General features: G+C 47.6%; 19 protein-coding genes across 19 annotated transcripts; 10 read left to right on the top strand and 9 right to left on the bottom strand.

Annotated features, from left to right (window-relative positions):
- Nucleotides 1–8,044: 8,044 nt before the first annotated feature.
- Nucleotides 8,045–10,671, bottom strand: PtA15_3A919 (uncharacterized protein; the record flags this gene model as incomplete). Its single annotated transcript, XM_053167935.1, has 7 exons — nt 8,045–8,312; nt 8,441–9,015; nt 9,133–9,275; nt 9,357–9,804; nt 9,972–10,001; nt 10,087–10,134; nt 10,384–10,671. The coding sequence occupies 7 exons, from the start codon at nt 10,669–10,671 to the stop codon at nt 8,045–8,047; spliced, it is 1,800 nt and encodes a 599-aa protein (XP_053019103.1).
- A 637-nt stretch (nt 10,672–11,308) lies between these two features.
- PtA15_3A918 (uncharacterized protein) lies at nt 11,309–12,707 on the bottom strand (the record flags this gene model as incomplete). Its single annotated transcript, XM_053167934.1, has 2 exons — nt 11,309–11,475; nt 12,254–12,707. 2 exons carry the CDS (start codon nt 12,705–12,707, stop codon nt 11,309–11,311), a joined length of 621 nt encoding a protein of 206 aa, XP_053019102.1.
- A 1,715-nt stretch (nt 12,708–14,422) lies between these two features.
- PtA15_3A917 (uncharacterized protein) lies at nt 14,423–19,001 on the bottom strand (the record flags this gene model as incomplete). Its single annotated transcript, XM_053167933.1, has 18 exons — nt 14,423–14,497; nt 14,579–14,743; nt 14,806–14,835; nt 14,925–15,083; nt 15,197–15,299; nt 15,373–15,497; nt 15,571–15,708; nt 15,771–15,926; nt 16,006–16,125; nt 16,241–16,355; nt 16,423–16,764; nt 16,838–17,397; nt 17,471–17,611; nt 17,686–17,766; nt 17,829–18,068; nt 18,136–18,462; nt 18,535–18,864; nt 18,954–19,001. The coding sequence occupies 18 exons, from the start codon at nt 18,999–19,001 to the stop codon at nt 14,423–14,425; spliced, it is 3,255 nt and encodes a 1,084-aa protein (XP_053019101.1).
- Nucleotides 19,002–30,732: 11,731 nt separating this feature from the next.
- On the bottom strand, nt 30,733–32,139 carry PtA15_3A916 (uncharacterized protein; the record flags this gene model as incomplete). Its single annotated transcript, XM_053167932.1, has 4 exons — nt 30,733–30,865; nt 30,930–31,369; nt 31,435–31,770; nt 31,936–32,139. 4 exons carry the CDS (start codon nt 32,137–32,139, stop codon nt 30,733–30,735), a joined length of 1,113 nt encoding a protein of 370 aa, XP_053019100.1.
- A 569-nt stretch (nt 32,140–32,708) lies between these two features.
- Nucleotides 32,709–33,040, top strand: PtA15_3A915 (uncharacterized protein; the record flags this gene model as incomplete). Its single annotated transcript, XM_053167931.1, has 2 exons — nt 32,709–32,948; nt 32,984–33,040. The coding sequence occupies 2 exons, from the start codon at nt 32,709–32,711 to the stop codon at nt 33,038–33,040; spliced, it is 297 nt and encodes a 98-aa protein (XP_053019099.1).
- A 165-nt stretch (nt 33,041–33,205) lies between these two features.
- On the bottom strand, nt 33,206–33,859 carry PtA15_3A914 (uncharacterized protein; the record flags this gene model as incomplete). Its single annotated transcript, XM_053167930.1, has 2 exons — nt 33,206–33,753; nt 33,838–33,859. 2 exons carry the CDS (start codon nt 33,857–33,859, stop codon nt 33,206–33,208), a joined length of 570 nt encoding a protein of 189 aa, XP_053019098.1.
- Nucleotides 33,860–35,126: 1,267 nt separating this feature from the next.
- Nucleotides 35,127–40,393, top strand: PtA15_3A913 (uncharacterized protein; the record flags this gene model as incomplete). Its single annotated transcript, XM_053167929.1, has 11 exons — nt 35,127–35,400; nt 35,461–35,485; nt 35,563–36,070; nt 36,128–36,186; nt 36,262–36,751; nt 36,843–37,185; nt 37,271–37,563; nt 38,386–38,441; nt 38,515–38,738; nt 38,818–38,984; nt 39,068–40,393. The coding sequence occupies 11 exons, from the start codon at nt 35,127–35,129 to the stop codon at nt 40,391–40,393; spliced, it is 3,765 nt and encodes a 1,254-aa protein (XP_053019097.1).
- An 11,294-nt stretch (nt 40,394–51,687) lies between these two features.
- Nucleotides 51,688–54,606, top strand: PtA15_3A912 (uncharacterized protein; the record flags this gene model as incomplete). The annotated part of the gene is made up of 10 exons (XM_053167928.1): nt 51,688–51,728; nt 52,378–52,448; nt 52,514–52,806; nt 52,895–53,107; nt 53,166–53,234; nt 53,335–53,649; nt 53,713–53,871; nt 53,964–54,071; nt 54,140–54,466; nt 54,538–54,606. 10 exons carry the CDS (start codon nt 51,688–51,690, stop codon nt 54,604–54,606), a joined length of 1,665 nt encoding a protein of 554 aa, XP_053019096.1.
- Nucleotides 54,607–55,176: 570 nt separating this feature from the next.
- PtA15_3A911 (uncharacterized protein) lies at nt 55,177–56,727 on the bottom strand (the record flags this gene model as incomplete). Its single annotated transcript, XM_053167927.1, has 4 exons — nt 55,177–55,661; nt 55,746–55,881; nt 55,967–56,451; nt 56,517–56,727. The coding sequence occupies 4 exons, from the start codon at nt 56,725–56,727 to the stop codon at nt 55,177–55,179; spliced, it is 1,317 nt and encodes a 438-aa protein (XP_053019095.1).
- Nucleotides 56,728–57,436: 709 nt separating this feature from the next.
- On the top strand, nt 57,437–58,166 carry PtA15_3A910 (uncharacterized protein; the record flags this gene model as incomplete). Its single annotated transcript, XM_053167926.1, has 2 exons — nt 57,437–57,594; nt 57,635–58,166. The coding sequence occupies 2 exons, from the start codon at nt 57,437–57,439 to the stop codon at nt 58,164–58,166; spliced, it is 690 nt and encodes a 229-aa protein (XP_053019094.1).
- A 575-nt stretch (nt 58,167–58,741) lies between these two features.
- On the top strand, nt 58,742–60,237 carry PtA15_3A909 (uncharacterized protein; the record flags this gene model as incomplete). Its single annotated transcript, XM_053167924.1, has 3 exons — nt 58,742–58,954; nt 59,021–59,716; nt 59,779–60,237. 3 exons carry the CDS (start codon nt 58,742–58,744, stop codon nt 60,235–60,237), a joined length of 1,368 nt encoding a protein of 455 aa, XP_053019093.1.
- Nucleotides 60,238–60,818: 581 nt separating this feature from the next.
- Nucleotides 60,819–62,720, bottom strand: PtA15_3A908 (uncharacterized protein; the record flags this gene model as incomplete). Its single annotated transcript, XM_053167923.1, has 2 exons — nt 60,819–61,084; nt 62,705–62,720. 2 exons carry the CDS (start codon nt 62,718–62,720, stop codon nt 60,819–60,821), a joined length of 282 nt encoding a protein of 93 aa, XP_053019092.1.
- A 4,569-nt stretch (nt 62,721–67,289) lies between these two features.
- On the top strand, nt 67,290–68,119 carry PtA15_3A907 (uncharacterized protein; the record flags this gene model as incomplete). Its single annotated transcript, XM_053167922.1, has 2 exons — nt 67,290–67,352; nt 67,421–68,119. 2 exons carry the CDS (start codon nt 67,290–67,292, stop codon nt 68,117–68,119), a joined length of 762 nt encoding a protein of 253 aa, XP_053019091.1.
- A 20,226-nt stretch (nt 68,120–88,345) lies between these two features.
- On the bottom strand, nt 88,346–89,123 carry PtA15_3A906 (uncharacterized protein; the record flags this gene model as incomplete). The annotated part of the gene is made up of 2 exons (XM_053167921.1): nt 88,346–88,585; nt 88,953–89,123. 2 exons carry the CDS (start codon nt 89,121–89,123, stop codon nt 88,346–88,348), a joined length of 411 nt encoding a protein of 136 aa, XP_053019090.1.
- A 15,039-nt stretch (nt 89,124–104,162) lies between these two features.
- Nucleotides 104,163–109,736, bottom strand: PtA15_3A905 (uncharacterized protein; the record flags this gene model as incomplete). The annotated part of the gene is made up of 25 exons (XM_053167920.1): nt 104,163–104,334; nt 104,411–104,587; nt 104,675–105,766; nt 105,828–105,944; nt 106,010–106,132; nt 106,225–106,356; nt 106,449–106,580; nt 106,673–106,795; nt 106,888–107,019; nt 107,100–107,282; nt 107,358–107,444; nt 107,530–107,625; nt 107,724–107,795; nt 107,864–107,956; nt 108,047–108,241; nt 108,328–108,411; nt 108,501–108,557; nt 108,626–108,664; nt 108,756–108,800; nt 108,885–108,917; nt 108,988–109,020; nt 109,106–109,156; nt 109,232–109,285; nt 109,360–109,449; nt 109,522–109,736. The coding sequence occupies 25 exons, from the start codon at nt 109,734–109,736 to the stop codon at nt 104,163–104,165; spliced, it is 3,627 nt and encodes a 1,208-aa protein (XP_053019089.1).
- A 1,640-nt stretch (nt 109,737–111,376) lies between these two features.
- PtA15_3A904 (uncharacterized protein) lies at nt 111,377–116,679 on the top strand (the record flags this gene model as incomplete). The annotated part of the gene is made up of 10 exons (XM_053167919.1): nt 111,377–111,787; nt 111,884–112,286; nt 112,371–112,726; nt 112,805–112,863; nt 113,857–114,748; nt 114,841–114,879; nt 114,955–115,096; nt 115,169–115,336; nt 115,412–115,773; nt 115,855–116,679. The coding sequence occupies 10 exons, from the start codon at nt 111,377–111,379 to the stop codon at nt 116,677–116,679; spliced, it is 3,657 nt and encodes a 1,218-aa protein (XP_053019088.1).
- Nucleotides 116,680–123,499: 6,820 nt separating this feature from the next.
- On the top strand, nt 123,500–127,626 carry PtA15_3A903 (uncharacterized protein; the record flags this gene model as incomplete). The annotated part of the gene is made up of 6 exons (XM_053167918.1): nt 123,500–123,521; nt 126,174–126,312; nt 126,394–126,558; nt 126,644–126,768; nt 126,859–126,884; nt 126,994–127,626. The coding sequence occupies 6 exons, from the start codon at nt 123,500–123,502 to the stop codon at nt 127,624–127,626; spliced, it is 1,110 nt and encodes a 369-aa protein (XP_053019087.1).
- Nucleotides 127,627–129,003: 1,377 nt separating this feature from the next.
- Nucleotides 129,004–130,274, top strand: PtA15_3A902 (uncharacterized protein; the record flags this gene model as incomplete). Its single annotated transcript, XM_053167917.1, has 4 exons — nt 129,004–129,130; nt 129,326–129,630; nt 129,679–129,971; nt 130,034–130,274. 4 exons carry the CDS (start codon nt 129,004–129,006, stop codon nt 130,272–130,274), a joined length of 966 nt encoding a protein of 321 aa, XP_053019086.1.
- A 1,552-nt stretch (nt 130,275–131,826) lies between these two features.
- On the top strand, nt 131,827–134,722 carry PtA15_3A901 (uncharacterized protein; the record flags this gene model as incomplete). The annotated part of the gene is made up of 8 exons (XM_053167916.1): nt 131,827–132,026; nt 132,167–132,318; nt 132,380–132,434; nt 132,540–132,609; nt 132,727–132,898; nt 132,992–133,326; nt 133,438–134,034; nt 134,516–134,722. The coding sequence occupies 8 exons, from the start codon at nt 131,827–131,829 to the stop codon at nt 134,720–134,722; spliced, it is 1,788 nt and encodes a 595-aa protein (XP_053019085.1).
- Between the last annotated feature and the right edge of the window lie 5,733 nt (nt 134,723–140,455).

The raw sequence follows: 140,455 nt of genomic DNA, 5'->3' as shown, positions 1-140,455 counted from the left end.
CTGCATGACCATAAACTGCAACTAGCTGCAACTTCAAGCAACCCCAACAGAAGGGGTCCTGCATGACTAAAAACTGCAAGCTCATTCTGAAGCCTGAGTTTGGCCAGGTACAAACCCGCCTCTTCAGTGCATACATACATAGACACATTTGAGCAAGTAAAAAAAAAAAGAACATCAAGAGCAGCAAAGATACACAAGAAACATATGAACCTTCTCAACAGCTGAATTGGTGACATACAAGATAATACAGAATGCAGACGGAATAAATTACATCACGGAGAAGAACCAATGACATTACTATGGGACGTGGATCAATTTCATTTATTGAGGAAGAGAAGTTAAACAGGATTCAAGAACTAGTAGCTAAAACACAGAGTGATTTATTTCAGAGTTTAGATTAGAGTTATTGAATAGGATGAAGATAACTATTGGATTAGTTGTTTTTAGGAAATTTATAAGTGTTTGAGTTTAGTTTGATTTTAGCTACTGGTTATGAAAAGGCTGTAAGATTTAATTCCAACAATAGAGGGAAGAGATAAATGGGTCATATTATGCTTAGGAACTTTAAAGGAGATGATATATTTTAGTACTTCCTGTTTTTTTTTGGATCTTTTCATTTTCTTGATACTTGAAACACAGGGATGCTGCAGACAGCATTAAGTTGGGGAAGGATGTGGTGTGCCAAATGTGCTCACCATGGGAGATATTTTCCCACTCCCCAGGGAGTGCCCTACCGTAACTTTTTTCCATAACTGTGCTGGAGGCCTTTGGTAAATAAAAATTGGATAGGTATGAAAATGACTGGAAGTCAGCTGTGGAAATCAGTTGGAAATCATCCTGAAATAAACCATAACTTGCCAAGAAATTATCCAGAACTAATCTACAATTCATCCATAACTCATCTAATGCCTTGAATCTTAAAATATGTTTCAAAGAGTGTATTCTTCTGGCAGAAAGAATTTGGGGCCGTTTGGAGCACCGTAGATAAGGTTTTGGGGGTTTGCCTTAGTAGGAAATCCGCCGAATCACCCCCCGGCTACACAAGGTGTCCCTGAGGTGTGCTAATGCCATTAAGCTCAGAATATGTTTTAAAGAGTGTATTCTTGTGGCATAAAAAAATTGGGGCCATTTGGAGAACCATAGATAAGGTTTTGGGGGTTTCCCTTAGTAGGAAATCCGCCAAATTAACCCCCCTGTTCCACAAGGCCTTCCTGATGGTTTCTACTGCTGTAAATCTCAAAATATTTTCTAGACAGTGTATTTAGATTGCTGTGAAAGTTTGGGAGCGTTTGGGTGCTCCAGTGAGGAGATATAAGTATTTCTCTAATTTCTGGGATTTTTTGTAAAATTAAAATCCCGACTCCCGTTTGGGATCACGGAATTACAATTCCAACTCCCAAAACTCCCCCGGGTCAAAATGTGGTCGCGAGGACCCGGGAAAGACGTCCCAAGGCGGTCCGCGCAACGTAAATTGCGTTTGGGAGTCGATTTTTTAATTTGTGGGAGTTGATTTCTCAACCCCCTTTATTAATTTATGGGAGTCAATTTTTCAACTCCCTTGTTTTATTGTTGTACTTTCCAACTCCCAAAACACCCCAGGTTCAAAATGCGGTCGCGAGGACCCAGGAAAGACGTCCCGAGGCGGTCCGCGCAACGTAAATTGCGTTTGGGAGTTGATTTTTTAATTTGTGGGAGTCAATTTCTCAACCCCCTTTATTAATTTATGGGAGTCAATTTTTCAACTACCTTGTTTTATTGTTGTACTCTCCCCGCTTCATATTTCAAATTTGACCACAAGAAGTAGTATGACTGCGCAAGGTCCTTGCGGCATGGGGCGCAAGTTAAATCAAAGTTCAAAATCTTGAACTTGGATAAAAAAAATTCATTGGATACAATCAACATTTTGTGATAAGAAAAAAATATGGAAAAATCAAGAACATGTAGAAGTATGACATATCAAAGCCTAGAAAGATTCTGTTGAGTGTTGAGAGTGTGGTGATGCAAACAAGGCTGCTCCCAGGCAAACCTTGGAATCGGCTCACGCCTAGCTTAACAAAGCCTCTCGGGCGGAGGGTCCGGGGGACCCCGCCCCGGAGGGCTCTCCGCAGGAGAGGCTTATGAGTTATGTCTTGGTTTAAGCAGGAGCAGAAAGGATCTTCTACACTACAAATCCCAACTAACATAAAAAAACTGAATACACAGAGTTGTAGGCTCTGTCCTTGCGAGGAATTTGAGCCACTTATCTATCTTTCAGCCAGAAAAATAACTCCTGGAGTCCCAAACAAGTGGAGCCTCATTTGGAAGACTTGTGCATTAGGGGGTTTCAAACATGGTGCAGGTCCTGTTTCAGGAACCCCCAATTCACAAAATCAGGGCACCTGCAACACACCCACCCAATTTTACCCAAAAAAAATACAGAAATAATTTGAAAATTCATTTTGCAGGAACTTTGTTTTCCTGAATTGGGGTTCCTGAACTGGTACCTGCACCATGTTTGAAACCCCCTATTTTTGATCTTTTGAAAAGGTCAACAGATTGGGATAGAAAAAATCTGAGTAGACCAAATTGTAGAGAAACAAAAGTAGCATAGGGTACAGATAGGGCATACTGGGGGAGGAGCTATAAAAATTCAGACTTACTTCGCGCACTGTGAGAAACTCTTTGCGCACTGTGGGGGTTGTTGTCTTGACGTCCCGCCCCCAGTGCGCGCTTTCGCCACGGCTCTTCGCGCACTGTGCATTCCCCCAAAAAACGGCTTGCATTTCTTGAGATATTTTTTGATGAATCAATAGAATGACTTTTTATGATCCCCCTGAAAAATAATCAAGTCATTTAGGGGTCTCCTTGAGCCTAGAGAAAATTGACATGAAAAAATCATATTTTAACGCGGCAGGGACCTGTAATACCGCTTCCTGTGCCCCAGTAGCCCCAAAAATTTCACAGTATCATGGTACATGTGCAAATTCATGACCTGATAATTTTCAGAATTTTCACCAGCTTTCCTTTAGCCCATATAGGTATTGCGTTTATTATTTTGTGTATATGTATAACTTTTTTGTTACACACACCAAAGGCACAAAATTTTGAGAGCATAGAGAAATATGCTTCAAATTAATTCCCTGAAATTCCTAGCAATAGTGTGTCATTATAAAATGAGATATGAGGGGTGCACAGCAGGCTTAGTAGGAAAACTACTGCTAACTGTATAGCTTTTTTGTTACACACCCAAACAATCCCAAAATTTCAGAAATGTTTTAATTGTGGATATTCTCCGCGCCATAAATTTCTTGGCAATAGTGTGTCATGATAACATGATCTATAAGGGGTGCGCGGCGGGCTTAGTAGGAAAATGGCTGCTACATGTATAGATTTTTTGTTACACGCTGAAACAGTCTGAAATTTTCAGGAATGTTTCAATTTTGCATATTCTCCGCGCCATAAAGCTCTTAGCAATAGTGTGTCATTAAAACATGAGGTAAGTTAGCAGTCATTTTCCAACTAAGCCCGCCGCACTACATCTCATGTTATCATGACACACTATTGCCAAGAAATTTATGGCTCGGAGAATATCCACAATGGAAACATTTCTGAAATTTTGGGACTGTATGGGTTTGTAACAAAAAAGCTATACAGTTAGCAGTAATTTTCCTACTAAGCCTGCCGCGCACCCCTTATATCTCTGGGAAAAATTCTGAAAATTATCAGGTCATGAATTTGCACATGTACCATGATACTGTGAAATTTTTGGGGCTACTGGGGCACAGGAAGCGATATTACAGGTCCCTGCCGCGTTAAAATATGATTTTTTCATGTCAATTTTCTCTAGGCTCAAGGAGACCCCTAAATGACTTGATTATTTTTCAGGGGGATCATAAAAAGCCATTCTATTGATTCATCAAAAAATATCTCAAGAAATGCAAGCCGTTTTTTTGGCAGAAAATGCAGTGCGCGAAGAGCCGTGGCAGAAGCGCGCACTGGGGGCTGGACGTCAAGACGACCACCCCCACAGTGCGCAAAGAGTTTTCCGCAGTGCGCGAAGTAAGTCCGTAAGAATTTTAAAAACCTCTCAGCCAAATGAACTTTCTGCTCCCGCATAAAATTTGGGATAATGCGCAAGTCCCTCCCTGCGCTAACTTAACAAAGTCCCCCCTATGCGGGGCTGAGTGGTGAACAAAGTGCCGCCAACCGCAGGGAGGGACTTGGGACTAAATTGGGGGTCGTGGCGCGTAGGCCATTGCAGGAATGGGTGGTTCAACTTACACAGGCCGTAGCTCACTCGGTTTGCGAGCTACATATGAGGTCCCGGGCATCAATAGATACCCTGGCATCTTGGCTATTGTTCTGTATGCTCAGAATTCTGATACATCTCGTCAAACAAAAAAGAAAGGATGAAGAAGCCAGACAAATTCTGGATGTGCTTGGACCCCCGGACTCAAGCACCGCGCCAGATGAGGGTCATTCTGGATTGCCTTGACTCATTTCAAAAATCCACCAAAAATAGTCCGGTGGGTTGATTGATGGGGGGAGAGCTCTAAAAATTGGCGCCATGGAGGAGCTTCTAAGTTCTGGTAGCTGGAATGGCCAGCGTTGAAACTACGGGCTGCATAACTCAAAGACTGCATTTCTGCCACTTTTTGGTGGGTGGCCTACGCGCCACGACCCCCACATTAGGCCTAAGTCCCTCCCTGCGGGAGGGGTGGATTTGCCACCAGCCAAACTTAAGCTCCACCCAAATGAGCTACAGCCATTCTCGAAAAGCTTGCGGGCTTGAGGCCAAAAAAAGATTTTTTTTATTTCAGCCACAGGCCTGTACAGGCAGTCAAAATCCCTTTGGGCGGCTGTTTGGCTCAATGAGGGTGCTGCGCGGGCCACAGGGCAGGGGGGGGGGATGCGGCGAAGGGTCCGATCAGTGTAAAATTGGTCCAGGATTCCAATGGTGCAACCCTCAAGGCCCCAAAGTTAAAAACACAGAAAGTAGTGATTTTCTTACAATCACATTACTGTATGCAGCCTGTCATACAGGGGCTATACAGGCTTTGAGGCTGAAAATAGCAGTCCAAAATTTGAGCCTACCCAGCCGCAAGCTCTTTGAGAATGGCTGTACCACCCGAACCACCACCCAAACTCCGAACTCCGACCGCCCGCATGTGAAGGGACTTTGATAAGTTAGTTCCCTGCGGGAGGGGCAGCTTCTCCGCCAGCCACAGCAAGCCTCCCACCAGGGGGGACTTGTGTTAAGTTAGGGCTCACGCGAGAAAAGTGTTTTAGGCCCCAATTATAAACGGAATTTTGAGATTATTTTGAGATTATTTTGAAATCATTTTGAAATCAAAACCAACTTTGTTTTGAGTTCTTTTCATTTCAAAATAATCCCAAATCTCTTCAAACACACCCGGGAGGGGTGTTCAAGATTCCAGAATCTTAAAATCCGAGGAATCAAAATTTTGAACAGGCAGTATGCCTGTATGGTTGTCAGGCCACTGGTGCCTCAGACCCCCCCCCATTTAATGGCTGTATTGGGTCAGCGGAGTTCACCGGGCGGGGGTCGGCTGGCACATGAAAAAAACTGCTGCTGCAATTGTGCAATATACCAGCAACGGTGGGCTGCTACGCTAAACTATCCGTAGCGTGCGCTATCCGCTAGTTTAGCGTTGCGTAGTTCCTGACACATTGCCGTTAGTTGTAGCGCCCGCGTCGGGCCGCTGCGCTACGCTAACGGGCGCTAACAGCGCTATCAGCTTTTTTAGCGGTTGAATAGCACTGCTAGCGCTGATAGCGGCGATAGAGGCCCTGTAGTTTCAAGGGGTGCCTGTTAGCGGTAGCGGGCAATCACTGCCCGCTAACGGAAAACCCTGTCATTTGTAGTTTAGATCCGCTACGCTGCGCTGAACTACGGACTAAATGTAGCGTAGCGGCCCACCGTTGATACCAGATTGCACGATTGCACCCACTGAGAAAAAAACAGATGGCCTACCCTTACGAACACCTCCAGGCAGCCCGGGACCACCAGGGGCAATATGATCCTGCCCTTGGCGGCGGGACCACGGGACAAAACGCACGTCAATACGGCTACGATCTCGCCGCAGATGATCCAAACGCGTTATTCTGCTTGTTCCAAAGCCAAGTGGCGAGGAGCTGATTCGTTGAGTCAATCATTGGGAGGGGGATCATCGTGTGCGTGTTGGCCTGGCGAGGTGTGGCGAGGTGTGCGGGTTCTTTTTTGGTTCAGACAGCCAAGGCTGAACAGGCAAGCTGTATTCTATCCAGCTTGCCCGTGTCACAGACATATCGCCCCTGCCTGCCCACTCCGGCAGGCTACTTGCTCAGGGATGCACAATTTTTTATATGTGCACCCTGTTGTTTGAAGTTTTTCCGAGAGGATTTTGAAATCAAAAATCTTTCATCTTGATTTCATTTCCGTTTTGAAATTCTCTTCGAATACTTTCAGGACCCAATTATAAACAACTTTTGGGATAATATTGGGATTATTTTCAAATAAGTTTGAAAGATCTTTTTGCTAACTTTTTTGGAATTGAAAATCTCAAAACAACCCAAACCACCTCGGGGAGGTGGTTTGGGGAAAACTGGATTACCAATACTGTTTTGAATGTGATTACAGCTCAGCATGCAGATGCCCACCATACACCTGACCAGTACTTCCCCCCGCCAAAGGCCACAGCATATGTACTCGCGCAAGATACAGCCATCAAGGCTGATTTGCGAGTAATTGCAAAACAGACACCATGGATGGATAGCCAGGATGCAAGCGCATCTATTGATTCCCGGGACCTCATATGTAGCTCGCAGAATGAGCGAGCTACAGGCTCTTGCAGTTGAACCAGTATGTTGCGCACAAGAATCAGCCTTCAAGGCTGATTCATGGGTATCTATTGACTAGGGAGAGTTGGCAGACATCGGTGGCCAGTTGTCCCGACCCAGGTTGTCCCCCCAAGCTCTTGGGAAGGCTTCTGCCGTCGCTGCTATTGTCTTGGCGCATGCGAGACGGACAACTGTCCAGCGGAGCAACCTTTGGTATTGGAGGCTTATGTTCAGTTGCGCCAGAAACTCATCCAGCATGGTGGTGGGTTTATAATTTACACTTAGTTTGAAACAGGTTGGAAACAGTTTTGGCCCCTGTATCTGCACCATTAAGATAATTTTTTTTGATTTCAAACTTATTTGAAAACAATCCCAATATTATCCCAAAACTTGTTTATAATTGGGCCCTCAAAATATAACTCGAAATTTCGTTTATAATTGGGGCCTTAGTACGCAAGGCCCTCCCTCCGGTCGGGGTTGCTGGAGGCTGGGACTTGTGTTAAGGTCGCTTCTTCTTGTCCTCCGCAATGGAAGGAGACACGGCCATCAACTCCGATACCGTGAGATGCAGAACCTCCAAATCACCAATCTTCCAGAGAACTTTCACAACCGCGTTAGGATGCTCTCGGAAACCTCTCTCTCAAAGCGCACTTTTGGTCTGAAATCCGAGTTGCCCCGCTGTGTACCGGGCGCCTTTTTGCCGCCTCCGAGAGCAGCGTTAGCGCAAAGCCGCGAACAGTTACTCTTTAGCTGTTAGTAAAACCAATTGGCACTGCTGCTGCCCAATCAGCCACCACTCAGGGGAATTGGTTGAGTTCTGTTGAGTTGTGAAGCTGCAGCTCATTTGTGCAGTCTCAGAATTGCCTTTGGTGGCCAAAGCCCAAATTATCACAAAGTGTGCGTGTCTTCGGATCATCCTGAATCATCCGAAGGCAGTATATATAATGCCCGACATGTGTGATTGTAAACCAAATAGAAACAGAAACAATGCCTGCTCATTTTAATCATGATGGGGGTTTGTCTGCCATTGCTGCTTTTCCGTTTTCGGTTACATTCATAATTAAGGAAAGTAACAAGCTGTAAGTCTTAGAAGCACATTTGAAAATCTATGTTTTCAACGATTCTTACAAAAGCGATAAAGCAGAGAAATAGGAAAGTTCAGCAAGCACATAATGCTGCATGAGCAGAAGAAAATATCATGTGAGTGAGAGAAGGTACAATCCTTTCAATTGCTGATCATGGATTGATATCGGCGGTCATCTTGCTCGGGTTGTGGTTCTTCGTGTGGCTGGATTTGAGAACCGGCTGGCGTCGCGGTTGATGATGTAAGCTGGGGAGGGTGACCATGGAATTTCGCTCTTTGCGGCTTGAGGCTGTTGTGTGAAGAATGGTGAGGGCTAGGAAAACTAGTAGATGATGTGGTGTTCGGTGATACCGACTGATGACTAGTGGAGGGGTTTGTCGAAGGTTTCGTTGTGGTCACGGCTTTTGCTCTTTGGAGACACAACGAGTTCAAGAATAATGTCAATAAATCATATTCAAAGAGGGGCCTCATTCTTTCAAGTCGAAAGGTCTGTTTTCTTGATGTACGGTTCAGAAAGTACAATGTTCAGAACTCAACTCTTCTTTCATCTGAGAAACGACTTTCGAAACTTCTGTGCATACTTGTTCGCACCGGGCGACTTTGGCAGGAATTCCATTCAACTTGACACCAGCCTTGCCCGGGTTCGGTGCGTCATCAAGATCGTGGGTCTCTTGATTTGGACCAAATCTTTCATCATTCCATCGCCGCTTGTTCTGTGTTGAAGATCGAGTTTTTGGGCCTGCCACCGCAAAGTGACTATCAGCCCTGGGAGAAGTGAGAGTCGACACCACGGGATAGCTCTGAGGAATAGGCCGAACTTCGTGAGAGGGGATATATTCAGTTGGGCGCATGAGCGTGCGCTCATTAATACCACGATGCAAGCGAAATCCAGAGGAATCGACGTCTGCAAGGGAGCCATCAATTGGGTATAGCCCAGGTTTCGGCGAGCCATCGAGGTTAGAATTGGAATTAGGCTCTGCGCCGGCGTAAGTCGATGGGTTGGTATGATTGTTGTGAGACCACATGCGAGGTGAAGACAAGGTTCCCGAGTGATGCGCATCAAAAGATTGAGGATGGCCGAGGGGTGTGTAGGCAGTTCCTAACGAATTGGGCTGACGAAGCGACGGGGAACGACCGTAGATATTCCCAGCGTTTGAAAGAAGATGTCTAGGATGAGTACTTATTTCCATGGAGCAGGCGGCCCCGCCGGCCGGAGAATCATGACCTACCGCTTGTGTGGGCCCATGATTGGCTTCAGTCTGAGAGTAAAAATTGGTTATCGGGGGGCTTTCCGAAGGACCGAACGAAGTAAAGAGAGCTAAATCGCACCCAGCTCGAGGGTATGAAGAGTTGGGGATGGTAGCGTTGGGATCTGAAGGGGGCCAACGGAAACACGCGTGACGTAGGGTCAGCAGAGATTCAAGCGAAAATCCCTTAAGAGATGAATCCTTACGATGCGGATGATGAAGAATATTACGAGGAAAATCTAACGATGTGCTCGGGTGGGGAGCATCATGAGGTGAGCCTTGAGCAGAATTGTGGTGAGTGGAGCGGGAGTGGGAATCGTGAGGAAACATGGAGGGAACACCTTGCCGGGAGGGCCAATCGCGAGTCATATTCTCATGAGTGATGGTTGGAGTTACAATTGATGGCCCAGGTGTTGGACAGTCCGCAGCAGCTGTGTTGATAGTAATGGCAGAGGTGGTGGGAGTAGATATCGGGCGGGGTTGATGATGGGTGGCGTTATTTGGACTGGGTAGACGGGAGTTCAGATCCGGAGGGGCAAATTTGCAACATTGACAATGCTGATTGCTTTCAAAGGCGCCAGGTTTAAGTTCACCGCTATCGTATGCAGCCAGCTTGAATTCAAGATGCTCGACGTGTTGCTTCTGAATCTTAACCTATGAGTGGGCGATGTGGAATAGGCGAGTGAGCGCTTGTAAAACATTGATAGAATGTTACTTTGATCAAGAGATCCACATAAGACGCTCAGGAGAGGTCTTGCTTATGGACTCCTTCGGTTTAACTGCCACCTCACCCCCCAGAGATGAATGAAAATATGACATACCTCCTGGCTGGTTGTTTTGACGATTATCTCCTGAGAATGAACAGTGGGTCATCAGTTAGTAGTTAGTAATTTTGGACAAACAGATTTTTCGTGTGCATTACACGCAATAGCTTACCATCTCAGTGACTGCACTCTTGAGTTCTGTAACCGTATCCTCTAAGCTCTAATGACGTGTGGATAGATTGATTACATAAGCCGTTACGTATAGGGATTCAACACGTAGCCAGCGATCGACGGATTCGCCGTAGAATTTGAGCCCGGGGTGGCCATAGAGGGGATTGAGAAGAGAAAGAAGCGCGTAGAACCAGGGACAGAAGAACAGAGGGAAAAGTAAATCAATCCAAATTAGTCAGCACGGATTTGACCCGGGTTGGCATGCATAATTAAGTAACTTGAGAGGTGTTGATCTAACCTTGATGTATGTCTGCCTCCGCTGCCGGAATGCAGCTTGGGCGTCGGCATTCTTCTTCTTCCGGGCAATGGCTTCTTCGTCATTGTCGTTACTAGATTTCCGGTGATGATTGTTGTAGCTGGTCGAGCTTGGATGGGCGCTGTGATTGTGGGTGAGATTGGTGTGTAGAGAATTAGGATGCTGCATCGGGTTAGTATGATTTGTCGATTGATTGATGTTTTGAGCGGTGTTGTGGCTGTGGCCGATGCCGTGATGGGTGATTGACGTGGAGCCGATGGACTGAGCCATTGGGGGATCCAGCGTCCGAGAAAAGGGAGAGAGGTGGATATAGGCTAATTGGCTGTATTTGGACGGAGTGGAGAGACGAGGCGGAAAAAAAGAGGGTTGTTCGTGAGTATAATGGTGTTCTTCCAGTCCTACCGATTGATGGGGTGTGAGAGTTAGTGAGCAGATACAGGAGAGCAATCTGAGACGACGAACACAGAACCGAGAAAGTTGACCAGGAGCTAAAGAGCTAGGGAGGGAGGTGCCTGTACGATTGCACCGCTGGGTATCGGACCGCTGGGGAACAGGGAAGAACCAAGGACAGATGGAGACAGGGGGCACGATAGGGGGAACGGGTTAGGCGGTGGGGAGGGGAAGCAAGTCGATGGAGGGTGAACTGGCTGAGTGTTGAGTCCGATGTCGCTGCAGCGTTGGCTTGCTCAATATTCGAAGGACTCGTTGAATTATCAAGTATTTACTTTGTATTTATTTGTTTTCTATCGGATCTGACTTGACTGTGATTGGTGGGTTTGTTTGTCGAAACTTTCTCCAACAGCACGATCAGCAGGATATTGTAACTATGCAATCTGCGGTACAATTTACCTATGCACTTGACGAAGATCGGGTCTAGGCTCCGCCTTTGGTAGTATGTTATATGAATTTATTTGTGCCGGGTAAGAGTCGATGACTGTGAGATTGTCGGAAGGATGATAGCTGAGGGATTTGGTGCAGGCTGGCAGGCGGGCGAGCCCGCGTGGGCGGTGGAAGGATGCTGTGGGTGTGGGGAGGAGAGGCTGATCCGCTCGAGTCGGGGATGGCGGCAGCGCACTGGCGAAGGTTGACTTCAACGAGCAACTCAAGTTTCCCGCGACAAGATGTGGGGGATGTAAACAACAAGAGTGATGAACATGCAAAAACACTCGCAGTAATCAGAACAGACGGACACAGGAAACAATGTGATCTACTGGGGATCCTCGATCTAAGCTCATGAAGACCCAAATTTAGTATGTACTGCTCGGGCTCGAGGGAATGGTGGAGTCAAGTGAGATAAGACGGCAAGATTGGAGGTAGTGGAGGATGAGGTAAGAGAGGGATGTAATCACTCGGATGTATACTACTTTTTTTAGAGTTTTGGAAGAGTTGAGCGGAACGGATAAAAAGTTCACCTGAGGACGAGGGGTGATGGCGTGAAGGCAGTGGGAACACGGAACACGGCGAAACTTTTGAACAGAGTCTCGGGTATGGTACGCTGGAATGTGGGTGAGAGCGTTACTACCCTAAGGAAGGCAGATGGTATGGTTGTTTTAGAGGAGCTCAACCTGAATTGAATCGAGTTGCCGCAATGGGGGTATGTAAGGGGATTGAAGATGGCGTAATTGTTGAAGCAGGTGGGCAAGAGTTTTTTGACTATTATTTTCGGAGGGTTTTTCTTGGAAGGATGAAATTTGCTGCCAAAAAAAAGCAAGGCCTGTCAAGTTGGGGTCCAAGCAAGCTTTTGGAGAGGGGATCAGCCCTGGGAAGATGAGCCAAGAGGCTGACTACTGGAGCATGTCAAGTTAACGGAGAGAGACTTGAGTGAAGAGCAGAATAGGAACTAGAGACGAACGAACGACAATGGAGCTCGAGACCAGAGGATGAACCGGGAACCAAAAGTCGAATCTGCGGATGAGCCCAAAGTATACAAAACCTGGGGTAGGTAGCGAATCGCAAGCTGATGGGTTTATGTAAAATGCAGTAAATCGGGGCGGACAAATTCCGAGCAGCGAGACCGAGAGTAATGGAAGAAGGGAACACGATGAGGTCGTTTGTCTTCGCTTTTGCTTTTCTGGATTTTTCTTGGATTGGGCAATCTTCCGGACACTGCTGCAAGCCTTGAGGGTTAGGACACCGTCGGAGTGAGTGCGAGTGTGGAGGGTTAGGAATATGAAGGACAACCCAGGCGGTAGAACAAGGATTAGGGTGGCTTGGATCGAGATATCGGTGAGCCGTTTTTGTAAGCGCTGTGTGTGTTTGTGGGGGAGGGGCTGGCTGAGTATACAGGCTCTGTGGATAGCGGCCATCGGGTATTATATGTATGTATACGCATAACGCACGCAGTCAAAACCAAGGTTGTTGCAAGATGATCTGATACATACAGAGGGTGGGACGCACAATTGGAGGATTTCGCAGAGGTCGGGTTAGCAATCAAAGGAGAGGAAACAGCACAACGGGCCTGTCCTGGGCGATTGAGGCAAGAGCTCAGCGATGGCCGATGTTGGCATCTCAAGAAAATAAGAGACCATAACGCACCTTTTGGATGGCAGTGGGTTTAATGTTTATAGTTTGTTTGTTTGCTTGTGTTTGTATTTTTTCCAATCAATCGGGCTGGATGTCAGCAGTCATGTATTCATGTATTTATGTATGCAGGCCTGTCTAGTCGGGTTCACACCGGGGCAGGGTCAGGTGCTCACTGCTGACTGGTCTGTGGGCAGCCAAGCAGCCAGAGTCGAAGTTGGAGACAGCTTGAGTGTGGAATGTGGATGGCAAATCAATCAACAATTATCATCAAGAACACTTGGCCTTCATCAAATCCTTAAAAACACTTTCCCGGGCATAGCACTCGGAGACTTTCTATGTAAATAAGTAAATACGTACATGCGTGTGCACCACGCAAGACCACGCACCGTCGCTGTGCACTTTTTGTACAAATGAGGAGGGAGACGTATAAATCAAGAATACGTAAAGGAAATTCTCCGATGTGACAGCTGATCAGACGGGCTTTGTATAGCATCCCTGCCGATCGGAAAGGATCATTCCCACTGTTACGCAGACAATAACAGCAGCGGGAAAAAGACAGACGGGGAATCTAGCCAGGTCGGGCGGTGAACGAGGAACGGGCTGATTTTACTTTTGTCAGTGCGGAGCTGCGACTAAACTTCATCCCGTGTATGTTGAGCGTTTGGGGTCAAAAATCACGTTTTAAGCCGGCTCACCATCTCCGAGTCGTGGCTGTCGTGGCTGACACAAGAGACGCTCCAAGCCGGCTAACAATCGCCGAGTCGTGACAGGTCGTGACATATTCAGCAAACATTCTCAATCGCAACTGCAACGTCACATCGAGGGACCGGAGAGTTGGAAATATGAGGGAAATGTTCGTACACAGTTTTACAGAAAGAAAAAAAAAACGAAGACATTCAATCAGAACTCCGACCGTTTCCTACGAGCCGTGAACAAGACCATGATTCGGGAAAAAGAAAACCACCCTATTGCGAAAGTCAAGGATTGGAGTCTTATGCCAAATTGGATGACTTTTGTTGGAGTTGGAGTTACTACAAAATGCAAACTTAGTCTACTTAATAGAAATCGGAGGAATCATGAATTGGAATGATCAAAGCGATTTCTATAAAAAAATCCACCGCAGTATAATTTTGAACAGGAATTTTATTGGGATCTCAATAGCTTCAGGCATGCATGCATTTCTTCACAACCCTACAGTCACTCTTGAAAGATGTCGTCAAATGAAACAATTGAAGCGTAAAATACGTAATGCTATGAAGATAAGACAAAGAAAGATAAAAATCAGGCACAGAGTAAGTGTAGAATGTGTGTTGCCAAACTAGCTAACAGTCATCATCTGTCACGCTTGACCAGCAGCCAGCGTTCCGTGGTTTCTGGTTGGGTCTTGCATTTTGATTATTCTAGTTTCGTCACCAGTTCTACAAAACAAGAAAGCAAATGATCAGGAAAGGAACCGAGTAGAAGGATATCAGTCAGATAAAGTCATAGAGCAGATGGCTTACTGCGCAGAACTCAAGCCATTGGGTGTGATGAAGACATATTGAACGTCGTTAGCTTCCTTTGCAGAATCAATCTGTCCCGATCGCAATCCAATGTTTAGAAGACTTCAGTTGCGTTTTGGTGATTGTTACAAAAATGACAGGATAGCACTGACCATCATTCGAATGGCAATTCGTCGATTGACCTCATCCATGAACACATCAAACTCGTCAAGACATCGTATCGGGCAGTTAATGGCGTCCCACAATGTCAAGAGTAGCGAAATCGTCGAGAACGATTTCTCGCCCCCAGATAATGCTTTGGGATCTTTCAGTTTACCCTGTTGGAATTGAGATCAGTTGATCTGAGTCCGATGCTAACAGGCAAAACTAGAGAACACACCTGGGTAGATTCTTGCTCACTCGTGTTGACCTTTTTAATGGATGAAGAGAAAGAAATAAGATCATGAAATTCAAGCCTCCCACGGTGGGCCGTCGGATAGCGGTAGCAGCAGTACACACCTGGATATCTAGTCTTTGAGTGTTGTGGTTGAAATTCAACTTGCCGGTATAGCCACGCTTGCTGAGGTGAGTGACAAACTTCATTTTGGCCCGAACCGCGATGTGTGTACGAAACTGAATCCAACGCTCCTTTCGTAACGACAGTGCCATTTTCAAAACCTGAAGCGCGCGTACAGGTCGTGAATTTGTGATGGTTACACGTGATTGTGTCATTTTTGTTAATAACATTATTCGGGGGATGAGCTCTAAAAATCCGAATGACGAAGACCGACCTTAAGGGATTTGCTTTGTTCCTTGATTTCCTTATCTGCTTTCGCGTAGTTTGACTTCGCTTCGAGATATTCAATTTCGATTTCTTCAACTGACTTACGATGTCTAGAAAACAAACTCTCATCAACATTACGAACGACTAGACAATCTGCCCCTCCTCCCCTTCGGCCGAGCTTACCGACCCATGGTTTCATTAACAATCTTCTTGAAGGCGTTCAAATCAGCAATAACTTCTTCACGCGCGCGAGTGGCTTGTACAATTTCATCACAACCAGTGATCTCTTTGGCTTGGGTAATAGTTTGCTATAAACAAGTGCAAAGGGTGTCAATGGCATAATAACACCCGATGGTTTTGAAGCAAGCAAAAATGACCGACAATGAGCCTGGCTTCCGCCTCTTGGCATTGCTGCTTTGCCGTTGATATCTTGACAGCTTGTCTAGCCAGAGAGTCACGGAAATGCCTCACGGCTTCCACCGCAGCAACCCTCTCCGTCATTTTTGTAGTTAGTTCGATCTGGAATACCGGAAAGCAAATGTTAGATAACAAAACCCCGAATTCGATAGGCGTGACCGCACATTAAGAGCCTTTTCTTCTTGCTGTCGGTTGTTTATTTTATGCTGCAAGGCCTCTTGCTCGACTCTAACAGGTCCCATTTCGGCGTGCAATTCATCTTTTTGACGTTCGAGCTCTTGAGTTTGATCGTATATCTTCATTCTTTCAGACTCAAGTTCCTGGGACACATGAAAAGTCCATTGGATCAAGCATATCAGAGACTGAGCACAGACAAAGATGGAATTCCATGGCACTAACTCTTTTCATATCTTCAAAAGCCGAGACGTTGGATGAAGCGCTCTGATCCAAATCATCTTGTATAGAGGCCTTCTTATCCTGGGCCTTGCGATATGTTTCCTTGATTTTTCGCTCTTCGTTCTATGGTGTGTAAGAAGCTCGGTTAAGCATGCATGATATAACTTACTTTTCCCGCTGCACCCTCTCCCCACCAAAAAAAAAGAATAATTCTGCATGATCTTGCAAGCCTGCTTACCTTCAGCTTTTGGAGTTGTTCACTCGCTCGACGAGCTTCTCCACGAGTAGAAGTAGCACGCTGTTTCATCTCTTCTATTTGCGAACCGAGTTGAGTAATCTTCTCATTGAGTTCGCTGTTGCACAATTGCATGCTCAATGTCGTGTTATCAGTTGAGAATACTACAAATACGGCCGACTTACGCAATAAATGAGCCATCATCATTTGATAGCCGAGGTGGACCTCCGTACAGGTGTAACGCTTTGACACCCCTTCCTCCCTGAACCCCGCCCACCTTGTAGCCATCACGAGTGAAACAGGAGTCGATGTTACGACGATAACGCGGCTCCTTGGACATGATGGGATCTCCTTCTCGTCGATGTTCAACTAAAATAGACTTTTCAATCCGCAGATCGTTGATTAACGCCCGCTTGACAAACTCGTTTTCAAACTTTAGGGCTCGGAGAACTGTGAGATATTCCGGTGCGGGTTCGCCCTCCGCATATTCGAACAAGTCCCGACGCGATCGAATAATCGAAAAGTTACTTGAAACCCCATCCAAATCAATATATGAGAGACTAGCTCGCAACACAAATTGATTGACAAGATAAGACTTACCAACGACATCTCGCCATCAAGCCACGCAAGAGCCTTTCATCTCTCTCATTCACCACCATGTAAGATGAGAGAGAACCGCCGAGAACAGTTTCTAAGACATTTTGCCAGCTTTTATCCTTCACTTGAATGTAATAACCCAATGGGCCAATGGGTTTCTCCGTCCAACCGCTGGTCGTTTCGATTGCATGCTTAAGCTTGTCCCCGTTTGGACCAAAGAGGAGGACTCGGTCCGCTCGGGTGGACCCATACGTTTGGATGGTACGCTGATGTTTCTCCATCGTGTCGATTAAAGGCCGCAGCTGATTCTCGTATTCCTTCGCCTGGTTGGTAGAAGATTGTAACGTTTCGTTTGCTTGCGAGATGACATACTGCATTCGGAGAAGGTCGTTTTCCATTTGCGTCATTTCGGAGGTCAGCTGCCCTATTCGTTCGATGGCTTGCTGTCTTGATGAGTCGGTATTTTTCAGAGACTTAGCGTTTTCATCGTCAATGAGCTTGGTTTGCTGGGATATGTCACTATCCGTTTTTTCAAGTGCCGCATAAGCCTCTCGAATCTCACCCTGTGAAAACAGAAGCAACATGTAATTTGAGCGAAGATGTTTACTGAGCAGTTCAGGAATCCAGAGTACTCGCATTCATAGTCCTGATTTTCTCAGCTAATTTGCGATGCCTTTGCATAAGTCCCACGCGCTCAGCCTCCAATTGTTCATCATTCAGGGCCGCCTTTTGAGTTTCAATAGCCTTAATCTCGTCTTCCAACTCGACCAGCTTGGTCTATGCACAATCATCAAATGTCAACATGACCTGGCATCTGCATCGGGAGCGCTCTAGATAAGTTGAGAACTCACTTCCGTCTCTTGGACCTTGGCCTCGTACTTGGGCAACATGCGCTCCTCCTTCTCTAATATCTGGGCAGTCGAATCACGTTGCTGCAAGAAAAGCAAGATTAGAAAGCTAGGCAATTGATCATAATACATGGCTATTGACGTACGGCTTCGGCTTCGGCAACATAAATCCAAGTGAGTTCCCTTTGTGCTTCAGCGATCTTGTCTTGCGCCTGAGTCGCCTCTTGCACTTCCTTCAAAATTTTCTGGGCCGATTTGGCGCGCTCAAAAAGCTCAGGCAGATCCACTCGTTTCTTGTCGAGGAGGGTTTTCGACATGACAAGGTTGGAATTGATCTCTTCGTACTCATCCGTCAGCTGTTGAAGTTGAGTTCCTCTGATAAAAAACTGGAGGTCACAAAAAGAAAGGTATTAGAAACCAGTGGCCTGAGGAGATGTAGAGTTTCACGCGTACCTCATACTTCTGTTTACTACTACTTGCGTTTAGAAACTTTTTGGCCGCGTCCTGGTTGAGCACATTCAGTGGGTTGTCTGCCTGAATCATAAAATGATCCAAGATAGTCTGCAAAGCGTCTCTTTTGTTGCTGACGGTTCGATGATCGCGGCCACTTTTGATTTTGAAGCCCGACGCACCATCCTTTGAGATACTTCGCTCGATTATGATCTCGTCTCCGTAGACATCTGGTTGAAAAGCCTCTTCGCCACGATTGGTGAGATGTAGAGTTACTTCAGCCTTGTTTTGACCTTCGCGAATGAAGGATTTTAAGGAGCTACCGCGGTTCTAGGATGAAGTTTTTTTTCTTGGTTCAAAACAGACTTCCATAGAGTTTTCAAAGACAGCACGACGGCTCACGGTTGAAGTAGCTTTAGCCCCAAGAACAAGCGTGATCGCGGTCAAGACAGCACTCTTGCCACTTCCATTGTGACCGATAACAAAGTTGATCTGTGGGCCGAGCTCAACGACCTGGTATCGATGACACATGAATTGGACGAGGATGACCTTGGAGATCGATCCAGCTTCTCTGACTGAGCCGGTCGTCGGTGCTTGATTAGCTTGCTCATGGGCAGTCCTTTGGATGTATGCGTCCTCCTCCGGGTCCTCCTCATACTCGGATCCCGAGCCATCCTCAACAATCGTCACTGATGATTGTCGATGAACTTCATCATCCATTCGCAGACGTTTCTGGATATTCAAAATAATATGACGGATAAGTAAATAGCATGTAATCCATAGATACTTTTATTGTAGCAGCTGTTTGCGGTAGTACTGACCTTGACCGGTGAATGGTCGTGAGCCGGTGGAGAATGTTTGCTGCCCATCGTGTTGACAATGGGAAGCTTGATATAGCTAACAATGGGTGGGTTGGTCTGATGTCGTTGATGGTTCGGTGATATGTAGCAGTGATAATCATGAAGATCGCTTCATGAAGCTGCCACGGCCACCAACTCGGGCGCGCAAGTCGCCCGTGAAAAACTTCGGATTACGCGGCGCGCAGAAAGCTCGGGCTCTCCGCACAAAGGTCACACCCCCGGCAAGGGCAGAGCCCGCGAGCTTAGGGCCTGTACCATAGCTTTCCGTGGATTCACACCTCGGATTCCGAGCCGCCAAAAATACCGGTTCGTCAGGATTATTTTCCCTGCACGGTTTCCCCGAGCTCAAAATCCGACCTGCTCCAAAAGGCGTACCATGGGACCGCGGATTCATCAACAACTCCTCGGTCACCGGTACTGAACGGTCAGCCAGAGCGGTACACACCGGCCATCGGGAACATATTCCCCTCGATGGCAGGTCCGTTCGGTCATTGAGGGCTCCCTTCAATGGGCTGTCCTCTTAAGTGGCCATCGAGATAAGTATACATTATACACTCCTCAAGATGACCGGAACAAACCGGTCATCGAGAGGAGTATGTACTCCTTAAGATGACCGGAACAAACCGGTCATCGGGAGGAGTATGTACTCCTCTAGATGGCCGGAATGAACCGGTCATCGGGAGGAGTGCATACCCCCTCAATGATCGGAACGAACCGGTCATCTATCTACTCCTCAAGATGACCGGTTCGTTCCGGTCGTTTTGAGGAGGACATCTTTCTCTCGATGACCGGTTCGTTCCGGATCTTGGGGAGTACATACTCCTCTCGATGACCGGAACGAACCGGTCATCTCGAGAAGTACATCTTCTTCTCGATGACCGGAACAAACCGGTCATCGAGAATGTGGCGAGTGACTATTGATGGCCGGTACAGACCGGGCATCAACGGAGGTGTGGACTCCTATCAATAACCGGTCTCCACCGGCCATTGAGAGTGCAGAACCTACTGACCAGCCATCGGTGGAGGGTGTATGCACTCCGCTCGATGACTGGCTTCGGCCGGCCATCGAGGGTGTAGTGAGCTGCTCTCGATGGCCGGTACTCACTCCATGGGTAGGGGAGGCGATACGAGGATGTGCTGTGTATCTGATGGTGCGGGTGGCTGGGGAAGGCGTACATAATCCGAGGTGAAAAAAATAGGTCCGACCTATTTTTCCAAACTGAGGAAAACAGACCATTTTCCTCGGATTATGAGGACGCCAATTAGGCGCTATGGTACTCCGGATTCTGGGTCGCTCGGATTTCACAGAAATTTACGAATCCCGGGTGAGATCCTTGGAATCCGCGGGCTATGGTACAGGCCCGAGCATCTCCAACGGTCCCTGGATCGCGCAGGGTCGCGGCCCTGGACCACATGTAACGGGGTATCCCAGGCTTGGTCCACAGCGGACTTGCCAGAAATAGAGACCCGACAAGAGGCTAGACCAACTTGTCGTCGGCAATACCACAACTTGCCCGTCGAGCCACACAGACAGATGACCACCTTCTGGTCATCCTTCCGATTCTCGAACACCCGCCGGTCATCCTTTCAATGACCGGCCATGTGCATCATGCCCGGTCATCGATAGGATATCCAGTCATGGTCATCATTCTCGCTGCCCGGTCATCGGTCTGGATGACCGGTCAACAGTCTCGATGCCCGGTCTCCGGTCTTGATGACCGGCCATCAGTCTTGATGCCCGGGCATCGGTTTCGATGACCGGTCATCAGTCTTGATGCCCGGGCATCGGTTTTGATGACCGGTCATCAGTCTTGATGCCCGAGCATCGGCTTCGATGACCGGTCATCAGTCTTGATGCCCGAGCATCGGCTTCGATGACCGGTCATCAGTGTCGATGCACTGCCAGCATATTTGGCTGGGTTGAAGTCATCCCAGTTTAACTGGGATGCACTCAACCAATTTAATACAAACCCAAAGGGGGTACCTTGGATATATATTTCATCAGTTGAGATTGCCCAAGTTTAAATTGGTTGAGTGAATCCCAGTTTAACTGGGATAACCTCAACCCAGCCAATTATGCTGGCAGTGATGCCCGGTAATCGGTCTCAATGACCTGTAATCAGTTTTGATTCCCAGTGATCGGTCTCAATGACCGGTCATCCTATTGATGACCGGTCATGGGCATCAATGCCCGGTCATCCTATTGATGACCGGTCATGGGCATCGATGCCCGGTCATCCTATTGATGATCGGTCATCGGCAGCGAGATCCAATTGAATGAAAAGAGGATCGGCCGGTAGGTGAGGTAGCGTGCGGTATAGTGTGCGTGGGGTGCGAGCTGGTGCGAGGTGTGGTCCAAGAGGCAACTGTTGGGTTGGAGCAGACTCGCCACAAGTGGAGGGCTGTGGCGAGTTGAGGCTGATGTGACGAAAGCAAGTGTATAACATAGAAGATGGGAGAATAAGCTCTCCAGCTTATAGACCAAAGTATGGTCTTTGGGGTAGGCGAGTGTCACCAATTGTAACCTAATCGATTAGGTTACAACAGCCACCCCCTCGCCTAGCCTCGAGACCCTATCTACAACTGAAGTAAGGAGGAAAAAGGAAAAAGAATAACAAGTAGTAACGGAAAAATATAAAAATAAAAAATAAAACTAAATAAACAAAGCAAAATAAAGAATAGACAATTGAACAAAAAATTGAGTAGGGCAAGATTGAGACAAACACAAAATGCAAACAAGGTAAAAAATAAATAATAAATAAAATAAAATACGAAAAAAGGAAAGAAACAATTGAAAGGAAAAAAGATCAACCTGTGTTTAAGAGGAAACCCCGCATCCTGCGGAACAAATCCGGCGACAAACTTTTTGTGAAGATGTCTGCTCTTTGTTCCGCTGTTGGAACCCAGGTCAAAGTGGTCAGTTTGCAAAAAAGTGCTTCGTTAGTTATGTAGAAATCTCTGTCGGTGTGTCTGGTGCGCTTGTTGGCCGCATTGTCGGTGCCTACCTTAACCGCAGATTGATTGTCGCACTTGATGTGTCCTACAAAATCAATCTTGAGTATATCTTTTAGTAAATGTCAAACCCAGAGTGTGTGTCTGGTAGCTGCACCTAAGGCCATGTATTCCGCGTGGCAGGTCGAAGCTGCTACTGACGCTTGCCGTCTTGCCACCCAGAGCACAGGGCAACCCAAAAACTGTACCAGAACACCAAAAGCCGAGCGAGAAAACTCGCCGCCCCACAACGCATCACAGTAAGTCACAAGAGCTTGTGTGTCTTTCTTGGGAAAAAGACAGAGCCGCTGGTCTGTAGTCCCTGCCAGATAGTTAACCAAATGGCGTAGACCTTTCCAGTGTGCTACACTGGGCTTTGCCAAGAAACGCGCAAGGTAATTTACCGCAAACGCAATGTCAGGACGTGTCCCAACTGCTAGATAGCTAAACATCCCCAGAATATGTAGATATTTAGTCGACGTGGATGGATCGCCTTCCTCAGTTGGCGCGTTGAAATTTGGCGGGAGAGGAGTCTTGGTGATTTGGACCCCATCCCACTCTTCCGCCAGGATTGTGCTTGTGAGCTTGGGCTGTGTTAGAATGAATCCTTCAGTCGTGCGTTCGATGTTCACTCCCACTATGGAGTCAAGTTGGCAACTCCATTTGATCTTGAGAATGTCTTTCAGGTCACTTTCAAGCTTTCGGATCAAAGCTTCACTGGACGCCGTCACAACCCCATCGTCCACATGTACCCAAATGACACCTGACTCTTTCTCATGACGTAGGATATATAGGCTATTGTCATATTGTGACGGAGAATAACCCAATTCGTCAAGGATAGCTCGTAGGTGTAGCCACCAGCACTGTGCTGCTTGTCTCGTGCCGTATAGTGCCTTCTTGAGCAAGAAACCATGACCCTCAGGGACTTCAACACCCTCTGGGGGTTTAACCCAGATTTCTTCATCTATTGGCGAGTTCAGATATGCCGCTACAAAATCAAAACTGTGCACCGGCCAGTTGAAACGTGCTGCAACAGATAGTAGGGGGCTTCAAAATTGATCCAGGAAGCGTTCCAGGTCTAAACTCCAGGAAAGCCAAAGCACAGCCAAAAAATAATTCCTGGAGGTTCTACATTGAGACCCCCAGAAAGAGGAACTTCCTGAATTTGAACCCAGAAGAACAAGACCTGGAAATGATTATCAGTTTTAACATGTTTTGTCCCATGCCTTTGGGGTCCCCAAAGGACCAGCTCCTTCCCCCCACGCAACCACAAGTTGATCTGACCTCATCGGACTTTCTTGTACATTTTTTTTTTTCATCAGCAGTTTCAAATTAGCTCAAACTGCAACAATTCCGACTGCTCTAATTGCTGTCGACTGGGAGGGACTTTCCCTGTTGACAGCCATATAAGGCAGTTGACCGGGAGAATTCCCTCCCGGATGACTGCCTGATATGGCTGTTGGCCGGGAGGAACTCCTCCCGGTTGACTCTTGTATGTATGTGGTTGTTGACCGGGAGGTACTGCTCCCGGTCGACTGCCTTTGTTGACAGCCATATAAGGCAGTCAACCGGGAGAAGTCCTCGGCCGGGAGGGACTCCCCCCGGTCGACTCTTGTATGTATGTGGTTGTTGACCGGGAGGTACTGCTCCCGGTCAACTGCCTTATATGGCTGTCAACCCTGAGGTACTGCTCCCGGTCGACTGCCTTATATGGCTGTCGACCGGCAGGTACTGTACTACTGCTCCAGTCCCTCCCGGATGACTGCTCGATATGGCTGCTGACCGGGAGAGTCCCTCCCGGTTCCTCCCGGTCGACTGTATGTTATTGTTGACCGGGAGGTACTGCTCCCGGTCGACTGCCTTATATGGCTGTTGACCGGGAGTTACTGCTCCCGGTCAACTGCCTTTTAAGTAACTCCCGGTCAACAGCCATAAAAGGCAGTTGACCGGGAGCAGTAACTCCCAGTTGACAGCCATATAAGGCAGTCGACCGGGAGAGACTCCTCCCAGTCAACTCTTGTATGTATGCGGTTGTTGACCGGGAGGTACTGCTCCCGGCCAACTTCCTTATATGGCTGTCGACCGGGAGGGACTCCTCTGGGTTGAGTCTTGACTGCTTGATATCACTGTTGAGCGGGAGGTACTTTCTAGCATGGCGGGCGGTGTACAAAAATTTGCTCGAAGTTAGTGTGAGGTGGTGGGAAAGATGATGTAGGGGTGTCAAAAAAAAAGGCGGGGGTCCAGGGTTTGAGAAGAAAGGTGGGATTTATCCTCTTTTGTCCTCTTTTAATTTCCTGATTTCCTGTTTTCCTGGATGTCCTGGAAGGGCATAGGAAGAAGGAGATCAGGTCCGCAGGAAGCGTTCCAGGTTGCTCATTTTTCCTGGAAACTCCGACCTGGAACGCTTCCTGGATCAATTTTGAAACCCCCTTGTAAAAGCCTCAGAGAGACAAAGGTTGCAGTGGGTGCGAAAGTCATGTTGAAATCTTTTCCCGCCACCTGCTTGAAACCCTTGGCGACATAGCGCGCCTTGAAACGGCACGAGAGACCATCAGCTCCGGTCTTTTTTGCAAAGACCCAGCGGCCGTCCAAAGGTTTTGTCCCTGCCAGCATTGGTCTTGACTCCCAGACATCCATTTGTTGCAGGTTGGAGAGCTCTTCCGCTATTGCACTGACCCAATCAGCCCTGTTTGTTGATTTCATGGCCTGTTTATAGGTCTTTGGAATGTCAACCCCAAAAAAGGCGCAGGACTGGAGAACCGCGTCAACAAGAAGCTCTTGGTTTTTGAACTCTAGTTCATTGACAAAATTCCCGAGTTCAATCTGTCGTGCGATGAAATCCAAAGACATCTTTCCTGACCCCTCTGCCGCAGTAGTCACCTTTGGCGGAGGTAGAGTCACACAAGGAACGCTGTCAACGAAACAAACCATCGCCGATGACACGAACTTGTTCTCGGCTGGCAGATAAAAAAGCCATCCTTTGCTGGCCTCCAGGTGGGCCACCACATGAGCTTCATACGCCCGGTCATCGAGTTTATCTCTCTTCTTGACTGGCACATGGATGTAGGCCTTGGACCCAAAAATTTGAAATGTGTTGAAGTTTGGCGGCCTGTTGAACATGGCCTCATATGGCTTCTTGCCTTTGCTTGACTTGTTTGGGACTCTGTTTAGTACGTGATTTGCCCAAAGGAAGGCATAGTTCCAGAAGGAACGCGGTAGTGGGCTGTCGCTCAGGACCGTTCAGCCCATATCCGCAATGGTGCGGTTGAATCTCTCAACAACCCCATTCTGGTAATGATGGTATGGGAGTGACCTCTTGGCAATAATGCCTTTCTCTTTTAAGAACGTAGAGAAGGCTTTGTTGGCGAATTCTCCGCCGTTGTTTCTGCGGAGAATTTTGACTGAGTCTCCAGTTTGTTTCTCCAGCTTTCTGATGATCTCCATCAGTACGTTGTTGGCCTCGGATTTGGCTTTCAGACTTTGTACATAAGAGTAACCCGTTGCCACGTCGCGCAATGTTAGGAGATATTTTGCACCATCAATCGATTCTACTGGGAAAGGCCCCATCAGATCGGTGCATAGTATCTCTAGCCGTTCTGGCTTCCTCATCGTACTCGTCAGAGGATTGAGGCTTGTGCTTTTTGTTATAGCACACACGGGACAGTGAATTTTTCCCAGGGGCAGATCTGCCGGGAGCCCGAAACCTAAACGCTGCTTGACAAGCAAACGTATCTTTCGCAGACTGGCGTGTCCGAAAAGGCGATGCCAGAAGAGTAAAACCTTCTCTGCCTCAGTCAGAGACTCTTCTCTCCAGGAAGAAGGATATACCCGTTCAAAAGGAGTGATAAAAGGGTCCTCCGCCTTGTTTGCGTGAGCCTCAACAGTTGGTAACGAAGGTTCAGAGAAAATTGCTTCTGGGTGTTCGATTTCAGGAGAAACAGGTGAAAAGGAAACAGACTGTGCCGGTGAGGAAAAATTGGGGACAGAATTCAAGTTGGGAAAAAAGGGAACACTCGAGTTTTCAGACGTGGGAAGAGGAGAGACATGAGAGCAAGAAACAGAGAGAGACATTGGTTGCAATGATGATCGGTCGCTTTTCTTGACAATTGGGCATGGAATGCACCACCTGTTCTTGTCCCGCTCAAAAGGGCAGCGGAACATTTGCGCACCTTGCGGGTTGTGGAGGACAAATTCATCACTGGGATTGATATATTCAAACGACCAGTTAGCTTTCCGGAGGGCCGCCAAAGATATTAGGGTGGAACATGCTTGCTCACAGAATAACACGCCAGTGATAGTTATGGTAGTGTTCTGGGGCCCTCGGAAGTGTAGCTCTCCAGCTCCTGATATGAAATATCCCGCTCCTGATGTCGCCACATTCAGAGCAATAGGAGTCTTAAGCATGCAAAAGTTATGTAGGAGGTGAAACTCTCCTGTGATGTGGTGGGTGGCACCCGAGTCAACAATGGCTGGAGTACTCACGTCTAGTTCAGCTGTCATGGCTCCAAAATCAACATCTGCCACCCCGTCAGGAAGACCGGATACTTCCACCTCTTTCGCCAAAGCCCCACCCCCCGCTGATTATCGGGTTGAGATCTGCCTTGATCTTGATGATGGCGTTGAGACTGGGTGTGATTTGGGCGATAGTTGTCTGCAGGTCACAGAGACTGGGCGGGTTGTTGGGCGATCTGGTTGTGAAACTGGGGAAAGGCAGGGGGGTAGGGCGCGGGGTACTGCTGAAAAAACTGGCCGGGGTTGAAGCTTTGGCAAGGTTGGTGACCGCATGGGGATGGGAAAGGTGGTTGGTTGTAAGGGAACATTGGTGGTGGATATACTGCCCCGATCATGGGCAGGAAAGGGGCTTGATGAGACTGTTGACGAGGGAGCTGGGCTGGTCGATATGAGAGTGCTCCTGGGCCTCGTTGTCTGCGGTTCACCGGAGTGGACCTAGAGCGCGTCGGGCAGTCGCGGAGATAGTGAGAAGCATCACCACAGCTCCAACACCTATTTGCTGTGACGTTGTAGAACTCCAGCGCTGCTGGCCACTCGACTTCAGGGATGTCGGCCAGGAACGCGGCCTGATCAAATGGTAGGAGAGTTGAGGTGGACTGGTGGATGGCTGGCAAGAGCATCGGGGATGGCAACGGTTTGCCGGCTGGTCTGGTGTGGTCGTCTTGAAGCTTACAGGCTGTGAGGAGTTGTATCAGCTTGTCAAACGATGGGGTAGTACTGTCCTCCGATTGTTGGAGTTCCAGTTCTACTCACCTATCAAAATCAATACCAAGGGAAGTGTCGCGGCCGATGCTACTTTGCAGGATGAATCCCATGAAAGTGTCAACTGTTAGATTGACTTTGAGGTTCTTCCATTCGGTTGCTAGATCTTTTAGCTTCAATGCCACTCCAGCCGCCGTTAGATTTGCCAAATTTTTGAATTTGATGAAGCAATAGAAGACATCAAGTTGAGCGGCTTGACTGACTGACTTGAACTTTTTGAACATCGTGTCGAACATGACATGGCAGGAAGTTGCGCCATGAATGTCCGACTTAAGCAACTCGTGGACCATCGCAAGGAAAATGGCTTGTCCAATTTTTTCAAGGACCGAGTTTGTTTTGACTTTCAAAAAGAAATCTTTGTCATTGAGGTGGATCACAGCTTTTTCACTCAACGCGCGGGTTCAGATCTCGAAATTCGAGCCATTGGCAGCAAGAATGTTGGCCGCGGGGATGTTCGAAGTCGCCGTATGGATTGCTTGACCAACAATTTTGGACTCTTTGAGTTGCGCCTTGGCTTCAGCTAGGTCGGCCGCACGTTGCGCTGCGGAGAGGTGAGGAGGGACGTCCATGGCGAACAATTGCGGTGGTGGATGATTAGGGGAAGGGGGAGAAGGAGGAACGTCGATATTGGAGGAGGATTCTCCTTCTTGAGACGGTATTGGCGATGCGAACAAAGGAGGAGGTGGTGGAGGTGCTGGAGGGGGAAAAATGGGTTGTTGGAAGGTGGACCGGGGAAGGGGTGCGTAGTGGCGTTCCGTCAAGACCGTTTCAGCGTTGGACGGTAAGAGATTTGGGAGTGCCGGGAGTTGGGGGTAATACCAATTTCTGGGTGTGGCTGGTCGTGCTTGTTGCCAAGCGCCAGGGATCCGTTGGTCGATAACAGTTGTTTCACTCGGAGAATGTGTCGGACTGTTGGTTGATTGCTGGGTCCAGGGAGTTGGCCAAAAATCTGTTCCAGACAATGGGGAGTGTCTCGAATCAAAGCTGTGACCGCGTCAACAAGGTCTTGACCGCTGAGTTCGGCGATTGAGCGTCCGGACCAGGCAGAGGAGGCTGACGTTCGGCGAAGAGATCCAGAAGGGGGGGCCGGGTGATTGGGGTTGGACATAAAACAAAAGAGGAGAGAAAGGGTATGTAGACCAAAGAGTCAACCGAGGCAAGCGAGCAGTCTGAGACTACTTACTTGATCGTCTGTAGAGATGGCAAACGGGTACCCGGCACCCGCCGGCGGGTACTCATCAGGGTGGCAGGTACCGCCGCTGTGGGTGCCAAGTACGGGTACGGGTGTCCGTTTTTGTGCAATTTTTAGGCGGGTACCCGGGTACCGCCGTTTGATACCCGCCAATAATGCTACCTTTTTCCCGCTGTGGATGTCCCCGCCCCCCTGTCCTGTGTGATATCCCCGGCTGCGGCTCCACCAGCTGGCCGAGAGAGATCCCTCTTGGAGAGCTGGTGCATGTATATCAGCCCAGCCTCTTGGCGAGCTGGTAAATACATGTACACATGCTTGCCAAGAGGGAAAACTGGTATGCACACACACACCAGCTCGCCGAGAAGAATTCCTCTCGCCGAGCAGCCTCTTGGCGAGCAGGTATTCACACACCAGCTCGCCGGTAGGAATCCCTCTCGGCGAGCAGGTATACACACACCAGCTCGCCAAGAGGGATTCCTCTTGGCGAGCAGGTATACATATACCAGCTCGCCGGTGCCCAAGAGGGATCCCTCTTGGCGAGCAGGTATACATATACCAGCTCGCAGCCCCCGAGAGGAATCTCTCTGGGCAAGCTAGTGAATGTACCTGCTCGCCAAGAGGGATCCCTCTTGGGCACTGGCGAGCTGGTATATGTATACCCGCTCGCCAAGAGGAATCCCTCTCAGCGAGCTGGTGTGTGTATACCTACTTGCCGAGAGGAATCCCTCTTGGCGAGCTGGTGTGTGTATACCAGTGCTCGCCGAGAGGAATCCCTCTTGGCGAACTGGTGTTGTGTATACCAGTGCTCGCCGAGAGGAATCTCTCTCGGCGAGCTGGTATGTATACTTGCTCACCGAGATGAATCCCCTCTCGGCGGCAGGTATACTGATACCAGCTCGCAGAAGCCCCCTCTCGGCGAGCAGGCACATATCTACAAAAAACACTTGGCGGGTACCGCCGGTACCCGCCAGAAAGACCCGGGTACCGCCGCCGCGGGTGCCAAGTACGGGTACGGGTATCTGTTTTGGGCCAAAAAAGCAGGCGGTACCCGGACACGCGGCGGGTACCCGGGTACCAATTGCCATCTCTAATCGTCTGAGTTCTTTGGAAAAAAGGAGATGGGAGTAGACTTTGGAATCACAAGGTTGCGTCTAAGCCCTGCTCCGTGCCAGGGAGCAGATTTCACGGTTTTGGCTTTCCGCTTCGCTTTATCACAACGTGCTTGTTCTTCCTCCGTCAGAGAAGGTTTGTGGGGAAGGCAAGGAAGGAACTCAGAAGATCAAGCAAATATCCGCAGGTGCTTGATAACCTCGGACGATTGATGGACTACGAAAGGAGTCGGAGAAGAAAGAAAAGTTGAGATGATGAAGTGCCGGGTCGATTACTCCCTGAACTGGGATACACAACAGGACAAGTGGGTCGCCCACCGATTGTCCTCCGTGGCGCCCGGCTGCCTCTGCAAGAGATTTACGCCTGCAGGTTGTGATTTTGCCACATGTAGGCTGGGCGTCGCCACCCACCGTTCATATGTTGTACAGGTCAGGCGCCCCCCATACGACCATTGGACGACACCTATGACTTGCGACGCAGAGGCGTGTGGCAAAATCACGACGAACGCGCGCCCGCTGAGGTCGTTTGGATGATGTCTGCAGGGCGGGCGGCTGGCCGCATGATGACATGGGCTCTGTCCTCTTGGGGGGCGGGTGGCGGGCGGCTCTCCCCCCGCCTGGGGGTCGTAGGTTAGGCTGTCATTTGGGCGGCGTGTGTGCTGACGGATTTGGCTTCCCATGGACGCATGCCAGGGCGCCTGATGCCTGGCTGATTCCCGTCGGGTAGGACGTAGGCGGACCCGATAGAGGGCAGGGCCAAGGGCGCTGGTGAGCTGGCCATCGGGGGCCAGCGGCTGCGACATCGTGCACAACGATGGGGGATGGTTGCCCACGGCGCCGGGCGAGAGGCCGGGAGGACCACTCGGGCTCCGTCAGCCGGTCGGCGTCGGGCAGTCACCGGCAGACCAGCCGCAGCCGACTGGGAGGGGGCTCAGGGGGGCCATGTTAATCACGCTGGATTAGTATCGTGCAAGCTTGCTGCGTGATTAGTGGGATGCCAATGATTGGCTGGAATCTCTTTCATTTCGCAGATCACTGGGGTACAAATCATGCTACGTAATCATGGGGCGGAGGGGGGGGGTCTATCTTCACATGGGGAGCATAGGGGGAGCAGAGGGGGGACTGCATGGCGGAGGTTGTGGGAGGTTGTGTCAGGATCGCCGGGCTGGAGCGTTCATGCCATAAGCGCCACCTGCGCAGTCACCTCGGCATCAGTCGGGCACCGGCAGCTGAGCTTGTTGACCTCATCTACCAGGGGGGAAGAGCCAAACATCTTGTGATCCTTCTCAACTACGAGTACGGTCCACCTGATAGGGTACGCAACATCAGCTGCGGACTTGCGGACATAGTGACTCAGACTAGACAACTTACGCATTCACATAATCTTTGCTTCGTGGTCTGTTGGCGTTGAGCTGCGCGTCAATCTGATCCCAATGCAAGATTGTCCTTGCGGCGGGGTCGAAATGATTCGACATGGTCGCCAGTCGTATGTACGTGAATCGCGCCTTCAGTTGGGGGTTGTGTGCCAGCGTGGTGTCGACTTGAGAATCCGTGAGTCTGGTGGTTGTGCCCATTAAGAACCTCCACAGCTCACGGGCATAGTCATCTAAGGTTGGGATCGCGGGCAGGACGGTGTGTCCATGACCGAGGACAACACCGGTGAGCGCATGATTGCGCACCATGTATCGGACATTTTTTATCTGCCTCCTCACCTCAGTTTGGACATGATTGAGGGCCGCGCGTTTGTGTGCTAAAAATTGGGGTGGGAAGTGGGTGCGCTGGTATTGCGCGGGCCGTTGGCGAAGTGAGTTCTGCAGGGGATGAGCGGGAGGCGGGTTCAGTATTTGCGGACTAGGTCAAAAGGTGATTTACTCACCATGACCATGCGGAATAGAGAACGTTCTTGGGTGTCTCTGGTGTACGCTTTGACATTGCTGATCATCATGGCGTCGCGGGCCGCTTCTTGCATGACTTCCTGGGTCCGGGGTAATATGGTGGATGTTAGTGCGGGCGGGAGATGCATTGGGGAGCAGGGGGCGGGGGGTTGACTGACCTTGACAGCTGGGAGATACTCAAATATTCGGACTTGATCCGCCTGGCTGAGGACAATGGGGGGGGCGGCCTCCCCTGCGGGAGGGGCGCCGGGGTTGTTTCGCTGAAGGATGGCTCCGAGCATGGAGAATAACATGCTGTTTTGTTGTGCCTGAGGCATCTGTCATGGGAACACGCGGGAGTAGGGGTGTGGGGAAGGACGGATGTTGCGCGTCAGCGGGGAGGGGCCAAAGGTTGGGCGGGAATGCCAGGGGTAGGATAAGGGGTGGGGCAGGCTTGGGAGACGATAAGGTGGGAGGTGGGGCAGGTTGTCTGGTTCTCATACCAATTTGAAATGAGTGGCCAGATTGGCCGAAAGCGGGACGACCCCGAAGTGGGCATATATCTGATCGGCTGGTGTCATGGGGGTTGGGTCGAGGCCGTCATCGGGAAGTTCGCCATTGGGGACCGCCGGGGTCCTGTGAGCAAAGGGATTAAATGGGGGCGGGCGGGCCCTCGTCGCGGCGCTGTCTTTGAGTTGGGCGTTCATTGTCGGCTGCGGACAAGGACCGGTGAGGTCCTTTCAAACTGGCGGGGTGGATGGGGTAGTGGACTCACAATCATCATCGTCTTGAGGATCCGGCCGGCGGCCCGGGGCAGGTGGAGTGGCCTGAATTGGCACAAAGGACATTGATTGCGGCGGGTGAGTTGGAAATAGTAGAGGGCTTTTGCGGCGGGTGAGTTGGAAATAGTAGAGGGCCTCGAGATGGTGGTGGTGGGGGCCCAAGGTTTGGGTGCGAAGGGGGTAGGGCTAAGGCGGTATATGGGATGGACACAGTGGTATATTGGATGGACACAGTCTTGTGGGGGCGCGCAACGGCAGGTGGGCGGGTGGATATCTAGTTGGTGGGAGCCTAGTAACCCTAAGATGGGGATGCACCTCGCCCATGTAGGTCTGGGCGAGGTGCCCCTTGCTGCTGCGCCGCCAGGCACCGGGGGGCTATGACTAGTGGGGGAGCCCCGTCCTGCGAGCCTGCTAGGAATTCGGGGGGCCCGGTCCTTGCGACCGCGGGCCGGCCCGGCCCGCAGCCCCGGTGGGTTTTTGATACAAGTCCCAGCATGCCTCACGCAAGGTGCCACCGGACAAGCAACGCCAGCCCAGCTTCGCCAATGGACCACTGCGTGGGTTGTCCTGCTCCGCCTGCCCCGAAGAGAATCAAACATGAAGCACCGGCCAACAGTCATACCCCATTGGAAGGAGCCGACAAGATCCCCACGCCCCCGGACGTCTGTCCGGTTGATACCGTCCCAGTCGACAAATTGCCCGCGGTTGCGCCCAAGGAGGTTATTATCAACATCGTACTTACTTGGCTTATAATTTTCTTGGTACTCAGGGCGTAGCAAGGTGTATCGAAAACCGAGACGGCAGCTTGAACTTTGGCATCAAGTAATTCTTGAATCCTGGTCCGAGACGCCCGGACAGTCGCCCAGCTGGGTAGTTTTAGTCCACATACCTCCAAGACGGAAGATAGCCTTGTGTAGAGGGATCGAGCGAGTGTGACCGATCAAAAGCGAACCAACAAGGTCCTGTTTTCCCACCCAAAGTATGGAATCAGTCAAAAATTGGTGGAAAGAGAATTGAGCGGCATTGGACTGACCAACTTGCTCTTGAAAGGGTACCAGGCGCTGGTTTCAACCCTATCTGATCTCTTGTCAGTGCGCACAATTGGCCGCTCATCTTCTTCCATATTATCGCCCTTGTGTGCCGCGATAGTCATGAGGTCTTTGAGGAGGCCGCCGTGCGAGTCGGGGACCACTGACGCCTGACTGACCCCGTTGGCTTCTGAGCGGTTCGCAGCATGGGCTGCTGCGAGGTCGGCGACAAGACCGCGCACGTTCAACGGTGAAGGGGGGGTGTACTGGTCGAGATCAATCAACCCCGGGCCGCAGGCCCAAGAGTGCTCCGTGTATGCAAGGTGCTCTTCCTCTACTGCTGGAGGCCTGGCTTGTGGGATGCCGTCAGGCAAAGGCGGTCTGCTTGTAGCCTCGCGCTCCGCAACGCTTCGTTTGTGTGATTTCGTGCCAAGATTCTTGCACCAGTTCTTTGTCCCCGTCGACCTGGGACATACCTTGCAGTAGTAAACATTGGCGGTGTAGGTGTAGTCTAAATGAACAACACCAAAACAATCATCAGCTAGCCAGCGCGCTTCAAGCGCGTAATCCACACTGAGGTCTTGAGATTGCTAACCTGATTCATCATTGGGGAACATTACACCGGAAAATGAGGTGCCGGATGTCTTGAATCAAAGTCTTGGTGTGGGGAATGGATCAAAATGGGTGGAGTTACAAAGAGCAGGCGTTTTACAAAGCCTCGCCGGCGGGAGGGGGGTAGTGACACAGGAGGTGTATTATAAAATTATGGTATTAGGTGCCTAACTGATACGCATGCCATTGTCCAGGCGCGCTTTGGGGCAGGCAGAGGCCGGTCGGCGGCAGGGTGATCAATCCCCCGGCCTGCTCACTGGCCGGCGCATCCCGTTGAGCTCGTGAGTCCTTGCGTACACGTGGCGCCGAGCAGTCGAGGCCGACTGCTTGGCATCTGTGTGGCCACTGTGTGGCGCAGCGCTCATGGCATCTATCACCGGCGCGATCATGACCGGTGCGAAACGGCAGCGTCCTTACCTGACGCCGCCCCAACCAAGACGCTTGGGTGGCATCGCCCACGGGCGCCGGACTGATGGTGTCAAGGGCAGCTGTCCACCTGCGGCCTATACTGGCGCCCCCACGGCCCTCACGACCCAAAGCGTGACATGGTGGCGTCAGTATCCCCTCCTGGTCATCCTGGCGTACTGTACCGCCCACCTGGCGCATGTACGACTGAAGCGTCAGGTGGGCGCAGGCGCTTTTGCCGATTCGCCTGGGTGTGTACCCGTGAAGATTGACAAGGAGATTGGAGAATTGCAAGAATATCAGGTCGATTACGCTTTGCTCAAAGCTACCTGGAGTGGAAAATAGATAAGGTATGGCGAGATTTACAGGCTCATAACCTGATGTGACGAAAGCAAGTGTATAACATAGAAGATGGGAGAATAAGCTCTCCAGCTTATTCTCCGGAGACCAAAGTACATATGGTCTTTGGGGTCTCCAGCTTATTCTCCGGAGACCAAAGTATGGTCTTCGAGGTAGGCGAGTGTCACCGATTGTAACCTAATCGATTAGGTTACAACAGAGCCGACTCGGGAGGCGTTTGGCGAGTCGGATAGCGAGTCCGTTGGACCCCGAAAACTCACCCGACTCGCTAAATTGGGGTCGCGAGTCCCGCTTTAGCGAGTCCGTTGGAGATGCTCTAAGCCTCTCTGTGAGAAGAGACCCTGCGGGGCTGCCTCACTGGGAGGCTTTGGGCGGTGTTTGGGTGCAACTTGCATATTCAATTTGGAACCACAACCCAACCTGCAATATGTCCAATGCAAATATCTACCGGGCGGAGTTGCATGCCAAACTCCAACTGCACATCCCTCCAACCAGCAACACTTCAACATGGGTGGATTCGGTTTCAAGTCACGCCACAAGCAATCTGCTCCTGAACCACTCAAAGTCAAGGGGAAATCTAAGGATCCCAAGAACGTCGACTCCGAACTCACTGGTGAAGGACCCAAAGGCAAATCTCGATCCAAGGTTCCTCGGAGCGGTGGAAAATCAGTTGCCAGTAAAATCAAACAACGAAATCTCCGTCAGCAGGAAGAAGCCCAAGAAAAGGAACTTCTAAAATCCAAGAATTCAAAGAAACAAACCAGCCAAGATTCTGATTCTGGTTCCGATGGTGACAGCAACGACGAAGATGATGACGAGGATGAAGATGAAGACCAGGTAGACGAAGGATTGGAAGAAGCGAGAAAGTTAGTTCCCAAATTTTGTCCAGACGATCTCCAACCAATCATGTTGATACGCAATGCTCCTTATCTTCTTTCGCTAGGGCATTTTTCTCAACGAAAGATTTGGTCGAACCACAAAATGATATGGACTTATCAGACGATCAACACGATCACCAGAGCGCCAGTGGGAGCGAGAACAGTCACGCCGGTTCGCTTGAAGAGCTTAATGTTTCTGAAGCTAGTGGGGGAATCGAAGGATCAGCCATCCCAGATGACGAGGACGACGAGGCTGATGCCAAGAATGATGATGAAGTTGCTGAAGGATCCGACAGCTTTGGCGAAGGCTCAGATAATCAAGAAGATGTAGACGACAATGCTCTTGATGCGGACATCATGAACCATTCGAAGGGTATTCCTGATCTTCGGAAACTTTACTCCCGGATCCAGGAAAGCGTTCGAGTTTTAGGCAACTGGAGTGTGCTCGGCAAGAAGGCAAAGGGAAAAAGTAGAGCAGATGTCACCGAACAAACCTTGAACGACGTTTGTGAATACTTTGGCTATAATGCGTTCTTGTCGGATTTACTGTGGCAATTATTTGACCCCGAAGAAGTAAGTGGCTTACTTGCTCGCCTGAAATCAGTCTGCTGACTTGTGGACAACGAGCAGGCCTTGGCGTTTTTTGAAGCAAACGAGACAGCCAGACCGGTTACTATCCGGACTAACACGTGAGTGACCACCTTCATCTGGTCATGGTGCCATCTACTTGACCGGCTGAGACGTCAAAATATTGTTCAACTCAGACTACGAACCAACCGGCGGGACTTAGCACAATCATTAATCAACCGCGGTGTCAACCTCGAACCGATCGGGAAGTGGTCCAAAGTCGGGCTCCAGGTGTTCGAGTCGAGCGTTCCGATCGGTGCTACCCCCGAATATCTTGCGGGGCATTACATGCTCCAAGCGGCTTCATCTTTCTTACCAGTGATTGCGCTGAATCCTCAACCCGGCGAGAAATGTCTGGATATGAGTGCTGCTCCTGGAGGGAAAACAACGTTTATGGCAGCCATGATGAAGAACACCGGGAAACTGTTTGCCAACGACAGTTCTAAAGCCCGCTGTAAGAGTCTGATGGCCAACGTCTCCAGGATGGGCTGTCACAATGTGATCATCAGCAATCATGATGCTCGAGACTTTCCGAAAGTAATGGGTGGCTTCAACCGGGTGCTTTTGGACGCTCCCTGCAGTGGAACGGGAGTTATCAGTAAAGATGCCAGTGTCAAAAACAATAAAGTGAGATTGAGTTTAACTCTGCTTGTTTATACCCTAGAAGAGATTGGGAGAAAGATGCTTCAACGTAATGACATGCTATTACTCTTTCCAGTCCGAAAGAGATCTATTGTTACTTTCGCACTTGCAAAAGCAACTCATACTTTGTGCAATCGACTCAGTCTCACCCCATTCCCCCAACGGCGGCTACCTGGTTTACTCGACTTGCTCTGTGACGGTTGAAGAAAATGAAAGTGTGATCGACTACGCACTCAAGAAGCGGCCGAACGTTAAACTAGTGGACACGGGGATCGGATTCGGCAAGGATGGCTTTGTTCGGTTTCGTGGAAAGATCTTCAACCCTAGCCTGAAACTGACGAAAAGGTTCTACCCTCACGTTCACAATGTTGATGGTTTCTTTGTGGCAAAACTTAAAGTCAATCCAAAACCCAAGACAGGTTCGTTACCGATTATGTTTTCGTTTCATTTTCAGACGTGACTCACTCTCACAAGGCTAACCCTTGTATGCTACTGATTACAAAGCACCGATTCAGGGAGATGATGATGCTGAAGGGAATCTATCTCAAGATGATGAGCCCGATGAGAAGCAGAAGGCGACGAAAGAGAACAACGAGCCGGTCGGATTTGATGATTCCGAAGATGCTGAAATCATCGCCTCTGCCAAAATCTCTCAACTGAAGGCCAAGGGTATTCATGTCACTCGGCCGAACCCGGAAAAGAAAGAGTCCAAAAGGCGTCGATCTGAGGAACAAGATGGGGCAGCGGTGAAGCAATCAAAAAAGAGGCCATCCGACGAACATGATCCGGTGGAGGAGGTACAATCTAAGAAGCATCAACGGGACGAACAGGACGGCAAGGAGAAGAAGAAGAAGAAGAAAACCAAGGTTAAAGGGTCATCTTGACGACTCGATGAACCCCCTGATGATGTGTGAAGAGGAAATCGGTTTAAACTATTGTATAGGAGTTGATTACGCCTTTGCTTTTGCAAAGGGTAAGGATTTGATAAATTTGAAAATGATGTGAATTGTTTGCCATATAGCATCCTCTCACCTGACAACAAGTCCCTCGAGGACATTTTGCGATGTCTTCGACAAGTCATCGGGCCCAATTAGCCACGAGGGACGTTGCCTGAATTGGGCAATCTCTAGCCCCATTGGCCCAATCGATTCTTGAGTGATCTCGAGTCCTAAGTAAGTCAAGGGCATTCGATCAAGCTCGATCGCATGCTGGGCAGAAATGCTGGAATCTGTTTATGATCCTTGCCATTTCTTTGCACTTTTTTTGGTCGTCTTCTTGACTGTGCACATCCTTTTCTCTTCTTCGTCTTGCGCAGAGAGTGTACGGGATGCCTCATTTGCACTACATACCCGACTCGGCTCTCCAAGAGCGTAATGCAACTTGCTTTCTGCAATGGGGCGTTTCCATACCCTCGCGAGGTTGGCAGTACATAGTTTTTGGTGAGTGGGTAGCCACCGCCAGAGTACTTCGTCGGAGACTATGTATCTCGTATCGCTTATCCATCTCCTAGCTATTTATCTTTCCGGTTTCTCCGGAGCTTCCTTTTGTCTTCTTTTCCTTCCTCCTGTCCCATACCCTGTTCTGATTCGGCTTGGCTCTGGTGTTTGTTTGAATAATAGTTATTTACTGAGCATCTTTGTTTGTTTGGCTGTTTGGCTTCCTCGATCTTACTTTCGTCACTTTCTCCCTCTTCCTCTTCCTCTCCCTCTCTCCCTCCCTCCGCCTCAATTGTAGTAGTCGCAATATAGTGTACCCGCTGGTTCCCTCCCCTCGGCCACTTCTCTCAACCCTGTTTCTCCTGGCCCACACCCCTCACACCCTATCCCGTCGAGCTCGGTCTGGATAGCACTCTACACGATGCCGATGTGTCCGAGCTGTCAGAAGGTTAAAGTAACCCGATGCAAGATACTCCGGACGGGTGACGCTGACTACGGGAGGGAATATGTGGCCTGCTCCGCTTGCTCGTCCAGGTGTACGTCCAGGCTTCTTTCACTTCGGCCATCCAAGTCAACAGCAAGCTAACCCTCCCCTTCTCTTCATCTCCCCCTCAGGGTTCCTCGATGATCCCAACAGACCAGTGGGCCTCGTGAGCGATAAGCCGAGACAATCGATCTGGAAGAAACTTGGAACATGGGGTGCTCCGAATAACGTGCCTGACTCCTCTGGGGTCCTTCGTGCCGCCACCTACGTCTTGCCTCCCGTCCATGAATATCCCTCGGTCAGTCATTCCTTCCACTTTCACCTCCACCCCACTCCAGCTGTTATTCGCCGTTCTCTGACTATCTCCCGACGCTCTTTCAGCTCCTCGTGCCAATCTCAACCCCCGTGCGTCGATCTAACTTGGTCCCACCAGCTGGCCCAACCCCCACTTCACCTGCCGCTCCTCCACCGGTCTCACCAGCCTCTGGCCCCTCTGAACTCGACTTGCCGCCACCGCCACCGCCACCCGAGCCTGAAATTGACCCCATTCCCCCAACCGAGCAAGTGGATATCCCCGAGCGAAACCTGGACGATCCAGCTCCAGCAGCCGATCAAACTGAACCTCCTGTCGAAGATACCCCACCTTCCCAGAAAGGCGTTGAGCCTCATCCCACTGAACAACCGACCACAGCTCCTGAACAGCCCGACGAGAAACCCGAACCAGCCCCCGAGGAAATCATATCGGAATCCCAACCCAATCAAGCCACTTCTATACACGAAATTCCACAACAGCCCGATGATCAGACATCAACCCCAGCTTCCAACTATGATAGCGAAGAGCGAGCTAGGTTTGAGATGCTCAGTCGAATTGCTTCCTCTCCCCGTCCACCCTCACGAGCATCTCCGTATCATCCAGAAGAAGATCCACAAGTGCCATCCCATCCACCATCAATCCGAGGGAGCGAGAAACAATCCTTTACACCTCTCAAAACCTCTTCTGAGCCTATCTCACCCGAACTGCAACACTTGCGTGAAACGCTCCTCAGGATCGTTTCAACTCCATGTCCACCGACCCCCAAAGTTTACCCAACTCTTCTTTCTCCCAAGACGACTCGAGATGAAGCTACTTGTACATCCCCACCAGCGGATGAGCGCGAAGTTGCAGAATATAACCAACGGATCAGTGCAAGGCTGGATGAGGCCATTCTAAACTCGCCGTTCATTTCAAAGGAGAACCCCAAAACTCCTCGTCCCGAGAGATGGGACGATCCCGAGGGATGGGACGAGTCGCCCAGGATCAGCGGGCATAAGTCACCTGCCTCCAAACTCTCGGACGCCCATTCTTCACGCCACTCGACCAGACATCCCCAATCACCGCGTCAATCCAGCCACATAAGTCCTCGTTCGGCCAAGTCCCCGGAGCCTGCACGCTCGACGAGCCGCATGTCTCGCTCGACCCCCCACGCCGACGACGAAGTGCCCCTACCTGGCAGATTCCCGACCCCCAAATCAAGTCAACTGAAGAGCGAGGGGGGCTCCGAACGGCGAAGGCAAGGCGCATCGCCCTACAGTACCAGTCTCAAATCGCCCGCCCCATCGGCCCCCCTCCCGATGACACCATCCCATTATACTGGCTCGGTCGCCGGCAATCGGACTCCTAAGCGTGTCAGCATCGCGAGCTCTGCAAAGTCTCCGTTGTTCGGATGAAGCCACCAACACACCCTGCCTGTCCCGAACTCCTCCCATGATGCCGTCATGTTATTATCGCTTCCCTACAGAGCTACATCTCGCTCAGAAGATACGTCTATCAACTGTCCCTTCAAGGCCTTTAAATGAGAAGAAATCTTGTGCTCACTCCATCTATATTATTCTCAGTTTTATTTATTCTCAATGGTTCACACTATTATCATGTTGTTGTTACAACACCCGAAGCCTTTTCTTACATCTCTGCTCACTATATTTGATTGTTTCATTTCCCTGGCTAGACTTTGTAAGCTTCCATACACAACATCAGAAACAAAAGGAAACCGGTGGATCAAAAGGAAACCGGTGGATCAAAAGGAAACCGGTGGATCTTGGTTCTTGTCCAGCAAAAAGAAAGAAAGCACTCTTTTGTTCAACAAATTTATAGCATATATGAGCCTCTTGTATGTCATATTCCTGTATAAAACCAAATTGAAGTTTTCTTGATTATCAAACCTACTTAGCATACATAGAGACATACATACATACATCCAATCCATCCATCCATCCATCCATCCATCCATCCATCCATCCATCCATCCATCCATCCATCCATCCATCCATCCATCCATCCATCCATCCATCCATCCATCCATCCATCCATCCATCCATCCATCCATCCATCCATCCATCCATCCATCCATCCATCCATCCATCCATCCATCCATCCATCCATCCATCCATCCATCCATCCATCCATCCATCCATCCATCCATCCATCCATCCATACATACATACATACATACATACATACATACATACATACATACATACATACATACATACATACATACATACATACATACATACATACATACATACACACATACATTATATATTTACCAGCAAAAAGATATTCCAGCCAATCTTATTGATACCTCTGATTAAAAAAAAGATAAATGATGGTGAAGCAGTGGGATGCTTCACATTTCAAAAAGCACTGCTAGTTGGCTTATGCACTGCTTGATAAATTCAACAACTCTTCATTGATGACCCAGTGAGCACATTGCCAAAGGGCCCCTCTGCATAATTTTCATGGTGACAATGAAATTCCTGATAAATGTGTTTAGCTAAATATCCAAGACTATGTGCATGTACAAAGACATTTCTTGAGGATGTGAGAAGGCTGGGGTGAAAATTTTGAAAAGGACAAACCTGATGAGGAGACAATAACCAGTAAAGAAGAAAAACTCAGTAACTCAGGGAGACCCACACCATTCTTAGATGTTAAAATTCATTAGAATCAATCAATAATCCAAATGGAGAGTTGGCCGTTCAAGAAAGCTTTGGATGGAACTCTTCATGTGTTCATATTTCTCTTCAGGTGTGCTTTTCATGCATGTAATGTACTTGAGATATTCTTCATCTTTGATGTAACCTATAATCTTTTTTCTTTTTCCCAAGATTGAATCATTTCTGAGTTTCAAACTTCCATCAATCCTATAGAGATATTCACCATTTCTATCAAGTGGATGAGTATGATCAGCTATATCATAACCATATAATTCTTCAAATTTGTATCTATTTTCACAAAAAGGCACATATGTTTTTTCTTCAAGGACCTTTTGTCTTTTTCCTAAGGTCTAATCACTTCTGAGCTTCAAACATCCGTCAAAACTAAATATTTTTTCACTTATTTTGCCAAGTGAATGGATGTAGCCTGCTACTTGAGGACTGAATTCTTCTACATCTCTGTTTCCTTCCCATGATTCAACCAATTTTTTGATTGCATCAATTTTGGTTCTATCTTGGGATATTTCTGTGTGCTCATGAGAGACATTCTCTGAATCATGTTGGGCTTCAGGAGGAGGGAATCAAGTTCCATTATATTTTTGCATAATGTTTGTCAAATAAATAAACCTTGAATCTGCATCTTCTACATATTCTTCATCTTCATCTTCATCACATTTCACCTCATTGTATTCTACTTTGGGGTCCTTTTGAAACTGCTCAGGATTTTCTTTCAAAGCTGAAACTTGTAAGGTTTCACCATATTTGGAATACAATTATGGTGTTCAAAGTTGGTTTGCATAATTTTATGCATGCATACACCAGGGAGGGATTTTTTGCACTCTCTAGAGAGTGCTAGACCATAATTTCTCTCTGGAAGTCTTCCATATGTGAACCATTTCCTCATGTGTAGCTCAATTGTGGTTCAGCTGTATGTTTATAATGAGCTCATGTGGAGTTTTTCCATATCCAATCTCGTGTGTTACAGTGAGTTAAACTCAACTATTTGGGTTCTCCAATCAATTGCTGGTACACATAGGGATCCTCCGCTTGCCGGTGTGTACTGGACATCAAGTGGAGAAACCCTCACCAGGGGAGACATTTTCCCACTCCCCAGGGAGTGCCGTACCATAACTTTTTTCCATAACTGTGCTGGAGGCCTTTGGTAAATGAAAATTGCATAGGTATGAAAAAGACTGGAAGTCAGCTGTGGAAATCAGTTGGAAATCATCCTGAAATAAACCATAAATTACCAAGAAATCATCCAGAACTAATCCACAATTCATCCAGAATATAGGCCTTTCTTGGCTCCATGACCAGTGTGTCCTTTTCAGGGAGATGTGAAAGGCCCAGCCTGTGATATTGGCCCCCTTATGTACTTGCGTACATCAGGGAGACAATTGGTGTCTCAACACAAAGGTTTTACTTCCAATTGGCCATGAAAGGCCCATCCTGTGATATTTCCACATAAATGTACGCGCGTACATCAGGGTGACTATTAGCAAAGTGCAAAAAAGTTCACTTGCATGTGCACATGTGAATTTTGAAAGCAAAAAAAAGCAAAATTTACCAGATAATTTTTGTGAGGAGGCAAGGATATCTGGCCAAACTCGAGTGGCACCGCAGTCCAACCTTGACTTAACTCAGAGTTTCACCCTATTAAAAAAGTTTTTCACCATTTTTTTAGCCAAATTCAAATTAATTCCTGCATTTCAAAGAAAATGGGTTTCACCAATTTTACTGCAACATTACCACATTCCAAAATTCTAAACCCAATAGTAATTACAAGTTGAATTTTACTTTAATTTTGTACATGAGGGTATATAATGTGAATTACAAGAAACCCATTTTGTGAGAGGCACTCAATGGTGATTTGGAATGCCATCAAGTGTAAGAGCTCGCTTGGAGCTCTTCACTGGCTGTCAGATGGAGGCTTGGAGGGACAAGGCTCAAGGTCCTGGAAGGTCTAGAACCAACGTGCGGGGCTGTATTGCAATCCAGGGAGCTAGCCAGCGGAGAGATGGAAGCAGTCCAGGTCTCTGCCAGCTAGTGAGGGGGGAGGGGAACAAGCTGGACTAGAGTTCCCCTCTTGTGAAATGTCCTTGTGAGACCCGTGTTGAAATTACTCAGGTGAAAAGAATTGTGTGTTGTGGGATTTGAACCCACGACCTTCTACATTCATGAGAGCTGCTCTTATACCACTGAGCTAAACACACAGTTGGGCTTACTGGTGATTTTTGGATATTAGATCATATAGCTTGGCCACTCAAATGGGGCTTGAAGCATATATTCCAACAACCCGGGGGTCTCACAGTCTCCCCCCCCCTATAATAAGAGGGGAGTAGGGAGCCCAGTGAGGTGTTGGGGCAGGTGGTTGAGTTGTTGAGTGGGGTTTGCGGATCCGGGGGAGAGGAGGATGAGGGGTCAAAGGGTGAGTCCAGAAGGGGGAGTTGGGGGCAGGGGGAACCAAGGGGTGATGTGTCAGCCACAGAGTACATGTTACAGTACCCTACACGTACAAAGTACCTGCAATTGTTCACATTACATATAGTACATTCCTTTTACCCCTTTATTACATATGTATATCATTAGATACAAGCGTACGAATGTACGCTTGTTATAAATTACATTACAGATAACCACAGTTATTAGTTAAATATAGTTACCACAATGCAATGCTGTTACCAGAGTGAAGTTGCATGCAAACAGTAAAATTACAATACACTGTAAACATTACTGTACACGTGAAATACCCCCAAGACAGGTATCACTCATTTATCCCCTGTTACACCTCATTCCCTACTTACATAATGTATTGATTATGACATAAATACATAAACAATACATGATGTAATTATGGTATTCAAAATTGCATATGCCACTGTTTACATAAAATCATAAAGCCCATTTTGGCTGGGAGATGTCAGCGTGCATAAAACTTAAAGTGACATCTCCCAGCCAAAATTGCAGTTTATGATTTTATGTAAAAAAATCTTATGCAATTTTGAATACCATAAATGTAATTCAAAGAGCACTTAATGGAATCACTCAGCACTGATTCCAATGATCAGCTAGGGCACATAGCTACTGATCATTACACTGCCCTGATCATATCCAATGTTGATCCTCATGAGGATCTGCTTCCAGTTCCCCCCTGGTTCTGAAGCGCCTCCCAGCGCCTTGAATCCCCTCCTTCTCGTTTTCCCTCTATATAAACACGCCCCCCAGGACTGTTTATCCCTCAGAATATTATTACAGCAAAGTTTAAACCATACTATAGTTAAACAGTGCTTTCATTCTCACCCATCTTTCAATTCAGGAATAACATCAACTCTTGATTACCCTTACCTTTTTGTAGGTAAAACCACAAACCCAAGTTGATTTATTCCTGGGATGCCTATTAACACCTTGTTTTGATCTGGATGCACCTTCATTGAGAAAGCCTCTCAGTCAAGATTACTGATAGAGTGAAACCTTTTACAGGTCTTACCACGAACCCATTGGCCCATCCTTGGCACTTTACACTATCATCTTGCTAGTAACAAACCTCTCAGACACGGTTAGTTACCTGCAGGCTGACAGGATTTGTATGCGTTGTCAATGTTTGGGAGGGTTTTTGGGATTCAGGAAACGCCATGGCCATTGACCGCGGCGGTGGCGGATGTGGAAGAGTGGTGCTTGGTGGGCTCGACCTAAAGGAGATAAGGCCGGTGGGGATGTGCTCACAGAGTGGCCAAGGTGATGCTTGACTAACGGGGGGTGGTAGAGAGGGCCCATAGGTGCACAGCTGGATGGAACTTACTTCTGCCCTAGTTCCTGGTGTTGCCGTTGTGGAACTACTCTAAGGTGAGAATAGATCTTGGAAGGGAAATAGATAGCAAAAATAGTACTAATGTAAGCTATGCAAGGGTGCTGATGAGGCTGCCTTCCTGACTAATGCTGAGGGGATGAGAGTAACACTAAGAAAAAGAAGAAAAAGTGTGGCTGATTTCTGCTTGATCTTAGGAACTAGTACTATGAGCTTAACTACTGACTACTGAGGGTGAGAGGGTTGGAGCAGTGATTGAAGAGGGGAAAGCAATGGGGATTTCAGAGGTTCAATGGGTAATGTTCAATAGCAATGGGTCCAGGGGCAACAGCAATGATACCAATGAGCAATAGGTGATGAGTAATTTCTACTATAATTTCTCCATAATGTACAAGTGAGGGGGGAAGGACAGTTCTTATGTTAAGATGAAAGATGAGCAATCAACTTGAACCACTCTTTCAACTTGTCCGTTCCTCCGTTGTGTTGACCACACCAGTCTACTGAGTCCAAAAGGACCCATTCATTGGTGCTCAGTGCCAGCTCCTCGCTGCAGCACTTGTTAAGTCGCAGGGCTTGCTTGACCCTGGTTGTCCATAGGGCTTCCTTCGCGTCCGTCCACAAGGATTCTCGTAGTTTGATCCACTTAGCCAGAGTTGGTGGATCCTCCGGACTAGCGTCTTTGGTGGGGAATAGACCGTGCGCTGTCCAAGGACCAGTTTGAATGGGGTGAACCCCGTCAAAACATTGATGGCCGAATTGATTGCAAACTCCACTGAAGGTAAATTCTTGAGCCATTTACCTTTTCTCTTTGCCGTGAAAGTGCGGAGAATCTGGCCAACGGTTTTGTTGGTCCTCTCGCTGCGGCCGTTGTGGTGAGATCAATCAACCATCAACAGCGCCAAATTAGTATAGTTTTATATAATAAAGTACATTACAAATTACATATTAAATATCTTTAGTACAAATCCTTTACATTAAATCTTTGCTCTCAGATTTCACGTCTTTTTTATTACCCAGAAAACCTGTGATAGTCCACTCAGCAGGAATCAATCACGCCACAAATTAGCACAGTTAATCATCATTTTCACATGTAGATTCATGCCATTGCTAGGCGCTGTGGTGATTTATATAGGCAAGCGTGGCAGAAATGTCCACGCGGGGATAGCGCGGGCGGGGAATGCACAAAGCCGGTGCATTCTGGTGACATAAGCACTGAGGATTAGGTCAGGAAAGCACGCTAGGAAAGCTTACAGAAAGTCACGCGCGGATCGCGGAACGCGGATTGCGGATCACGGGTTTTGGATTGGAGCGGAAAAGACAGGGCTGGACTGCGGCGGGACTACACACGTGGACTGGTAGCAGCGGCGCGTCAGCGGGTGAGCCACGACAGCCGGAGCGGGTGGAACCGGGGTGAAGGCGGAGGCGAGAGAACGACTGACGGGGGCTAGACAGAGGACGGTGGGAGGACAAGCGTCGGAGAGGAGCGGAGTCTGGGAGAGTGACAAGCGGGATAGCGGGCGGAGCTGGAGGACTAGTGCGGGAAAGTGTCAGATGTGCGGGATCGGGTGGGAACGGTGACATGCGTGGAGGGAAGGATGGGGTGGCTCAGGGTTTTCTCTTTTCCTTTCTGGATCCTTTATGCTATTATCTTACGGACTACTCACTATTGTACTTACAACGACGAACGTACTAGAGTATTAGGAGATTACCTGTGTTCTTATTCTTTTAGAGAGATACTTGCGGAGTTTGTGCTACGAAGTGCGGAGCTTTATTCACCTGCGGATTATTACGCTATAGATCAGGCTCAGTAGAGGAGCGCTGAAGGCTAGCGGAAAGTAGCAGTGCGGAGCCGAGTTACCGACAATCACACAGCCCGGACATCAATATATCTTGAAGGAGGCGGTTAGCGGACAGTTTTCACCAACTAACCAGCTTTTATTCTCACAGCGCACAGCCACTTCAGCCTGTTTTGTTTTCACACATATTTCCCCTCAATGATTTGCATTCACATGTTGGTAAATCTCATCTTAGACGTGATCATCTTTCCCAAAGTAGCCATTTTATTTCACATTACATTAATTTCTTTCACACTACATTAATTTCTTTTTCACACTCTGATATTTTATTTTACACTACATACATTATTGTACATCACAAAAACCACTCTCAGACGAGTTTTCATCTATAAAAGGAGGCCTTCCTTGCCCCTTCCTGTTTCCTTTTTCCCCATGCTTGCACTAAATAGTAATATTAAGAGATTACTTCCGCATTCATCACTTTATTATAGTTAGATCATCATAGTTAAGAATTAGATCATAAATTTAGAAATTTATAATTATAACTTGCACTTAATAACAAACTCAATCACGTCAAATTATAACATCTCTTTTTATGCGCACAAAACCTGGTTCTTAGGTTCTGAAATAGCTAGATATTAGAATACTTCAGCAGATTGCGCCACACTATAAATTCTAGTGTACATTCTCCCAGAGCATATTCAAGGAAGGCAGCCCTTCAAGCACCTTATAGTTTAAACTTACTCAGTTTTACTATTATTCCCTTCCAAGCTCAGATCACGCCTTGCGTAGAAGTTCCACACCGTCTGCATGTGGGTGGAAGGCTGACAACATGTGAAACCGGATCTGAAGTTGTTCCATGAGTGCTTTCCAGAAATGTGATGTCCAAGTTTTATCGCGATCACTTATGATACATTGCGGCGCTGAGGAACTCCTACCGTGCCAGGCGGTAGGCAGTTGGTGGAGGGGAAATGGAAAACTGGGAATGAGCTGCATATGCCCTCCAGAGTGATTGGCCGAAAAAGAGCGCGGAGAATTCGTGTAAGCGTGAGGTGGGGGTGATTTTCTGACGGCTGGAGTTGCGCGTCGGCGATTTTTGTTTGAGGGAGAGCCGGGGATACTGCCAGCGGGGTTGTGATCTATGTAAACCAGAGAGTTGGAGGAGATTGGTGTTGTGGGGTAGTGAACTTAGAAGACGTGAGAAAACTCAGAAATACAGGCGGAAGAAGCCAGGAGCAATAAACTTTAGATTTGATGGAAGACTGAAATTTTGGTTCAGAGTGGGTCCATGCCGCTCCAAAGCCTGAGTTCAAACTGAACTCAAACCTTGGAGTTGGTGACATCCAGCAGACATCTCATCACCACCTAGTGCGCACGCGCGCGCTACACAAAACAAGACCAGAGACAGAAACAAAGCAAAACAAACAAAACAAAACAGGACAACACAACAACCCTCCTCATCCCAAACCCTAACCAAAGCACGCAGATTTAAAAGGAAAAGCAAACAAAACACAATGAAAAGAAACTAACATGAGAACAACAGAACCACCAAACACAGGAACAAAGGAAAAGAAGGGGGAAGGAAAGAAATCCTGAAACGCCTTGAGGATGCACCACACTGCAACGCTGAACTTGAGGGAGCCTTGAGGGCTGAAAGCTTGAGTCTTGATGTCTTGAATCTTGACGTCCTCCGGCGCGCGCCACGCGCAATAAAGTCTTGATCCTACGCGTGTACCAGTCTGTCCACCACAGCGCACCAAAAATTGCCACCACCCGTGAAGAACCGTGATGCTGTTTTCTCGGCAGTATCAGTCTGCAGCACCGGGATGAGACAGGTGAATCCAGAGAGTCATAAGGTACATTTCAGCAGCATGTTGTAATGTACCGAGGATACCAGCGGTCCCATCAAGTCAATGCCAATGTCTTCTAAGGGTGAGGTTGGGAATTTGGGTGTTAGCATTTTTCTGACAGGAGCGGTGGTGGGTGCCTTGGTCTTCAGACAGACTTCACACGCCGGGTAGCCGTGCGGACGTCTTTTGCCATCTGTGGCTAGAAAAAATCCAGGCGGACACTACCAACATGGATGAATTTGTGATGTTGTATATTGAGCAATATAGCATATATTGATCAAAAAAAAATTATTCCTCTTGATATGTTTTTCTGTGTTACATGTCTCCTGAATAATCTTCTGCATTCTATCTCCTTCCCCCTGTGTTAGCTTCAAGCCACAGGAATATTTCCATTTTTTTGCCTCATCAAATTCATAAATTTGTAAATACGCTAATCAATTCTTCCTGAAAAAAAGACATTGCAAGTTATAGGATTAATCCAGGCTGGCTGAGGGGTCTCAAAAATTGTGAATTGTTTTTTATTACTTCAACCATTGATGTTATAAGAAACCTCCAAATCTACTTTTTTTTCAAAAAGGAAAAACATTGACCCCTCACATCTCTCAAAATACCATCCTGCATGCATTGTTAGTTTTTTGTGACCTTGAATTTACTGAATATATTGAATATCATACTTGATATTCTACATGCATACAAGGCGTTTTGAAAATTAGTTTAGCATGTTTAGCATATTTTTGTCAGGTTCTTGTTTTATCTACTTTTGCTATCAACCACAGATTAATGAGGAATATTTCCACATGACATTTTATTGAAAAACATTTCTGCACATGAATCCCAAAATTTTATATTTGGGGTCACATCCAATATGCAGCGGCTACAATCTGATCAGTGGCCAAATGTCACTCCTTTGTTAGTTTCTTAGTGTTTCTGCCACTATATCTAAACCCAGCATGTTAATTCTTCCGTGATAGTTTTACAAACATGTTTCCAAGCCCCCAGAGATTCCTTATGCACCTTGAATGGCCACAAAACCCCCAAATGTAGCCGCTACAATCTGATTAGTTGCCAAATATCACTAATTTGGTAATTTCTTGGTGTTTCTGCCACTATATATTGTCCCAGCATGGGAATTCTTCCAATATATTGTTACCAAAATGTTTAAAATCCCCCAGTGTTTCATTATGGACCTCAACTGGCCACAAAACCCCCAAATGTAGCTGCTACAATCTGATCAGTTGCCAAATATCACTAATTTGGTAGTTTCTTGGTGTTTCTGCCACTACATCTCATCCCAGCATGGGGATTCTTTCAAGATATTATTACAATTTTCATTGAGAGGATTTATTCCTATTGATACCCTCTGCATGACCGGTCTGTGCCAGTCATCAAGACAAGAGGGATATGTCCTCTTGATGACCGCTCTGTGCTGGTCATCAAGAGGGATTTTTCTCTTGATTACCAGCCTGTGCCGGTCATCAAGAGGGATCTGATCTCTCAATAACTGGTATGTGCCGGTCATCAAGAGATGTGTCCTCTCAATGACTGGTCTTTCTGGTCATTGAGAGGTGGTGTCCTCCCGATGGCTGGTGTTTCTTAACCCGGCCACCTGTGGGCACCTCCCTTGTGCAGAGAGTTTATTGAGGGGAGCAGGTGGCGTGCACGGAGGGGGGCCTGACGTCAAGTGATGTTGAGCCAACCAAAATTCCCGTGCGCAACAAGTTTCCCTCCGTGCACAAAGTAAATCCGTATGTAAAATGTATTTTTATCTAATTTTAAGGTTTTGTAAGTTCATTGGTCTTACCACACCGGTGCTGGTCATTGAGAGGGATAAGTCCTCTCAATGACCAGTCTTCCCTCAATGGCTGGTCTGCGGCGGCCATCAAGGGAGGAGTGCAACAGGTGCACTCCAAGGTTTTTTGGAGTGAGCTTCCGCGCACCCCATTTCTGGCGAGCTGAAACAAGTGGCGGCAACTCCCTGGCCGAGTCTCACCGCGCTCTGCCGCGCTCTGCGCGGTGGGCGCCTGCCCGTCATCAACCAAACTTAAACCAGTCTTCCCTTCTGGGTTGGCAGGCTGGCGCCCCTCGCGTGAAGCCCGAACCTTCTGTGAGACAGAGACCCTGCGGGGCTCTCCTCCAGAGAGGCTAGCTCGGTTGTCACCTATACCTCTGAGATCTAAACATGATCTGTGCAATCAAACCTTGCAGACTTGACTGGTTGCTTGCTGCAAAGTATTTAAGTTGTGAGGGTTGTTTTCATTTCTTAGCCGTGCATGGTGTCACTGGCTCCCCACCACTGTCACCATTCTTGGGGTCATCTGTATCCATGAAAAGCAAGCTTCCCCCAACTTAACTAAGTCCCTCTATTGGAGGCAGGACACCATCCCGCAGGGACCCCCGGATTTGGAGTTCGCTTCACTTCCCCAAGGATAAGTTAGAATCGTGCCCCTTGAACTCAACAACGTTTTACCCATCCATTACGTTGTCTGGATTCTGGATATTTTTTGACTGGGAACAGGTATAGTTGAATAGCCCCCAATTGGGAACTCGCATTATGGTGTTGCACCTTGGCTGACAATGTTTTACAAAGTTGCTACGCATCGCAAGGCCGGCATGATGTAAATTTAAATAAATAGATGCGTGTCTTTACGTTTACATCAAACTTAACGCAGTCCCTCCGAGCTTTTTAGATTTGAAAAGTCTAAATTATTTTCTGGGAGACTCTCCCAGAATCGACGGGAAAGTGCTGAATTACACCAGTCGAGGTGAACAACGAACACTTGAGCAACCCTTGCGGTTTTGATCACCGGTAGGGTGGAAGCCTGCTTGACAGCTTGACCGGTACTCATAAAAATCCGACCAATCATGAGCGTTGGGATAGCGAGTAACTATACCATACAAAACAGAGCGTCAGGCCTCGGCAGGTTTCTTCATACTGTTTTGACCTCAAGCTTCCCTTGAAAAACCCTCCAGCAAGCTTCTAGTATATCTAGATTGATCAATTCCGTTTGACCTGATCCATCTAGCCTACCTTCCATTAAGTTTTATTCCACTGTTGTGATTCACCTGAGATCCGCTCGAACGGCGCTTCCTTTTACGCCCTATATCATTTTTCATCTCTTAAGGAACTCTCGAAGACAATGGCGATTGAGATATCTGAAATCAACTGCCAAAACGGTCCAAGTGAAATTTCTTCTTCCCTGCCCCTTTCGATTTTCCTTGAAATCCTAATTGATATATTGATCTTTGCACTCTCGTAGATCAAAGCATTTTTAAGCCAACCAGCAAACCTCTTCGTGAAGGCAAACTTCCGGTGACCTTGCTCAGCGGTTTCTTAGGTAAGCTATCATCAACTGTCTCTCCAATTCATACGTTCACCAACGCCTGTTTTGTTTATACGCAGGCTCAGGCAAGACCACGCTATTAGAACATATCCTTACCTCCAACCATGGGCTTGGAAGAATTGCCACGATAATAAATGATATTGGAAGCGTTAATATCGATGCCGCCCTTCTCCGAGAACATAAAGTTAGTAATGTCGAAGAAAGGGTTGTCGAGATGCAGAATGGATGCATCTGCTGCACGCTCAGGGGAGACCTGCTGGAAGAAGTGGCTGCACTCTCCGAAGATAAAAGTATTCATTGGCTGGTAATAGAGTCCACAGGAATATCTGAGCCCATGCAAGTCGCAGAGACTGTGAGTCTGATGATTGTTGAATCTTACTGCGTCAGAACCATTCAAACCAGTGGCATTTTTCTAATCACATTTGATTCTGAGGTTTCAGTTCTCGCCTGAATTTTCGGAAATGATGCTTATGGCGGCCGATGACTTAAAACAAGAAATGGAGAAGGATGAAGATTCAGCCAAGCAGAATGCCAAAGTTCAGGCTATATTAGCCAAGGGCGGGCTTCCCGAGGTCGCCTTTCTCGATGCCGCAGTTACAGTTGTTGATGCTGTTAATGTCTTCAACGACTTTGAAACTGCCGATTTCTTGGTTGTAAGTTGTGGCCTAAGACTCTCGCGTGGATGTGGCTCTTACCCGTAGTTTTTTCAAGGATCGAAATGACGCGAAAAATGTCCCGGAAGAAGACGACCGCAACATTTCAGACTTACTAGTCGACCAAGTGAGTTGAAAATGGTCTCTCGGATTAGCCTTTTTTATATGTGGCATCTGCTAACAATGCTGCAATTGTGATTGTTGCCTACCTACTGCGATCTATCAAGCTGGAGTTTGCCCAAGTGGTAATTTTGAACAAGATAGATTTGGTTACGGGCGACGAGCTGAACAAGACAAAGGCCTTGATCAAGCAACTGAACCCTACCGCCAAGCTTTTGACATCAAATTACTCGAGGATTGATCTCAGGGAGATACTCGATACAAAGATGTTTGACTACACCAAAGCAGCGCTCAGTATGGGATGGCTGAGATCTCTGAACGAGGTCGTCAAACCTGAAACAGAAGAGTACGGTGTTGGGACCTTCGTCTATCGCGCCAGGAGGCCTTTCTCGCCCAAGCGTCTTTGGGAAACGATCCGCAATGTAAGCATACTAATCTCAATCATCGGGGTATGTTGAATATTGAAGTGAGTTTGCTTCTGGAAGGTATTCGTGGTGATTCAAGAAGAATTCATTGATGACGGGGATGATGAAGCGGAAAAAGAGGACAAGAATGAAGACTCCAACGCTTCAGATGGGAGTGGTGAAGGAGATGTCACGATGGATAAGGAAGATCGCAAGGACAATGACGGTGAAGAGAAACAGGTAGGTCATCTGTTGACCGACCTTGGAAAGCCACCTAAATTCCGAAATTGCTTGAGTTTTTAACTGGACCTACTCTTTGCATCATCACAAAGCCTCAACTCAATCCAAAAAAGAGGCTCGAGTCGAAAAAGGCCTCGAAAACCTTTGCTCCTCTGTTGCGCTCCAAAGGGTTTTTCTGGCTTGCTACGCGTCCCACGATGGTAAGCTGAACCTTGCAAAAGTCGCCAGTCGCTAATTGTCTAATATGCGATTGCACTTGATATATCAGTTTGGCGAATGGTCTCAAGCTGGTGTGATGCTCACTATGACTGGTGGGGGTAAGTGGAGATGTGAAATGCCCCGGGAAGAATGGTCAGATGATCCCGATGTGGTCAAAGCCATCCTAGCCGACTTCGAAGAGCCCTGGGGCGATCGCCGACAGGAGATAGTGATGATCGGGACGGAAATGCGATCGGGCGGTGAGAAGCGTCTCCAGGAAGCACTCGACGCCTGCTTACTGGACGACCAGGAATGGAAAAAGTGGACGAAGATCATGAAATCCGTCAAGAAGGGCCTCCGGACGATGGAGGAGAAGGCCGAGGCACTGGAAGAATTTGTGAGTAGCGCAAAACCACTTTACCGAGTCCTTGCCACACATTCGGCCAACTGAAATACTTGAACTGCTAGTTCGAGGACGGCTTCGAAGATTGGCAGGACCCAGATGACCACGAAGGCCATGAGGGGCATAATCACTGAAGCGGGCCTCTTAACCAACCCTAAGTCCGATACGAGTCACGACCCACGCAAATATGCAGTTTTAATAGTCTAAACTGTCTCTCAAAACAACCACCTACTACCTGTTGTACTCAGCCTTCTATTCTGAATGTCAAGTCCTTTCTGTTGCATCTATCAAGAAGAACTCCATTTCCAGAGTCAGTGTCTCAAAACGTTGCATGCAGCGACGCGGTAGAAACAAAGTAATCTAGATTTGAGACTACAATCACGATGTGCTCGGCATTGGACGCATGCTCCAATACCGAATACTATATATCTAAACAGGGCCATCCTCTTTTGTAGCTGGTGCTTGTCTATGACTTTTTGAGACGAAAAAATTGTATTTCTCTCAAAGCAAACCTCAAGTTTGAACAGTCTAATACAAACAAATACAAGCTTGCAGGTGAGCCCTTGTCCGGATACACTTCAGTATTTAAGATTGATGCCTTTCTTCTGTTGTTTCTTACCGGAAGTATCTATCCTAGGTTTAAGCCAGGATCTGCCTACTTGAATGTCGAGGGAGATAGTGGGGCTTATCTTGACAGAAAAGAGCTAAATAAAGATGTCGATAGAAAACCAATTAGAATATACTTGATTTGGATATAAAAACGTGTTGGTAATCGCCGTTTGACTCTTATCCTCCACCTTTGTATGCTGCTGATCATCAGCATTCATGAAAGACTTTAAATTGTTTTGTAGGTTGAGATTGGTACAAAGACTAGAGGGTTCTTGAAATTCCAGATAGATCGCTTCTGCAGAGATTGTCATGACCTCGTCAACAAACGGTGCGATAATTTGATTATTCAAGAATAGCATACCTTGCCTCTTGTATCCACCTGGATGTTCAGCTGAGCGTCGATGGAGCTCCTTCCGAGAACCGTGTCCATCAAAATAATTAGCACTGTAACATTGCACGGCCTTCTGATTGGTATAAAAAACTAGGATCAGGTCATCTTTCGGGCTTCTAAGCATTGCCTTTGGGTCTTCCGAGCTATCTTGTCCATCTCCAATCGAATTCTTCAATAAAAAGCATTGATCTGTTTTATTTCATTTTAATGGAAAGCAATGTAATAAGTTGATCGTTCAATCCCATTTTAAACCAAGCTAGGAAAATTGCGTACCGAAACCTGATGGAGGCATGGTCTCGCAAATTTGCTTGATGTTCTCTTTGGTTGAGAAATCGATCCCAAGTGTCTTGTTTGGCTGGATTTCGCCAGTTGGCAGTTGCGATTGATGAACGGTGAGATGATGGTCACTCTAGATTATTGCAGGATCAAGAAGAGAGTGAATGAACTTGATAGCTACCCATACCGTCCTGAGATTGAAGGGAAGAGATACTGACCTTAATCCACAACTTGTGCTGGTGGATTCCATCCGAGTCCCTTGGCTCTCCTCTGAAGTCGTTGAGGATATATCCCGTGTGCCAAGTTAGATTGATCGGTGTCCCAGCGTCCCTGCGAGCGACCTCTTCTGGATTTGATAACTTTGCTTTTAGGGTGAAATTTGCTCGCCCAATCCTGGTCTTGAGGCCCGTGTCACTTGGAATAGTTTGGTCGACCTCTTTGCCCGCTGGGAATAACTCTAACGTGACGGTAGCCAGGATATCGATAGCCTCTGGAAAACCCTGATCGCCAGAGGGGGAGTGCAGATGAAAATGAGCAGATGATAATGTTGATGTTGATGCCGATTCACTGGGAGCAGTCTCAGTGTTGGTCGCTCGAAACTCTTGAACAATTCTCGAATCATCTCCAACAGGCTCAAACTCCCTCAAGTCATAGCCATCCATTCCAGAGTGCAAACAGTTCCCTCGCCCATCTTCAAAAGGCTCTACAAAACAGTCGAGTTCAGTCAGTCACTCAATAATTTATAAGTTGGTGGCAGCAGTTGCTTACCATTCTCTTCTAAGTTTATTTCCATCCTCTTCCCCCCCTCCCTAGAGGAATCTTGCAGAAAGCTCTGACCGGCTGGTAATCGATTGGCATATCTTCCAACGACTTGGTTCATAAATTTCCTTCCTTCGATCTTGAAACTCGAACTTGATTCAGGTCCACAGAGCACATCCCGAGCAGGAAATCGGCCAGCTTCGACCAATAACTTATGCATCGTCAGTCCAGTCCTGGTGAGGTTTATTGTCAACTTGCGATAAGTGGAATCATCCTGGACACTTAGATGGTACATTCCATCGATTGGCATTCCTTTCAATTTCTATAGGATTTATGGGATATATCCGATTTGGTCAAATTTAAAAAACCGGGCTCCAATTCCTCTGGAGCGCACTTACTTGAGCTGCTCGCTTGAACAAAGGCAAGAAACAAAAAGTCGGGCTCTTGTCAGTCTCCAGAGCTGTTTATGATCAAAATATGATTTCTGGCTCACAGCCACCCTGCTCCTCTATCTGATCGCACCAAGTTCTCCCGTGTCTCTCCGGGACTTTATTGGGCGTAGCTACGGTCGATCAAACCAGTGAGCCAATGATGTCATCTCTACTTGATGTACATAAATAAATATGTATTTACATAGGTTCGCATCGCCGGGCCCCGGCGACCCCCGGACCCCGTTCGAGTGGCTCTGTTAAGCCAGATTCAAACCAACGCGATACACCAACCGACCGCTCCGACCTGAACAGAGAATCTAGATGCAGCAGCAAGACTCCATCAAAACTGCAGATCAATCAATTGCTCCAACCCATAATGACAAAGATGATGTGCACCACAATATATGCGCCATCTGTCTGGATATCGTAATCAATCAGGTATGTAATCCCCATCTTTCAAGAGTTGTAGATCCCTTAGCTGGTGCTTATATTTTCTCCATGTTCTCCTTTTTGGGCACACACGACCGCCGCGCTTTGGCTATCGAACGATGGAATTTGAGGAACAACTATTCTTCTCCAGACGGTCATCGTTCCTTGCCAACACTCAGAATACTGCTTCAAATGTATGAGGATATGGACAACGACCTCGAATCGCTGTCCGCTCTGTGTCCAACAGATTGGCCACCTCGTCCACAGAATTGATCCCCTCACCAAGGACTTCCAGACCTTCCACCCTCTGCCCATCATGCCCAGCCTGAATGGCGATAACGATAATCATCGAGGTCCGGCCGCCTCTCCAACTCGTCCTGCTCCTCATCCTCAAAATTCGGAATCAGAGCCATCATCAAGTGGAGTAGATCATATGATTGGCCTAGATCGTCGCCAGTTCATCTACCGCCATTCACTCTACGTCAAACATATCCCCTCTAATCGGTACACCAGGTTCTATCCTGTCTCATCCAAGCACTTCATCGAAGACAGATCCAAGCAACCGTCCCCACGCGCCAAACTTGATGGTCCAGCTGCCAAGCTCATCACCCGGACCACCCGCTTCCTCCAACGCGAACTCAGAGCGATCGATCCCGTACTCTTGGCCCATCCTATCAACCACTCCATCCGAGTCATCCTCGTCATTCTCCACCAGGTAGACTCCAACAGTCCTCAAGCAGTTCATCTGTTCAGTCAGCTGATCAGTGACTCTCAACTAGCTCAACACTTTTCACAGTAAATTGGTTCTAGTACAATCATTGTCATCAACAATTTTCTAACCAAGCAGTCATTCTTCTACTAACAGAGATCTGGATCTACTTCACAGCGAACTGACTTGTTTCTTGAGGTCACCTTACAACAATTTACTCCAATGGGACCAAGTCCTTCAATACCCAGCAACCACAACCCTCTTGTCATATCTGAATTGAACATCAAACTGGATCACGCTTTTGTTTATCAGTACTCTATCTGACCAGCATGGCGTGTCTACTCTAATTGAAGGTGATTGAAATGCTTCAAAGAAATTTGACATTAATATATTGCTCTTGATTTGATATATTGGGTTTGCAACTAACCTTGGACAGATCGCAAAAATCAAAAAATTGCAAATCCAACAATCAGTTTTTGCCAAAAGTTTCTGCCCAGTGTTTTTACCAATTTCACTTTTCCAACTTCTGATGTCTTTTATTATTTCATGTTTTGGACCGATTCCCAATCATTGCGTCATTCACATCATCCAATCACCGCTACACTCTTCCCTTTCTGCAGCTGTGTTCACCTACAATCTTCTACTCGAGTTCAATTCAAATTATAATGTCGTTGAGCTCAAATCAAAGCATGGTCAGCATGTACCTCCAATCGTTGCATCATGCCCCAGGAAACCCTCAATTAGGACACAATCAAGATGATCATTCAAACAGCTCTTCAAAATCTTCTGAATATCCCGAATCCCCTCTTCCTCACGATGTTATTTCTCAATTTCCAACCTCGGCTCCAGCTCAATTGCCAACCCCAGCTCCAACTGAGGTTGATCATTTCATTTTCCTTCCTACATGTTCTTACCAATTGCTGACCAAACCTTTCTTTTTTCAGGTGTTTCCATTTGAATGTCATATCTCATACGCGCTATACTTGGAGCAGCGAAACCAAAAGAAGGAGATGACCTGGAAACCAGCCAAATCAAACAATCCTAAGCTCTCATTTACGATCAATCCGAATGAACTTGCCTTTGAGGAGTTCAAAAAGGATGTTGCGTCAGCGTGTAATGCCGCTCTTTCCGGTGTCGATAAGACAATTGCAAAAGCTGGCAAGAAAGGCATTCCAGCAATTGAATGGAAAGCGTTTATCCCGAATCATCGAGTTCATCCAAAGTCTCATCCAATCAATCTTGCAAATCCAGCCGATTATCGCCGTTGGATCGAGCTGATATCAGCAAGACCCACTCCACGAAGGGCGGGGGTGTTCCTGAGTCAAGAAAACCCAAACAAGAAGAAAGTCAAGGCCCACCACGAGAGCCTGGTTGCGAAGACGAACCATCGACTCAATGTAAAAGAAGGCTCGAGTAACCAGGCAGGCGTTGATAACAACAACGATGAAGACATGGATGATGATTCAGAGAACGAGGGTTCGGTGATCCAAGATCAAGAGCTCTACATGTCCCAAATTTACGGAAAATACGGCATGAATAAAGATTACGACCGCTTCAATCCTGCCTATCCGCATCCGACCGATGATTCAAAGTACCTCCCTTTGACAGATGGTAATGTGCGCAAGTGGGCAGATGCGTTGGTGAGTCCTTGTTTCATTGCTTGATTTTTCATCTCATAACTGAAATAAAATCTCCCTTTCAGCTTGCAAGAATGGCTGGGGTCTCGCTTTTATCCCCTCCTTCCGATCTTGTATTCCGTACTGTCACAAAGAAGCCTGTGGCTCCGGCGCCACCTGCAGGATCTCAAACACACGATCTGTCGGTCATTTCAACTGCGGTGACGGTGCTGCTTGAAAAAGCAGTTGAAGAACACAGGCCACCTCAATCAGCTGACACCTCCGAGTCTAATCCTCGCTGCCTCTCGCCTGACATACTTCGAACTCATACGATTGGTGACTATCTTGCCTTCATCGGGTGTGACTCTACTGAGGTTGAAGATCTCACCAACATACTAAAACCAAATGGTTTCAACTCTTACAAGAATTTTGGCTCGTCTCACTTAGACAATGACTCTCTCCAAAAGTTGGGCCTTAGCTTGGGCATTGTTATTCGACTCCTAGATAATGTTGCAAACTTTTCTAGACACCTCAAGGGGATCTGAACAATCTAAATTTACTCGCACAACCAAGGTCCTAATCTCTCATCGCGTTTTACTAACTCTTCTTACTATGCATCTCTTACTATCTCTTCTTACTATGCATCTCTATGTATTCTTTTTATCACTTTGTATTTGTTTTCCCAGTTCCAGCGAGGCCTTAATGTAAGATAGACAGACTTGAAAATAAGAAATCCCTGGCGCTCCAGGATCTCATTTGCTCTAGAAGTTTAAAAAGAGTACGTGGTATTGCCAACGGAAACTATTGATCGGCCCCTCCGAGCTCGCTCTCGGCGCTACTGATTGGCTCCTCAGGCAGCTCTGGGAGAGCTCGCTCTCGCTACTGATCGGCCCCTCAGAGCTTGCTACTGATTGGCCCCCGAGCTCGCTACTGATCGGCCCCCAAGCTCGCTACTGATTGGCCCCTGAGGCAGCTCTGACCGTTAAACAAAAGAATGAGAGGGCCAAAGTGACTACTTTACTCGAGAGAAGGTGATAATAAAAACATCTTTAGATAAAAGTTAAAATAAAACAACAGGGCCATCGGAGCCATTGATTGGCTGCATTTAAGAAGGGTTGGTCGCAAATTACGCCAGAAAGCGGAGGCCATTGATGGGTGGGTAGTAGGTGGAGCGCGTAGCCAAGTACCGCATAGCCGAATAGGTAGACCGCATGGCCGAGTAGGTAGACCACGAGACGAGTAGGTAGACCGCATAGCCGAGTAGGTAGACCACATATCTGAGTAGGTAGACAGTGACCGCGTAGCCGAGTAGGGAGACCACGTAGCCGAGTAGGGAGACCACGTAGCCGAGTAGGGAGACCACGTAGCCGAGTAGGGAGGCCGCGTAGCCAACTCAACTAGTCCACATAGACTGTGGAGTCGTATGCTTCTTCAGTACAAGAGTAGCCCGCGTGGCAGTATAATTTCTCGCAAAGCTGAGGTGTGACGTGCTTATTGGCAGACTCGTAGATGTCATTTATCTCGTCAATCGCTTGGACAAGGACTTGCGTTCGGCGCAAGTGTGACTTGATAACAGAAAAGCAAAGCTCAATTGGATTCAATTCTGGACAGTAGGGTGGCAAATACTTCACCCTCACACCAGCCTCTGCGCACAATTGAGCGATGCGTCCACCTTTGTGAATCTTAGCATTATCCAAGACAAGGATGCTATTGATGGCCGGGTAGGGGTTCATCCTAGGAAGCTATCATACATTGGGCATTATAAGATTGTCAGCGTGTTTGATCCTGACGTAGAATAATATCCAAATGTTTTGACATACCAAGCGCCATTTCAAAAAGTGCTCAAAGTCCTCGCGATCAACGCAGTCATCGAGTACAGTCATCGCAACAAGACCGTATATTGATATCGCTGGGATCAAACTGTATTGCTCGGGGTTGTTATTGGGCTGAAACTTGAGGGCCCGTTTTCCTTTCTTAGACCTCGCATATGCACGAAGAAGATCTTTGCTGCAGACAGCACTTTCATCGGTGAAGACGAGGAATTCGGCAGGGATTGGTTCCATCTCGGCGACAAATTCATATTTACGGATGAGGTTCTTGCGAATGTTGTAGACTTCAGCCTTCTTGAGGGTCATCCCGAGCCTTCTGGTGAGACAGTAATGAATTGCCTCTATGCTGACTGTTGTACCGGAGTTATCGTAAACTTGTTCTCGAATTTCGTCTAAGAACAACCCTGGATCGGTGTTGATGAGCTCCGTCATAAAGTTTTTGTCGTCCTGAGTGAGAAGATCTGGTCGGCCTTGGGTTTCGTAATCCGCTGGGTTGCAAATAACAAGACAGGTCTCCTGGTACAAAGAAAGCCATCGGTTGAATGATTGCCGAGATATCTGTTCGCCCAAAGTGGTTTGAATCGAGTCGAATGTGTGTTTCTGGATTAGCATTCGTACCACAGCGACCTTGGTTCCTGAGTTATATGATCTAAAAACCATTGTGATTTGCACTGTGCAGATATAAGGTCGGTGGAGGGAGTTCAATGAGTGATGAGAGAGTTTGATGGGGATTGTGATGAGGTGATGAGGTTGGCCGGTTTGAGTTTTGGCTGAGTTGAAACCAAACTGCCGCTCACAATTTGAAAACTGAAATTGGTAAAAACACTGGGCAGAAACTTTTGGCAAAAACTGATTATTGGATTTGCAATTTTTTGATTTTTGCGATCTGTCCAAGGTTAGTTGCAAACCCAATAGTAGGATCAAGAATTTTTGTGAGGATAGGACTGGGGTGGCACAGCAATCAAATCAAGTGCTTCGAATTATGTCAGTCAATTGTATCTCAGGACCTCATTTAATTTGAAAAGACCTTGAAAAAGAATCAGCCAAGCCCAATTCGATTGTCAATAGACTGGTTATCCAGGAAAGAAAAATGCAGGTCAGATTGTTAACAGCTCTACCAACACAATTCACTGTTGTTGGCCCCAACAGGCTTTATTGATTGCTGCCAAATATTTACACGCACCTGTGGAATGGGACATCTTTACATGATACATACCAATACATATTGTTATTTGTGCTGTATTGGATTGGGATACCCAATACCTATTTCTTCAAATCCTTGTGTTGGATCACTTTTAAAATACACAATTTCTCAACACTTTGGATTGGATTGGTTGGGTGATCCAATACAAACCCATAGTATTGTTGGAAAAAACAATCTGATACACCTGAAATCCCAATATGTGGGTTGGATCAGTTGCAGTGTTTCTGCCACTGGGGCCCTGGCAGATGCTGGTTTAGAGCCAAAAAGCTAGATTTTTGCAGGGAAATCTAGCTTTTTGGACTCTAAATCACTTCTGGGGGGCCTGTAGATCTTGAGGGGAAGTTGTCAATTTATACATCATGTTTTCTAGTTGCCACCAATTTATGGGCTTATTCTTCTGCTATACAACCAGCAATAGTCTCAAATTGATAACACTGCAGAAAAAATGGTGCAAAGTCCCTTGCTGCTGGGTGCTTGTGTCTTGAAAAGCAAGCCTCTGACAGCCCTTGGCAGGAGCAACTGGTGCGCTATCAAGGGTGAAACCTATAGGGGGGTTCACAATTGAATTTGAAAAAACTTTGGAGTCACTTTGAAGGTGTTTATGAACTAAAAAATGAAAATTTGGGAATCTGTCTACATAGAGTTGCTTCTGATAAATCAGTGCAATTTATCAATTTTTATACAATTTGTCCAGAAACACCTTAAAATCTGCCCTCAAGCTAAGCAAATTTCAATAGTGAACCTTCCTTCTATGTAATACACCACCTCTCAAATCCAAGTTTGGATTCATGTGGGCTGGACCACACGGTTGCAGACAGGTTGGTGCAGGCGCACACCAACCTTTCTGCCCTGAGTTCAACAGAGCGGAGGGATTGATGTGGGACCTGGGCGATCAGTTGGGCCCCTGTTGGCCTGACCCATCCAACTCAGCCGACATGCCTTGTTGGCATGACCCCGGTTGAAACCCAGTCGGGCACATTGGGTAACCCACCCCAGCCAGCCAAAGCTGGTGGGCCCACATTGGGCCAATCCAGAAAGACAAAAAAATGTTTTTGTGCCTCTTTCCATGTAAGGAAAAAGGCTACATATGTAAGAAATTACAAAAAAAAAAAAACAGAAGGACATGTCAAATTTGCAAGCTCTGAAACTCTGAGGAGACTTGGGAAAATGTGTTCCTGGCTTGATTCGTGGTGCAAACTGTTAACAATTGGTATTTCTTGTCACTTCCCACAAGCAGGTGACAAAATACAGATTTTGTTGTGTTGATGTTTTGCCAGCAACACATCTGCAGTGACTGCAGCAACTTGCGCAGTCACATGTGAGAAAACGTCAGCATGACAAAATTCTTGGTTCATCACCTGTTTGCAGGCTGTATGTACTGGTGTCTGCTTGATGGCAAGTTCCCTCTTGTTGATTTGTGGGTTGAGTGAGGTTGTGGGCTCAAGCACTGGTTGGACTCCTTTTTGCCAAACCCCTTCCCCCTGGGGCAGGCTGGGGCACGCACAAGAGGCCCGCATCGGAAACCCACGGCAGGCCACCATTGGTTGAATGTCCAACCACAGGCCAGGAAAATGGAAATAAAGCCAGAAAGTACATGGATTCACAAGCAATGGACCCTTGTGAATCCCCGTGCAGATCCTGTTCTTGGGAGGCCATTTTTTAAAAATTAATTAAAAATGCATTATTGGTGATGGAGGAGTTCTGAGTAGACAGGAATGTAGAGAAGATGCCAAAGATTCAGAAAGATGTGGTTCAGACCTATAGGGGGTCTGAGGGCAGAGTATTAAAAATTTAAAAAAAGCTTACAGCCAAATTACTTTCAGCTCCCCTCCCACCAGGCTGCCCAAGCGCAGCCAGTCCAGTGAGTCTGCCTGGTGGGATTTGTCACTGGTTGAATGGCGGGAAAAAACAATTGGATTTGTGAAAAATTGTTAAATAAAAATGCTTCATTACTTTCCAGTTGCAGCTGGAGCTTTTTATAGAGATCCGGTTTCCCCAAGGGGTATATCAGGAAAATAAAATAGTCAGTTGATGACAGGTGACATCAAACCAGCTCCAGCCAGCTACCCACCATCTATCCAATATCTATCCACTATCTATCCCAATCTCCCAACCATCTCCTTCGAGGACTTTGGCTGGCTGGAAAGACAACCTTGACAAAGATGGCCTTGTTGCTCAGCCGAATGTAGTGAAAGAGCATATGTTGGCTGAGCGACACTACTGCCTTGACCCCCTCGGGTGGCCTCTGCCTCAGCCAAAGCGCGCTTCTTTGCCCAGTTGCGGTTGTTCTGCCACCTCTTAGTTTCCTTCCGCTGCCTACATTTGTGCACAAAAAAAACATCACCATTCCATACCACAAACTAAGAGTGAACTGAGCAAATGCATATGGACTTACGCTTCCTTCTCCTCAAGAGTCTGGGCTATAGCAACCTCCTTCGCCTCAGGCAATGTAGCATTGATTTGCTCATTGTCTTCCAAGTCGTCAGCCATATCTTCATCCCCGGAGTCCTCCCCAATGTCAGAGCAACTTCTGAAATTTACCAAGGAGGTCCTGTTCAGTTTGTGATGAGCCCAACTGATCCTCAGTTCTCTCCAGCTGATAATCAGCTTTGGTCATACTCAGCTTTTTTGCTCAGCTCATACTCCTTTTTCACACAGCTCACTCTCAGAATTGGAATAAAGACTTTTGACCAGTCCTTTCCCAGGTGATGCTCAGCTTTGTACTACTCCTGGCGCAGCTGATGCTCAGCCCTGTACCAGTCCTTGCTCAGCCTTTTCCTAGTCCTGTCCTAGCTGATGCTCAGCTTTGACCCAGTCTGGGTCCAGCTTTCCACCTGATGCTCAGCTTGCTGAGTATCAGTTGAGTCAGGCCAGGGAAAAAGATGGGAATCAGCTTAGACAGGACCAGAGCTGAAAATCAGCTAGGCTAGCCAAAGCTGAGCATCAGCTAAGCAACGGCCAAGGCTGAGTATCAGCTGTGCCAGGGCCAAAGATGATCATCAGGTGGCCGGTGCCAAAGCTGAGCATCATCTGGTTTTGTCACATTGAGTGCTTTGATCCTGGCACCTGTCATGTGATCCCTAGCACTGCCAGCATATTTGGCTGGGTTGAAGTCATCCCAGTTTAACTGGGATGCAACTCAGCCAATTTAAACTTGGTTGATCTCAACCAATTGAATATAAACTTTATATTTCATCAGTTGAGATCACCCAAGTTTAAATTGGTTGAGTGCATCCCAGTTAAACTGAGATGACTTCAACCCAGCCAAATATTCTGGCAGTGTAGATGTGCTGGTGGAGAGGAGCAGCATTGGAGCAGTGTTGGAGCTGAAAACAAAGCTGTGTCATGTCACTTGCCATCAAGTGACTACCTCACCAGGGGAGATATGTTCCCACTCTCCAGAGAGTGCCAGAGCTGAATTTTATGTGAGTTTTGGTTGGATGTCAGTCAGATGTGCATTAGGAAATGATTCTGAATGTGTGTCAGAAACAAATCAAAAGCTTTTGGTAATAGTGTTGAAATTGATTCAGGAGTCAATGCAATGTTTTATAAAACTTCTCATGATTTAAGGGGAACTCTTTTCCAAACTTTCAATGAAATTAGTTTTTTTTAAATGCAAACTCAACAATAAATCATGTTGAATTTATGTTGAAGTGTAGCAAAACAGGCTAATAATTTCCAAATTCAATTTTTCTGTAAAAAATCCAAGTTTATTAAAGACAGAGAAACACAGAAACAAAGATCAAGGGTTCCCCCTACAAATTAACAAAATTACAAAAAAAAATGCAAGGGTTCCCCCTTCCAAAAAAACAAATCACAAAAAAAGTGTTCTTAACACAAAATCTAAACACCACAAACTAGACCCACTATCCATCCCTGTCTAGCAGGGTTTAAAATAGTGGGTGGATGGCCCCCAGCGCGCCGCATTGAAGGCATTATGCAAAGGGGGGCCAACGATTTTAGCCCCTCAGACTGCGCAAGTGCAACAGCGGAGGGGTGAGGACGAACCGCACGCTGGAATTACAGCGGCAGAGGACGCCCTGGGGGACATAAGCAAGCAAGCCGAAGTGTATTTTATAGACAATCCAGCATTAATCAAGCCCTGAAAACTACGCCACTGCCACACCCCCTGGTATCTCCGACCTGCAAGGCGGTGTTTTGAAAGGCTAGGCGTTGTCTAGGTTTTGGGCTGCGCGTGACGACGACGACCATGTGATATATCCAGAAACCACCCAAGCCGCAAGCAACCCAACCATCACCAGCCTCAGGGCCAACATTTGAATTCGAATTGACGCCACTGGACCTCGAGCTCCAGCTTGGCCGTCCCCTCGACCAGCAACACCTTCCGTTTTTGGCCGCCCGCTTGAACTTGGCCAACATCCGTATGCTAGAAGCACCGGCAACTCCCCCAATAGGTGTCTTCCGCTCCATTCACACCCGCCGTCCGTGGGCGCGCCACCTTTAGATATACTCGATCGACATCAAAACATCCCCACTACGACACAGGCACCCCTCTCTCTCTCTCTATTCCCGAACGGACGGCGTGCTCAAAAAGAATCGCGCCATGGCCCCAGTGGAAACCCCGAACAAAGCCGCACTCTTGGCTTCCAAAGTGACAGAACTTAAGGTGGATATGCCCCTATCTGCACGATTGGCTGAGAGATGACGAGCTGACTGCTGAGGGGTGTTGGACAGGCGCCTTGCTTGCAAAACAGTCTGCCGGTTTCCGGGAACAAGGGCGAGCTCGTCAACCGCCTGATGGCCCACTTCCAGGCCGTCCAGACCTCCTCGACCCCCCAGCCTACGCCGAGCAAGGACCTCACCCTCTCCTCCAACCCGCCCGGCCCATCGACCTCTGCCGGAGACGCGCCCCCCGCATCCACCCCTGCTGTCCCCCCTGCAACGAGCGTCGCCAAGCCCCTCGAGCCAGTCACCAACACCACCAACAACACGCACCCTGCGCAGGTTGCAGCAAGCTCGACTGAGGGTGAGAAGGAGAAGACGGCGGAGGCCGAGCGCAAGAAGCGGAGACAACGCGCGGCGCGCTTCGGCCTCGAAGACCCCGGCGCCAACCCACCGACGACGACGACGGTGGCGGCGGCGGCTCCGGACGAGCTCAAGAAGCAGCTCCGCGCCAAGCGCTTCGGCATCCCGCTCCCCGTCGCGCTCGACAAGCCGCTCGCCGACGGAAAACAGGCCACCTCGATCGCCCGAACGTGGCGTGGGGGTGGCGACGATGGCGACGATCTTCTTTTTCAACCAATGGCTTCAACACTTTCACCCCACCCGCACCAACCAATACAGCGGGCTTTGGTACGATCAATTGACACATCAGTCCTCGAGCCCAATCACTTGAGTTGGGTCGACCTACCTTCGGATCCGGATCTTAATTAAGTAAATACTATAATTCTCAAGGATTGTTTAACGGTGCAAACTCGGCGGCCGGAGATTCACCCTCGCGTGGGTCCACCAATAACCCTGCTGGACTCGGTCATCGTCATCGATTCAGTCAGGGTGGGCTCAACACTTACTCAAGCGGCTTGATGAATGTATTCCCGGACTGAATCTCAATGTCTGATCGATATCGCCCAATCAAGGCATACATATATACAACGCGTAGTCACTACGAATTCAATTTTCTATTGTTAACTTCATCATAGAAAAGTACAAGAATTGTTTTTTGGTTTGTTTTTTCTTTCTCTAGCTGACTAGGTCACCGAACCCAAATGGCTACTGTTGATTCACCAGTTAGACACGCGTGTGAGATTTGACTTTCTTCCCCTTTTGTGATTTTCTGATTGTGTGTTTTGTGGTTGACAATCCTTTCAGTTTCCCAGTTGTGAATTCACACTCCCTAAGAACGTATTCAAATCAATGACTCGATGATTCCAATCAAGCACCAACATGGATCAAATTTTCAACTCTTAGATTTTAATCTTCCCTATCACCCAAAAATTGACAATCACCACCCAAGACTTCATCTCCTACAAGATACTACTACACGATGTGTCTCCTGATTATTTAATATCTCAACTTGTTTATCAATTGCTTTTTTTGTTTCCATCTTAGTAATTGTGACAATCACGATACCCTTGTTGTCGTTGCATGTTTTGCGTCTTTCTTTTTTTTCAAGAATAAACTTAAAAAAAGCAAAAAATTGGGCTAGCAACTTTGTGACTACATCTTTTGTATGACTACCACTTTCATCCTTCCAAGAAACTAGAAGGCAAAAAAAATCTAATTTTGATCTATCTAGCAACGGAGCTGCAATCATTTGCGCTGGGACTGTTTTGCTTATTTATTTCCTTTCTTTTTTACCTACCACATATATCTCTACCTATCAAAGTCTTACGAATACAAGATGTCCAATTTTTCTTTTCCAATTCTTAGACAATCAGCTGTCCGCCAATGGCGCTCATGACTCCAAGAAGGCCTCTGTCAAGCTCCTTCCTTTGTGAAGCTGATATCTCTTGTCTCTTCTCACCTACACCCTCAAAGTGTTTTTTGTGCCCACTTTTGTCCTCACAAGTCACTTGCCTCATGGGATAGTACCAAAAACAAAAACACAGGCAGTTTTATGACAGTTTTTAACATGACCACCAAATAGTCCAATTTTGTTTCTTAACACTTGACATGCTGTTGCTGTTAGCTTACTTTAATACTGGTTTTTTTGTTGGTTATGGTGTAGTTGCCTGGTTGCTTGTAGTGATGTAATCATGTTGTTTTATGTATCAGATTATAGATTTTCTGTTTGTTTGTTTGGGTGATAACCAAGAGTCATCCAATTTAATCAAGCCAGGTGAAAATTTTATTTGCAAATTGTGGTACTGGGCACTTGATCTTTACTTCCTACAGTACATGCTTTAAACTGGGTTGGTATCCAATTAATAATATGCCTGAGGTTACTCTTCCACCTCATGATTCCAGTAATCAAGGATGCAATCTGATTTTTGTATGGATTTTAAGGCTCTTGCCTTTTAATCCAGTTGTCAACAGCCTTTGATGCACAAAGTTTATAAGTGTGTTCTGAAGAGCAAGAAGCCTCAGTAGCCCACATTGGCCAATCATGATACAATGTATTGCTTAAACTTGCAATTGCCAGCTTCTGCTATCTTCTGCCATTGAAAAGTGGAGTGTTGAAGCAATTTAAAGTATCACTCAATATCAAGCCAGCCTGTGCTTGGGAGGCTGTGGGCTTTCTTGTTCCAGAAAAGATTCATTTTTGAACCTGAAACCAATCAGTTTGGCTCCCTTCTAAAATTCAACAGGATTCACCAAGGTTGTGGCATCAAAAAGAAATTAGACAAATTATTACATTCAACTCTGCAATAATTCTATTTACAAGGTTAGTTGGAATGTAACCAGAGACCTTGAAATGTTTGGCTTGCCTGGCTTGGCTTCTGATGTAGACCAGGGGCAGGTCTGGCTTTCACAAACACAGTAGATCAATGGGGAAGCTCACAACCGCTTTGCTTGGGGAGAGAAGTGATGGTGAGACACAGTTTTTTTGTGTTGAGGGTTTGTTGAGTTTCAGGGTAATGGGAATTGTTGTTATGAGCCATGAGGGCTCTATGCATGTACATGTCATGGCTCATCTCTATAGAGCCATGCTGGAGAGAGAACCCAATTCCTCTGCAACTTGCAATATACACACAAGATCTTGTACCCAGAACCAGATCCCCCTCTCCAGAACTCAGTCATATAAATTATGCAGAATTGCAAAGGAGGACATGAATGCCCTGCAGCGGCGCAGCCGCCTTGGCCTCTAGTATATTTCCTCAATTTCCTAATATTTTCCCTCAGGCTCAAAAATACTGGCAAAAAAACATTAGAAACAAGCTTTATTTCCTCTGCAGAGCTGTTGATACGAAGTGCAGAAAATTGTGCATCTATCAATGCAGGCTTGAGCCAATTTATTGATAGGTAGCCACCAAGGGGTGTTGGGTACTAGAGCTGGCCACTTTGCACCCATGTACCCACGCAGGTGCAGGTACCCGCCACCTCTTTTGGCTGAAGTTCTGAATCCCAACATCCGCTGTAAAGCTCAAAAGTGTTCCTGAGAACCTTTTGCTGAGTGCGGAAAGGGATGTATGAGGAAACCTCTGCCTTTCCTGGTTCACTAGACACTAAAACAAGCCCACCAATCTCAGATTGGCAGGTTTAATGTAGTGATAGTGGAGTGTTATCAAAAGATAACTGTTGTTATAAAGTGGGTGCGATGAAGTTGCTAAAATGTGTTATGAGTGAGGAGTCTGGACTTCAACCAGGTGATAGTTGGTCAAAGAGGACCCCTCAGAGGTTTGTGTTATGTAATGTGAGTGTTGTGTAGAGTTGTTATTTCGTATGTAAGTGTTTTGTAATGTATGTAAAACCAAAATATAGGGTGACTGATATATTGTGGAGTGAGCAGTTGTGTACTTTGTTTGTAGGGGAAACTGAGTGCAGGTAGTCTGCTGGGGGGAAAGTTACAACAGGGGAGGAGAGCCTCCTTTTATAGACAACAGTGAGGGATTTTAGCTCCAGAGGAGCTCCACATGAGATATTTTAGCTAGGTACATGAGGGTTTTTGGCTAGTACATATGTTGAATGGGTGAATGTGATTGGTCAGGACTGTACAGGTGATTATGGGTTATGACCTGCAGGCTGAATCAGGAGGTGTGATTGGTCAGGACTGGATGTTAGTGTAGTCATGCTGTAACCAGGTCACCTGCTGTTGTTATGCAACGAAAATCCACTAGCGCATGCAGCTTAGTGCATGCAGCTATTACATGCAGCTAGCACCTGCATGTGTGCCTGCATGTGTACCTGCATGTGTACACTGTATGTATGTAAGTGATGATGCAGCTGTGTGTAAGTATGTATGTAGCTATCTTGGTAACCGTGTGTGTAACTAAGTGTTGTAAATGTGGATTGTGTAACTGTTTGAGGTTGTAAGGGGTGTTGTGAGTGTGTAAGAGTATGTAACTTCTGAATGAGTGCCCTTATGAATGTTCTGTAAGGCAAGACTAGGGGTGAATTTGTCCCAAGAAGCTGAATCTTGAGGAGTATTAAGTGATTTATAAGAGGAAAAGGGAGATTACACTACAAACATTTATTATTTTGCCCAAAAATAAAATAAAAGTCAACATGAAAAAAATAAAACCAAAATTTCACTCAGGGGAACAAACTGAGCATGCTGAGCCAAAAAAATAAAATGTCCCAAACTGAGCAAAAATCAGTGGACAATGTTTTGGGATGGTTTTTTTTCACGGGCCTGGCAGGCCTGGAGCGGGCTTGAGCGGGCCTGGAGCGGGCCTGAGACGGGCCTGCCCCAAAAGCACATTGGCTCAGTATTAAAGAAGTTTTGCCTTGCCCTGGGAGCTTCTTGGGCTTTTGATGGGCCCAAAATCTCAACATGGGCTTTTGGTGGTCTAGAAGTATCAACCCGGGCCAATGAATAGCCCATGGGCCTTTGAATTCCCAGAAAGCCCAACATGAGCCCCCACATAGCTAATGGGTTTTGGTAGCCCATGAAGATCTCCATGGGCCAGCAGATACCCTCATGGGCTTTTGGTGGCCCATGAAGATCTCCATGGGCCAACAGATATCCTCATGGGATTTTGGTGGTCCAAAAAGCTCCCCATGGGCTTTTTGTGGCCCAGAAAGGAAGCAAAAAGCCCATGGGATCCCATGATGTAACTTTTCCATTGGAAGTATCTGTTGGCCCATAGGGAACTTCATGGGCCACCAAGAGCCCATTAGCTATGTGGGGGCTCATGGTGGGCTTTCTGGGAATTCAAAGGCCCATGGGCTATTCAGTGGCCCGGGTTGATACTTCTAGACCACCAAAAGCCCATGTTGAGATTTGGGCCCATCAAAAGCCCAAGAAGCTCCCAGGGCAAGGCAAAACTCCTTTAATACTGACCCAATGTGCTTTTGGGGCAGGCCCGTCTCAGGCCCGCTCAAGGCCCGCTCAAGCCCGCTCCAGGCCCGCCAGGCCCGTGAAAAAAAACCATCCCAAAACATTGTCCACTGATTTTTGCTCAGTTTGGGACATTTTATTTTTTTGGCTCAGCATGCTCAGTTTGTTCCCCTGAGTGAAATTTTGGTTTTATTTTTTTCATGTTGACTTTTATTTTTTTTTTGGGCAAAATAATAAATGTTTGTAGTGTTAAGAGTGAAACTAATAGAAATAAGAAAGAAAAGCAGAAAATTTTGATTTTGGCATATGGGATACCATAAAGCATACCACATCCTCCCCCAACTTATTGTCTGTCCCCAGACAATTTCATTGTGAGGTTTACTTATGTTTGATTTTATTTTGATGTCGAGTTCTGTTGAAATTTGTCGATGTCCGTGTTTGAGTTTGTAGGTTTGATGAGTTGATAGATGAAGAAAAAAAATATGAAAAGAAACAATATGTTGATTATTTGTATTTGTATTTGTTTTGTTTGTTTTATTTAGTGTTTATTTTTGACTGTTTTTAATAGATTTATAGGTTGTTTTGATGAGATGTATTCAATTGTGTAGGCTATTTTTTTTTTTTAGTTTGTATTTTATGTGTTTTTCTAGTGAGAGTGTATTCTTTTTGGGTGGTGCGTGGTGATTGGTGCCCCGCTTGGAAAGGTATGTTCGTCGTGGCGCGCATGAATGCGCCCTGGTGTTGTCCTTGAGTCGCAGGGGGTGTAAGTGTTGCAGCCGCGGCTGCAACTTGTTCGAGTGTTGTCCGAGGGCAGAGCCCCCTCGCCGGGGACTCGTTGCTTGCCCAAAAAGGTGAGTTTTTGTATGTCCTAAACTGCGGCCGCTTCGCCTGCGCGCCGCGCTGTCCGCGCTCGTCCGTTCCGGTCTTCGTAGTTTCATCCGACCGGCCCGAGTATACATATACATATGCCCGGCCAGTTACATCCTCGCCGCTCAATATCGATTTCGCATTCGTCTTCCAATCTTCTGACAGGTTCGATCGGATCGTCCAGTGGGTAGCCAGTCGTCCGAGTAAGTTCTTTCCTTTCTTTAATCTCACTTTGCTGACCAGCTGACTTCTAATTGTTCTTCGTGATCTTTTTTAGGTCATTTCATGATGCGTGGGCCTTCCTCCTGGTACCGTGAAGGCTTCAGCCCCCCAACCGTGCTCAGTTATTGGTCAGAACTGAAGCCTCTCGACTCCCGCTCTATTCCCTTCTCTTCCCGGTGGTGGCCTTCGAACCATGGCCTGCTATTGGCCAGCAATGAGGCCTTGGGGTGGGTCTCTTTTCTGGAACGTTCTTCCCAGATTTTGAATACAGGTATAAGTACCCGATCCAGCCGCGAATCTCCGCTTCTCCCCAGCCGTTTTCATATGTCTTGGCCCCCTCGTCCTCCAACACCGTATCCAATTGTTATCCCATCTCGTGTATCCCGCCTCCGAAGTCTTTCTGCCCACATTGTTATACCTCCTGTGGGTCGTTTCCTTAGTGTAGTCGAGACCTAATTACTAAACTTCCTTCTCTTTTCTTTTATTTCTATCCGAGTAGATTATGGAAGACCCGACTGCCATCTCCATTAGTTCTGATTCCTCCGCTCCCATCAACACCAATGCTTTACCTCTCGCCCCTCCAAGCTCCGCTCCAGGCATGGACCTTGACGAGGCCATTGCTCAGCCTGTTCCTGCCCCTGTGGGCCGCTCTATCCGTCAGCTTGAGCGCGAGATCTTCGGGAGAAGCCTTTCTCCCCCAACTTCTGAAGTTCGAGCCGCCATCCGCAGCGCGGAGGACGCCATATATTGTGCGCCTCCTCTCCGCTCTCGACGAGGTGGTCGTGCCCAAGCTCGTGCCTCTGGGCGCGTTCGTGGTCGTGGTCGTGGTCGTGGAAATGGTCGTGGTCGTGGTCGTGGTCGTGCAACTGGCAGCACTCGCGCCCGTACCGGTCCCGTAAGTTCCCTTTTGTTTCCTTCTTTATGAACCCTTTCGTTAAAAGTTTGAAACTAATCATGCTACATAGTTTTTAATCTCCAATCGAGCCATGATCAACCCGAATTTCACTCCTCCTCCAGCCGCTAGAGCTAGCACCCCCCGGGTTGATCCTGATCACCCGTATGTGAATCGGGTTCCCGATGAGCCCGTTGGGTCGGGGACTTCCGATGACAACAGTTGGGTGGAGCCTCAAGTTCGTACCCGAACTCGGGTACCCTCCCCGATTCCATTCGGGTTCTATGACGTGGACGACTACCATCGCCTTGCCCCTCATCAAGTTGAGGCTTTACTCGACCGCCGCCCCGACTTCGGCCAATACGATCAATACCGATTCGCCCCGCAAGCTTACACTGTCTTCTATCAAGAGCTCGCCTCCGCCATGGTCGGTCACTTCACTCGATACCCGGCGGCCAATGCTTTGGAGAGAGACGGCCGTGTCCAACTCTTCCGATTCGCCTCTCGTTGTTACCGCGCTGCCATGTGTCGTGTTCCTTTCTAAGTTCGTGTTTCTTTTTTCTTCGTTCTTTGGCTTTCGTGGTCCTTAAGCTAATGACTTCGTTCGCCTTTTTTGACTTCGTTCCGTCTTCAGATGCCGCCTCTTTTGGTGATGGACATCTCATAGGGGTGAAAAAAGTATAAAACAGAAAAAAAAATCAATAGATAACAACAAAAAAATAAATTTTTTTTTGGAGATACGAGTCTAAAACCTAAAAAATTATTTATGTAGATTCTTTTGTTGGCCCTCCTGCTCTAGTGAACATTTTAAGTCCTAGTAATCTACTCCAAACCCCTCCCCCAACTTAAAAATGGTTGTCCCCAACCTATATGTGCGAGTTGAGATCCTTTGAGAGAGAGAAGCAGAGAGAGCCAAAGAGAGAACTGGGAGAATAACATAGATGAGAGAAAATAAGGGAAAAAGATTCAAGGATGAGGGAAGTGAGAGCACCTCCCCCAACTTATAAGATTGAAACTACTAAGATTTAAGATTCTGAGTAGGGTATTTTTATGTTGATTTTTGAAGTGAGTCTTTGATGTTTTTGATGAGTTTTATAATGATTTTTGATTTTTATGGTTTTTCCAGATTTAGCAATAATTTGACTTGGTAAAGATTTCTAAGAGAAGAAAGTTGATAGAAAAGAAAGTGAAAGAAAGGTTTTATTAGCTGTTTCTCAAGGTTAGTATTTGAGGTTGAACAGTTTAGTCTCATGCCCAGGAGATCATGCTCAATCAGAAGCATCCAAATCCTCTTCATCAGAAGAATGTAAACTTTCTTCATCTTGACTGTTGAGCTCAGGATCTTGTTCATCATTAATAACTTGATCCAAAGGCCGGCCACGAGGGTAAAATCGCTTGATGTGAGATGCCGCATAATTTCGGTGGAGCTCTGTTCCATCCAACTCTTCTAGTGAGTAAGATCCTTTAGGTAGTTGTTTCTTGATCCTAAAGGGACCATTCCAGCGGTTCGAAAATAATTTTCCCCACTGATCTTCCAAACTTTTATTGTAGATGAGAACTAGTTCGCCAGAATCCAAGGGTCGTCGTAATCGTGCCGCCATTTTCCTATCCCAATACCGGACAGAAGCTTCTCTGGCTTTCATCATCTTGGTGTGAGCTTCTTCCAGAATTTCTTCCCGTCGTGCGAGTTGCATTGCCCGAGCTTCCAAAAGTTGTTCCGTAGTTTTGATTGCTAACCAATCTATTCCTAAATAGGTGTCCATTTCCAAGTCCACTGGCAAAACCGGCAGTTGTCCAAATACAAGTTCGTAGGGAGTTCGTCCGGTGGTCCGTTTTGTTGAGATTCTGTCCGAAAATAAAACTAGTGGAAGGTACTCTCGCCATTTTCCGCCAGATTCGCCACAAATTTTGACCAGAGCATCCTTGATGGGTCGATGTACACGTTCAATCATTCCATTTGCCTCCGGGTAGTAAGGTGTTGTAGGTTTCAGCGTTGCTCCAATACTTTTCACAGCTTCAATGAAGTCTTCTTTAAATTCTGCGCCGTTATCCACTGTGACTGTCTTGATTGAACCATACCTGTAGACCCAGTTTTCCAAAAGAAACTTGGCTACATTACTTGCAGTGAGTTTCACCAGAGGGGCGGCCTCAACCCATCCAGATAAGTCGTCCCGTGCCACAATAAGATATTTGTATTGTCCAGCTTTGATGTGGCATGCGTCCAGAGCCACTCGTCCAAAGATGTAGCTATCCCCAGTTGGATTTCGAATTTCTCTAGGTACCGTTGGATCCCGCTTTTGACAAGCTTCACAGCTTTGAACCCAGTTCTTGACCTTCTTCTTCAGGCTGGGCCACCAAAACCAAGTTACCAATCGCTGATAAGTTTCTTCTATTCCACGGTGTCCCAGTTCTTCGTGAACCTGCCGGAGTAATTTTTCTTGATAGGTGTCCTTGGAGATTACTATTTGTGGAGAAGGTGAGTGTTTTCTCATGAGTCGTCCATCGCTACTGAAGAATTTAGCTGAGTTCCGTCGTAATTTTGCAAAATCCACTTTGTCCATTCCGTCCGGTGGTTCCAAGGTTTCCAGGTAGTGTCAAAGGTTTCTCCAATATCCTTGAGACTCCCATTCCTTGAGCTCTAGAACTGTTGATTGAGTGCAAATCCTGAAAGTGTAACACGGTTTGATCAGAGGTTCCTCCTCGTCAAAGTCATCCTGGTCCTCGTAGAATTCCTCGTCGTCGCTAGAAATAGGGCGCCTTGAAAGCCCATCCGGTAGTGTGAAAGTTTTCCCAGGTTTATGAACTATGTCGTAAGAAAATAGCTGAATAAAAGACACCCATCGAGTCATAGGTGCGTTGGGCAACGATGGGGAGTTTATCATTTGAATTAATGACTTGGCGTCCACTTGGAGTTCAAAGTGTTGGCCCCAAAGGTAGATCTGCAACTTCTTCAAAACCCTAGCTACTCCGCACAACTCCAACTTAGGCTGAGAGTACCGTGATTCCACTGGTGAAAATACTATTGATTCGTAAAGTATAGGTCGATCCAATCCAGTTTTGAGTTCCTGTTGCATCAACACCGCACCTGCCGCTATGAAGCTCGAGTCAACCGCCAGTTTAATCAACCCTGCGTCCGCCGAGTAATCAATGCTTTTGAGTACAATGTCTTTGCCGATTATTTCCTTGAGCTGCTTGAAAGCTTGATTGCATTTATCCGTCCAAATCCATTCGGCGTCCTTCCTGGTGAGCTGTCGTAAAGGTGCTGCCTTTTCTGACAGGTTTTCAATAAATATTTGTACGTAGGTGATTATTCCAAGAAATCCGCGAAGTTCCGTGACATTCGAATGGGTAGGCCAGGTTAATATTTTGTTTTTCTTTTGCGTAGAAACTTGTCGTCCAATCTGCGAGACCACGTGTCCCACAATATCCAGAGCCGGAACACAACAAGAAAACTTCTTCCCAGAAACCGTGAGTCCTGCTTCTTCTACTCTAAACAATATGCGTTCGAGTGTTTGAGCGTATTCCCAGATAAATTTTCGAATCCCAGGATTTTCCTCCAGAGTTTGTCCGCCGTAGGTTGATCTTGGTCCTTTGATGCCTCCGTCGTCAATGAATACCCCCACATGTTCTGGAATCTTGTTTTGCAGAATCCACATCATCTGGGCCTGGTATACCGCCACTGAATTCGTTGCGCCTTGAGGTAATCGAGTGAGTTGAAATCGTCCCAATGGAGTGTCAAAAGTTGTGAGAGGCCTTGATTCGTCCGCTAATTCCCGTTCGTCGTATCCTCCCATGATATCACCGAGTCCATAGCAAGCTCTTCCAGCGAAGGATTCAATGAATTCTTCCGTCGCAGGAGGCAAGCCAGCATCTTTAATCGTTACTTTGTTCATTTCTTGTAGATCATGTACGATTCTGAGTTTCCCGTTGTGTTTGGCAAAACAAAATACTGGACTTGAATAGCTTGAGGTTGATGGTTCGTAAAGTCCGGTCCTAATTCGTTCGCGTACTAATTCCGTGTATTCTTCCTTAATTGCTGCCGGAATAGGTATTGGTTTCTTCTGCCATGGAGTATGTTCTACCACTGGTATGACATAGGGTAAGCCATAGGAGTGTTTCAACAGTCCACGTTCCGCCGGACAGAATGCTAAAGCATTCTGTCGGATAGTAATGAGATGTTTAAATAATTTTATTTCCTCTGGCCAGAGCCAACCCTCAGGTCCAAAATTGATGACTTTCAGACGTTCTTCGGTTATTTTTGCTGTAGGTTGAAACTCCGGTGGATTTGGTATTAGAGGTGTTTTATAAGGATCTCGTGATAAGGTAGGTCGTTGAAGAGGTGGATTAATTGACTGTGGCATAGCTTGGTTGATAGGTCTAACTTTCTTGGCAACCGGTTTGTATTTAGTCATACACCACAAGTTATCTTCTTTCCAATTTTTACAGAGATCTTGCTGCGCTGAGGCCCCTAGTCCGGTGACTAGTAAACTATTGATTTGTAAATCTTCGTCCAAAGTCGGAGGTTGAATTGTGATCTGAGGTATGTTTTTCTCCTTTTCCGGTTTCTTCCTGAGACGCAGGCACATGTTCTTAACCCATCCCAGCTTCTTTGATATTTTAGATCGAATTTTGATGGAGTCGGTGTCGTTTGAGAAGCGTGACTGATTCGGGTGCTGCGTCATGTAAGCTGTTGTTTGTGCCGATTGTGTGGGGTTTTGTCCTAAATTTTTCAATTGATTCCATCCTCGTCCTTGTCCTACTTTAGCGATTGGTACCGTAATCCTTTGTCCGCTGTCGCCTTGAAAAGATAGAAATTCGCCTGAGCCTGGATAGTCCAACGTGCAGTCGTAATCGAAAAGGAAAGGTCGTCCGAGGATACATTCTTGAGCTTGAGGTGAAACAAAGAGGTGTACGGGTCCAGAGAATCGCCCAATTCCAAGGGTGCAATTTTCCACTACTCCTTTGATATCACATCTTTCCCCGCCGATGCCTCTCATTGGAATTTCTACTTTGACTACTTCTAGATCTAGATCAATTGCCGCCTGGCTGGGGATTACGTTCACCATTGATCCTGAATCCACCATGAATGGTACTTTTTGTCCGGAGATTTTAGTGTCGATAAATCCCAAAGCACAACTGTAGTAACAGTTATATTCCAAGTCTTCTTCCTCTTGGTTGAGTAACATCGAAGCTGAAACTTTAGGATCTGATTTTTTCTTGTTCTTGTATGACATTGCAGAAGTTTTGTACCCTGGAATTTGAGTTTGAAGTTTGTTGATAACTTCTTGAGCGTAAGTTGGGGAAATTGCCGTAAGTTGAGAAAATGTGGTTGGTATCTTCAAGTTTTCCAATTCCATGACTAAGGCCGCTTCCGCTGATTTTTCTCCTTTTGTGAGAGCTGCTTTCTTATTAGGGTCCAAGATCTGTCCTGGTGTCTTCCCGGTTGCCGGTACTTCTTGAATGGCCTCTTCTGGTCCGTCTTCTGGGTCCACGTCCATTGCTGAGTCATCCGCTTGTGCCGGGGGTTTTCGTCGTCCACGGAGCGCTTCTGCTCTAGTTGTCGCCACATTTGCTTCAAGTTTTACTTTTTCGAAGTTTGCCGATCCCAGTCGATTTTGTGCATTGAAGAGGTACATTTGGATTCTTGCTGAGTTTCTTCGCTGTTGATTGAAAACACAGCCGGGTGATTGGTTCTGAATGCTGTGTTGACTTGGGTTTTAGGTTTTGCGGAGTCCGCAGCTACCACCGTTCGAATGGGTCTGGAGGGATTCCAAGGAATTTTATCCCCATTAGGTAAGCAGAAGTCCTTTCCCTCCCGTTTTACTAAGCCTTCTCTTTCATCTTTCTGTGCTTCATAACACATGGATGTTGGATGACCTTCTCGATGGCAGTAAGCACAAGGTCGAGCTTCGTAGAGTCGTCCACTTGGTCGTTTGTTTCCGCAAGAGTATTCCGCCTTGGGTGGGTTTGTTAACTTGCCAGTTAGAGCATCAATTGCTTTTGCCAGACTGTCAACCTGCTTTTGAAGCACCTCAGGTGGGTTTTCTTCAACCCTGTCACCTTTTTTCTCGTCCAACTTCTTCTGCATTGCTCGATTGGCTTCACTGAACCCGCTTCCTACAAACGTCTTGTCTGCCGCAGCTCGGACTTCATCCTCAGCCACATCCATCAAATCTTCTAGGTGGGGCGTCTTGGGATAACCATCCTTGCCATAGGGAATCAGGTCTTGCTTGACCATCTCGTGTTTGATCAACTTCTGTAATTCTTTAGAAAAAGCCATAAAAAAGAGGTGAGTAACGTCTTGTTGGTCTCTAATGTGCTCATTAGCAACCAAATACTTTGTTATTAATAAAAATTTTGATTTGTAGTTTTTGTATTCTTTAAATCCTTTCGGTCCACCAGCCTTTGCTTGTTCATCCACAAAGTTTTGCAGATCCCGGATGGTGAATCGAATTTTTGCATGGGTGTCGCCCCATATTTCCTTCATGCTGCGCCTAAGCATGTCCCAGTCTCGTTGTTCGTAACCGTCCATCGATTCCAGTTCCTGCTTCAGGTCTTCTGGTCCCACAAAGCTGCAAATCTGTCAAACCATATCGTAGCCTTCTGCTCCGTAAACTTCCGCCGCCAGTTCAAATCGGTCCAGAAATTCCTTGAAGTTTTCGCCATCGTATAATAGGTTTGCCGCCTTGATGATTGTCACTTTTCTTTTGGGCTCTGCCCTGGGTTGGTTGTTGCCTTCAGGATCCGCAGGCAAGCCATAAGTTCCAGGAGGGTGAGTCTGATTATTTTGTTGAGTATTTCCATTGTTGGCCAGCCTTCCGCGATACATCCTTGTTCGAGTATGAGACATTGGTTGTGGAGGTGGTGGATCAACATTCATTCTTGTGTTCTGACTGTTTTGAGTTCCATTAAATAGTCCGAGTGGATTTGGATTGTTTGTTGGTAAGACATTTTCCAAGTCTTCAGCTTGTGGAAAAGCCATGTCCGAGTTTTAATTGATTCCTTGTTAATTTGTTTTCCGCTAGTAGGTTCGATTTTCGCTAATAGTCGTCCTAAAAAATTGGTCTCTGGATTTTTTCCAGGGCAAGTTGGGGGGGTAATTCACTAAAATAATACTAAAAAAACTAAATAATATGAAACTACTTTATTCTTCAACTATGCTAATAGTCAGAGGTTGTCATAGACTTAATAATGTGCTCTATTGAGTTTTGTACGGCCACCACTTTGGTGGTTAAAATCTATATCCTAAGGCTCAATATGCCAGTTTCGCCGGTCCCCTTGTTTTCTATGTTATAGGTGATTTTGTCGAGTATTTAACTATTTAATCCGGATTCGTACTAGGGTTATTTACTAAACTATTGGTATAAAACTAATTTGGCAGTGTTTAAAACGGAGATATGGTCCTTGCACTTCGCCAAAAACAGGTAAGTTCTCCTGCCGTAAACTAACTAAATTCACTAAAAATATGCTAATAAAATTTCGCTACAGTAGTTCATGATGTATATTGAGCCACTTGCTAACAACAGGATCCTCTATCACGTTGGGGACTCCCTTGTAAAGCTCAAAAGTGTTCCTGAGAACCTTTTGCTGAGTGCGGAAAGGGATGTATGAGGAAACCTCTGCCTTTCCTGGTTCACTAGACACTAAAACAAGCCCACCAATCTCAGATTGGCAGGTTTAATGTAGTGATAGTGGAGTGTTATCAAAAGATAACTGTTGTTATAAAGTGGGTGCGATGAAGTTGCTAAAATGTGTTATGAGTGAGGAGTCTGGACTTCAACCAGGTGATAGTTGGTCAAAGAGGACCCCTCAGAGGTTTGTGTTATGTAATGTGAGTGTTGTGTAGAGTTGTTATTTCGTATGTAAGTGTTTTGTAATGTATGTAAAACCAAAATATAGGGTGACTGATATATTGTGGAGTGAGCAGTTGTGTACTTTGTTTGTAGGGGAAACTGAGTGCAGGTAGTCTGCTGGGGGGAAAGTTACAACAGGGGAGGAGAGCCTCCTTTTATAGACAACAGTGAGGGATTTTAGCTCCAGAGGAGCTCCACATGAGATATTTTAGCTAGGTACATGAGGGTTTTTGGCTAGTACATATGTTGAATGGGTGAATGTGATTGGTCAGGACTGTACAGGTGATTATGGGTTATGACCTGCAGGCTGAATCAGGAGGTGTGATTGGTCAGGACTGGATGTTAGTGTAGTCATGCTGTAACCAGGTCACCTGCTGTTGTTATGCAACGAAAATCCACTAGCGCATGCAGCTTAGTGCATGCAGCTATTACATGCAGCTAGCACCTGCATGTGTGCCTGCATGTGTACCTGCATGTGTACACTGTATGTATGTAAGTGATGATGCAGCTGTGTGTAAGTATGTATGTAGCTATCTTGGTAACCGTGTGTGTAACTAAGTGTTGTAAATGTGGATTGTGTAACTGTTTGAGGTTGTAAGGGGTGTTGTGAGTGTGTAAGAGTATGTAACTTCTGAATGAGTGCCCTTATGAATGTTCTGTAAGGCAAGACTAGGGGTGAATTTGTCCCAAGAAGCTGAATCTTGAGGAGTATTAAGTGATTTATAAGAGGAAAAGGGAGATTAAGAGTGAAACTAATAGAAATAAGAAAGAAAAGCAGAAATTTTTGATTTTGGCATATGGGATACCATAAAGCATACCACACCGCACTCGCACCCGCACCCGCTCCCACACCCGTTGGTGGGTACCTGGCGGCCTAGGAAGGTAACTGCGCAGATACCCGTGTCTTGTCCTTCAACTCAACAACCAAAAATAATCCCTTCTGTTTGGTGTGGCTTTATAATCTCTTTGAACAGAAGGGTTTCTTCTGGTCAGAGAGTAAATAACAGCCTCTTTGACCAGAAGGTATTCCCTCTGGTTGGGAAGGATAAATGTCCTCGACAACCTGGAGGGATTCCTTCTTGTGGACAAGGTTTTTTAACCCCTGAGAACAAGAGGGTATCCTTTTGGTTGACAAGTTTGTACAGCCCGGAGGACCAGAATGAATCTCTTCTGGTTGCAGAGGTGATATAACCGCGGCAAACAGAAGGAATCCCCTCTGGTTGCAGAGGTGATACAACCTTGGCAACCAGAAGAAACCCTTCAGTTTGCAGATTCTATACAGCCTCTGAAACCAAAAGGGTTCCTTTCTGGTCGCCGAGGTTGGCTGGAGTTGCACAACCTTGACAACCAGAAGGAATCTAGGGATGGCACTTCGTACCCGGGTACCCAAACGGGTGCGGGTACCCGGACAGAATTTCACTAAAATCAGACACCCGCACCCGCGGAGCGGGTACCCGGGTGCGAATGGCGGGTACCCGGGTGCAAGAGGCAAGTACCGGCAGCCCGCGGGTACAATTGGGTCCGAGACGTCCAAAGACCCATCGATTGGGTCTGAAGACCCAATTCACTTCGGACCCAATCAATGGGTCTTCGGACCCGATCAAATTGGGTCTTCGGACCCGATCAAATTGGGTCTTCGGACCCAATCGATGGGTCTTTGGACCCGATCAATGGGTCTTTGGACCCGATCAATGGGTCTTCGGACCCGATCAATGGGTCTTCGGACCCAATCAATGGATGGGTCTTTGGACCCGATCAATGGGTCTTTGTGAAGACCCATTGATTGGGTCCCAAGACCAGTCAGACAGGCGGGTACCTGCGCCAGGTACCCGGGTACCCGCTGTAAGACTCAAAAGGTGTCGTGAGACCCTTTTGCTGAATGGCGAAAGGTATGGATGAGGTGCAAGCTCTGCCTTTCTGTATATCAGAAAACAAGACCACCAAGCTAAGCTTGGCAGTTTTATTCAGTGATAAGGATATGTTCAGAGATGAAGAGTATAGTTGGATTGTATGGTGGAAAGTTCTGAGTGTCTAAGAAACAGATGAGACGTCTGAAATGGGCAGAAAATACTGATGACTTGGACGGGGCTTGAACCCAGGTCCTTGAGCAGAGGGTATATAAAGTGAAAAAGAGAAGGTCAAGGTTTGAAAGCTATGCTTCCACCAGGATTGGAACCCAGTACCTTGAGAGGCTTGTGAAAGGTTTGTGAAATCAACTATGAGTGTGAATTGCAAGTAACTGTGATATGTATGTGTAATAAATAACTGTGACAGGTGAGTAGATGGATGATGGGAGCCAGATGGCATGAGGGAGGAAACAACTGGCAGGCAGAGTCCTCCTTATATAGTAAACTGAGAAGGGGTCTAACTTCTAGGGGGTTACATGAGTTTCATATGTATGCAATATCAAAACAGTGGCCAACTTGTGGTTGAGTGGAATAAAAGGAAGGAAATAAAAGAAACAAAGTAATTCAATATCCTATGCAAAGTATCCTCGAGATGAGTTGTGTGTGAAATCATATGTGAAATACTCTGTGAACTGTCCCGGACTAGCAGGTGAAAGGTGTGATCCGTGTATCTTCTGATCCAGTAGAGATAGGAAGGTGGTTCCAGTTGGTGACTAGGGGTTATTTTGGCCGTAGATTCCATTTCTGCCGTCCATTTTTTGCTATCTTGAGGCGTGTAGAGAGTACAAATAAAAGTTTTGATTTTCTCCTACAAACACAGGAATAACGACTACACCGCCCTTTTTCTAGCAAAATTAAACACCCGCACCCGCACCCGGTATCCGTCGGCGGGTACCTGCGCAAGCTGCGGGTACCCGCCAACGTATACCGGGTACCCGCCGACGGGTACCCAAGGCCATCCCTAAAGGAATCTGGGGGCAGGTGTGGGCATGTGTGGGTTCATACTCTGAATACCTGGTATCCGTTAGATTTTACCCAGAATCCCAGAGCCTGGACCCGCGCCTGCTTGTCACCCAGATGTACACGCGTACATGGTAATATCAGCGTAGAGTTGGCAAATGGATACCCGCTGGATCTGGGCAAAACAAAGTTACAAACCTGTCATGGGTACCCGCTATCTGCTGGTGGTTAACCGTGCTGGCCGGCAGGTACATGCCAGCATATGGGCGATGATTGAACTGGTAGATTCAATCCATAAGTGGTTCCTTCTTTCCCGGTGTGAATTCATCCTGGTCCCAGAGACGGTACAGTATCAATGGCCAAGAAGATTGATTCCTCCCGGTGGTCAAGACTTCATTGTCTCAATGACTGAGAGGAATCTTCTCATTCACCAAAAATACACAGTCTAAACAGCTGAGATGAATCCTCTCAGCCTTCAAAAACTCACCTTCTCAACCACTGGAGGGATTTCTTCTGTTAATCAAGACGGCACAGCCCCAATGGCTGAGAGGAATACTCTCAGTCATTGAGACTATACAGCAACAGCTGGGAGGATTCCTTCCAGAGAACAAGATGCACAGTCTTGACAAGCAGAGGTATTTCTCTTGGCCTTCAAGACTGCACAGTCTTAATTTCTGATAGTATTCCTCTCAGTCATGCAGACAATACAGTCTTGACCTCTGGGAGGAATCCTCTTTGCCATCAAGAATGTATCATATTTATTCCTCTCAGCAGGAGAGACTGTACTGTCTGATTGAATGAGAGCCTGAGCTCAGATGAATGCCATGGCGGTGTACATAGCACATAAGGACACCCCAATCCTCAAGTGTACAGATGCCTTGAGCCTGCGTGTCTGTAGACTATGTTAGACAGATGGAAGGGATGGAAAAAAACATGTAAGCCCCATCCTGGATGCCTGATCTGGTCAACCAGGGGTTCTGAGCTGAACACTCCTCAAATGAAGGCACAAAAAGGCATTCACACCTCAAACCAATGGATGAAAAACCATGAATACCTCTACTCAGGAATACATGGAGTGTGTACGAAAAAATGAGGTGTGCATGCTGGTGTGAGGGGTGCACAAATTATTTTATGGGGGTTTATCTATAAGCCCATGCCAATTTATTTTCAATTATCAAATTTGGAATTAGGAGTCAACAACAGTTGTGTTTAATTTTGATTTAAAGATTTCAGAGTCATTTTGGAATAATGTATCATATAATACCCCATTTTAAACAGACTAGAGTTTAAGGCGGCTACGCCGCTGCACTTTCAAGCTCCCAGAGCCATTTATCCATATGTGTATTTGTTATTTGGCTACATTTAAAAACAACTAGAGGCGAGGGCGGCTTCGCCGCTGCAGATCCACAGTTCATTTTTTCACCCTCTGTGTTTGATACCCCTGCAAACAGAAATAGCTCTGCATATCCCTCATAAACCATCCAGGAATAGCAATCAAGTTGTAGTGCACTCAGTGTTGACTTGTCTCATGCCACCCACTTGAATGATAAATTTCTTCACTCTGCACCAACAGCGTTAAAGATGGTGTGTGGGTAATCATTGCTCTGGCAGGTACCTGCTCCACGTGTACCAAGTACGGACTACCTGTTGGTGAGTACTCATTGCTCTGGCAGGTACCCGCTCCACGTGTACCAAGTACGGGTACAGGTATCTGGATTTCATGGTTTTTTGTCAGGGTACCCAGGTACCCACCAGTGAAACCCGGTCAACACTTGTAATGGAGCAGGTAGGCCTCAGTGCCACTGTCAAAGTGTTGCTTTGCAACAACACCCGCGCAGTTGAAAATCAATTGAGGGACTTTGCTAAATTTGTGATGAGCCACCCCTCCCATCTGGTCAATAATCACCCCCGGCAAGCAGGATGATCCATTGGCCTGTAGGATATTACCATTGGCACTGCATTGTCCCACCATAGGTCTCCTTGGCATTGTTTTTGCACCAAGAGTTTGTGGCCTGGGGCTCAAGGTGTAGAGACGCACGCAAATTGGAAACAAGCAAACAATGTGTGCAAAGGCGCTGCATTGTACAGCAGGCCTGCATATTTTGCAACCTGCACAAAATGCACTTAAAATCCAACAAGATAAATATATAAAGACATTTGTTTTTATTTTCATTTTTTTTGTACATGTATTTCATAACAAAGCAGAGCAAGAACACATCAGGGAAACCCGGTACCCGGCCCCGCCACGGGTACTGGGGTCCTGCTGGTAATCTCTAGGATCAAGCTTGTTTGTTTGAAAAGTACCCGCAGTACCCGCCAAAAAACCCGGGTACCCGCCGCCGCATCTCCGTGTCCTGGTATGGGTATCGAGTAATTGCTGAAAAAAAGATGACAGCTAGAGCTTGCTCAGAATGGAGCTTGGATTTCATGAAGTCTTCTGCTTCGGGGTTGAGAATCTGATCAGCATTCTAGTGTTTCTCTGCAATCAGGTTGGATTGACCAACAACTGATAATGTTGGGGATCATTCTGACCTGTGAGAACACGCCGTCAGTCGATGCCAAAGAGGAGCAATTAAAGATGACGATCTCAGCGGAAAACTCTTGCAAGACCTTGAACCTATTCGTTCCGGCCCTGCCCGTCGGACTTCAGCAGTTCACCTTGATCATCATCTCGCCTCTCCCGCTTCCCCTCCTTCTTTCAAAAGCACCACCGATCCCAGCAGTCGGGACTGCGTGCCCAAACAAAGAGCCAATCAGGACCAGCGTGTTGATCCTTGCTCTTTGAGCAACATGAGGTCTGTTGGCTTCCAAAATTCCAGGATACTGCCCAGGGTCACCTTCAGCAGGTTGATGGGCGCGTTTGGGGACTTGGGGCGATGGATGATTGGCAGTTAGAACTTAGAGTAGGAGTTCTCTGTAGATTGTTTGGAAGAAATTGACGGCCAGTGTTAGGTACACTGGACGGTGGAGAGTCGGGAAGAGATAGGTTGTCGCCATGGGCTTTCTTGTTGCCATAATTTAAGTATCCTCTTGAAAAGTCGTACTGAACATGACGGTGACCCCGTCAATGTCAATATTCGCATAGATTGCTTCCTCTGGGCGATATTTGAGGGCCATAGGGTCCCAATTGGTGGGCGCCACATCAGGATTAGAAGGATTAGCTTTGAGTGCCTTCTGGATTTCAAATGCGCGTTCAAAGGGTGCCGTCAGTGCATTGCGCTTGAGGACTTCAACCAATCGGATCAAAGCCAAACTTTCCTTTAAGCATAAGCATTTCCGCAGAGAAAAGTTGGTTCAGAACGGTCAGCCTTCAACACAACGCAAACATCCTGATGAATGTCCCATCAGGTTTGTATTTTCAGATACACAATCGATGAAAATTACCTAGATCAGTCGGCAGCTTCTCCACCTTGAATTCCAAACTGATATCGTAGTCTGGCTCAATGATCTTGCTTGCAGAAAAGGTTGGAATTAAAATGAATGCTGTCAGTGTTGTTGTGGTTGTTCGCGGGCAAGGCTCGCAGCCATGGGAGAATCTATGGTGGACGGCGCACCTAGCTATTGGGTGGTTCCAGAGGCAAGCAGAGGTGAAGAGGAGAGGAAGTCAAGAATTTGGTTGTATTACGGGGGTCTTGTGAGCTGTGACGGCGGAGACAGCCAGCGCGCCGGGAAGGCGGACCGCCGCTGGCTTGACCTGCAGCCTAAGCGAGCTCGGTGAAGATTTCTGGTCATGATAGCTGATGACTGTGGCGAAGGGGATGTAGAGAACAGACTTGCCTGGCTGGGCCGAGTACATCACAGGGTTCAGCTTTATTGGTTACTAGAGGCTAAGGCGGCTCCGCCGCTGCAGGGCAAAAGGGCCCAAGGTCACAGTTGTGGGTGGAAAATTACTGTGCACCGTTTTGGAGCTTACCCAGATGGTCTGGGGGCAAAAAAATGAATAAATAGGCCTTTTATAAAGTTTTGGAAAATATGAGTTCATTTCAAATGCTTGATTGCAATGAGCGTAACAGCATGCTTCGCTATACACCCACTTAGACTACACCGGGTTATCCCACTTTTCAGCTTGATTGTCCTCTTGAAGCTGCATAACATACACCAGGCTGAAAACAGAGGCAATGCGTCCACATTGCCTGTGTTTTGGGCCCTGATTTTTTATTGGGTTGAGGGAAAACAATTGCTTGTTACCCAGAGCGGGGAGTTGCATTAGGTGTTCCACATAGATGTTCATCCTTGCTTCAGTGCTTCCCCTCATCTAAAATCACTATATTATCTACTCTATAGTTTTTTTATCCCACCATCTCAATTAAATTTTTCCAAAGTCTCAAGTAATATTTGATGAAAATTTCATTGTACCTAGATGGAAAGATCAATGCAGTTATTTCTATTTCTTATTAATCTCCAGGTTGGTATTTAAAAATGATTGGGAGTGGTGGCATCATGAATGAGTCAAACTTCCAGATTCATGAAAAAATGAGGCAAGCTGACACTTGGTTCCTGAGTGTGACATCAGCCAAACAAAGAAAAATCATCATGAGGAAGAAAGAAATATCACTTTTTTAGGTGGAAGGATCTGAATAAATCAAACAAATCTCAGGATAGACCTCAACAATAAAGAATGTGTTTTGTGTTGGGTATAAACCAATCAGTCAAGCATAAAAAGATATATTAACTCTGGTGCCCACTTCTTATGGCTGTTGTTATCAGAGGAAAACTAAGTGTTTCTTCCATATTTGTTTCAGCTCTTGCTATTATAGACTTTCATGTGAAAGATCATGTGAAAGACCAGTTCTGCCACCGCTTCACTGCAGGATTTTGAATGAGCAGGGTCGTGGGGGAGAGAATTGGTGGTGGTGAGGGTGGGGGAGAATCCTTGCGGGTTCGGAGTAGGGGAGCGCGTGGTTTCCTCTCGTCGAAGATGTAATCAGATGGACGGAGAGGGCGGGCGCGGAAGGATAGGGCAGGGGATTGGTGGACATAGAAAGCGTTGAAGATTTCGGTCATGACATCGAGGAGCATGATGCTTCATGTGGGGCAGGCGAGGACCGGCGCCGAGGCAGGCGGAGCAATGGACGATGACAAGACCTTCACCGGCGTCGACGGCCTGCTGGACGCCCCGAGGGTGGGTGGGCACTAAGGCGTCGAAGGCCTGGGCAGCAAGAGAATTGATTTCGTGGGCGGCCCGCTATGACCGGCACAGACCGGTCATCGGAGATCCGAGTCCCCTCAATGACCGGCACAGACCGGTCATCGGGAGGAGATCTTAGTCCCCTCGATGACCGGTGCAGACCGGTCATTGGGAGGAGATCTGAGTCCCATCGATGGCCTATCAGACCGGTCAACCGGCCATCGAGAGGTGTGAGTTCCCTCGATGGCCAGTCAGACCAGTCATTGAGAGGTATGAGCCCCTCGATGGCCGGTCTGACCGGTCATCCAGAGATGTGCAGACCGCCAAGGAGGTCGAAGCCTCCCCGGCAAGCGAGGGCACATTCTGCCTGCTTGAAGCTGACTCCCTCAGATTCGGAGCAACCCTGGATGTCCTTGACTGACCATCCAGAGGACTAAACCTCTCAAGCTGACCTGTAAACACTCGGACGAGTGTGTACAGGCCAGCATTTTGTCTGCCCAGGTGCAGGGCCCTGGCAACAGAGTTGTGTTCAGGCAGGTGCAAAGGATGTCAGGGCCCAGGGACCTTGTGTCATGTGCGAGCTGGGACCGATACTTAAAGGGCTGGGGGGAAGCTGTTTGTCCCCCCAGGGGATCTGGGTTTCGTCCCACCCCCTCCCTGAAGGCCCCCTATTTCATTTAAGTAGGCTGCTTCTTGATTTCAAAAAATCACAAATTTGAATCTTGAACAAAACTGTAAAATTTAAACTTCAAACTCACACAAAACAAAAAATATGACCACAATCAAAACATACAAAAAATAAAATAAACTCAAACAAAACCAAAAATTTACACTCAAACAAAACATAAACTCTAAATTCAAACAAAACATAAACTCTAAACTCAAGCAAAAAAACAAACTTGATCAACTTTTTACACTCAAAAAACACAAATTTGAAACTTTTAATTTCTTTTGCCTGCAATTTCAATGAAATGCAGCATGAACCCATGAAGTCAGTTTCTGTGAAACTGTGGTTTTAATAAACTTGGATGCCTTGCTGGTGTCTAGGCGATGGAGAACATGGTGCGTGCAATTGGTCGATTAGGCATGAGGCACCGGCGTGGCGGTGGCGGTGGCGGTGTCATTGTCCAGGCTGCATGCAGCATCCAAGGTGGAGTCGGGCAAGGGATTGACGGTGGATGAGTCGTATTATATAGGGGGTTGAGAAATTGACTCCCAAATCAAGTGCGCGACGTCTGTCCCGGGTCCCCATGACCCAATCTTGACCGGGGGGCATTTTGGGAGTTGATTTTGTAATTCCGCGATCCCAAACGGCAGTCGGAATTTTAATTTTGCAAAAAATGCCTGAAAATAAAGAAAAATTTATACCTCCACACTGGGGCACCCAAAGCCCCCCAAAATTTTACAGCACTCTAAATACACTCTCTAGAGCATATGTTAAGCTTCACGGCATTAGCACACCTCAGGGAGACCCTATGTAGCCGGGGGCGGATTTGGCGGATTTCCTACTAACGCAATGCGCCATGTCCTGAGATACGGTGATCCAAATGCCCCCAAAATTTTACAGCACTCTAAATACACTCTCTAGAGAATATTTTAAGCTTCACAGCATTAGCAAACCTCAGGGAGACCCTGTGTAGCCGGGGGCGGATTTGGCGGATTTCCTACTAACGCAATGCGCCATGTCCTGAGATACGGTGATCCAAATGCTCCCAAAATTTTAAAGCACTCTAAATAAACTCTCTAGAGCATATTTTAAGCTTCACAGCATTAGCACACCTCAGGGAGACCCTGTGTAGCCGGGGGCGGATTTGGCGGATTTCCTACTAACGCAATGCGCCATGTCCTGAGATACGGTGATCCAAATGCTCCCAAAATTTTACAGCACTCTAAATACACTCTCTAGAGCATATTTTAAGCTTCACGGAATTAGCAAACCTCAGGGAGACCCTGTGTAGCCGGGGGCGGATTTGGCGGATTTCCTACTAACGCAATGCGCCATGTCCTGAGATACGGTGATCCAAATGCCCCCAAATTTTTTCTGCCACATAAATACACTCTCTAGAGCATATGTTAAGCTTCACGGCATTTGAAAACCTCAGGGAGACCCTGTGTAGCCGGGGGGGTGGATTTGGCAGATTTCCTACTACTTATCCTCACTTGAACCCTCTATATCTTCTGATCAAGAAGAGATAAAAAAAAAGGAGGGCGCTCAAAGGATTCTATGCCCTCCTATCTACAATTACCGATACAGACCGCAAAAATATTATCTCAGGACACGGCGCATTGCGTTAGTAGGAAATCCGCCAAATCCGCCCCCGGCTACACAGGGTCTCCCTGAGGTGTGCTAATGCCGTGAAACTTAAAATATGCTCTAGGGAGTGTATTTAGAGTGCTGTAGAATTTTGGGGGCATTTGGATCACCGTATCTCAGGACATGGCGCATTGCGTTAGTAGGAAATCCGCCAAATCCGCCCCCGGCTACACAGGGTCTCCCTGAGGTTTGCTAATGTCATGAAGCTTAAAATATGCTCTAGAGAGTGTATTTAGAGTGCTGTAAAATTTTGGGAGCATTTGGATCACCGTATCTCAGGACATGGCGCATTGCGTTAGTAGGAAATCCGCCAAATCCGCCCCCGGCTACACAGGGTCTCCCTGAGGTGTGCTAATGCCGTGAAGCTTATAATATGCTCTAGGTAGTTTATTTAGAGTGCTGTAGAATTTTGGGGGCATTTGGATCACCGTATCTCAGGACATGGCGCATTGCGTTAGTAGGAAATCCGCCAAATCCGCCCCCGGCTACACAGGGTCTCCCTGAGGTGTGCTAATGCTGTGAAGCTTAACATATGCTCTAGAGAGTGTATTTAGAGTGCTGTAAAATTTTGGGGGGCTTTGGGTGCCCCAGTGCGGAGGTATAAATTTTTCTTTATTTTCAGGCATTTTTTGCGAAATTAAAATTCCGACTGCCCTTTGGGATCACGGAATTACAAAATCGACTCCCAAAATGCCCCCCGGTCAAAATTGGGTCATGGGGACCCGGGACAGACGTCGCGCGGACCGCCGCGCGACGTAAACTCGATTTGGGAGTTGATTTTTTAATTTTTGGGAGTCGATTTCTCAACCCCCATTATATAAACCGCGAGGTTGTGATTGGTTTATACCCCCAAGGTGTCCTCTGCCGCTGTACTTGCAGCGTGCGGTTTGTCCTCAACCCCCTCCGCTGTTGCACTTGCACAGTTTGAGGGGCTAAAGAGTGGGCCCCCCCGGGTTCTGTAGCCTTTTCTGCGGGATGGGGGCCTTCAACGCCCTTCCTTTTTGACCTGTGCGCTTGACACAGGCTGGAGGTTGGCCCAGACGCAACAGCCATTGCTGTTCACAACACCTTTGGTGTTGTTTGGGGGCATTTGAGATTTCATTTTTTCCAGTTCTGAGATTAAACCTTGTAATTTTGTTTTGTGTTTTATAATAAGGGGAAACCCTTGATGTTTTTTTTTCTATTTTGACAAAATGTAAGGGGAAACCCTTGATATATATTTTTTCAATTCTGGCAAATCTGTGTCTTTAGTAAACTTGGATTACAAAACAGTTAAAAAATCAAGGGATTGTCTCAAAGGGCTAGTTTGTGTATAGCATGTCATCAGATTGCTTACCTGGAGAGAAGAGAAGATAAGAAATGGCAACAGTGCTTTTTAGCCTTGGCTGGTACTGGATGTAGTTTTGGAAAGCCTGTCCATGGCGATGTGGTCCCTTTGGTGAGAGATGCAACCTCCATAAAGCATCATCAAACCAAGGGTGAAAGCGCTGCGCTTCAAAAAGCGCAGCGCAGCGTGAAGCGCAGCGGTTTTGGTGGCCGCTGCGCTGCGCTGAAAGTAGCGGCCCCGCCCGCTGCGCTACCGCTTTTTGGGTCTGGCAAAAAGCAGGGACCCGCTACTTTCAGCGGTAGCGCAGCGGAACCATCGCTGCGCTACCGCTTTTTGAGCTGACCGCGTAGCGCTCCCCCGCTGCCAGCCAAAAAAGCGCAGCTGTTTTGGTGGCCGCTGCGCGGCGCTGAAAGGAGTGGCCCCGCCCGCTGCGCTACCGCTTTTTGGGTCTGGAAAAAAGCGGGACCCCGCTATTTTCAGCGGTAGCGCAGCGGGACTGGCGCTGCGCTACCGCTTTTTGGGCTGACCGCGCAGCGGTTCCCCGCTGCGCTGCGCTAAAAGACCGCTTTTTTGTAGCGCAGCGCAGCGTTTCAGCCTTGATCAAACATGGATCTCAAATAGGCTTGCCCCACTTGGTCCAATTGCATGTGGGAGCTGCACTGAAGTATTGAGTGCGGATAGATTTTGCAGAACTGCGAAGGGTGTCAGCAGGGGCCAACTGCAGGCGGTGGGTTGCAACTTGAAAGTTGTGGGCTGGGTGAGATTTGAGGAGAACACCACGCTGACCTTGGGACAATATTGACCTATGATGGGTTCTGAGGCAGTTGGGGGCGGCTCAGATGGTAGATCAGATAGATTTCTTGTCTATCTTAAGTGATCCTCAAAGTCGGCAGGAGTATTGGCGCCTGTGTCCGCCTCAGACACCACTTCCACCACTTTGACCGGCAGACATACCACGCCCATTGGTGGTGGGTCATCTGCCTCAGCAGAAACAACAAAACATAGGGGGACAATAGCTCTTGATGCTAGGTGAGCAAGATATTTCAAGGCTCTGTCAGCGCCTCAGGCTCATCCCTGCTGCTGTGTGACTGCTCAGGGCCAAAATGGCACTATTGGCGGGGTTGCCACAAGAGACACCGCGCCTGCTGTCGGTTTGTCTTCAGCAGCTGCGACAGGTGTTGTGATGGCAATTATGCTGGTCATCTCAGATAGCAAGAAGTTCAGCGGCTTTGTGGCGCTTGCAGGAGAGACGAGTCTTAATCTAGCGCAAAAGATTCCAAGCCAAGCAGTTGAAGGGCAACTATGTACCTGGCTTTTATACCTTCAAATGTTGCCCCTTTTAGTTAAGCTGTTTTCACCTGAAATCCCAGTCTTTATTAAACCCCGCGTGATTGAGTCTGCAAGAGCGTTAGCGTCAAGACTTCTGGTGACTCCAAAGTGAAGATTATTTTGGGGGTGGATGTGATGGGAACTTCAATGGCCCATTCAAGGGTGATACACAGTTTTTTTTTGGTCACAATCAAGGAAAAGTTCACGTATGAGGCTTTTTGGGTGGCTTGGGCAGCTGTCCTTCCCGGTTTCAATGAGCTAGACTTTGAGGGCGGGAGGAAAGTCCCATGGATACTGACCTGTTAAAGGACTGGCAATAGCCTGGGCTCCGTTTTTTGCAGCAAATTTCAGGGCAGCATGTTGTCCATAGGGACGGGAAGAGACCACACAAACTTTGTGCAGCCAAGGGAACATTGATGTCCTCCTCAGTGGGGACCAAACCCATGGCAGACAAGCGGAAGCCATATCCATGGGCCGTGTGGGTTTTTGGTTGGGATACCCAGCAGGTGGTCAATGGAGTGCTAAGAATTACCGGGAGAGATCTTGACAAGAACTCGGGATGGGTTGAGTTGGCAGAGAGGCATTGGTCGCGGGCGCGGCTTGCATTGCAGAGGTAGGTGTCGTTAGATGGGCGGCCAAAAATGCCCGGCGTGTTAGCAGACATTGACAAAGAGGTAGTTGGCATGACTACACGCCCGGGGGAGTGGTTTGTCAGATCGGTGTCCTCCGCTGCGTCACCGTGACCCCGCAGGAGTTGGATGCCATGGCAGCGTAGTTTGGGCGGATCACTTCTGGGCGCCATGGCTGGACGGCGTGTGGGCGCAATTGGAACGCCTTGAGGTCGATGGCGCATACAGAAAGGCAGGAATACATATTGTACCCTTCTGAAGTCAGGAGGCAATATCCTGCCACAAAGGGGGAGTGGGTGATTGTTGGAAAGAATGATATTGGAGATCAAAGTCACCCACTTGGAGGGATGACACGGGATGGAGCTCATGCCTCACAGGAATAACCTGCTATGTACGTATGTAAACTTGCTGTTATCTGAAACCATTTGAACAAGGGTTTCAGATGGCATCAATGTCTGGGTTTCAGACGGCATGGATGTCTGGGCTTCAGATTGCATTATGGTCGGGCCGCTACCAGACACAATTTGAACACATTCCCATTGGGGGGCAGAGAACTGCGCCGGCCACAAAGGGCAGAGGCAAGAGATGGCTGGTGCCGCTTGGTTGATCGGCCCCAGCCAAGCCTGACGGTGGGACATACAGCAGTTCCGAGAAAGCTTGCGTTTCCGGACCTGCGATTTTGCCCCCCGAACTCGACTTCAACTTCAGCCACATCCCCCTGTATTCTGGACAGCCCAGGTTATACAGGGCTTTGGGGCCTGACTGGGCAGCCTGGTGCCTGGTCATGCCCGACGGGCACAGGGGAGCGGCCGACCGCTGGACTCGAAATTTGACAAGGAGTCCAACGGTGCCACTCTCCAAAGCTAAAAGCTAGCTATCACAAAGATAGCTTTTGCACCAAATGCATGTTCCTGTATGGCAACGGCCGTACAGGAGGCAATACAGGTGGCTGAAGTCGAGTTCGGGGGGCAAAATCGCAGGTCCAGAAGCGCAAGCTCTCTTGGAACTGCTGTACACCGTGGCCTCGAGCGTTTTAGCGACTCAATGACGACCGCTGACGGTGTCCTCGGGTCTCTTGAGTCACACGAGGTCACACGGCGTCACCAGGCCTGCGCCCAAATGGCGCCATGGCCTCACCGACCGCCCAGCGGACTCCTCCGTGGCGGATCAATCCTTTGAGCCCAGATGACCGGGGCGACATGCAAGCGCCCTTGTACGGAAGCCCTAGAGGGACACACATCCGGCCACCGTTTTGAAAAATCAAAAAATGTGATTTTACAAAATACAGATGCATGAAACGTGTACCACATGTATACACCTTTCAACTTCGGGATTCCATGAAACAAGAAGTTGGATTCTTGAATCAATGGCCGGTGGAGATTGGTCATTGAAGATTTTTGCAGGGAAATCTAGCTTTCTTGGGGTCCAGATCACTTCTGGGAGACCCCCAGATTCCAACGGGAAGTCCTCCACTGACCGGTCAGCCAGAGCGGTACACACCGGCCATCGGGAACGTATTCCCCTCGATGGCAGGTCCGTTCGGTCATTGAGGGCTCCCCTCAATGGGCTGTCCTCTTGGTCATCGAGATGAGTATACGCTCCTGTAGATGACCGGAACAAACCGGTCATCAAGAGGAGTATGTACTCCTCAGGATGACCGGAACAAACCGGTCATCGGGAGGAGTATGTACTCCTCTAGATGGCCGGAATGAACCGGTCATTGGGAGGAGTGCATACTCCCTTGATGATCGGGACAAACCGGTCATCAATCTACTCCTCAAGATGACCGGTTTGTTCTGGTCGTTGTGAGGAGTATATCATTCTCTCGATGACCAGTTCGTTCTGGTCGTTTTGAGGAGTACATCTTTTGCTCGATGACCGGTTCGTTCCGGATCTTGGGAAGTACATAACTCCTCTAGATGACCGGAACGAACCGGTCATCCCGAGAAGTACATCTTCTTCTTTGTCAGCTGGCTACGTGCCACGAGCCATCGTGACAAAACTTGTAATAAATATTAATTAGAGACATTATTACCTATAAGTTAATTAGCGCCTAGCGCGCGCAAAGCAGAAATACGTTAAAATCATATGCTTTACCTCTGGTGCACCGCAGCGAACACCCCCGGCGCACCGAGGTAAATAATAATAGAACTCTTACATCATAAAAACTGTCACAGTACTGTAGTACCAAGGACACAAGACAAACAAGTGACATGTAATCAAATCTAATGACAGGACTCTACACTACCTGTCATTAAAAACCCTAAAAAGCCAGTCATACTCCCAAGATCGGACGGAGTATGACTTATTCCAAATAAAACATTCTTCCGACCAAAGCATCCTCCGCGAGAAGAATCTCTCCAAGGGAGCCAATGGGATATTTAAAGAGGTGAGTTCCCCTCCTTCTTGGCTCCTCAGCTTATTACACCCACTCAAAAACCTGACCGCCTCGACCACTAACTTCTTGATACCTTTTTGTCAAGACTCTGCCCTAAAGCGCCTTCAGGATCTCGTTGTCTTAAGCATTCGCCATTTCTCTCCTCTCGCCGAGTACCGCGTCGCAACCGGAAGGACACATACAAGTAAGTAAACATTCCTTCCGCCGCTCCGACGCGCTCTCCCCATCCATCTACCTTCTGGGATCACAACCACACCTGCCTCGCAGGCCCCAGTCTTATTTTAGGAGGGATCCAAACCACCCCCGCTCCGTCGGGCCCCTCCTTTTTTATTGTCTTTTCTTCTTTATTTCTTCGAAATAAAACACTCCAATCCCCAACTACTCGTCCGCTTGTTATCCATCAGCCGGTGTCGCCAGAAGAGATATCCTCTTAGCATCACTGAGCCTGACATTCTTGATGACCGGAAAAAACCGGTCATCGAGAATGTGGCGAGTGACTATTGACGGCCGGTACGGGCCGGGCATCAACGGAGGTGTGGACTCCTAAGAATTTTCGGGTCTATAGTGACATCTGCAAGAGTCCCAGATCGCACGGGAAGTCCTCCAGTACCGGTGACCAAAGAAGTTGTTGATGAATCCGCGGTCCCATGGTACGCCTTCTCAAGCTCTCACATGAAAACATGAGCTCTGAGATTCATGGAATCCCAAAGTTGGAAGTTTTATACATGTGGTACATGTTTCATGCATCTGTATTTTGTGAAATAGCATTTTTTGATTTTTCCAAACGGTGGCCGGATGCGTGTCCCTCTAGAGCTTCCGTACCCTTGAGATCAGCGTCACAAGGGCGCCCACACAGCAGCATGGTTTTTGTGGTGGCCCCACTTGGCGCCATTGGGAAGTGGGGATTCACAACGCCCCTGACGGGTACCCTAAGGCGGCATATCTGGGGGCACCCACAGGTGGCGCTTTGTGGCGCTTCTGGAACATTTGGTCATGATGGTGCCCTGTGCCCCAATGCATTCGATTCCCTGCCGGATTGCCGTGCGCTGGCTTGGGTTGATAGGCTTCAGGGGTAGAGTGGCTGTAAGCCTGTACCAAGCCAACAATTGATATTGTTGTACATATGTAACATCGCACTGGCAGCCATCACATGGCAACGGTCACAGTGGCATCTTGTGGCTTTCTGGCCGGGCCATCCTGGGCCAAACTGAGAATGAAGCACTCGAAATCATGACAACTTGATATGAAGGGGGCATCTCCTGCACCAAGTTTTCTGCCCCAGGTGATCCTCCCTCCTCTTGCATTTGCAGAGAACTGGTGGTAATCCTCACCCTCCCCAATTTCACTTGCAATTGTCTGAGGGGTTTTCAGCCCCGACTTTTGCCCCACGCACTTGCGCCAGGCTGAGCGGGTTAACACCGGTCTCTTTTCACCTGTGGCATGTCACAGGCTGGGAGTTCGTTAAATCCTTTGCTTTTTTTGTACATAAATATATTACTCAATTGTGATTTGTATGGTTTGTTTGTTTATTAACTTAGCTTGTATTTTATTTTTATTTTTTTGTGATTGCTTGTATATAGGGGAAACCCTTGATTTTTTTTTGGTGAAACTGTGGTTTTAATAAACTTAGATTAATCTTTTCTGAAACCCAATAAATGATATAAATTGCAAAAATTTGAAATTAACTTATAATTTGATTGCAGAAATTGCATCTTTACAGTTCCAACTGAGTTCCAGTTGATTTCCAGTTGTTCAGTTCCAACCAATTTCCACATGAGTGTTAGATGAGTTGCAGATCAGTTCCAAATGATTTCCGGAATTGATCATTGTTTCCTAACACTATTTTCACCAAAGGCTGCCAGCACAGTTATAGAAAACAATTCATGTGTGGCACTCCCTGGAGAGTGGGAACAGATCTCCCCTGGTGCCTTTTTTTCCTGGTGTATCTGACCCCAACCAGTTGTTTTGCTGCATTTTAGTCAACAAAGCTGTTGAGTAATATTGCCTTCTGCTCTTGCAGATCAATTTGACGCTTGTTTTTTGAATGGCCAATGTTAGTCTCCCTGCATCATACCATGTGCATACAAAATATGGTGCCTTCACTTACAATGACTGAATTACCCTGCCTGATCTCCAATACAAGGGCATCAGCTTGCAATTGCCAACACCTCACTTTACTTGCTTTGACTGACAGGCCCATTGGTGGGGCAGCATAGCGGCTTACAATTTTAAAACAGGTAAACAAACCGGGCTAGGTATGAGTGGTGTGGTAAAAAAAAGAGATACTTACTTAGCACACTCTGTTCCTAGGAGTGTTGCTGGATTTTCATCCTCCGGAATTCTCTTCTTTGCCTTCTGCCCCATTCTCCCCAGTCCTTGTTGTCATCATCATCAAATCCTGTGCCCTTTCACCTGATTTTTTCCTTTTAGCATGGTCATTCTATCTCGCCGTACCTGCCTAGATTAGCTGATTAGATTTCCCTTCTACTGTGTTCTCTTGTGCGCATGCTCTGTGTGTGATTGCTAGTATGTCACCTGTCTGGTCAACCTGGCATTCCATTAGGTTCTTTCCATTTCTATTCATATTCATTGTGCCTCTCACCCACAACTTGATTGCATGTAGATAGTCTATATGTAGTAGCCTCCTACCAGCAATCAATCCTTCATTGGTTCATCTATTCTCACTCTTTTTCCACACCAATCTTGAGCCGAATCCGGTGAGCACTTATACTCACCTCCCCCCTTCCTTGAGCCTCTTGGCCTCTCTTGTTGTGCCCCCATCAGCCATTGCTTCCTGAGTCAAAATCCCAACAAGTGTGCCAAAGCACACTCTGTTCCTAGGAGTGTGCCAAAGCACACTCGGTTCCTAGGAGTGTGCCAAAGCAAGATTGGAGGGCAGGTCGTGGTCAGTGGCTGCACTTCAGAGATTCGGCAGCAGGTGAGTGGGATCACAAGTTAATTGGCCTTGCTTGGGATGTCAACAGAGTCCATTGTTTGGTTGGTATGGAAAGATACTGGGAGGGAGCAACAGACAAAGTAACAACACAGTGGGATGGGGCGGGGGGGGGAGGGGTTGAAAAGAGGGGCAGTGAAGTCCCCCTGGACAGGATCACAAGTTGTTCCCGCCAGTGTGACTTAATTTTTCACAACAAAGAGGCCCTGCCCACCATGACATGATTGCCGCTGGCTTTGTAACCAGATGAAGTCAGTATGTCCTGCCGCTGGTCCTTCAAAGCAAGAAAAAAGATCAGCTAAGGTGTACCCGCTGAGACCTGACTCCATGAGACAACCAGGTCGCGGTATTCATCATAATCAGCTCACCAGGGAGCATTGAGTTGAAGGGTGTCTCCGCCCTCTGGGGGACGGCCCTGCTTGGGTTACGAGGAGGAGGGATCCTACGGGCGCGGCGAGCAAGCACGCCTTGTGTATATGTATGGAGCTGCTCGCGCTCGATGGGGAGACCGCCGAGGAAGAAAGCCTCACAAGTTACATCCAAAAGCATTTTTTTCACTTGCCGCTTTCAGTTGTTTGTACTTAGTGTCGCTTTTTTTCAAGGCAGAACCCAAATTAATTTGGCATTGCTTAGGCTACGCGTCCTTACACAGCGGGGCAGATCGGGAAAAGCCGATGCGTCCAGCTGGCGTCCCAGCACTCCATGCGCCACGGTGGCGTGACAGGGACCCAGAGCCGTACAGGCGCCACTCTGTCATGCAATGGGGCGCCACCGGGACTGTGGGCATAGGTGGCGCCCCTGGGGCGCCACTGAGATGCCACCAACCTGGGCGCCAGATGGCCGCCCCGGTGAGATGCCTGCGTGACGCACCGGTAGGGGAGGCGTCACCGCCGGCTGTCAGGGGGGCGTCACCGCCGGCTGTCAGGGGGGCGTCACCGCCGGCTGTCAGGGGGGCGTCCATGCCGGTCGCCTGGATGACGCAGGGGTCCAGATGGCGCCACTGGTTATGGGCAGCCGCCACTGCATCCTGGGGTCGCCGGAGCGGCTAGGACGCCCGATGGGCTCCCCGTCCAGGTGCGGGCAATCAAAGGGCCCATGAGCCGCCATCCAGCCGGCTTGGCTCCGGCAGGCCCGCGGCATGGATGAGGGTGGGCAGTGTTGGTGGTCCTTGACCCGGCTTCCCTGCCCCAGACCTAACCCTGACCTGGTGATATATATTGCATGTATCACCTTGCTCCAAGTCAACACATCTCTTGTCTGCCCAAAAACTTTCCCCCGACTTTCCCCCCATACAAGCCTTTCCCCCCATACGAGCAACTTCTCCGATATCATGAATAAATCCACCCCTGCCCCCTACTTCTAAGGTAAGTCCCCACACCCCCCAGGTAAGTCCGACCTAGTAACAATCCCCTCCTCAGCCTGCACCAACCCGGCCCGCTGGGACCCGGAGAACGCTGACCGGCTGCTCCTCCGTCGCCGGGCCGACGCTGAGGAGAGCCAGCACGGCTGTACCCTTGGCTGCAGCGCCAACATGTGCAAAGGTCTTTCCCCCCGTCCTCTTACCCCCCCTCTCTGCAAATCCGCTTCTTATTATTTGTTTCTTTCTCTACCACAGCCGCCGAGTTGATTGCCTACTTGGAACGCCGCGGGCCCTCCAAGCCGTTTGACCGGATCGCATACGTCGGCGACGGGGACAACGACTACTGTCCAATCAGCCGGGTGCTCAAATCGTGAGTCTGCTGATCTCTCAGCCATCCTTGCTGTTGTCTGACGACTCTTTCCACACACACATACACAGCGGCGATGTGGCGCTCGTCAGGAGTCGTCGAGAGCTGGCACGTCGGATCGACGCCGAGACTGCGAAGGGGAACGCTCTCTCCTGTCGGGTCATGCTGTGGGAGGGCGCTTGGGAGGTCGAGCAGATCTTCTTGAACACCCTTCTCAAAGCTCCCTGAACAAGCTCCCTTTAGGTTTCCTCTTTGTGATACTCATCATGGAGGTTTCATTTTTAGCGCTATCAAAGTTATCAGCTCTTGTTCTTGATCTCATCACAACTCGCCCTTTTGTTCATATCCCTATATCTTTCATGTTTCATTTTTTTTGTCTTAATCTGCCATTTCATCTGGTCTTTGTTGAGATTGATGTTCTGCTAATGAAAATTATAAGAGATACCTCCAAACATTTACCCTGTGTGTTATTGCCCGTGAGGTGTTGGCACCCTGGACGTTCTTTGTGGCCTCAATAGAGTCCCCACGTGCGCGCCTGCCTGCTAGCCAACGGCGGACCCTGAGGCATCTCAAGGCATGTCATCCCGGTGACCCTAGAGGCGGGAGCATGCCGTCGAAGAGCACGTCTACCTCGCATACCTGTAGGCGGCCTGAGGCCATCCCCCAGACCGATGTCCCGACGATCTCAGCATGGACGCCCGCGGGAAATCCAGCCATGGAGCCCTGAGGTCGCCCCCCCTGCGCCTCGGTCGGGTTGGCGCCCCTCTGGGCTGCCCTAGGTGCGCCACCCGAGATGGCCGCAGGGCGTGGCTGGATGGCGTCCTGGCGGCGTGTGGCAGAACGGCGCCATCAGGGCGTCCGACGACTGCAGGGCCCTGCTGGCGTCCGGTCGGCCGCCCTGCTGACATCCCACTTGTCCCGCTGTGTACGTTTGAAAATGGTTTTTACATGGCAACAAAAGAAACAATCTTTATACAAGAGTTTGATTGAAAGTGAGAATTTCTAAGGGTAGGCCTGTGAGATCATTGATCTATAGAATGTTACCTAACCATGCAAGGACTCCTCCTGACTGGCTAGTGGCTTCGTCGTTCGTTTCCGAGGCTGACTGGGAACTGGTCTGGGTGTCCAGTTGGGGATTAGCGGGGGAGCTGGATTGGTCTGTAGGTTGGTCGTTCTGGTTTCCCAAAAAGCCGGATACGCCCCTGTTTTTGCAAGATGCAGGGATGATGAGGTGCTGGATGGCATAGATATGAAAAGTACGGTCAGAAGTGTATTTACCGTTTAGCATACGTGTTGTCGCTGTTGTCGGGTTCCTGATCAGAAGTCGGCTTGCTTCCACCGTGCTTGTAGCTATTAGCGAGATAATGCCTCATGCTGGGCCCGGAACGGTCAGAGCCGTACCGGTTATCGTACCGGCCACGCTGACCTTCTCTGGCTGTGAAAGGGTTGGGTAAACTGAAATAGCATTCAACCGAGATCCTGATGTTTAGCTCTCATATCCACTACGGTCTAGTTGTTCAATTGTCAGAGTAGATGGCTCACTTGTATTCATCATCTTGGGCGGCCTCTTGATCACCCGTGTCCGAGTATGCATCATTGTCGCCTTGGTACGATCGTGGGTCGTGAAGTGCACTTCGCCCAAGAAGCCGATTGAGACCGATGCCATTGACAATGTCGCCTGGCCCACCGATGACAGGTAATCCGTTGACCAGTCCTCCTACTCCATCTGAATTGGGCTCGCCATTTCCGCCAAGGACAGATCCACCGTTCAACAAGCCTCCTGAGCTGGCCAGACCTGCCGGGCCATTCCCATTTGCGAGAGGGCCGACTACGGGGAGGCCATTGACAATCCCGCCAACACCGCCGTCACCTAGTGCAGCTCCAACAACAGGAAGGTTTCCAAGGCCATCCGTCAAACCTCGGCGCAATAGTCCTCCTTGCGCGCCACCCCCGCCGAGCAGCCCGTTCAACAAACCTCCTGAGCTGGCCTGACCTACCGGGCCATTTCCATTTGCGAGAGGGCCGACTACGGGGAGGCCATTGACAATCCCGCCAACACCGCCGTCACCTAGCGCAGCTCCAACAACGGGAAGGTTTCCAAGGCCATCCGTCAAACCTCGGCGCAATAGTCCTCCTTGCGCGCCACCCCCGCCGAGCAGCCCGTTCAACAAACCTCCTGAGCTGGCCTGACCTGCCGGGCCATTTCCATTTGCGAGAGGGCCGACTACGGGGAGGCCATTGACAATCCCGCCAACTACGGGGAGGCCATTGACAATCCCGCCAACACCGCCGTCACCTAGGGCAGCTCCAACAACAGGAAGGTTTCCAAGGCCATCCGACACACCACGACGAATAATACCACCTTGGTTTCCGCGAAAAATGGAATTGACTACGGGCAAGTTGTTCAGCAAACCTAACTGCCCATCGGGGGCTGTTTCACCATTTCCACCAAGGATGGAACCAGCCACAGGTAGACTTGCAATCAGTCCTCCAATCCCATTGGATCCTTGATCGCCTAGGTTAGGGAAGTTGACTGAGTCGTCCGAGCCACCTTGACTATTGAAGGCACCAGAGTTACTCCCAAAGTCTTGTGGGGGAGAGAAGCCGAAACTCTCAAAGCTACTATCTGTAGAACTGATTGTTTAAATTTAATATTAGAACGAGTACTTTGCTTTTGTGTAGATTCACTACTTACTCATCTCCGTCGCCAAATGAAGGGATGTCAGTTACGGGCAGACCGGTGTCTGAGCGCTTGCGCAAAGCAGGTCCGTATCCATCACCTGCTGGTCGGTGGACATTATGTCCATTATACCTCGGAGAGAGCGAAAACTTTTAGCTTACCACCATATATCTAGATGATTGGCGGGACAAACTTACTGAGATCCTATCCCGCCAGGTGAACCTCCTCCGCCGAGTGGAAGATTGATGTTTTGACCTTGACCACCGACAATTGGAAGGGAACTAAGCCCACCAGTAAGGCCAGACACAGAGCCGCCCAATCTTCCGAATAGGCAAGAGAAGACATTAGTAGGTGTAACCTTGCGTGATAGAAGTGCATGCTACCATGTAGATGATTCGCGGGACAAACTTACTGAGATCCTATCCCACCAGGATTCAACTGTAAACCTCCTCCGCCGAGTGGAAGATTGTTGTTTTGACCTTGACCACCGACAATTGGGAGGGAACTAAGCCCACCAGTAAGGCCAGACACAGAGCCGCCCAATCTTCCGAATAGGCAAGAGAAGACATTAGTAGGTGTAACCTTGCGTGATAGAAGTGCATGCTACCATGTAGATGATTCGCGGGACAAACTTACTGAGATCCTATTCCACCAGGATTCAACTGTAAATCTCCTCCGCCGAGTGGAAGATTGTTGTTTTGACCCTGACCACCAACAATTGGAAGGGAACTAAGCCCACCAGTAAGGCCAGACACAGAACCGCCCAATCTTCCAAATAGGCAAGAGAAGACATTAGTAGGTGTAACATTGCGTGATAGAAGTGCATGCTACCATGTAGATGATTCGCCAAACAAACTTACTGAGATCCTATCCCGCCAGGTGGACCTCCTCCGCCGAGTGGAAGATTGATGTTTTGACCTTGACCACCGACAATTGGAAGGGAACTAAGCCCACCAGTAAGACCAGACACAGAGCCGCCCAATCTTCCAAATAGGCAAGAGAAGACATTAGTAGGTGTAACCTTGCGTGATAGAAGTGCATGCTACCATGTAGATGATTCGCGGGACAAACTTACTGAGATCCTATCCTACCAGGATTCAACGGTAAACCTCCTCCGCCGAGTGGAAGATTGTTGTTTTGACCTTGACCACCGACAATTGGAAGGGAACGAAGCCCACCGGTGAGGCCAGACACAGACCCCCCCAATCTTCCAAATAGGCAAGAGAAGACATTAGTAGGTGTAACCTTGCGTAACGTAACCTTGCGCAACAGAAGTGCAGGCTTTACCCATTCAGATTTATACCAAGCCCTTGGTCCCCGGTCAACAAGCCAGCGCCTGCTGCGTTTCGACCCGGACCTGAAGAGCCACCAAGTAATGACGAGACGACTGGGATGTTACCTAACGAGCCTCGAGGTGGAGAAATACCCCCCGCCAGACCACCAGTGAGTCCCGAAACTGAGCCCAATAGGCTGTAATAGAAAAGACCGAGCCATTAGCGGAACAATTCGAATCAACATTGCGGAGCTAGGCTTTGATTTTCTCACCCATTGGAACCTTGTTCCCTACCACTTCCGCCGAGGATAGGCCCGGCAGCTTGGCCACCAAGTAATGAAGATAGTGAACCCGATATACTGTGAACAATGCCAAAAAACTGTTTTAGAATGTCGTGCAGCACTAACTCTGTATTGCGAGCTCTGTTATGTGCCGCATGCTTACCCATTTGGACTTCCTGAAGCCCCTTGCCCACCGAGAACAGGAAGATTGTTTAAGAGACCGGTCGAGCCACCTGGTGTGGGAATTGGTCCTTTGGGCCTAGAAATTTAAAATTTCACATTCATTTTGTAATCAGCAATGTGAGAATCAACTTTCATGCACTTGGCTGGAAATATTTGGGGAATTGATGCGTTTACCCGTTAAGATTGTTTGGAGTGCCTTGACCTGTCAGTACCCCGGAGGAAGGACCTGGGGAAGGGCCTTTCGGGCTTCGAATGTAACGTGTGAATATAAGTATTTGGTATCCGAATGTTGGCAGGAAATTTTGTTCACTCACCCGCCAGGGTTAATACCGCTGGGGTCAACGGAGGGTGCTTGACCTCCGAGCAAAGATCCTAAATTTGTTATTCCAGGAACTGAACCTTGAATACTGGGTTAAATAAATATTGTTTTTCATGTTTTGGAATCAGCCCTGTACGTTTCTCTCAAGTGACCCGAATCCAATGAAAGTCACGCCTACCCATTCAGATTCCCTTGCCCACCAGCGCCGGGAATGTTTTGCAACCCTCTCAGCGTTCCGTCAGAATCCTGAGTACTTAAAACTGAGCCAACCCCTGGATGGCCGTTGATGCCGCCGAGAGCTCCTTGAGCATTTACGGGCAACTCTTGTGCTCCGCTTAGACCACCTCCCACATTTGGAATAGAGCCGGTTAAACTGTGTGAAGTCATGATTTTCCGTGATAAAGTATTAGTCATGCAAGTAATTTACTGATTGTCCTGAATGAATATTAAATTGCTGACCTGTTGGTATTTATTCCCGGAAGCCGCCCGCCGGTTAAGGATCCGGGGGTACCAGCCGAAGATCCAGGGGTTGCTTCTTGAGGACTAACACCACAAAAAACAGGAGATACATCAGCACACGCATAGTTTTGCAAAGAAGCATGTTTCTAGCGCGTCAGAGGGCTGATTGGTACCTGGCTGCAGGGCCAAGTCCGGTACTGCCGGCCAGAGCTGATGCCCCGGGTTGAATGCTACAAATTGGAGTATGAGCCTTCAAATCACTCGATCAAATTGACCTATGCGATGCAAGTTGGCTTACCCTCCAATCGGCATTCCGCCCCCGTTTTGTGATTTCGAGCTGCGATAGTCAATCAAAAAGCAGATTTAACCACCGTAGCATGTGTAATGTGTATGCAGCTTGCAGTATCAAAGAATTGTCAGAATCTTACCTGGTGACCAATCCAGAGCCTCCGTTTGGCGCTGCAGCGTTTGAGCTGATCCAGGGAGTGCAGGAATTACAAAACACATTTGAGAATTACTGATCAACGCACAGTCGAAATAAGTCGGATCAAACTTACTCATTACTTGGATTGGCAGGCCCAACCTTACCACTGAGGGAACGTAGAGAGGGAAAATTGAATTAGTTTTTGACTCGAGGTTGGCAAGAATGCTACGCCGTACCCTCCACTTCCTGTTGATGTTCCATTACCGACGCTGGAGACAAACACATGATTGAGTCGACATCAATAGCGTTGGTTACGTTCAAAATCTATTTGGAAGCAAGTTGAAACTATCTCACATGGTCTTGCTCAGATTTTCTTGATTGATGGGGAGACCTGCCCCCGAGGCACTTGATGACGAAAAATAGGATAGGAAGATGGGTCAGCGAGTTGAACTGCTCCGAGCGCAACTAGCCAATACAAACTTGAAGCTGGCCCCTTGAGGCGTCGAGCCCAGGATCGGTGTCACAGGTGAGGTGCTGTGAAATTGTTAAATGTAGATTCAGCCCGTCAAAAGTCCGATTCACTGCACATTGAGACCACGCCACATTACCCTAAGTTGCCTGGGCCGGACTTTACGATACCGGGGGGGATGGTCCCGCTGTTTGCTACCGGTTGAGGACTTCCCGGTATGCCATTCGCACTGGTGGAATTCAACTAATGAGTGTAGAGATTCCAGCGTAGAGGAGCGATAAGAGATTCAAACTAAAACTACCTGCCCGGTAAGATACCACCTGGTAAAGTCCCACCGTTCGAAACACCTCCAGGGGAATTTACCGCATTCTCCTTGCTAAACCCGATTGTACCTGGATAAGTGGTAGCGCCTTGTCCGGGAACGTTGCTTCCTTTCGTCCCGCCCCCGGTGCTAGGGCCATAACCATCATGAGCGTCGCGGTTCCCGTAATTCGGATTTGGATTCCCGAAGGGCATTTCTCTTCTTCTTAAATTTGCACTGTTGACATTTGGATAAAATTGACTACTAGTAAATTTTAAGTTAGTCAGGTCGTGTGGTCGCCGCTTTGAAAAGAACAGGAAGGAACTTTACCATGAAGTTGATCGAAAAAGCTGACAAGCTGAAAGGTAAGTATTGATAAAGTTGATGAGAAATTTGGGTTCGACATGCCATCACGCCGAAAAAAAAATTACACGCACCAGCTAGGATTAAAAGTAACAAGTTGGAACATTTGAGTATAAACATCTCGATTTTTTGTTTGCCTGACGAGCAAATTCTCTGATCGTAAAGTTCGGCGGTGTAGAAGTTCGGCCATATAGGAAATTGTAAATTTTCCAATGGAGCAAAAGAACGGGCAGGTAATTGGGTAAGCAAAAGTGTTGAGGTGCTTGTTTTGTCGTGGCTGGAATGATCATCAATCAAAATGTATTACTTACAGCTTTGATCTTTAAATATATATTTGAGTCGTTTGTTGAGGACAGATAAATATAATAAGTTGGCAACGAAAGTTGGGATTTTCGCTGGGTGATTAAAACTTCATCCTCAGCGATCTCTTGGTTGTTTATAAAGCGAGAGGCATATTTTCGGCGGAGCAGTGCGCTGCAGATAGTCGAACTGTTTGGGAGGTAGAGATTCGTCATTCATGAGTTGCGAAAGAGTTGATGTCGCGGTTTTTCTTAAAACCGCTGATATGAAAACCTACGTAGTTTGTCCGCGATTTGATCGGGATGACCTTGATCCAAGCCAGGCCCTCCGACCGGCTTACATCTGCGTCTGAATTGTCCGGACCGTTTCAGAATGGACATTGGGACGGCTTCACGTGGAAATGAGCAATCCCAAGGCTGCTTCCACAGATGGAGGGTGATCTGTTCTTTCCCGCTCGGGTAGGATCGTCGAGGCTAGTACGAAGATCTCCTCTGCCCAGCCCTCGATGGGGCCTTCAAACTCGTCATCCCAGGTCGACGCGCACAAGAGGAGGAATCAGCTTAGCTCGCAGTGCGCACTAATCAGACTAGAGACTAGGGCTTTACCTCCGAGGCTCGACCCGGGTGCGCCAGGTAATAATTATATATGGAGCAGCTTGCAAGCTCTCTAGCCAGCAGATTAAATCACGAACGAGTTCTCCAACTCGAGACTGAAGAGCATCAGGGATATCAGATAGATCACGTTGGCCAGCGACGTGGACGGATTTGACCTGCTGATTTTGGTGGTGACATGAAGAGAGGCTCTCTTTATGATTTCAACCCAAGAGCTCCGAGGTACCGACCACACAGCGAGCAAAGATTGTTCTTATCCTAATGACGGGACATAAGATAATAAAACACGTGGTTTGTGGTTAGGATGCCTTGCAAGCCGCTCCAAAATGTATGTATTGTCTGGCCGACTCATGGATCAGTCTGCCGGAACAAGTGGAAGCAGCGGAACTTGAAGACATCGGCGGGCCTGGACCACCAGGGGCGGTGGCGACCCCCCGGAGTGCCCCGTGCTACGTCATTGTACACCACACTCACGCGCATACAGGCAGGGATGCCTCCAACTTGCAAGCTGAAGCAACCTTCTTCTGTCAACTCCGCTTCAGCCTTCTGGTACACACAAATCTACCACTATAGTCGATATCATGAGCTCAGCCGAACAACAGACCATTGTGGTCATCGGACTATCTGGTGCTGGGTTGAAAACCATCAACTTGCTGCTCGATCGACTTTACAGTCGCTCTGGACAACCCAAGACACCCGACCAAAGGATACGACTGATTGCAATCGAGAAGGCTACGTATGCTTACTGGCCACCTGGATCTCTGAGAGCTTCGGTCGTCGACGGCTTCGAAGACAAGATCATCCGGAGCTTCGACTACATCATTCCTCAAAAAATTCAAGACAATCATCCCGACCTCGTCAAGGTCTTCACCGGAACAGAGGTCGTAGACTTGGATCTCAAGGAACGATTCCTCGTTTTCGACAAGCCTTTGGATGGCTTAGGAGTCGAGCCTGGGAATAAATTGGTCTTCGACTATTTGATTATTGCATCAGTGAGCCAATATTATATGTACATCAAATTGTATCAAGATTATTTCAGATTAACTTCTTTTTTTTTTCGAAACATGGTAAAAAAACCATCACTTTAGGGATCATCTTACGCCTTTCCATGTCGACCACCACCGGAAGCAGGTAGACCAGAAGAGTTGAAAGCTCAACTACGAAGCCTTCAGGAACAAATCCGAGAGTCCCAATCAATCTTGATCGTCGGGGCCGGAGCAGTCGGGATCGAGCTAGCAGGAGAAGTGAGCTCGAAACACAAAGACAAGTCAATTACTTTGGTTTGCTCGACACCGAGCCTGCTCCCCGACATGAATCCCAAGCTCGGGAACTCCCTCAAACAGCAACTCACGGATCGTAAAGTTAAAATCGTATTTGGCTCGAGGGCTAACATTGGTGAACTCGGGATTTCCAAGACCGGCAAATTGGACAAGCTGACTAAGATTGGTCTAGCAACACGTGATGGCGACAAGAGCTCAGAGGATGTCGAAGGTCGGTCTCCTCTTTTCCTTTTGATCAATCAAGAAAGTTCTCCACTGTAGAATTCCTTCGAATGTTCATCGCAACTCTCTGCAGCCGATTTTGTCTTTCTGGCGATTGGGAACAAGCCCAACACGAAATTTGTGCCAGCCGAATATCTTGAGCCTGAAAGCCGTCTGATCAAGGTGAACGAACACTTACAGGTACTCGGTGAGGATTCCAAGCCAATCGACAGGGTTTATGGAGTCGGCGATGCGATAAATTTTCGAGAATCCAAACTGTATGCGGCACTCGATGGACAGGCAGCAACGGTATCCAAAAACCTATGGATCGATATATCTGATTCTAAATTGGATAAGGGGATTCACAAGCCTCTTAAAGATACAATTGCGATCCCATTAGGACCCTGTGGTGGTGCCAGCGAAGTATTTGGATTTACGTTCGGCCTGGGTGTCAGTCAGATTTCTGGATCATCTTCCCCTTTCTCTGGGATCAAGCTGATCCCAAATTCCATAATTCCATCCTCTCAGCCGTGGGCAACCTCCCTCGCCAAGGGTTACACCCTACTCCTATGGATGTTCAACTCTCTGTATCCTGACAAGAGCCGCTGAACGTCTACAAATGCCCTCCAAGACTAAATGCAAACGGAAGAATTTGTGCTCGCATCTTGATTCTGATGACTGTGATTACTCCTGGAAAGGTGTGCCCATCTGTTGCTTACTTTCTTGCGGGAAAATAGCACATAACTGTGTAGTAGCTTGGATAACTATCTCCTTGTACAATCGTTCCATTTTCCTCTTGTCTCGTGTTCTCTTCGGCCCTTTTTGGCAGCGTGATTATTACGCAATAAATAATCTTGCCATGTCCCCCTACATTGTGTAAGACACCACTTTTCCGCCTGATCTTTTGGAAGTAAACTGCCAAGCCGTATGAGGGTTTACTTTCAAAAGATTATCCTAAAAAGACATGTTTTACCATATGTAATGTAGCATGTTTCCTATTATTACGCTGCGTAATATGACGCTGCCAAACAGGGCCTCATCTATATACACTTGTACTCGTTTCTAAATTATACGATCAAACATGCGAACAATGCCTATCTTGTCTTTTGCTAGCCTAAGTTAGCCACACCCGAAAGCCCTTAATTAAATGACTGGCGTATTTGGCAAAGGTTAGAAACGTACCTGAGGTTCATACGCCGAGTATACGAGAAACCCAAAGCAAAATAAAAGTAAAGCCATGTGAGACGCACAATCCTTCCGCGGGAAGGCATAAAAATTTGACGAGTCCTCCATCAATCAGGATCGCACCAGTGACCAGCTGGCCGCTACCGAAGCTATGTACATTTCGGTGTCAGACCGGCGTAAGGCTTGAGAGGAGGTGAGTGCGGATACTCCAGATCTCCCGGACTCCATATAACTTCCCGACCTCGGCGACGGTCAAAAGGAGACTCCCAAAAAAAAAGACGCAAGACGACAATTAGAACCAACACGAACGGGCACAGGAAACTGAAGGCAGAAGGAAAAAGTAGACAGATGAACGAAGCAGAAACAGAAACAGAAGAAAATACTAACGAAGATAGCAACACTGGCGAATATCATTCGAAGGATCTGAGTCTGCAAGAAAGTACGGAGGAGGACCAAGCAGAACTAATCGATACCGATGCCGAGCAAGCTGGTTCACTAGAACTAATCCACAAACCAAAACAGGAAGAGATCGATCTACCAGAAGAAGATACTACTTGCGACTCGAAACCACCCATCGAACAACAACAAGAATCACTCCGTTCAACGCCAACTCATACAAACCTCATCAAGCATGAAGACCCCTCAGAACAGTCAACGCCAGATTACCATCAGCATCAAACCAGTCTCACCTCACCCGAATCGGACGTACTAGATGACAGTCTGGTCTACCAACACGAATCCCCAATCCAATCCCCTACACTGAACCATCCAGATCGACCGGACCACGAACCACTGAACAAGAATCGGAGCGGTTCCACATCAATCAGCCCCTCATTCTCGTTGTGGGAGCATCTCAAATACGAAATCAGCTCGAACCAAGATGAACTATCCTCACTGCAAGACTCAACGTCGGCCTCCCTACGATCTGAGCGAATCTCCAACTTCCTCAATGTCCCGATCGCTATCGAAAAAACCATCGTCTTTGGCTTTTGGATCTGTCTCGATGCATTCCTCTCAGTCCTGACCATCCTGCCCATCAAATTCATCTATTCCTTATACAAGTTGCTCGAGAGCATCGTCTACAAAATCGCTCATTCAGCTCGGACTGTCAAGAACAAATTGCTCGGAAGACGTGGTAGTAACGACCGGAAAAATCACCATCATCGTAAAAGATTGAGCGTTCCTCGCAAAGTAGATCTACTTCAGGGCCTCTTGATTATCCTGGTCTGCGTCTTTCTACACCATGTGACTGATGCAAGTCGAATGTATCATTCAGTCAGAGGTCAGGTGAGCCTTCAATCTCATGTGATAGCGTCCTCAACATTTTTCCACAGGCCAAAGTTTGCATATATAGCTGATCTGTTCCCTAATCTTCGTAGGAAACTATCAAACTCTATGTTATCTTCAACGTCTTGGAGGCAAGTCTTTTTTCTGCTTAATTCTACTATGTAAATCTCTCTAGCGCTGAAACATTGAGCTATTTGTCTATCTAGATCGCAGATAGGCTATGCTGCTCGTTCGGACAAGACATCTTGGATTCCCTATTCTCTCCCTCTACGCTCGGACGAAGGATCGATGGATCTCAGCCGCACATGAAACCAATCTTTTTATTTATCCTTGCGTTCATTTTCACAGGTAAGTTCCGGAAATCTGTTCCTCAAGCCAGCTACAAGACAGCTGATCATCTACGCCTCTCATCAACTCTAGTTGCCCATACCTTGGTGTTGTTTTATCAACTGGTCTCCTTAAATGTTGCCATCAATTCTTTCGATCATTCCTTGATCACCTTGCTAATCTCGAATCAGTTTGTCGAGATTAAGGGTGCAGTTTTCAAAAAATTCGAAAAGGAAAACTTGTTTCAAATGAGTTGCGCTGGTAAGACTTCCCAAGCTATTGATTCGAGTGCACAGCTTCCGAGCCGGGCAATCTGATTGACTCTTCTCATTACAGATATCGTCGAGCGCTTTCAGTTATTCTTGATGTTGACCATCATTGCCATTCGAAACTTGATCGAAATGTCCGGTTCATCAACTTCATCTTCCCATGCCCACAGTTACACATATCACTATCTTCCAGCATCCCTTAACCTTTCACCGACCCTATCTTTGATCGAGAAAATCTTTACGCCGGTATTCGTAGTCATGTTGAGCGAGGTATTGGTCGATTGGCTCAAGCACGCATTCATTACAAAGTTTAATCACATTCGCCCAGGTGTGTATGGGAGATACATCGATGTACTATGTAAAGACCTCGTTGGCGATCATAAGATTATTCAAGTAGAGGACAATGTGAAGGATGATGAAGATATGAAGGTTCGCTGTTTTTCTTGTTTCAATCTATTTTGCAAGATACTTTATGTTGACAATTGTCTCATATTTACGGTCACCGAATAGCCCTTTGTCGACAAGTCGCCAGCTGTATCTCGTCGGTTAGGATTCTCAGTGTTCCCGATATTCTGTTTATCTGTTCGAGTGTCCTTTCAGGCCATCGACATGCTGTCAGACACACCAGACGAAGATTTCAATGTGTTCACAGATGATCTTAAGGACATTTTATTTGATCGACCAAATAAATTCACCGTCGAATACGTCAAACAGCAATTCTTCATTATCCCATACTCAAAGTTCTTCAACGCCGACCCAGCTGGTTACCTCGACCCACTCGAACAAGACCGATCGCCGCCTAGCAGACCGCCAGAGGTCACAGGCTCATCGACGTTCTCCAGTTTCCAAATGAAAGGATTCATCGTCTTGAGCTTCGTGGTCGTCATGAGTTTCTTGATCCTAATCAAGCTGTACATCGGCATCCGCATTCGATTGTATGCGATCAAGCGAGTCCAAACCATGAACAACAGGCTGGCCGAAGACCAGGTCAATGGGCGTGACCGGATGCCCATAGGGCTCTCTCCCACAGAAATTATGAAGGAGGAGAACGACCGGAAGTTGATCGAGAAAGTCGAATTCGATGTCCCTCTGAGGACGAATTCTTCCAGGCCGAACTCGAATTCAAATCAAACCTTGACGAACCAAAAAGCGGCGGGACCTCAACTAAGGAAGACTCCTTCCGGCTTACATCTCGCCGCTTCTCCATCCTTTCATCATCTTGCGTCAGAACCCCCTTCCCATTCCCCCGATCAATCTTCCTCGCATCATAAAAAGAAACTCCTGTCGATGGACGAACTCAGTCGTTTTGATATGGTTCGCAGTCGCATCTGGTGACTTCCCTCATTATCATTAACCATCTTCTTGCTTCCACCTTACATACCACAGTCGTACTTTTTTTAGCAGAATCTATCATTGTCCCGCTGCACCAAGACCCGCTTACTGTACTTCTCTTAAAAAAAGTCTTTTCGTTTCCTCTTGAAAGAAGAAGACGTAAACATGTGGTGTTTTGCATTCAGATACACGACTGGCATTTCTAATCTTTGTTTCCTCGTTTCCTGTCGTTTTTTTTTTTTGGTCTTTTCTTGAGTGTTTGGCGTTTGATGGAACACGATTCCCTCCTTTCAAGTTTTAGTGTTTTGTTTCATGTATCAATCACGCAATCAAATCATATGGTTACTTGTCTTTATTGTAATCTTATTTCCAAATCAGATGATTCTTGATTGGCATTTTGTTGGTGTTCAAAATTATATACATACATAGAGTGAAGTTCTGGGGGAAATGTCAGCATACGCAAAACTTGTGACAGCTACAGGGTTTTTTTCCTGTGTCGACTTCACCAGACTTGACCTGACTTGACACGTCCCATGATAGTGTGAACCAGTCCGCAGCGCAAAATCGTGCCCATCTGTCCGAAATGATGCTCGATAGCAAATGACGCAGGTTTCCCCGTAACATGAGCCTAGATTCCGCTGCGATAAGCTTCATCGGCTTGAGTCATTTGATACGGAGGGTTGACATGAAAATGGCAATGAAACGCTTCCCTCCTGGCAAAACAAGCGTAAATCATCTGAGCTGATCCCAAGCTTCACTTGGGGGACCTACAGTCGGCACATGATGTGTCCCCGCAAAACAAGATCAGAATCGGCAACCCTGCAGCACCTAAAGACTGTCCAGAATATCAAAATCCACTTTCTAGACCTGCCCTCACATTGGCCGGCTGTCTTCCGAGCACTACTCATAGTAAATTTGGTTCCAGCCAGCAGGGCCATCAAACAGCTGTGCTTCCGAAAATATTTTCTTCCTTATAAAGTGAACGACAAAGGCATATACGAGTGTGAATCCTATGTCTATTTGGGCAATGCGGTTGTCACATATTTGCCTTTTAATAGTTGTTCTGCTGGGATCAATTGGCATAAGCACCTGCTTCCTCAAATCTGAAGATATTTTGCAATGCGATGCTGTAAATTGGTGTTGCATTTCAGAAGGTAGAGAGGGTATGTGGCGAAATGATGACCTGGTAGATAAAGATGAAATTGATAGTGCTAAAATAATTGTATCATCAATAAATTTAGCTGCTACAAAGGCATTGAACAAAGGCAAGGAGTCTCCTGATTTGCGAGAAATTGGATGGAGTGAGTGCCTTTTGATTTTTATCATTGTTATATTTTGAGATGGATAATAAGAGCTGAAAAATATTATGTTCCAGAGATAACTGGGAAGTGTTCACCCATTTTCAAAGCTGACAGTGAGAAAGAGCAATCAATAAGTATGAAGAAATTTCATTCTCATTCATGATCAATTGGGCAAAGATAAATTTTTCTAATTTTTCAATTTTGTCACCTATATTTCAAGCAGGAAATCCAATTGGTGTGCCTTTGAATAATTGATGGCTCTGAATTTGCCTTCTGTGGTGGAAAATCTAACACCATTATGCTCTATGTTCTCCAAACAGATTTGGCAAAAAGATACTCCAAAGAAATTGAAGGGTATTTTAATTTGTGTCGTATTGAAGCCACAAAAATTTCCCTCAATAAAAATTCCTGGAGAAAGCTGGATGATTTACTTGAGTATATGCGGTATTCTGCTTTGAATATCATTTTGGGCAATTGCAGTCAAGAAGAACCTGAAAATATGGCATTGAAATTTGTCAAGAAATTCCAGGAAGTGTGGAGGATATTGAATACCAAGCCAGATATCTCAGAACCATCACTTTCTCCAGGAAAATATTTAATTATGTTCATGTTGAATGACACCTTGGTTGAATTTCTCATTGCTTCAGAGAAGCTGAACCTGATCAGTTTTAGTTGTCTGCACAAGATACTGAATGAGAAAATTGAGGGGCACATAATCTTCAATTACATCTGGGGAAAGTTCCCTCCAGGGATGGATATTACAGGAGCTTATCTGAACTATAATTTCCAGCGCAGTATTGAAGAAAGCCCTTTTACCGAGAACCTCTCTGGACTCCTGAAGTGTCAGTAGAAAAATTTGGTTCCTTTTCTTGGTTTTTACTTTTGAGATACTCAGATACTGTTTATTCATTGATGACTGGTTACAATTTCCTAATTTGATGAACAAGGCATGTCCAAAGTGGATTCAGTTTGTTGGAAGAAAGTGTCCCACTTGTATTTATCACTCCAATTGAGATCATATTTACATACAGTGGTTGAACCACAAGATCCAGGTTTAACTACCTGGAAGTGGCATCAATTGAATGAATCAAATGACATAAAATCACTAACAAGGAGGTTCTTCCAACTGAATTCATCTGATGCCACTGGAACCAATGAAGACAATAAATGTTCTTCTAATATGCATGCAAAGCTCTTGATTGATGAGCTATCTGTCTACCTTTTAGGATATGAGGAAGGGGAGAAAATTGACAGAGTTTTCATGAAGCTTTTACACAACATGCTACAGTTTTTGATACAATATCAGATCAATGGTATCCCCAAAGAAAACAAATCGTTTCTTTAATATTTGTCTAATCAGCCTAAAATTGCCACTCTTGATTCAGTCATAATACAATTTTCTGACTTTCTGAAGTCTATATATGCCAAATATGGTGAAACATTACAAGCACTAGCTTGGATTAAAATTAAAAAGGGAACTTTGGAAAGTGAAGAAGGTATGAAAGTAGGAGAGCAAGCTCTTATTTACATAACAGATTTCAAGCAAACTGTCAGTGGCCATACATACTTCACTGGATTTATGAATGAAGAAAATCCTCCAAACTGGACAAGATTTCTTCAGATCCAAGATTTATTGATAGATTTAGTTGAATATTGGAGGATCCACCTTGATTCTTCTTTTGATGAAAATAAGTATGAAGAAATTTTCCTATTTTCCCCAGGATTGAAACAGTTTATTGGATCACTCAAGGATGAAATTAACCAATTTCTGGATATTCTGCAATCTGTGGTTGATGAAAATAGAAAAGCATCAATTGAAGTAGAACTGCAAATCAAAAAATTGCATTCCATACTGGCAAATTATCTTAGAGACTTAAATAAAATAAATTCATTCAATAAATCATAGAAAAAATTTCCTCATATTTGAGGAATCCAGTTGGAAAAATCATTTATTTGGGAGTATCCATCTTTCAATACAAGTTTGAACTTGAAACCCTGTTTTGCCTTAAGCCACATAAATTCCCCAGGATGTTGAATTTTACAGAGCATGCCATCTTGTAGTTCAATATTTTACTGTCACATGACACAGTTGTGTATTTGCGGAATATGGGTTTACTGTTAGCATGAGATGAGGAGGGTGTGGAGGTTGTGTACATAGATTCTATGAGAGCTAAGATTTTTAACCCAATGGTAAACCAATGGAAACTATGAGTTCTCAGCCACAGGCATAATAAATATACACAAATCTACAGCTTGCTTGGCGAATGCCAGGCGTGATGACAGAAAAATAGTGTTTTTTGTTTGTTCAGGTATTCATAAATTCCTCCACTGCTCACAATCATCCTGGATTTTCAAAGAGTTGAGCAGACCTCCAAGAGCAATGTTTGCAAATAAGATGAAAACAGTATTTCCATCAAGAACTATTTGTAAGACTGGAAGGGAAAACAAACTAGAAGCTGTGATTCAGCCAATTGCTCTTACAAAAATTTTTGTTCATGAAATGTTGCCCATGTTTTACTGTTGCTGGTGGTTTGGGCCAGTCAGCTTGGCCATGTGTGCCATGGGAGACATTGAATGTAACAACTGATGTTGGTCACAGATAATGGCACACCAGTCAGATTTCAAAGCCTAGAGGCCATTGCTTCAAAAAATTATTGAAGAGGCAGATCATGTTTGCCTTTTCCTCCCTAAATCTCACTGAAAGTGTTAAGATAGTCTATGTTTAGTCTCTTCTTAAATTTTTTCTCTTTTCTATGATATACACATGTTCTTTCCATTTCACACAAGTTTCACCTGTTATATGTAGTGTACCTGAGACCATGGGCGTGGAAGGCTCCTTTCCTCATCCTTCCACCAACGCTCACTCACCCCACCTTCTGCCCAATGCTCTCAGGTACAGTAGTTACTTTCCCTCACTTCTTATCTTTTCTTTTCCATTTTCCTTTTTATGTCTGTTTTTGTGCAATGAACATCCTTCCACACCCAATGCTCACTGACCCCACCTTGTGCCCATTGCTCTCACTTTCAGTCCCAGTTTAGCTCATCAGTAAGCTGAATCCAATCAAGATCCTTAAACCTTTAATGGGCATATGTGAAAGCAGGTGGGTTTCTGATTTTCTTTTCTTCTTTTGATTTCAGTCATCTGAATTTTCCCTTTGCCTTCAATATGTAGACTATCAAAGGCAGAGTCACAGGTGTTCTATTTTGAAAGCTCTTCAAAAATATTGAAAGGCAACACTCTGTTTATCTCCTTGGATTCACTGTACCTGCTGCACAAAACAAATTGATATTTATTGTCACATTGTTGCATTTTAACAACACTGCAAGAGCTACGCTTCGCTAAGAAAAGCGGCGCTTTTGCGTAGCGAAGCGGAAACACGCTACTCTGGATCCAGAGTAGCGTTAGCGCTAGCGGAAAATCGCTACTTTGAGCGGTAGCGAAGCGCCAGAACCGCTACTGCAGTTTTGGCCTGCGCGTAGCGAAGCGCTTTTTTTTGCCGCTTCGCTACAGTATAGCGCAGCGGAAAAATTGACGCTTTTTGGCGCTAATAGCGCTTTTTAGCGCCAAAAGCGTAGCGGGCATGTCTGCCTTTTGGTGGAAAATGCCAGAAATAGTACACAAACATCAATCCTCCATCATTTTATGATGTGCAGTATTGTTGTTTGAATGGTGCTATGGTAGCGCAGCAAAATTGCTACAGTAGCGTTTTTTCCGCTACTATAGCGAGAAGCGTAGCCAATTGCCGCTACTCTGCGCTAAAAAAAGCGCGCTATTTTCTTTAATTTTTTCCCCTTAAAAAATGTAGCGAATAGCGAAGCGCCAAGTCCGCTACAAAAAGCTTAGCGAAGCGAGGCTAAAACCGCTACGCTGCCGCTTTTTGTAGCGTAGCTCTTGCACTGTTGATTTTAAAGGCTGAGTAGATGGATCTGTCAGTAATTAATAACTAGAATCATTTATAGTGATTTACAGCCTTTTATATACATACTATAACAATTAAGTACATAAATCATATATTATAAACCCATAGTATATGGGTATAACCTCATAATATGGGGTTAAATGCAACCGCTCCAAATTTGAGGAACCAAAAAATGATAACTTTTGATTGAGGCATCCCAGTGGGATGGGCTATATTAAATTCTTTTCTACAAGCTCCATAGAGCTCAAAAATGTACCCTATGTGGTGATTGGGTGAACTGTAAAGATTCTATGGGGGGTCAAAGGTTTTTGCAGGTGTGGGGGTGTCAAGAAGAGGTGTGGGACACTGTACCAACAGCAAAAATGTGATAAATGTTTCTCTAAACAACTGCTTATATTTTTAAGTAATGCATACTTCAAACTTAACCCAAGTCCCTCGCTGTGCTTGTGGGGCGCAAGCACCCTCCCGCTTGCAAGAGAGGCCTGTGCCTAATGTCCCAAATTTGGCTTGAGGCTGCCCAGCCATTTGTCCACAATTTCCTTCTGACCCACTTATCACTGTATACCCATCTGATTTCTTCAATACAGCCTCGGACACCATTGGAATCCCCTTTCTTCATTTTACCATGTATATCATCAAAATTCTATCCCCATCCTTGGAAGTAATTGTGATGTAAGAAACTGGATTGAAAGGTCTTTTGAGGCCAAAACCGTGAGAAACTGTCCAATCTTGACCAGTGATTGGCCCAATGGATCCATCACATTGTTCAGGAACAGCCACCAAAAGAATGGCTGCTGAGCCGCCAGTTTTTAATGGAATTCAGGGATGTATACAAGGCTTTGAATTTGACACTGAGAGAGAATTGTAAAAGAAATGTAAAAAAAAAAAAAAAAAAAAAAAATCTGCGTAAAGCCAGAGGCCAAGAATGGCACTTGAGTCCTAAGCCTTCGGAGACGCTTCGCTCCTCCCCATGAGGCTTAGTTAACGCTGATTGCTCAAGCACGGATGGCTTGGCTCCGGAGACGCGCAGTATGTAGGTAAATAGACTATACAGCTCCCCGCAATGTTTTTCTTGTTAAGAAATGGATGACACGATGCAGAATGGAAATGGGGCTTGATCGTTTTCTTAATGCCAATAGCTAACACCCAGCTAACACCCTTGTGTTTGCCAGAGTTGCGATACTAAATCTTTTTAGGCGCTGAACTGATTGGTCTGAAAGAACTGATGGCAAAACATAAAGGAACTTGAGATACATTGAATAATAATTGGGCAAGGGGATAAATTATATGATAAGAAGTAAATCACATTAAGAAGTGTCATATATAGGGGATGGAATTTCTCAAGAGGCCTTTGAGAGCAGCATTGCAACCTGTTGTGAATCCGCATCTTTGGCGGCGCCGGGGTGGTCGTGGGTGTCCTGATTCAAGCAATCCAAGGAGGAGTCAGACACTTTAAGCTTATAATTTAAAAAAAAAAAAAAAAAAAAAAGTGCTTACTTTGGAGTCCGAGCAAGCCTTCAACATGCTACGTGCGGCCTTCTCTAATGAACTAGTAGAGCTGTAGAAGTCACGATAGAAAGATTCAGCAAAACCATTCTCGCGATGGGAGTTGTTGCTCACAGTCGTTGATCACTTACACTTCCTTTGGTTGGACTCGGCTTTGCGGACTGACCAAGGCCACCTTGCAATCGCCGGAAGATGCGGTGGAGACGCCTTTTTCAGACAATTGTCGAGCAGCACTGGGACCACAATGCATTTCGGGTCAGCTGAGAATGAACCAGGCTTTATTTGGCAGCCGGGAAACACACCTGAGGCACTCCGAGGTCGAGAAGGTATGGGTGTCGCCGGTGTTGCTCTTGCACGTAACTTTGTCGTCGCCGTCTCTGCGGAAGAGTTGCTCAGCATCGAGGGAGATGGCCCGTCGGCTGATGCTGGCTTTGGTGTCGGTGGCCTTAGCGAAGAGCATGTTGTTGAACCCTGCGCCCAAAAGACTGTAGGCGTAGCAGCCGCCCCACATGTTCGCCCACGGGTTGAGCCAGCTCATACTCAACCCATAGCCCATGCTGGCGTAGTAGTAGTAGCTGCTCGCCATGCCATACCCGCCAAGCCATTTCGAGTCTACTACATGTTCTTTGCCAGCAGAGACGTCCTCGGCAAAAGAAACACCGACAAAGGCGGAAAGAAGGGTGATCAGATACATCAGGGAAACCATCTTGGATTGTCTGGGGTTGGATTTGGTGATTATTGGAATAGGAGCGAGTTTTTCTGGTGTCGTTATTGGTAGGTCGTGAGAAGGCAACTGTTATTGGATGCTGAGTGGGATGGTGCCTTTCGACTGATGACGGGGCCGTTTTATATTCCTCAAGGGCGCTGCCATTTTGCGGATGAAGCCTTGCAAAGGATGGTGTAGCTGCTGGATCTGTTCGTAGAAAATCACCGAGGTTGGTGTGCTCACTGTCACCAGCATGTGCCGAACCGTTCTCCAGCACGTTTACACCGTCTCCGGGGACAATCGCACAACATCGACTGTGTGGAAAAAATAGGCTATGCCCAAACACAAAGGCGGCGTTCCAATTCTTCCAGCCGCGCCGATGTTTACTAAATTCCTTGGCTTGGATCGAAGGTTTTCGTTTCGTTGTCTCTCCTCCGATCCAATTTCAAAACATGCTCCCCGGGTAACAAGGCACAGAGAGATGCAGCGATTATGCGAAATATTCGCAACAAGATGTAGAAAAGCCGCAGAAGCGCGTACGTTGACATTTCATGAGGGCCTCCCAGAAGTGATCTGGAGCCCCAAAAGCTAGATTTCCCTGCGAAAATCTAGACTTTTTGGGGGTCCCCGATGTGACCGGAAGTCATCCAATCCCCTCCTACTTTGTTTTTTCTAGATTGATGCCGACAGAAAACAACTTCAGAAATAGGAACGAAATGATAAAAACAGAAAGTGGAAGTCGAATTTTGGTCGCAATACAAACTAGAGAGGCACACGAGCATTCTACTTGTGGTCATGAAAACAAACAAGCATAACCCTTTGTACCCAGGTGCAATTTCAAAAGAACACAACCATCCAGGGACGGGGCGTCACCAGACGGTCAACAAGATCTGATCACGGTTGATAAACCGCGTCTCGCCACGCGAGACGCGTGCGTCATTCAATGGATTTGAAAGAGACAATGGATGTCGTCTTGTAAGTTGTGGCAATCATGGGCGGCGTGGCATCTTGTTTACGGATTGATGGTGAACTTGATGTTTTTTAAAACCGAAATCATTTCATCCTGGTGACTTGGAGATACTTCATAGTACTGCCTTCCTTCAAGATGCCCATGGCAGCTCATCTGAATCAATGGGTGGAATATACTTCGTTCTCTTCTAAGTTCTACTTAATACTTCGTGACCATGTTACAATTGCACAAATCACTCCCTCCACCTCTCTATCCCACATGTCAGAGAAAGGTCTGCTCAGCGATGGGTTGGATAGCGATATGTACATCAATCATGCATCTTAGCTTTCACCATTTTCCTGATATTAGAGTTCAATCATTTGAGTACATAGCTACGGCGACAAGACTCAAACCGTAGCAAAAGCCTGCGAAAGGTTAATTTGGTGACCCAGTATATCACCGTGCTCTTTACATAAATAACTTCGTTAAGCAGGTTCGAACTCGGCTGCTTGGCTTTCGGAGCATAGATCCCTTGGCCGCTATGTCCCGAAGGGCTATGTGGACGGTAGAACAATTTGACTGCTGAGTCGTCTCTGGTCGTCACAGAGATTGCCTTCGGCCGGAATCAGGCCCTATGAAAAGCTGTTTCATTTATTCATTAAATTCTTCCCGAGCGGAATGAATCTTCCATTCCTTCACAACGGTATATCCTTCACGTCTCCATGCGCTTTCGGGGAAGCTTGACGAGAACATTTAATACCACTTACTCGTGGCCATCGATCCTGCCATCTCCTCACTCGCTGCTTTTCCCCCTTCCACATACTCACCCCCATCTTTTTTCGCTGCGTTTTCAGCCGTGCTGAATTGAGAAGATTAACGAATTTTATGATGAATAATTTAGTCTTCTGGTGCAGCTTGGTCTGCTTTGCCAGTTGGTCTCAAGTATGCTCTGCCCAAGGCACAACTGCGGCGGCTGCCCTACCTGCTACTCTAAAAGTCTGGGTTGGTGGTTCGTGACACAGTTTTCTCTTTGATTTATTTAAAAAAAATGGTTTTCACCCTCTGGAACAAAATTAACCACTTCGTGTTTACTTAATCATTATCAATCTTTTCAGGCGAACAAGACAAAGAACTCAGTCTTTTTACATTTGATACAGCCAAGAATACTTTTGACACCAAAGTTGTTAAATCTGATGCACTCGGTCCCAATGTGCTGTGGCTCGAATTCAACAAGGCTAAAACATTGATGATCAGGTATGATGGATTATGATCAATATAAACTGTTTGTCCTTGCCTATACTAAAGACTACAATCTCGACCTGTCTGGCTTGCCAGTGCTTCGGGCGGTGAATTCGGCGGCGTAAAGGGAACGGGGGGTGTTTTTACAGCCTCCGTGGCGGCTGATGGAACCCTGACGAAAGTCTCATCCGCTCCGACAGATGAAGCACCTGTGTCGATCGAATTAAGCAAAGATGAAAAGCTCGTCATGGTAGCGAATTTGTAAGAATATTTCCTGGTCCCGTCTGAATCGACCGATATCACTTCCTTTGCTAGTAGTTCTGATTCAAATCTTGTGTCTTTCTAGTAATGGTGGAAGCATTCAAACCTACGATATGGATGCTACCGGAAAGTTTACAACAGGCAAGGCCAAGGAAACTTTCAAATTCCTAATAGATACCCCCGGCCCTGTGAAAGATCGGCAACAGAAAGGTCAGAGGATCAATCATTTATGTCCTTATTCATGTCGAATAATCCTACAAAATCAACTGCTAACAATCTCAATTGCATCTACATATTCAGCTGCCGCACATCAAGTCAAATTAGACGTGAGTTAGTTTTTTTTTTTGCCCAAATATCCTGATTTGATGAAAGAGCTTGGTGATTTTTGTCCTGACGGATAATATGTGGGATTATTTATGTGCTCGACTTTACCAGCCGAGCGGTGAACTGCTTCTGGTGCCCGATCTTGGCATGGACAAAGTGCATTCGTTTACTCTCGATCCGACTAAGCACACTCTAACGAAAAATAAAGATATTCCGATTGATCTCGGCTGCGGCCCTCGCCATCTCGCCTTCGACCCTACACGATCAAAGCCCGAAAAGCCAGTTTTTTACTTACTGTGTGAACTTTCGAGTCAACTGTTGTACCTGGAAGTCACAGATCCCAAAGCTGCTGTCACCGTTTTACAAAAAAAAAATGTTCGGCCGCCCAAGACCAGGAAAAACACGTTCAATGCGGCCGAGATCCTCATATCACCGGATGGGAAGTTTTTGTATACGACCAACAGGCAGAAGGATCCAGCAGGCAAAGTGACTGACAACATTTTTACGGTCTTTTCGCGGAATGAGAAGAACGGAAAACTGACGCGTATATCAGATATTCCTTCTGGGGGCAAAGAGCCTCGTCAATTTGGGTTTAGTCCGGATGCGGATGCCACTTTTGTTGCTGTGACCAACCTAGCAAGCAACCTGGTCAGCATGCACAAGAGGGACCCAACAACAGGCGCACTAACTTTCCTCAAATCAGCCGAATCAAAAGCCCCAGTCATGGCCTTGATCCAAGCCTGAGAACCAGCAATATGACACCCCTCCACGACAGCTTTTGCAGTACTAATAATAGTTTTCATTTTATCTTTCGAGGATCGATTGCAGTGCAACTTGGCTCGTTGTTAGTTTTACTTACATGATATTCCAAGCAGCCCCAGAGGTTCATGGATCAAAGCTCTTTTGATTTTAGGATAAATTATAACTCTGCTGTTGGTTTGTGACTGTAAGAATACGAAGTAAAGAAGCTCTAAATAACCTTGATGGACAGCAGATGTGCGGACATTCAGATGTCTGTCAACATTACTGCAAAGAAAGTAAGAGGATTTTCCCTGAAGGAGCATTGTCGGGGAGGAAAAAAGGAGGAGTGAGCTTGGCCGCAAGCTATTATAGATACACTATTTCAGCAGGTATTTTGGTATCTTTATATATGATGACCAGCAGGACAGTTACCTCTACAGAGTTGAACAACAGAATTATGCAAGCACGGCTGAGTGGTCAGAGGAAGAGATGGTTGAGTGAATTTGAAAGAAATCAAATGGACAAGTTTTCTGAGAGAATTGAATGGGCACAAGGAAGGAGGAATTACAAGGAGTGCAGCAACCCATACTCTCATAGTGGTCTTTTCCAAGTAAATACATATCTTTCTTTTCAAGTGTAATTTGGCCCATTCTATGAATCATTGTAATTTACACTCCCTCTAGAGTATGAGGGACTTGGCTTTAAAGTGGCACGTCTGGCCCTACAGGGTTGAGCAAAAATGGCAGGGAATTTCCCCCCAAAACTCCCTGTACACTTGTGATTCTTGCCGTGCCTTTTGCACCATTGGGATCACAAGCTTCTGATCAGCTTATTTCCCCCCACTTCAAACTCCTCCATACCCACCCCTGACAGGAAACATCCTGTAAATGTGTTGTGACATGGCAGATTTCTCCTCTACCCAATCCGCCCCCTTTGTGCCCGCAAGAGCTCAGTGAATTTGAAATTTTGAAGTGAAATATGCCTGGAAGAGCCCTTCAGAACCAGTCCAGAGCAGGTGAATTGGGCTAGTACATAATCATGAGCAGCAGTTACAAGCTTCAAAAAAACAAGGAATGAAAGCTGAGATAGCAGACTACAAGTCTGTCTACTCAGTTTTTTTCAAAGGATAAACTATCTTTCAAAGAAAAACTCTATGTTTTTTTACACGAAATCTCTACATAGGGCCAATGGCGTGATCTCCTTCGGAGCCGCTTACGCGCCTCTGATTTAGGAGAGGCTCGTGCGGTGCTGCGCGTCGAGATATAAAGGCGGTTTATGTAAGCCGCAGCTGCTGGGCGCGTGTCTGTTCCTCCCGGCGCCAGTTTTTACATGTCCACCATTCTTCCCAGTTTTGATACACCGCCGACCAGGAAACGAACTATGACCGACGCCCGCCCCAGCTCGCAACGCTCCCCGGAGGCCGCTGCCGACCCGCAGGATCTGGCGCCTCCCCCTAGCCGGGTGCGTGTTGTGGTGCCCGTTCCTGGGCGGACGAAGACGGCTTCGGGTTCGGGCGACATCCGATCCTTCTTCGGCCCGGCGACGGCTCCGAGCGCGCGCCAGAATGATCTCCCGACCTCCTCGCCGGCCACCACCGTCCTGGGCCCCTCCTCCTCCTCCTCCTCCTCGGCTACCACCGTCCCGCGCGCCTCCACCACCACCACCTCCTCGCCGGCTACCACCGTCCCGCGCGCCTCGTCAGACTCGGCCGGTGTTCTTGCTACTCTCCGTGGGCCGAAACGGGCGCAGGACTCTGCGACGAACAGCGATCGGAAGAAGAAGGGAGGAGGGCCGCTGGCCCAGCTGACGCTCGATCTCTCGAGCCGGCCGACGACGCAGATCTGCAAGGAGTGTGGGATGTCGTTTGTGATAGGGGTGCAGGAGGACGTGGAGCTGCACGAGAGGCACCACCGGGGGGTGGTGGCGGGTGTGGAATGGCCGTTTGGTGAGACGGGGGAGTGCCGGACGGTCTGGCGGGCGCCTGGGGGGCTGGGCTCGGAGCAGATCGTGAAGGTGAGCCTGGAGCCGGCGAGCCTGAGGCGGAGCCGGTACAAGCACAAGGTCGAGCAGGTGCTCGAGATGGTCGACCGCAGCCTGGATGCGCAGGCGCTGACGGCGGAGCAGCGGCGGGCCTCGACGCTCTACCTCTACCTGGGCGAGCCGACGACGACGACGGGGCGGGCGGGCGAGGGCGAGCCGAGGAAGCGGCGGAAGCGGGTGGTGGTGAAGGGGATGTGTGTGGCTGCGCGGATCGAGGAGGGCTACCGGATCGTGGGCGGGCCGGACAGCGTGGGGGACGATGCGGGGCTGCTGCGGTTTGGGGAGACGAGCTCGGAGCTGTACTGCTCGTGGGTGGTTTTGTTTCAGTGGCTTTGTTTTATGTGCTGATGTGTTTTGTGTTTTTTGTCAGGCCCCGGGCGGAGAAGACGCTGGTGGGGATCCATCGGATCTGGAGTGCGCCGGGGGCGCGTCGGGCGGGGCTTGGGCTGCGGCTGCTGGATGCGGTGGCTTTGACGTTCATCTACGGGATGGCGATCGAGGGTGCTGAGATGCGGCGGGGGCTGGTGGCGTTCAGCCAGCCGACGGAGTCTGGCCTGGCCCTGGCTGCGGCCTGGCTCGGGAGCGTGTTCTTCAAGATCTTCATCGACTGAAATACATACATAAATACACGGCCGGCGCTGTTTGACGCCCAAAGTACGGCAGTTTTGCTGTCCTCGCGCTTCAGTTTGACCCCGCGGGGAATGATGATGTGAGTACGGGGCGCACGTTTTCCGCAAACAACCCAGCATGCGGACAGCTTACCACCCAGTGTCATTACGGTCCGACTGCTGGCCATCCAGCGGAACGTTGACTGGTTTGGTCATCACATTGGGTGCTCTGACGCTATCTAGACAGCCAACAGTGACCCATAACTCTGTCAGATGACCAACACTGTGCGGTCATTGGAGTGGTACACAGGCACACGGTAGGCAATCCAGTGGTTTGACCAAGCCTCGCCCATTGTGCAAACCTCTCAAGATACAGAGCCGGGGTGTAGTGCATTACTCTAAGGTTTTTGAACGGCTGCTGAGACACACTCTTGATTGCTCACAATTGCTTACTTGGCTGAGACTTCATTATATTCTAATTTTTAGCTGGGGACTTATTTATTTAAATACAAGCTATTTGAGGATCAGATCAATGGTACATAGTCATTAGAGAAACAAATAGAGATTGTCTGATGGGACAGAACAGATGAGCTGGACTCAATATACAAGTGGTTCAACCTTGAAACGAGGATTGAAAGCCCTGATCGGGCTTGGGAGGAGAGCAAGCACAATCAAGAAGGGATTGATAATGAAGAATGTATGAGGTGGAGGGGGGAGGGGATTAGAGCAAGGCACGATTGAGGGGAGAGGATGAGAGCGAGATGAGATGGAGGGCAAGGCGAGGGTATGAGAGGGGGATCGGATGGAGGCAAGAGGATGGAGGCGAGAGGATAGAGGCGAGAGGATGGAGGCGAGAAGATGGAGGCGAGAAGATGGAGGCGAGAAGATGGAGGCGAGAGGATGGAGGCGAGATCATTGATGGGAGACCGAGAGGGACAGGGAGGGGAGGAGAGGCGAAGGACTTTATATGTTGTATTCTAAAACAGATGACGTCACATCTGCTACACTCACGGGCATGGTTGCTTGCCCTTCATTGATGGGGTGAGTTTTTGCTTGCGGTTCTCTAACTTATTGCCCCAAGGGGTTATTCAATGGGACCATGGGGTTGTGAAAGTTTGACCAAATCAGTCTGCCAATGTCACCGAGCTGGACATGAGGTCTGCAATGAGGCACAGTGAGGCACTCACTGATGACTGCAACAGAGATGACTGAAGTATATCGGTTCCAAGGACCACTTCAACTGTTTGGTGGCCTTGGCGGTAAGCACACCGTACTATCATCTCTTACGAAGCTGGGCCACCGACCAAGGCCGGCAAATAGGCAGCATGCCGCCGACCCCTCAACCTCGCCGGTTGGCGTGCTGTGGTTTCAAGTCAGAGAGCTGTTTTTCTGGCCTGGCCGACTCTTTGACCCAATGCGAGTTCGCAGATCGCGCCGGCCGTGTAGTAGTCTTTTTTTGGTTTTTGGTTGTGTGAGTGTCTGTGTGTGTGCTGGCTGTCAGCGACGATCTACATACACATCCCAGAGTGGGGGAGTGGAGTGGGTGATCGTGGAAATGTGCTCGAGTAACATCGACCACCACAAAAACACGAACACCACCACCACCACCAACAAACAAGACAAACAACAAGACAAACAACAAAACGAAAACAAAACAAAACGAAAACAAACAACACATCAAAACCAAAACAAACAGCTAAACAAATGCCACTCCGACCCAACACCCCAGCCACCCTCATCATCCTCGCTGGCGCAGTCCTCCTCAGCCTCGCAACCCTCTCCACCCCCATCATCAAGCCAATCCACTTCCTCACCATCCAGCTCACCCCCACCACACTCACCACCACCACCCTAAGCATCAGCATCAGCCTCGGTACATTCGGATACTGCCTCAGCCTCGGAACACAGCTGGCCTGCTCAGCCCCACACCCCGGATACGTACTCCAGCTCAGCAGCCTGCCCATCACCCTCCCCCCACAGATCGACCCAAGCACACTCAACACGACCATCGCCACCCTCACCTATGCACTCATCCTCCACCCCATCGGTAAGCCACCCCTCACACCCCTGCAGAAAAACAACCAAACTAACCACCTATCTCCATCCAGCCGCCGGCCTCGCACTCCTCTCGGCCATCTTCGGCCTCGTCTCACACATCCGCGAGTACTCCCGCTCCTGCTACACCTCCTGCCTCTCCTCCCTCGCATCCACCGCCGCACTCCTAGCCTTCCTCCTCGACATCATCGCCTTCACAATCGCCAAGAACAGACTCAACGCCATCGCCAACCCAAGCTTCTCCGTAAAAGCCGAGCTCGGACACGCCGTCTGGATCACCCTGGCAGGCTGGCTCTGCCTCACCCTCTCCGGCCTCTGCTTCTGCGCCGGCCGCTGTCTCTTTGCCAGGCGCCAGCGCACCCAGGCCCAGGCCGACCAGCTCCGGCCCACGCCCGACCAGGAGTACATCGACCAGATGCGCATCGATGCCCACCAGGCAGAAAAAGCCCGCGAAAAGGAACAGGCCTCCCTCAGGAACCAGGCCAGCCTGCCCGCCTTCGCCGAATACCCAGAGCACATCCCCCTCAACCGCTTCAACCCCAACGAGGACGAGCAGACCACCGCCCCCTACAGCGACCACCAACAGCCCCCCTCCGCCGTCCGCCTCGGCTATCGTCCATCCCCACCCGCCCACCACCCCTCGCTCACCAGCAGCCACTACTCAGACAGCTCGTCCGACCCCAGTGCTTACCCCCACAACAGATACATCCCTCCCCTGCCACCCATGCCCAACCAGCACCTCCCAGGGGGGGACATCTACAGCAACCTGCCCCCGCACGTCTCGCCCGCCTCCAACACGATGAACCCGCCCCACCGGACGCCCTCCAGCCTCACCAACCGCCGTCTGCCCCAGTCGCTCATCCCCGCCGGAGGCATGGCCCACACCAACGCCAGCAACACCCCCCCAGGCTCGTACTCGTCCAACGCCATCCATCCACCCAACTCCTACCCCTCCACGCCGCCCTCCTCCTCAAGCACCCTGGCGGCTAAGCCCAGCCTGGTCTATCCCTCCTACGACCGCCTCCTCACCCACAACCAGCGACAACACCCCCAGCAGCAGCCAGCTCAGCAGCAGCCAGCTCAGCAGTACCATCCTGGCTACCGAGGCCAGCCTGCTTATTACCCAGCAGGCCCCCAACCCTCCCACCAAGCCAGCTTGGACTCCACCCATCGCCCGCGCCCCCTCCCCTCCCCCGGACCTCAGCCCATCCACCAAGCATCCATCGACTCCGCCCACCGCGCTTTCCCGCATCAGCCGTACCAAACTCAACCCTTATACCCAGCACAGAACACGCTCTCGGAGGAGCCTGACCAGCTGCCCGATCCCAATCCGCAATACCCTTTCGGCCAGAACATCAACCTGTCCGATCAATACCCTTCCAGCCAGAACATGCACCTGAGTCCGTCTGGCCACCAGCTCGACACCAACCGCAGCACGGTGTACTCCCAAGCGACCTCCGTCCCCTTCGTCCCCCAGCCCCGGGACGCCCAAGACCCGGGCACGCGCTTCGCCGGATACCCGGCCGACGGCCGCAGCACCGTGTATTCCCAAGCCACCACTGCCGCCCCCTTGGGCGCCCCCGAGCAGCCCCAGCCGTATGGCCACCACCCCCATGTGTCCGCCAGCGCGCCGGGCCAGGAGCCCGACGAGCACGACATGTACGGCGGCACCGAGGCCCTCAGCTATCGGCCCGAGATCGGCAACCCCGTCCCTAGACACCCCCTCCCCCACCCGCCCTCCCTCCCTCCGCTCTCCTTCTCCCCCGCCCCCACACTCCTTCCAGACCGTTCGTCCCCTCATGACACCCACACCTCCCCTTCTTACACCTAACCGACCTACTCCCCTCACCGCTTTATCTTGATCTTCCCACCCGTCTCTTGGTACACACCCTCTGCAGACCTCATGGTCCTTTCTTTTTCTATCGTTGCCCGTGGCGCGCGTTTCCAGTCTCGGTGCACCCATATCCCTTCCGTCCCCAAGAACGCACACCCGTTGTCTGTATCTCCACTCCTCCTGACATCCCCCTTCTTCTTCTTTTTCTTCTTCTCTCTCTTGTCTGGCACCAGTCTTGTCTTCTTCTTTTGCAGCAAAAGTAGCAGTAGTAGTAGTTTGTTTAATAGATTATATATATCCTTAGTTATGCCACCCACCCATCACATCATACTCACATGCATACCCCAATACATAGCATAGTTTTCGTAGCCCACACGTGTCTCCGGCGTTTCTTTCGCACGCCCAGTCCGGCTGCGTTGTAGTGACGCATGCAGGCGAGTGGACGGGAGACGGGAAGCCTCGGGGCCGACTCGCTGGCTCTGCCGCCGCCTCGAGCATCGGCGTGGGCTTTGCGCCTCGCCCTGCCGTCTGTCAGGATGGCCCCATCTCGCAGTCGCATTGACGGCCGGGCTATTGCACCATGGTCAACCCTAACACACAAGTCCCCCCGGGTTGCGCCGAAGCCGCCAGCGTGACTAAGCCCACTCGTGGTGAGCGGGGGTCTCACCCAGAGAGCCTTATGCACAAGCACACCAATCAGGGCTCTCGAAGTTCAAAACATAAAAACATGTCATATTTGCAACATACTGCCATAAACACCTTTTTTGAAGGGATAAGTTTGACAGTCCCTGCAAAGAAGGCTATTGCCACTCATCGCAATTGTTTGTTGTCTTGTTTCTCGGCCTGTTTACTGATACCATCCTCATGCTTTTTCAGCATCTTTTCTTGGATCCTCACTCCTCCATTTTTGAACCATGATCACAAGAAGTGGTGCGAGCATCCTTGGTCCTTTTCACAACGGGCACCAGCTGAACAATCAAAAATTTGCAGTAAAAAAGAGTCCTAAAAAAATCAAGAATAGCTTCCCGCTGCAGAAATAAAGGTTGGGTAGGTTGTAGAAATGACCACTTCCGCCTTCTTCAAGAATGTTTATCCGGGCTTGAGTGATTATCAATGTCTTGGCTCCCCACTCCTACAAGTATGTTCTGCTAGCCTTCAGCGCTCCACAATGAGACTGATCTATGGCATAATAATCCGCAAGTGATGAAGCTCTGCACTCTGCAAGCACAAGTGTGCAGTAGTAAAATAAGGGTCACGTGGTGGAACTACTCAAATGGGGGAATAGAGCTTGGAAGGGAGATGGATAGCAACACCAGTACTGATGTAAGCTATGCAAGGATGCTGGTGAGGCTGCCTTCCTGACTAATGCTGAGGGGATGAGAGTAACACTAAGAAAAAGAAGAAAGGTGTGGCTGATTTCTACTAGATCTTAGGGGCTAGTACTATGAGCTTAACTACTGTTTGACTTCTGAGGATGAGAGGGTTGAGGTAATGATTGATGAGGGGAAAGCAATGGCAATGGTTCAATAGCAATGGTGAGTTCAGAGGTGCAATGGGCAATGTTCAATAGCAATGGGTTGAGGGGCAATAGCAATGATTTCAATAAGCAAATGGGTGATGAAGAATTTCTACTATAATTTCTGCATACCATCTACAAGTGAAGGGGAAACAGTCCGTCTTATGTTCAGCTGAAGGATGAGCAATCAAGAGGAATTCTGCCTATGGGAAGAAAGATTGTCCCAATGGGGAAGATGATGTGAATATAGTAACAAATTGTAATGATGAGCACTACTGAAAGAGGTAAGCACAGATTCAATGATGGAATGTATACAATAGGCATAGTACATGATGAGCAATGTATGTAAAGGGTTTAATATGTGAGAAGATATCTGTAAAAGAAATGTACTATAATGATTTAAGTAAGTTACTAATGAAATGAGTGTTGTAACTAATGAAGACTGTAGGTTTTCTGTAAATCTTATATAGTTTATAACTATTAAACCATCGAAGATAAAGGGGTACTATGTGTGAGTGACTATAGGTGAAATGAGGCGTAGAATCGGAATATTCAATGATAATGAAGCATTTGTGAAGTTTTATGGGGTAATAGGCAGTGTAATGATGAAGATATGTAAAAGAAGATACTAAAATATTACTTGTGGCTTGGGATGGAGCACCACAACGTAAAACTCTTCTAATAATCTAGTATGTCCGTAAGTGTAAGTACAGTAATGAGTAGTAAGTAAGATGACAAAAAGGAAAAAGAGAAGAGAAACGGCAAGCCCTCCATGCATGTCCATCTCTGTTCCCACCTGATTCCGCAATTTGACGCTTTCCCTCACTAGTCCGCCATCCCATCCCAACTTCCACGCGTCACTTTCCCAGCCCCTCTCCAACACTTGACCTCCTCCCAAATCCTCTGTCTAGCCCCCATCAGTCAGTCTCTCACCCGCGCCTCTGCCCCAGCTCACCTGCTACCAGTCCCCGCAGTCCAGCTCTTGCCTTCCGCTCTGGTCCCCCACCCAATCCAAACTCCGCGGTCCACAATCAGCATATCCTCCACTCCGTGATTTCCGGAAGCTTTTCTTGTTGTGATTTTCTGACATCATCCTCAGTGGTTATGTCACCCAATGCACTCTAAGCTCAGCCGCCTGCGCCATCAACAAGTGGACATTCTACCATGCTTGTCAATATAAATAACCACACCACCAATTTAGAAAGCAGGCCATTTTATAGTTCTATTTCTTAGCATAGAAACCACTTTTATTCCCCTTTGAAAATAGAAAATAGCATTTAGATGGTATTTGAAACCAAAGGGAATTTGGCAAGTCCTCCAATCAACAGTGAAAGAGCTACACGACTCAAGCGTAGCAAAAGTGTAGCTGTTTTTGGCCCCGCTTTGCTAACCTTTTAGTAGCAGGCTGGGTGCTTTGCTCTTTGCTACATTTTTGAAGGGGAAAAAAGAAAGAAATTAGTGTGGCTTTTTAGTGGAGATTAGCGGCAATTTGCTATGCTTGTTGCTCTTAGCGGAAAAAACACTACTTTAGTAGTGATTTTGCTGCGCTACCGTAGCCCCATTCAAACATCAATACTGCACATCATAAAATGACAGAGAATTGAGGTTTGAGTATCATTTCTGGCATTTTCCAGTGAAAGGTAGACATGCCCGCTACGCTTTTGTGCCAAAAGCAGCCCCATTTGCTCCGCTTTTGGCGCCAAAAAGCACCAATTTTTCTGCTGCACTATGCTGTATAAGCAAATCAAAAAAAGTGCTTTGCTACACGTAGTAACAGTGCAACCATCACAGTACATTGAGAATATTGGGTAAACATTTTTCATTGAAGATGCATACCTACAAGTCCAATTTTTTGTTTTTAGCTCTTATTATATAGATAATGGCCAAAAAGAAATTGGACATGTAGGTATGCATCTTCAATGAAATTTTTTTACCCAATATGCTCAATGTATTGTAATGGTACTTGGGAGTAAGCGGGGAAATTTGGTGTGAGCACTGAGGAGTGCCTCAACCCATTTGGCTGGTGTCAAACTTTGACACCACACCACCATAGCATCCTGTGACACAAATGGGCCGCCCAGGTGCCAAATTGAAGCCCTGAATCTGGCCTTCAATCTTACATAGGCCACATACTTTTAACTTGAATGGTCTTGAGGTTACAAAGCTTGTAACATCATGCTTCCAAGATTCTGGGATTGATTATACACTTCTACATCTATAGCAAGTGCATGGAAACAGTATTTTCTGCTTGTGATTAAATGAAAAGGCATGTTTTTGAACACACTCAATTCTGAATTCACAATGGATGCATAATATTTATATTGTTATGCTTGATGTACAGGAGTTGGAAAAAAACCTCCATTTATTGGAGCAGACTCAGCAGGGATTTTGCAAGGATGTCCGGCAGCCATCTGGGGGGATAAAAAACTGATTATTGGATGGCTGCCTGCGCAAGAAGCTAGGCCACAGGAGAAATTGGGAGAAATCTGACTGTTCTGAGAATGACAGCTCAAGTTCGTTGCTCCCAGAACTAGCGGGAAATTTGAGGCCCCCTATCAACGCACAATTTCTTGCAACATCTGGGCCAAACGTTCCAAGGACATACCCTTGCCCAAGGTTCCTTGAACAATGGCAAATAGGACAAGTGTTCCACAAAAATTCTATGAATGGGTTTCAAATCGTTCACAGAATGTTCAACTGGAATCATTGAGGAAAGGTTGGGCCTCATGATGTCTGTTTGCCCGATGACGCGCCAGATGGTCAGTGTCCTCTGGACAATTTACAAAACCGTCCGGAGAACATTTAAAAAGATTGTCAGGGGAACGTTGGCAGTAATGTCATGCCAACATTCCCAGTGGATAAATTTACACACATCCAAAAATGTTTGGGATGTGAATTGCAAGCCTCCAATGCCTCAGAGCAAAGTTGGGATGAAGTTTTTTTTTCTTCAAAAAAATGGCTTTGCAAAAAAAACAGATGCACCCTTTGGAGTGACTTGATGTAGATCAGTGAGATATATAAACATGTGTCAAGGCCTGATGACAACACATTGTGGCACAGTGGTGGATAATTCCTCTTGTTGTCTCGCACAAGGCAGCTGAAGCAACAGGCCTGTGGTTCAAGACCAATGGTGGGCCTGTCCTTTTTGGAGCATTGGGTGTTGGTGCTGGCTGAAGCTCTCAATGTTCCAAGAGCAGTCAGCTGACATCCTTCCACTGGCCAACATGCAAGTGGCTGGTTGGGGAACGTTCCTCAACCCTCTCATGGGAGTGTTCCCAAAACCTTAGTAGAACCCTAACCTCAGAAACCAATTGGTGTATTGATTGTCTCAACTGCACAAGAACATTGCTTGCTGGGCAGGAGCAAATCATCCACCAAACAGTCCCACCCCCCCATTCTCAGGATGTTGAGATGGACTGTGGTTTAGCCTATAAGGCCACACCACTCATGTCCCTTTTGGGCAAAAAATGGATGTGAGATAGTGGATCAAAGGAAAAATGTGGGTTAGTCAGGCCTAGGGCTGGACCCCGGGGACGGGGTTGACGGGTATACCCGGCTATCCGACCCGACAGGTCGGGGGCCGGCAGGTTTTTTTTCTAAAAATACCCGCCAGGAATTCTCGGGTATAAAAGTCAGGGCACTCCGCCGATCTCACGGGGACCAACGGGTATTTGGGCTAAGACAACTGCCTCAGGAGTCAGGGCTTTGTGGATTTTTTTTTTTCATTTCTAAATTTCAATAGAGATCAAGTAGAAAAAGAGCTATTGGGTGGTCTCAGTGATCTGGTCTTCGTTTTAAGGTAATGGATCTAAGTTTCCAATTCTTTGATACCACTCCTTAAGGCAAAGGAGGTGCTCGACTGATTCTGGGTTGAGACTTGAGCGCTGGGGACCGATGATGCTTTTTGATTTTGAAAATACTTGCTCCGACAATGCGCTGGTGGCAGGAATGGCTAGGAAGCACTTCACAATTCCTGAGAGCGAAGGGTAGGTTGATTTCTTGCGCTTCCAGTATTCTAGTACCTCGGTCTTGCTTGGTTTGGCTATCTCTTTGAGGTATTGACTGATTTCTGCTTTGAGGCCGTTCGCTGTCTGTCCAGAAATGGGCTGGAGAGACCAGGTACCTGCGGATATACCCTGTATCCGCCGGAAATATCTGCGGGTACCCTCCGGGTAAAATACCCGCGCATACCCGTGTACCCGAACCGGTAACCGCGGGTATTTCCACGGGAGCAAAACCTCTGGTTTTACTCCTCGGGTATTCCCAACGGGTATTACCACGGCAGGGCTGGAGGCTCTTGGGTATCACCCGGGGTCCAGCCCTAGTCAGGCCCAAGGCCCGTTGTAGGACTCAAAAGCAGTTGTGAAACCCTTTTGCTGAATGGAGAAGGGGATGATGGAGGTGCAAACTCTGCCCTTCTATATACTATCAGTAAACAAGACCCACCAAGCTATGCTTGGCAAGTTTTAATCAAATGATAGGTCTGGTCTAGTTCCAGATGAAGTTGTTTGATGACAGGTATGTGAGATTTGAGAGTGAGTTCAGTGGTTATTTGCAAATATAAGGGTTGTAGTGATGTGTGGTGGTGATGGTAAGTGTGAAGGGTGGTATGTAAATAACTGGTGAGTACTGAGCTGAGGAGCTGACGACTGGGGAGGAGAGAGCTCCTTATATAGACAAAAGTGGAGCCCCAGAGGGCTTGTGGGTTAGGGTTTCAACTAATCTAGACAACAGTGTGAGGGATTTTAGCTGGTGGGAGTAGATACAAATGATGTCATA

Source organism: Puccinia triticina, chromosome 3A (genome assembly GCF_026914185.1).
Source record: "Puccinia triticina chromosome 3A, complete sequence".
NCBI classification, from domain to species: Eukaryota; Fungi; Basidiomycota; class Pucciniomycetes; order Pucciniales; family Pucciniaceae; genus Puccinia; species Puccinia triticina.
This window is presented reverse-complemented; position numbering and strand designations above follow the sequence as displayed.